Source organism: Desmodus rotundus, chromosome 8, assembly GCF_022682495.2.
Source record: "Desmodus rotundus isolate HL8 chromosome 8, HLdesRot8A.1, whole genome shotgun sequence".
Taxonomy (NCBI): domain Eukaryota; kingdom Metazoa; phylum Chordata; class Mammalia; order Chiroptera; family Phyllostomidae; genus Desmodus; species Desmodus rotundus.
In genome coordinates, this window is record NC_071394.1 from 74949967 (window position 1) to 75094145 (window position 144179).

Consider the following 144179-nt stretch of genomic DNA (forward strand, 5'->3'; position numbering starts at 1 on the left):
TTGTTGTTGTTCAAGTACAGTTGTCTGCATTTTCACCCCACCACAGCCCCTCTCCCCACCCTTCCCCACCTACCACCCTGGAACCTACGCCCTTTGGCTTGTGTCCATGTGTGCTTTTTACATGTTCCTCGATAGACCTTCCCGTATTTCCCCCCATTATCCCTCACCCTCCCCTCTGGTTTCTGTCAGTTTGTTCTTTATTTGAATGTCAGAAATACTAATTAAAAAATATATATGCATCCCTATGATTATTGCAGCATTATTTGAAATAGCCAAGATATGGGAACAATTCAAGTGCCCATCACAGACAAGTGGATAAAAAGTTAAGTTACATATATATGGTAGAATATTACTTGGCCAAAACAAGAAAGAAATCTTATCATTTGTGACAGCATAAATGAATATACAGTATATTATGCTAAGTAAAATAAGTCGGTCAGAGAAAGACAAATATATGATTTCACTTATATGTGGAATCTAAATCACAAAATAAACCAACACACAAAACTTGAACAAACTCATAGATACAAAGAATAGACTGATACTTGATAGAGGAGAGTGGGTGAAAAAGTGATTAAAAAGTACATACTGGTAGAACTGAGAAATGAATTCAGCAAAGTAGCAGAATACAATATAAATATCCAGAAATCATTTGCACTTTTAAGCACTAATAATGAACTATCAAAAAGAGATAGTTCCCTTTTTGTGGTTGAGAACTCAGAAAATGTTCCCAACCACAACTGCATAAAATAATTAAAATACCTAGGAAAAAATTTAACTAATGATGTAAAAGGCCTGTTCTTGGCAAATTATAAAGCAAAGAAGAAAAAAATGAAAGAAGACACAAATAACTGGAAGACACAAATAACAAGTTCACAGTATGAAAAATTAACATCATTAAAATGTCCATAGTACCCAAAGCAATCTATAGATTCAGTGCAATTCCTATCAAGGTACCAATGGTGTTTTGCACAGAACTAAAAGATGTATTTCAAAAATTTATATGGAAACATAAAAGACCCCAAATATCCAAAGTAATGTTGAGAAAGAAGAACAAAGTGGAAGGAATCATACTGCCTGTTATCAAACTATACTATTGCTACAAGGTCATAGTAATCATACAGCATAAAAGCATGCCTATCCATCAATGGAACAGAATAGAGATCCCAGAAATAAACCCATACCCATTTGGTCAATTAATAATACATGACAAAAGAGGCAAAAACATACAATGGGGTAAAAATAATCTATTCAATAAATAATGTTGGGAAAATTGGACAGATACATGAAAAAAATAAAACTAAGCCACCTTTTTTACACCATAAACAAGAATAAACTTGAAATGGATTAAATACTTAAATGTTAGACTCAAAACCATAAAAATCCTCAAAGAAAATATTGGCTGTAAAATTTCAAACATTTCTCATGACAATATTTTTTTCTGATATATCTTCTTGGGCAAAGAAAACAAACAATATAAATACATGGGACTACATCAAACTAAAAGTTTGTGCACAACAAAGGATATCATGAACAAATTGAAAAGACAAGTTACTGAGTAGAAAAACATATTTGCCAATGATACATCAGATAAGGGTAATATCCAAAACTTATAAAGAACGTATAAAACTCAGCACCAAAGAATAAGCAATACAAATATGTAACGGGCAAAGGATCTGAACAGACACTTCTCCAAAAAAGACATACAGATGGCCAAAAGATGCTCTACATCACTATTCATCAGAGAAATGCAAATTAAAACCATGAAGAAGTATCATCTCACAACAGTCAGAATGCCTATCATCATTAAATCCACAAACAAGTGTTGGTGAGGATGTGGAAAAAGGGAACCTTCATGTCCCATTGGTGGGAATGTAAATAGGTGCAGTCACTGTGGAAATCAGTATGGAATTAACTCAAAAAATTAAAAATGAAATGGCTTTATGACTAGCGATTCCAATTCTGGGAATTATTCCAAAGAAACTCAAAACACTAATTGAAAAAAATACATGCACCCCTATGTTCATTATAGAGTTATTGACAATAACCAAGCTATAGAAGCAACTTATGGGCCTATCAGTGGATGAGTGGATAAAAAAGCCCTAATATATTTACACAATTGAACACTACTCAGCCATAAAAAGAAGGAAATACTACTTTTTATGACAGCATGGATTGACCAAGAGAGCATTATGCTAAGTGAAATAAGCCAGTCAGAGAAAGACAAGTACCATATGATTTTACTAATATGTGGGATATAATGAGAAAAATAAACTAACAAACAAAATAGAAACAAACTCACACATAGAGAACAGACTGGCAGCTGTCGAGTGGAAGGGGTTTGCAAGGCTTGGTGGTAAAAAGAAACAAGAACAAGTTATATACACAGACAACAGCACAGTGATTACCGGAGGGAAAAGGAGGTCTGGGGAGGTAGAAGAAGGTATAGGAAGTAAATGGTAATGAAAAGACACTCAACTTGGGGTGATGAACATACAATAAAATATACAGATGATATATTGTACATTTGAAACATATATAATTTGTTTACCAATGTCACCCCAATAAATTCAATACAAAATAAAAATAAGAAGTACACATTGGTAGCTACAAAATAATCATGAAGATGTAAATTACAGCATAATGAATATAGTCTATAATATTGTAATAACTGTGTATGGTGCCAGGTAGATGGTAAAAATATTGTGGGGAACATATAAAGTTTATGACTGTGTAACCATCATGCTGTATACCTGAGACTAATACAAAATAATATTGAATTAAGCTGTTATTGAAAAGTAAAATTAAAAAAAATAAACTGAGAACTCAACAGCAGCACAATAGCAATATTCTACTTTAACACTCCTCTTACATCAATGGATACCTCAGATACAACATCAGTATGAAAATGTTGGCCTTAAATGACAAATTCAGTCATATCGAAATAATAGATATATACCAAACATTTCATCTAAACTGTGCAGTATACACATTTTCTCAAGTGCACATAAAATATTCTTCAGGATACATCATATATTAGGTGACAAAATATGTCTCAATAAACTTAAGAAGCCTAAAATCATAAGAAGCACTGTTATTTACAACAGCCAAGTGCTGGAAAGGGCCTAAGGGCCCATCAGTCAATGAGTGGATCAAAAAACTGTGGTACATTTACACAATGGAATACTATGCAGCAGAAAGAAAGAAGGTGCTCTACCCTTTCCAACAGCATGGGTCGAACTGGAGAGCATTATGTTAAGTGAAATAAGCCAGGCAGTGAAAGACAAATACCATATGATCTCATCTATAAGTGGAACCTGATAAACAAAACAACCAAGCAAGCAAAATATAAACAAGAGACATTGAAACAAACAGATTGATGGAAACCAGAGGGGAAGGGGGAGAGGGGTATTGAGGAAAATAGGGGAAGAAGAAATGGGTAAAATCTTAGACACATACAATCTTCAAGAGTGAGCCTTGGGAAAGTAAAATATCTGAGTACATTATTAGTAAGGAAATTAAATTAGTAACCAAAAGCTTCCCAGCAAACCAAAGTTCAAGACCAGGCAGCATCACTGGAAAATTCTACCAAAATTCAAAGAAAATATAATACGTATTTTTTTTAGAATTTTTTTTATTTTTAAAGATTCTTTAAAAAAATATTTTATTTATTTATATTTAGAGAGGGGAAGAGAGGGAGAAAGAGAAGGAAGAGAAACATCAACATGTGGTTGCCTCTTGCACACCCCCCAACAGGGTCCTGGCCTATAACCCAGACATGTGCCCTGACTGGGAATTAAACTGGAGACACTTTAGTTTGCAGGCTGGCACTCAATCCACTGAGCCACAGTATCCAGGACTATAATATGTATTTTTAAAACTCTTGTAAAAATGTAATGAGGAGTGAAGGCTTCCAATCTTATTTTATGAAGCTGCTAACGCTACCCTGATACCAAAACAAGACAAGGATATTACACACACACACACACACACACACAGAAAATTACAGGCCTCTACTGATAAAGATAGGTTGAAAAATCTTCAATAAAATATTAGAAAATTGAATTCAACAATATATTTAAAAAATCATACATCATGACCAAGTAAGATGTATTTCAGGGACACAAGAATGGTTCAACACCTGCAAATCAAAATATGTGATACATTACATTAACAAAATGAAAAATGAAATTCATATGAGTCCTTTATACATGCATAAAGGACTAATGGAAAAAATCAAAGGGTGGAAGTATAGAAGGTGGGAGGTCGGGGGGGAGATGGGGGGGTGGGGAGGCAGGGTAAAGTGGTGGCGGGAAAATGGAGACGACTGTACTTGAACAATAAAAAAAAGAAAAAAAATTAAAAATGTATATGATCAATAGATGCATAAAAGGCATTTGAAAATATCTAACATGTACTTATTATAAAAGTAAACCTCAACAAAGTGGATACAAAGGGAATATACCTCAACAAAATGAAGGCCATTTATGACAAACCTACAGCAAATATCATACTCATGGTGAAAAGTTGAAAGCTTTCATTATGATCAGGAACAAGACAAGGATGCCCACTCTCAACATTTTTAATGAACATAGTATTGGAAGTTCTTACCACAGCAGTTAGGAAAGGAAAAGAAATAAAACTATTAAAATCAGGAAAGAAGGAATAAACATGTCACAGAAAACATTTAACTATATTTAGAAATGCCAAATTTGCCACCTAAGGAACTGTTAGAATTAATAAATTAATTTAGTAAAGTTGTAGAATACAAAATTAATGTACAAACATATCCATGGAATTTTTATTTATTATTTATTTATTTATTTATTTTAATTTATTGATTAATTGAGAGAGAGACATTGATTTGTTGTTCCACTTATTTTTTTAACTTGATCTTTTCTTTTTTTTAAATTATTTTTTAAGTACAATTGTCTCCATTTTCCCCCACTACTAATTGTTGTTCCACTTATTCATGAATCCATTGGTTGATTTTTGTATGTGCTCTAGCCTGGAATTAAACTTGCCGTTTTGTCATATTTGGACAATGCTGTAGCCAACTGAGCTACCCAGCCAGTGCTCTTTGGCATTTTATACAATAATAACAAACAACTGCATTAAAAAGAATCAGTTAACCAAGGAGATGAAATACCTATGCACTGAAAACCATAACACATGATGAAAGAAATTGAAAAAGGCACAAATAGATGAAAATATAGTTTATGTTTATGGATTGGAAGACTTAACATTGTTAAATTGTCCATACTACACAAAGTAATATATAGATTCAATGCAATGCCTATCAAAATTTCAATGGTATTTTTTCACAGACCTATAGCCAAAGTAATCTTGAGCAAGAAGAACATAGCTGGAGGTATCATACTTTCTGATTTCAAACTATACTACAAAGTCATGATAATCAAAGCAGTGTGGTATTAGCATAACACCAGACACATAGATCAATAAAACAAAATGGGGAGTCCAGTAATAAACCCACATATATCACAACAATTAATTTTTGACAAAGAAACTGAGAACATAAATAGGGTTAGTCTCTTTTTTAAATGGTGCTGGAAAACTGGTCAGCATATGCAAAAGAATAAAACTCTTACATCATTCACAAAAATAAATTCAAAATGGATGAAGAACTTGAATGTAAGACCTGTAATTATGAAATTCCTAGAAGAAAGCATAGACAGTAAGCAGCTTGATATTGGTCTTAGTGATTTTTGGGGGGATGGTGGAGAGTGGAATGACTCCAAAGGCAAGGAGAAAAACAAAGACAAAACCAAATAAGTGGGACTACATCACACTAAAAAGCTTCTGCACCATAAAGAAAACTATCAATAAAATAAAAAGGCAACCTACTAAATAAGATAAAATATTTAAAGTTGAAAATACATTCAATTGTATATGTGTGTGTGTGTGTGTGTAGAGAGAGAATTTACACAACTCAACAATGTAAAAGCAAACAATTAAAAAATGGGAAGAGGATCTGAATAAACATTTTTATAACAAAAAGATACAGATGGCCAACAGGTACATGGAAAGATGTTCAACATCACTAATTATCAGGAAAATGTAAATAAAAAAACCACAAGGAGCTATTGTCTCACACCTGGTAGGATGGCTATTATCAAAAAGACAAAAAGACAAAAAGTCACAAGTGGCAAACACAAAGTGACAAGTGTTTGACAGAATGTGGAGAAAAGAGAATCTTTATGCCCTGTCTGTTGGAATGAAAATGGTGCAGCCACTATGGAAAACAGTACGGAGATTCCTCAAAAAACTGAGAATAGAACTAACATATGACCAAGCAACTACACTTCTGGGTATTTATCAAATAATACAACATCAATTCTAAAAGATATATGTACTCTTATGTTTATTGTAGCATTATTTACAATAGCCAAGATATGGAAACAACCTAAGTATCCATTAACAGATAAATGGATAAACACAATGAAATACTTTTCAGCCATAAAAAAAGAATCAAAACTTGCCATTTGAGAATGATATGCTAAGTGAAATAAATCAGATGGAGAAATACAGACTCATATGATGACACCTATATGTGGACTCTAAAACAAACACAAACCCACAGAGAACAAAGTGGTGGTTACTAGAAAAGGGGTTTGGGGAGAGGGTAAAAGTGTGAAGGGGATCAATTATGTGGTGATATATGGTAGCTAGACTTACAGTGGTGATCACTATGTAATATACAAATAACAGATTATGTTGTACACCAGAAATGTATACGTTATACCAGTTTTACCACAGTAAAAAAGCAACCCTCTATTTATGTTAGATGATGCTGATTTTGCATGTATGCAGTGATATGAAATTTTTTTTAAATAAAAATGATTAGAGAAAAAGAAACATATTAAGGAAATATTGGTACAAATGTTACTAAAGTGGGGCAAAACCTTGAAAATGGTATGAAAACTCCAGACTTGTGAAGACAAGTTTAAAATATTTTATAATTTTCATCTTTATCCCTTCAGCCACACCCATTCAGCCACAAACTTCTCCTTTTCTTTCCCAGCCATTAAGGTTTTCCAGGTTTCAAACCCAGCCTGTTTAATTGACTCCTCCCCACAAGATGAGTTTTATTACTTGGAAATGTCCCTTCTCTATTTGTCTCCTCGACTTCCCTTGACTAGATCTATTCACTCCTTAAGGACCCTTCCAGTGCCACATCCTCAGAGCTGCCTTTCCTGATTTTCTGATGCAGATTAGTGCATGTGCATGTTTTGTGCATGTTCACATGCATCTTTCCTAACAGCCTAGGAGCTTCATGAGAAGAGAGACTTTGGGGCAAATATCTGGGCAGAGTTCCTGTTACATTACAGACTTAAATATTTATTGATTTGAATTGAATGGGGAGAAAACAACATCCCATGCAGGAAATGGAATTTATAGCAATGGTCATTCAAATGAAGGATTCAGAACAATTTCCTGGGTGTTTGTGCAGAACACACTTTCATAGTCTCTTGCCCTGAGAATCTAGTTTATTACATTGGATTGAGGAGCCAATGTTTTTAATGTTTTTAATAAGTGGAAGTCCACAAGCCACTCTGAGAAATATTAAGTCTATACATATGACAGTCAATATCCTTTGGGCCTGATATCTTTTTTTTTTCCAGAGCAATTCCACTTGAGTGAGTAGATAATCTTTAGTCATTTACTGAAATGTAATATTTATTTAACAACTGCTTTGTTAGCAAATGGGAGCTTCCATGTTCCCAGTATACATTGGAGTTAATCAATAGTTTTGATTTAGGGATAGAAAAAATACTTCTTCCAAAATATCTTTGTAGCAATTTTGAATTAGTTTCTTGGAGTAAAAAGTAATTTTAATATTTAAATGATAAAATCAACTCTCATTAAATTTTTCTTACATATACATAGGCACACACATAAGCATGTGTACACACACAAAGCTTATCATCTTAAATGTGCAAAATATGTTGGTTCGTATTCCTTCCAGCTAGTATGTTTTCAAAGTATAAACTCAAATACTTGTCTAAGCCTCTAGCCCTGTAAGGACCATTGAAGTTAATATTCACTTTCGTGTAGGTTTTAGGACAAAATTTGTGTCAAGTATCTTGTGGAGGTAATCTATTTAACTGCCACATCTATCTGTCATAAATCATCTGAGTTATAAATGTTAGTGTCTACTCAGTCATTTGGTTTCTTATTCACAGAAATTTATAGAAAAGTTCAGGAAGAACATATATAAAAGGTATTTTTTACTATCCAGTTCCCCTTGAGGTATATGAATGTAAATTGTCATATTGACATCTTGAAAAAAGCAGTTTAATGTTAGTGCTTGAATAAGATATTTGAGTTTATTGTTCAGGTAATGGATTAGAAGCAATTACACTAAATTGTGATGAAAGGCAATATCTTTTTGCATATATTAGCTTTGGATTACAGAAGGCCAAGGTCAGCTCATTATTTCTCATTGTGGTTATCACTAAAGCACGTGGACTTTACTATACATTCGGGCATTAATTTTCCCTGACGTGTTTGCTACAGTTATGACTCTTCTGCTTGCATTAATTCCTATTCTCAGAGAAAAAATAAAAGTATAGAACTAACTTTGATTTAAATAGAATAGTAAAATGTCCTTAGAAGCAAAAATGCTATCTTAATCCCCTATATTATCAAAGTGGTGTTTGAAATCACCATACAGAAAATGAAGGAATGGACACTTCCTAGATTTAAAAGTGATGCATAACCAAAAACCTAGGTTTCAAGTGAACTGCAGAAGCTGTGGAATGATTAAATAATCTTGTCTCTCATAGTTGAGGTTAGCTAGTAAATAGTAACAAAAGATAAACAGAATCCAATAGTCTTCCAAATTATAACAATTCAAATCAGAAAGCCTTAATTACGACAAAAATATAGTTCATTCTTAAAATGGGAGTTGGAAAAAGCTATTAATATGCAACTCACTTAATACCTCTCTTGAGATAATACATCTGAAAAATAACAAGTTGATGGAGTGTTCTAATGCATGATGATGCTTGCCTCCTAGTTCATTATTTTCTCATGTTATGACATTACTGTCCAATCCTGCGTTATAACCAGGAGCTTGAGATCTTGTATTATCACTTAATGAAGTCCAATTAAGAATCATTAACCTTTGATCTACTCTGCATGCTTGACAATGAGTGGTCCTAAAAAAACTTTAGAAGGTGAACTTGGGCAAAATTAGTCAATGGAGGTTTTTGAGGAGTGAAAAACCACCATTTTAACCTGAAGCAAGGGCCAGGTGATACTATGGATTGATGATAAAATTACATATATACCTCTCAGGTCAAAAGTAAAAGTTGCAAGAATTTGATAATGGAATAATTATTTTGGAGGGTTTGTGGAACCCACAGATAATACAGAAACATTATTTTGGTTATTTATATTTTTAACAGTTCATCTATGAACTGCTTGAACCTGGATGGAAATTATATTTCTTTTTATTTTCAATTAGGTCCAACCCATATTTATCACCACATGTATTAAATATAAACTATTTTTATAAAATATAACATTATTACTAAATAAGAGACTGAATTGGCAAAATAAATATATATAATACATAAAGCAACATACATTTTGCAAGGCTTACAGGAATGCAAAGTTTATATAAAGAAGTGGCTTAAGACATTACATTAAAAAAGACATTAAAGAGGCCTTAGTGTGCCAAGGTTGTGAGTTTAATCACCACTTAGGGTACATACAAGAATCAACCAATGAATCCCTAAATAAGTGGAACAATAAATCAGTGTTTCTCTCTCCCTCTCTCTCTCTCTCTCTTTCTCTTTCAATCTCCATATCTATATCTCTCTATCTCTCTCTATATATATCTATATCTATATCTATATTTATACTCTCTGTCTCTCCAAATCAATGAGTTAATAAGACACAGGAACTACTATAAAGGACACATGGACTAAATCAAGGGGGAGGATGGAGGTGGGGGAGGGAGGTGGGTTCGGCTGGGGTGGGGTGGAGGGATGGGGAGAAAAGGCAGACAACTGTAATTGAATAACAATAAAAATTTTAAAAAGACACATTAGAGTATGTAAGTATGTGTATGCATGTACATTAAACACTTTAAAAGTATGTTCAGTTTAATCTGAAAAATTTAATATTCTGTATGAGCAGATAAGTTAATAATAGAGGTATAACTTGAAGCAAAAACCTCGCACTAATAATACTTAATATCTATTTTGATATTTGAATACGTTAAGCTGTCAAAGTAGTTTTGAATAAAATCTTCTGCACTGTATGTAGGGTTTAAAATTTAAATATCATTACGGGTGTCCAAGATGGCTGCAGAGTAGCTGGAAGGTCCGTCCACTTGCTCTCAGCCTCAGACCAGTGTTGCAGCTAAAGCACAGAGCAATCAACTCGAAAATCCAGCTAAGTCTGCATAAGAGTGGGTGTGAGTGAGCATGTGTGTGGAGGAATGCCTGGGTGTGTGTGTATGAGTGTGCAAGCAAGTACCTGTCCACTTGCAAGGGCACTCGGGGGTGGACAGCCGGGCCATCCTGGCGGAGCCACTGCCACTGCTGCCCAGCTTGGCGTTTCTAGTTGCTGCAGATTTGGAGCAGGCTTTTTGGGACTTTACAATATCCCCCTCAGGAAGGAACCACCAGGGTAGTAGCACCTCATTACCCAGACTTGTCTCTGTGCCTTCCACCCGGACAAGGCGATGCAACATGCCACCACCAGAAGCCAGGGTCCGGCCACTGTGGACTTGTTAGAGAAGGGGCTGTCATCTGTGCAGCCCCAGGCACCACTGGCACCACTGGCACCTCAAATGGGACCAAGTCTGACTGATGAGATTGCAGATTGGCCAATGAGTCAGGGGTGCCAGGGGAGAAGAAAGGCAGCTGGGGCTGCACTGGCTTCAGAGACTGCAGCAGGAGTGCAGTGGTGGAAGCCTGTGGCTGAGACTCACTGGAGGGAGCATTGTGAGAACCCTGTCACCACCGCATGTTATAGTTTTGCTGCTGGATCCAAATACAACAGAAGAGTCTACATAACCCACACAAAGGGACATTCCTATAGTATCCACATCAGGAGATCAAGGTTTCTGAACTGTGGGGATGGATCTCTGCTGTGGGTAGAGCCACTGGAAACAAACCCGCAATCCTTTTTTTTCCTTAAAGGGATAAAGCACAGGTTTTGTGTTTGTGACCGCCCACCTTGGGACCAAGGGAAGGGAGGGTGGTGCAGACTGGAGGCGTGGGAGGAGAGTTGGGAGAGGGAGATACTGGGAAGAGTCTTGAGGGAGTGGTTGTGTGATTTTCAGGGCCCAGTTATACCTGGGCTCCGCAGCAGCCATCTTTCTTGAGAAAGGTAGCCCCTCCCAGGGGAAAATAAATTATCTTACCCTGTTGGATACCGATTTTCCTACCCTTTAGAATTCCCCTGCCACAACCTCTAAAATTCTGTTTGTTCCACTCAGCAACATTTTTTTTTGGTTCTTTTTTCAGTTATGCTCTCTCTTAGTGTTCTTTTTTCTTTCTTTTTTTGTCTTTCCTTTTTCCCATCCTGCACCTTAAAACTTCCTGAGGAGACAGCAACATAAGCGGACTCAGGGGCTGTTAAAGACTGGTGGTAGGGTGCAGCCATTCCATACACTATCCTGGGAAACAGTCTGGTGCTTCCCCCTCACAGTGCTCCCCTCCCCGCCCCAGTGCTCAGGAGACTCAAAATCTGGGCTCTGGATGCTTACTAGGGACCCCATGTTGCTGAGTGTAGGGAAATAATCCCAGACAGACACAGACTAGTGGCTTGAGGGAGAGGGAACGCACCCATCATCTTCCATGAAGTCTGAAAGATACCTGCCATGGGAGGCCCGGGAATTAGAGGCCCCTGTTTCTGCCAGAAGCCCTCTTAGAAATAGTCTGGTCTGAAACTAGTCTAAGTTTGACAGCAGGCTGGCAGGCTGAGACAGATCCTGTGGAGACTTGGGTCAATTACTGACATACCCCTGGATCCAGTGCTGATAGAAGCCAGCTTCACAAAGCAGTTTGGCCAAGCCTGGAATCAGCCAAACCAGAGGAGTCAGCTGCAAACTGTTGATCACTTGTAGCTTCAAAAAGGTTGCCAAGAGCCAGATGCGGACAGCACCTGACATTGGCTCACACCAGTCTCAGACATCAGAGTGGTATCCAAAGGGAGAAACCAGAAGGCAAGATCTAAATGAAACTGAGACAAATCCACTTGGTTCTTTCTTTTTTAATTTCCATTACTTTCCTTTTTTGTTGTTGTTCAATTATAGTTGTCCTCGTTTTTGCCCCATTATTTTCCCCTACCCTACCCACCCCTCTCTTTGACTTGACCCTCCCCCTTCTTTTTTATCTTCTTAGCTATTTTTTCATAGCCTTTTAATCTATATTTTAATTTTATTTTAGATGTTCTATTTTTCTTTCATATCTCCTATTCTCCTCTTATCTTTGATTACTCCACTGTTCCCTTCTTCACTCCCTTTCTTAATTTTTGTTACCTTTTCTGTGTTCCTTTTCCCTGTTTCCTTCTTTCAGTTCATTATGAGTAATAATTCTCTTTTCCTTTCTCCTCTCATAACCACACTTCTTTCCTTTGGTCTTCCCAATTTCCTTTTCCTTTTCTCCTTTCTCTAATATTCCAGTTTTCTTTCTGCTTTTATTGTCATTTGCTAACTTGTTGATATTGCTGGGGTTGTCAGGGGCATTGCTTGTTTTGGTGGTATTTTGTGTTGTTTTGTTTTGTTCTACCAGCACCTACATAATAACATACAACACATGGTGGGAGTTGAGCCCCCTAACCAGCCAGTTGGAGGGGAGTTCCTAGCAACGAATGGGCCAATAATAATCAGGACCCAAATACAACAGGAGAGTCCACATATCCCACACAGTAGATCAAGAAGTCAGCATCACTGGGTCCCACAGGACTCCTAACACAGAAGACCACTCCACAAGACAGAGAGTTAATGAAAATCAATCTAATAAATACAAAGAGACAAATAAAATAGGGAGAAAAATAAACAACCCCAAACAATAAAAGGAGGAATATACAGAAAAAGAGCTGAATGAAATTGAGGCAAAGATTTATCAAACATAGAGTTCAAAGTAATGGTTATAAGGATGCTCAAGGAACTTATTGAGAACTACAAGGAACTTAGTGGGAACTACATCAGCATGAAAAAGGACATAGAAACCTTGAAGAAGAACCAGTTGAAAATGAAGAATGCAATACCTGACATGAATACACTAGAAGGAATCAAAAACAGACTAGAAAAAGCAGAGGATTGAATCAGAGAATTGGAAGACAAAGTAGAAAAAAAAACACACAATAAGAAATACAAAATGAAAAAAGACTCAGAAAGAATGAGGATAGTTTAAGAGAGCTTTGGTACAACATGAAATGTAACAATATTTGCATCATAGGGATACCAGAAGAAGAAAATGAGCAAGGGGTAGAAACCCTGTTTGAAAAAATAATGACAGAAAACTTCCCCAACTTGGTGAGGGAAAAAGTCATGCATGTCCAGGAAGCACAGAAAGTCCCACTCAAGATGAACCTAAAGAGGCCCACTTCAAGACACATTATAACAAAAATGCCAAAAGATAAAGACACAGGGGGAATCTTAAAAGCAGCAAAGGAGAAATAGCTAATAACATACAAGGGAGCTCTGAAAGGCTAGCAGCTCATTTCTCAACAGAAACACCGTAAGCCAGAAGGGATTGGCACAAAATACTCCAAGTAATGAAAAGCAAGGACCTGCAACCAAAACTTCTGTATCCAGAAAGTCTCTCATTTAAAATGGAAGGTGAAATAAAGAGCTTCCAAGACAAAAGAAAGCTAAAAGAGTACATCTCCACCAAGCCAGCACTGCAAGCCATGCTAAAGGGATTATTTGAAGAACAAGGAGGAGAAGAAGAAGAAAAGAGAAAGAGAGAGAGAGAATAGAGGTACAAAGGAATAAAATGTCAATTAATAAGTACCTATGAATTAATAACCTCAAGTATAAATGGATTAAATGCTCCAATCATCACAAGATATAGGAGTAGGTGAATGGATAAGAAAACATGACCCACATATATGCTTCCTAGAAGAGACCTACCACAAAACCAAACATATATACAGGCTGAAAGTGAAAAGATGGGGAAAATATCCCATGCATATAGGCATGAAAAAGAAGCTGAAGCAGCAATATTTGTATCAAACAAAAGAGATTTCAAAACAAAGTCCATAACAAGAGACAAAGTAGGTCACTACATAATACTTAAGGGCTGGAGAATATAAGTCTTGTAAACATGAATGCACCCAATATAAGTGCACCTCAATATATAAAGAAAATACTCAAGGACTTTAAGGAATAGATTGACAGGAATACAGTCATTGTAGGGAATTTTAACACCCCACAGTCAACAACAAATTGATCTTCCAAACAAAGAAATCAACAAAAATATTGCAGAATTGAGTGACACTGTATATTAAATGGACTGAATTGATATTTATAGAATACCTCATTCCAAAAAAGCAAACACACCTTCTTCTCAAACACACATGATAATTTTCAAAGATAGACCACATGGTAGGACACAAAACAAGCCTTAACAAATTCAAGAAAATTGAAATTATATCAAGGACCTTCTCAGATCACAATGTTGCAGTGGGTTAAAATAAGAACCAACCTCAGGGGAAAAAAAACAACACCTCAAAAACATTCAAATACATGGAGGTTGGATAACATTTCATTAAATAATGAGTGGGTTAACAATGAGATCAAGGAAGAAATTAAAACGAATCTGGAAACAAATGGGAATGATCATACAACAAACCAAAATCACAGCAGAATTAAATGTCATGGAGACTAAAAAAAAAGACAATTCAAAGGATTAATGAATCCAGGAGGTGGTTCTTTTAAATGATAAACAAAAATGACAAACCTTTAACCAAACTCATCAAGAAAAAAGAGAGAAAACCCAAATAAATAAAATCAGAAATGAAAGAAGAGGAGTAACAAATGACACCACAGAAATATAAAGGATTATAAAAAATTACTATGAACAGCTATATGCCAAGAAATTGGACAACCTGGGTAAAATGGATAACTTTCTGGAAACACAGAGTCTTCCAAAACTGAATCAGGAAGAAGCAGAAAACCTGAATAGACTGATAAGAACTAGCAAAATTGAAGCAGTAATTAAAAAACTACCAACACAGAGAAGGATCCATGGCACCTCCTGCCCAGTCTGCCCTCACACAGAGGCCCACTCTCTGGGAACTCATTTATAAAATGCAATACTACAGAGCAGAAAGAAAGAAGGAGCTCGTACCCTTTGCATGGATGGAACTGGAGAGCATTATGCTAAGTGAATTAAGCCAGGCAGTGTAAGACAAATACCATATGATCTCACCTATAAGTGGAACATAATCAGCAACACAAACAAGCAAGCAAAATATAACCAGAGACATTGAAATAAAGAACAAACTGACAGTAACCAGAGGGGTGGTGAGGTGGGAGATAATGGGGGAAAGAATGGGAAGTGTCATCAAGGAACATGTATAAAGGACCCATGGACAAAGCCAAAGGGTGGGTGGTAGGATTGAGGGTGGAAGATGGAGGTGGGTTGGGTGGGGAAAAGTGGTGGTGGGAGAATGGAGACAACTGTACTTGAACAACAATTAAAAAAAAAAAAAAAACTACCAACACAAAAAAACCCTGTACCAGATGGCTTCACAGGTGAATTTTATCAAACATTCAGAGAACTAACACCTAACGTTCTCCAACTACTTCAAAAAATTCAAGAGTGGGAAGACTTCCAAATTCTTTTTACGAGGCAGGTGTTTTCCTAAAGCGAAAACCAGGTAAAGACATCACAAAGAAAGAAAGTTGCAGGCCAATATCTCTGATAAACCTAGATGCTAAAATCCTCAACAAAATACTAGAAAACCAGGCCAGCAATACACTAAGAAAGATCATATAACATGATCAAGTTGGATTTATTCCAGGGATGCAAGGATGGTACAATATTTGAAAATCAATAAATGTGATGCATCATATAACCAAAATGAAAGACAAAAATCACATGATCATATCAATAAATGCAGAAAAAGCATTTGATAAAATCCAGCACCAATTTATAATAAAAACACTCAGCAAAGTCAGAATAGAGGGAGCATACTTCAACATAATACAGGCCATATACAAAAAACCTAGAGCCAATATCATACTCAATGGGCAGAAACTAAAAGCATTTCCCTTAAGATCAGGAACAAGACAGGGGTGTCTCCTTTTACCACTTTTATTCAACATAGTACTGGAGATCCTCTGTGATCAGAGAAGAAGAAATAATAAAAGACAATCAAATTCAAAGGAGGAATTAAAACTGTTATTACTTCCAGATGACATAATAGTGTACATAGAAAATCCTATAGTCTCCAATGAAAAACTACTATACCTAATAAGACAATTCAGCAAATTGGTGGGATACAAAGTCAATATTCAGATATCAATGGCATTTTTCCCACCAATAATGAAATATCAGAAAGAGAAACTAAGAAAAAGTCCCATTTACTATAGTTACAAAGAAAATAAAGTACCTATGAATAAATTTAACCATGGAAACAAGAGATCTGTACTCAGAAAACTATAGAACATTGAAGAAAGAAATTGAGAAAGAAACAAATAAATGGAAGCATATACCCTATTCATGAATGGAAGAATTAACATTGTTAAAATGTCCATACTGCCCAAAGCAATCTATAGATTCAATGCAATTCCTATTAAAATCCAGTGGCATATTTCACAGATCTAGAACAAATACTTCAAAAATTTACATTGAACCAAAAAAGGCCCTGAATAGCCACAGAAATCTTGAGAAAGATTTAGAGCAAAGTAGGAGGGATCACAGTACCTGATATCAAACTATACTACAAGGCCACTGTAATCAAAACAGTGTGGTACTGGTATAAGAACAGACACATAGACAGCCCAGAAATAAACCCCATGTCAATATGGTCAATTAATATTTGGAAAAGGGAACATGAGCATGAGCATACAATGGAGTAAAAATAGCCTCTTCAATAAATAGTGTTAAGAGAATTGGACTAGTACACCCAAAAATGAAATTAGACCACCAAATTATACTACACACCTGAATAAACTCAAAATGGATAAAAGACTTAAATATAAGTTATGATACCATAAAAGTCCTAACAGAAAACATAGAAAGTAAAATTACAGATATACCACATAACAATATTTTTGTTGCTATATCTCCTACAGCAAGTGAAATAAAGGAAAAAATAAACAAATGGGACTACATCAAATTAAAAAGATTCTGCATGGCTAGGGGAACCATCACCAAAACAAAAAAAGAACCAACTGTATGGGTGAACATATTTGCTGATGATACATTGAACAAGGGTCTAATCTCCAAAATATATAAAGAAGTCATATGACTCAATACTAGGAAAACAAACAATCAAATTAAAAAATGGGCAAAGGACTTGAACAGACATTTCTCCAAGGGGGACATACAGAGGGCCCAGAGACATATGAAAGGTTGCTCAGCATCACTAGCCATCGGAGATACAAATTAAAAGCACAATGGGATACCACTTCACACTGGTCAGAATGGTCATCATAAACAAATAAACAAACAACAAGTGCTGGTGAGGTTGTAGAGAAAAGGGAAACCTAGTGAACTATTGGTGGGAATGCAGACTGGTGCAGCAACTGTGGAAAACAGTATGAAATTCCTCATAAAACTAAAAGTGGAACCACCTTTTAACCCAGGAATTCCACTGCTGGGTTATACCCTAAGTATCCTGAAACACCAATTCAAAAGAACTTATGCACCCCTATGTTCACAGCACTACTATTTACAACAGCCAAGGGTTGGAAACAGCCTAAATGCTCATCAGTAGTTGAATGGATTGAAAAACTGTAGTACATTTACTCAACGGTATTCTATGCAGCAGAAAGAAAGAAGAAGGAATTCCTACCCTTTGCAATAGGATGGAACTGGAGACTATTATGCTAAGTGAAATAAGCCAGGCAGTGAAAGACAAATACCATATGATTTCATTTATCAGTAGAATCTATTGAACAAAATAAACTAATGAGCAAAACTGAATCAGAGACATGGAAACAGGGAACAGACTGAAAGCTGCCAGAGGAAAGGGATGAGAGGGGATGTGGAAAGATGGGGAAGGGGTTAGTCAAAGAACATGTATGAATGACACATGGACATGGACATGGACAACAGGGTGGAGATGGATTGTAGGAGCAGGGGTGTGTGCTGAACAGAGGAGGGCAAAAGGGGAAAAACTGGCAGAAGTTTAATAGAATAAACAACATTTTACCTTTTTTTTAAAAGGTAAAATTCAAATATCACAACCTCAGAAGCTAAGACACCATGCATAGTACTGTATATCTTATTAGTTTTTCTTTCCAAACTAAGCACAATAACTGATACAATAGAGGTGTTTTACAAAGTTTGCTGAATATAGAGATGATCAGTAGATTATTTTTCAGCTGAAAAAGTTGCATTGAACTGTCCATGAAGGGTTCCATAGCTTACCAGTAAGGAGTCACTTCCAGATCACTGAAGATTGTTTTAGCCTTGTCCCTCTCCTTTCATAACTTAGATCTCACCCTATTTTACAGATTGAAAGAGTTGCAACCTCCATTCTTCTCCCAATGGTTACTAAAAGCCCATCTCAGATGTCTGCATCATTTTTAGTAGTCTCCTCTGGTAGTTGTATTTGGGGAATTTATCATGGTTAATAGTTCCCAACATTTTTGTGTATGAGACATACTTTTGATAAACAGAATACATGAAGCACATCTGAAGTGATTTTGGAAACAATAACTCAAATATTACTGAAAAAGTGACAATTACCATATAAGTTACATTGTAGTGTAATGGTCTCTCACAATAGCTACCCCATTGGTCACCTTTATTCATTTTATAGTTGGTGTACCTCCAATATCAGCCCTTGTAATAAAATTATGGTCATGAGAATAGAAAAGTTTACCGCTTTAATTTAATCCCAAGGAAAGTTTTTTGTATGTGCTAGTTAATGTGCTTTCTCTAAGTAATAAGGTATATGATTGATCTATTGTTGCATAAAAATTCCTCTGAAATTTCACAGCTTAACACAGAGTTTCTGTGGGTTAGGAATCTGAGTATGGCTTATCTGAGTCCTCTGCGTCAGGGCCTCTCACAGGATGCAGTGAAGTTGTTGGCCAGAGCTATGGTTTCATCTCAAGGCTTAATTGAGGAAAGGTCAGCTTCCATGCTGACTTATGTGATTGTTTGGCAAGATTCAGTTCCTTATTAGTTGTTGGACTGAGCATCTTACTTCTTAACTGGCCCTTGGACAGGGGTTACCCTCGGTTCCTCTCCATAATGGCAGCTTGCTTTATAGAAGCAAGCAAGCTGAGAAGCTAAGACAGAGGATTACCAGAAGATGGATGTCACAGCCTTTCATAACAATCTCAGAAGATTCCATCATTTTTTCTGAGTTCTGTTTATTTTTTTAGAAGACTGTCACTAGGTCCAGCCCATACACAAGGCCATGACAACTAGGAGAAAGGAACTGTTGGGGTGTCATTTAGAAGCTGTCTACCACATAGGCGATGTTATTCTTCTGGTGATCACATACTTAAAAGGCTACAGGGTTCCAGTGAGTATTGTAAAAAACTAAAGCATGTCAGATGCTAAGAGAAACAGGATATGACTGGGACTGTGGCAACCTAGGGAGCATGTGCCTTCCTTAGAAGGGCAAACACTGCTCACCCCTTGCTGATTTTGGTCAAGCAGGAAGAGGGCCCATTTTGTCCACTGACCAGTTTTTCAAGGAAGACTGTGTAAATCCTAGTTTCTCTGTTAAATTGTCTGGTTTTCAAATGTGAGGGCAATATAGGCTGGCCATGTAAAACATGCCTACTGGTCTTTGTTCAGTATCCTTTATCTCTTATTTGCTGCAAAACCCTCTGCCACCTCTGTGTATATAATTTGTCCTGCTCAGTATGTCCCACAGTTACAATAAAATATTATATGTCCTAAATTATAGGCAGGAACAAATCTTAGACAAGTGTCAAAAAAATTTGATGTACACAGGTTAACTTGCTTAGAGTGATCATATATTTGTAACTACATAAGCACACAATGAATGGGTAAGGTAGATGAAGAACATGCAGGAAGCTGCCTTCCCAAATTTCAGGAGATACATTCAAGTAAATTTGTCTTATTTAACTTAAAACCCAATTCAAGAGAAGCTAATTTTTAATTCACAAGTGTGTATCATCCAACTCACTGATTTGAAAACTAATAAATGGAAAATTCTGGCATTGTGGGGCTACAGATTAGCTAATTTACTTTGGAAACTTTACAGAGCAAATATTTTCAGTGTTCTCCAGGGGCAGAGTTGCAAATAAGTCCTTGAATAAAGTTTTAGGTAAGTGCTTGATGTTACATTATTACTTAATAATTTAGCAATACATAGAGTACAAAAAAGAAAACTCTCAATTCAATGTTTACATCTTCAGTTACTCTAAAAACACAGGCCAAAGTAAAATGAGTAAATTGGAAAGATGAACAAAAAAAGCAGAAAAAAGCATGGTGCAAATCAAAATATCTTAATGAGACTTCCATTTTTCACTCTGTGATACTGGGGCACTCAAATTATGTTATGAAGGTCATTTAGTAGTATAGTGTTGTAACATGCCTACAAATATTTTCCCCCAGAGAGGAGAAAATCAGAGAAATATGCTGATCTGGTTCACATATTTGAATCTTAAATTTTAAAAATGCCAAAAGAGGTGTTTTCATTCAGGGAAGGTGGGGAGATGTAAAATATAGTTTCCCTGAAAATAAGTTATAACCAAGTGAAATTATGAATGATGAGGTGAGTTTCAAAGCAATGGTAAACATAATCTTGAATGATTCTGCTATAAAAAGCTACTCTTACTAAATAAGTGCCTCCTGAGAATCACCTCCCTGATAATGAAAATAACTAACATGTCAGAATTCATTGGCTACAAAATAGTCCCAGAAATGGAAGTTTGGGGGTTTCCTTTTTAATCAGTAAGGGGAAAGCTCAGGAGGACACTTGATTTTCTTTAAGCCATTCTCCATAGGGTAGCTTGAGGCCCCTTCTTAAAATGTCAGTATTGTAATGTCATTTCTTCTAGGACTTCTCACTACATTCAGAATTGAATCTAAGCTTCTGTATAAGAAGAATAATGGAGCCCTGTGCTATATTGCCTTTGTTTGCCTCTCTAAGCTAATCTCATCATTCCTGCTCATTCTCTCTATGGCTTAGGCAGTTGGCCTTATTCAGATCCTTGTGCACACCAAGCTCTCTCTGTCTTAAGGAATACACTGTGCTAACCCTTGAACAGGAATGCTTTTTTCCTGAGCTGGTCTTCCAAACACTCTTTGTCCCTAAATTATTAGCTTTATAGATACTGCCTCCTGAAAGGCTTTTCTGAACACCCTGAATTAATTATCATGCCCCTCTCCCCATTGTTAATTTCCACCTTAACCTCTTGCTTCTTTCTTTTCTAACACATCATAACTAGTGATTATTTGATTACTTCCTTCCACCAGATTATTAGCTAGATGAGAAAAGGACCCTGCCTACCCTATTCGCCATTGTACCCAGCATCTAATCAGTGTGTCTGAAATAATGGAAACAATTGATAAATATGTGGTAGATGAGTAAGTGAATGAATGAATAAATGACAAATTATAATCCTGTTTGATTAGGCTACTGAATAATTTAACCTAAGAGTAGCCACCATGGACTAGGCATTGTGTTTTGTAGGGTTATCTTTTCATATTTATAACAATCATCTGAAGTAGCTACTATTATCACCATTATATTATGGAAAGAGAAACTGAAGCCCAGAGACATAAAGTTACTTGCCCAAAGCCCAGATAGTAAACATGGAGAGAAACAGTGTTTGAACCCAGTTTGTCTTAATCAAGAGTTCCAGTTTGTAACTAGTCCATACACCATTAATATTGAGTCCCGTGTTGAAAATCAGGAGTTTTTCATTATTTAGATTGGGACTAAATTTTAGATAACTGCCTAAAATCACATTTGAATATGTACCCAAGATGAGAATGCATTTACCTACAAATAGACTATAATAACAATTTGTTCCTATTATACATTCTTGGTTACTACATCTAGAAGTCTCAGGATGCTAAATCTCTCTCTTCAAAAGAGCAAAATGATATGAAGGAGCACAGAATCTCAGGATTTTTTCACTTAGTGAGGTTTTTCTTTTAGCCACTAGCTCTGTAGCTACATCTAAGAGAGGTATAACGTGAGTAGCAGTTTTCTGAAATAACTGAGTCTACACTTTTCTGAGCATTAATGTTGATTTACCAATGAAATATCCCAGAGCAGTTCACAGGAACATACCTCAGTGTCTCTTTGGTAGAAATATACTGTCAACTAAGGAATTTCCTGCATCCTACTTCAATGAAATATGTTACCATTTCTGCCTAATTAGAATTACTTTTTTTCCCTTTTTTAATTGCATTCTTATGCATATTTGTCCTCATTTACGTAATATAAGCAGTGTGCTATCTGAGATACCATAATATTTACAGTCTGAGTAAAGTCTATGGAGGCATCAGTGAAAATATCAGTTCTCAGTGATCTGCAGTTCATAAAACATCTTAATTCAAGTGCTACCAACAATCAGATGAGCACTGTAGCAAATCATAAACAATCAAATAAATTTCCCCACACATTCCTCCCAGATCTGGCACATAATCTACTCCCAGGTTAAGCTTTTGTGCTGAGTTTCTTCCCAGAGCACAACTTTCCAGCAGAGTTATAAGCCTCTAAATTGCTGATACCACTTTAATTATTGCTATGCTGGTGACATCATTCTAATGAACTCTTTGCTGTTTTATATGCCCTGGGAATCCCAGAAGGATATTGTCTAAATGTACAAACACACTGGTCATGGTTCAGGAGGATATTTTGGGGATGGAGTATTGGCAAATATGTGTGCATGTGAGTGAGAATGCATGTAGCTTTTAGCACAAATAAGAATTATGACAACTGTAATTGAATAACAATAAAAATTAAAAACAAGAATTGTGTAAATTTCAATGAGTATAAATAAAAACAGTGATACAATTTTTATTTATACTCATAAAAGGAGACAACATGACCTGTAATGGTATTTTTATTTACATTATTTCCTCTATTGCCATTGACAACAATATTTTGAATTTCAAACTGAAATTCCAGCCTCTTTTTAGTTCCATGCCAAGCAGAGCTTCTCAAAATGTCATGTACTCACAAAGCACAATCCAGTTAAATTTTGGATGTTTATTCTGGCTGACTGGAGTGGAGCTTTGGATTGTGTATTCTCACAAGGTATTGATCCATATTACTATGTACTTGGAATAGAATTTCTACAAGAGATTTTGGTTACCATTGTACTTTTATTTATTTTTTAAAATATTTTATTTATTTATTTTTAGAGAGGGGAAGGGAGCAGGAAAGAGAGGGAGAGAAATAGTAATGTGTGGTTGCCTCTCATGTGGCCCCTACTGGGGACCTGGCCCACAACACAGGCATGTAGAACCAGCAACCCGTTGGGTTGCAGCCCGCACTCAATTCACTGAGCTGTGCCAGCTAAGACCCCATTGTACTTTTAAATAACATTCAAAATTTACTTTGAAAAATATGTTGGGAGAGAGACTCATACCCAGAAAATATATTTTCTTGCAAGTCAGAGATAGGATTTAAAAAATTAAATATCTGTAAATTATCTAAACCGTTTTTAAGTAATGATTCTAGTACTGTTTTATACAATCTGAAAAGCTTCTGAAAATTAACAGTTTCAGAAATGAAGGCAATGGCTTAAAAATACCATAAAGAATGGGGCAGGGGAAGTGGGAAGGATTTTCAGGAACATGTATAAAGGACACATGGACAAAAACAAAAGTGGGTAGGATCAAGGGTGGGAAGTTGAGATGGCTGGGGTGGGGGGAGTAATGGGGAGCAAATGGAGACAACTGTACTTGAACAATAAAAAATGTGAAAAAAAGCAAACAACAGTATAACATATCATATTGCTGATTTAGAAAAAAGATCCTGAGAAATATCAAAATTAATGCTTAGATGACAAAATTCAGCATAACAGCAAGTAATTCTAGATTTATAGCCTCCCTTTCTCAAATGTACTCTCTTAGGAAAGTGAGTCTTAAATCCTACAAGTTTCAATCCCTGGGTGCGGGTCCTGTGTGCTGGACCTAACTCCCCACTGGCCTTTCTGAGTGGGAGCTGGGCCCACGACACGCAGAATGGTCTCCTATAAGACTATATGGCTCACTATGCTAAGCACACCAAGTGTACTATAGATGCCCAAAGGATATCTGTGACTTCATTTTGCCTGGACAGCCCTCTTCTGACTCTATTATTCGTTATCAAGATGGCGGCGAGATAGGTGGGAGCTGACCACTTCCCCTCAACACCAGTGAAACACCTAGCTGATCTGAGGAACAGAGTGAACAGCCAACGGTATTCTAGCATATATGAAGATCGGAGACCAAAGATAGAGGACATTGAAACATCTGACAGTAAGAAGAGTGCTTAAGGACAATAAGGTCCCTGGGACCTGTGCGGGGACCAGGGTGGATGAAGCCCTGGCCCAGGTGATGGGTCTGCTGCAGGATTCTTGGGAGACAACCAGGCTGGGCTGTGTGAGCAGCCAGGTGCTTGTTTGGACCAGGGGGACTTGAATAGGAAGAATTTCTCAAAAAGAAAAAGAAAATAGAGGCACTCAGAGGCTAGTTAGAGAACTCTCCACAGCAGCCTAGGCCTCTGGCACCCCTCCCCCTCAGCCCCTGGACAGTGAACGCAGGATAAGCAGCCCTAGCTCTGACCTGAAGCCCGGATGCGTGCAACCAGATTAGCGGACTGGGGGCCCACAACTGAAACCCTGGCGGGGCGCCCACACCTGAAACCTCGGGTGGGTGTGCACAGGGAACAGAGGCTAGCTGCCCCACGCACAGGATCAAGGTGGCAGACTGGCCTGCCTAGTGCGACCCAGGCCCAAAGCAGCAGATTGGTTGATCAAGGGCCTGGCTGCCTGCAAGGGACCACACCTAAAAGCACCAGTTCTGAACAATTCCTACCTAGCCCCTACGCACAGAGCCCTGCAGGGCCTACTGGCTCTCTAGGACTAAGGCAGAACACCCAGCAGAGGGGAGCTGCAGGGCTAGGGGAGACTGCATTCCCCGGAAAGACTAGACCCAGTAGGGGGCTGGACTACCCCATAGCACCACCCAGAGCCCGTAGCATCTAAGACAGCAAAGAGCAAGAAGGGGGAGTATGAGTTGCCCCTAATTGGTGCAACTCAAGGACAGCACAGCTGGTGAACTAAAGGCCTAGTGGGGAGCAGAAGGACCCTGAGGAACTGGCCTGGAGGCTGAACAACAGCGAAGAGTGTGGCTCAGGAAGGGAGAAAAGCAAAACCAATCCTTCTAACCACTCCCTCCCATTCCACAGACAGGAAGACCAGCAGAAATAACATGACCGGTTTAAAGCCTCCACAAGACTTTTATTTTTTTTCTCTTTTCTCCTTTACCCCAGAATTCCTTCTTCCTTTCTGTCCTTTTTTCTTTTTTTATTCCTTCTCCCTTCCTTCTTTTATTTATGCTTTTGTTTTAACTTTTGTTAAAATTCCTTCTTATCTTGCCTCCGATCTTTCTTTATTCCTTCTTCCTTCATTCCTTTACTTTTCTATTCCCTTTTTCCCTCCCTCCTTTCCCCCCCCCATTTCTCTTTTCCCCACAGGTGACCCAATAAAACCTGGAGTGCTCAAAAGACCAGAGATAGACCGTGTTATACTCATAAACGTCAGCTCAAGATCAGTGAGCACAGGAGATTAAGGAGACAGCACCACTGAATCCCACTGGCATTCTACCATAGAACCCAGGGAGTCAGAATAGATCAACTAAAGAAGCTGAGGCTAACAAGAAGAGGCTCACAAACAATGGGAAGACAAAGAAACAATTCCCACATGAAAGGCAAGGAGGAAGCCTCACAAAGAATGCTAACTGAAAAAGAGACAAGTCAACTATCAGATACTGAGTTCAAAGCAATGGTTATCAGGAAGCTCACTGAGCTCTCAGAGAACTACAAGAAACTACAGGAAAACTAAAATGAACTCACTGCAAACTATATCAACATGAAAAAGGAAATAGAAACTATCAACAAGGGCCAAGGGGAAATGAAGAATACAATTTCTGAACAGAATAACACAGTAGAAGGAATCAAAATCAGACTTGATGAAGCAGAGGATCAGATCAGCGAGCTGGAAGACAAAGTAGGAAGAAACACACAGAAAGAGCAAGAAAAGGAAAAGAGGCTCAGAAAGAAAGGAGAGGGATTAAGGGAAATGCAGGACAACATGAAACGTAACAATATCCATATAATAGGAATACCAGAAGGAGAAGAAGAAGAGCAGGGGATAGAAAACCTGTTTGAAAAAGAAATGATGGAAAATTTCCCTAATCTGAGGAGAGAAAAAGTCACACAAATCCAGGAAACACAGAGAGTCCCAAGCAAGAGGAACCCTAAGAGGAACACTGCAAGGCACATCATAGTAAAAATGGCAAAATTCCAAGAGAAAGAGAGGATCATAAAGGCAGCAAAGGAGAAACAGGAAGTAACATACAAGGGAGCCCCATTAAGGTTAGCAACTGACTTCTCAATGGAAACCCTCCAAGCCAGAAGAGAATGGCAAAAAATATTTCAAGTAATGAGACCCAGGGGCCTGCAACCAAGGCTACTTTACCCAGCAAGGCTCTCAATCAAGATAGAAGGCCAAATAAAGAGTTTCCCAGACAAAAAAAAGTCTAAAAGAATACACTTCCACCAAACCAGCTGTGCAAGAGATGCTAAAGGGACTGCTTTAAGTCAAGGAAGGAAAAGAGAAAGAGGGAGGAACACAGGTACGAAAAAATGGCAACAAATAATAAACGTAAGTAGATTAAATACTCCAATCAAAAGACATAGAATAGCTGAATGTATAAGAAAACATGACCCACACATATGCTGCCTACAAGAGACCCATCTCAGGACAAAAGACTTACACAGACTGAAAGTGAAGGGCTGGAAACAAATTTTCCATGCAAATAGACAGGAAAAAAAAGCAGGGATGGCAATACTCATATCAGGCAAAATAGACTTCCAAAGAAGGGCCATAAAGAGAGACACCAATGTTCATAGCAGCACAATTTACAATAGCCAAGTACTGGAAACAACCTAAGTGCCCATCACCAAACGAGTGTATCCAAAAACTATGGTATATTTACACAATGGAATTCTACCCAGCAGAGAGAAAGAAGGAGCTTATACCCTTTGCAACAGCATGAATGGAACTGGAGAGCAATATGTTAAGTGAAATAAGCCAGAAGGTGAGGGACAAATACCATATGATCTCACCTTCAACTGGAACATAATCAATAGAAGAAAAAAGCAAACAAAATATAGCCAGAGACATTGAAGTTAAGAACAATCTAACAATGGGCAGGAGGGAGTGGGGAGGGGACACTGAGGACGGGGGATTACAGGAACTCCTATAAAGGACACATGGACCAAATCAAGGGGGAGGGTTGAGGTGGGGGAGGGAGGGGTTTTGGCTGGGGTTGCGTGGAGGGATGGGGAGAGAAGGCACACAACTGTAATTGAATAACAATAAAATTTTTTTTTAAAATTGAAAAAAAAACCAGAGACCCAGAACGTCACTTCATAATACTCAAAGGAAGAATAAACCAAGAAGACATAAACATTGTAAATATATATGCACCCAACATAGGAGCACCCAAATATATAAAGAAAATCTTGGAGGACTTCAAGAAAGATTTTGAGAGCAACACAATTATAGTAGGGGATTTTAACACCTCACTGTCAGTGATGGACAGATCTTCCAAAGAAAATATGTAGAAGGGTATTGTGTCACTTAACAATACCCTAGAGGAAATGGACTTTAGTGATATTTATAGAGCTTTTCATCCCAAAGAAGCAAAATACACATTCTTTTCAAGTGTACATGGAACATTTTCAAAGATAGACCACATGATATGACACACAGCAAGCCTCACCAAATTCAAGAAAATTGAAATCATACCAAGCATTTTCTCTGACCACAAGGGACTGAAACTAGAAACCAACCCCAAAGGAAAAACCCAAAACACTCAAAATCATGGAGACTGAATAGCATGCTATTAAACAATGAATGGATCAAGAACGAGATTAGGGAAGAAATAAAAAACTTTCTGGAAACAAATGAAAATGAACTCACAACAACAAAAAACCTATGGGACACAGCAAAGGCAGTCCTGAGAGGGAAGTTCATAGCGATACAGGCCTACCTCAAAAAGATAGAAACATTTCAAACAAACAACCTAACCCTACGCCTACAAGAACTGGAGGAACAACACAGACAGTCCAGACCAAGTAGAAGGAAGGAAATAACCAAGATCAGAGCAGAGTTAAATGACATAGAGACTAAAAGCACAATTCTAAGGATCAATGATCCAGGAGCTGGTTCTTTGAAAAGATAAACAAAATCAACAAGCCTTTAAGTAGGCTCATAAAAAAAAAGAGAGAGGATCCAAATAAACACAATTAGAAATGAAAGAGAAGAGATTACAACTGATACCACAGAAATACAAAGGATTGTAAGAAATTACTATGAAGAACTGTATGCCAAGAAATTTGAAAACCTAGGTGAAATGGACACATTTCTAGAAAAATATAATCTTCCAGAACTGAATGAAGAAGAAGCAGAAAACCTGAACAGACCAATAACAGCAGACGAAACTGAAGCAGTCATCAAAAAACTCCCAACACACAAAAGCTCTGGACCAGATGGTTTCACAGGAGAATTCTCCAAAGCATTTAAGGAAGAGCTAACCCCTATCCTTCACAGACTATTCAAAAATATCCAAAATGATGGAAGACTCCCAAACTCTTTTTATGAAGCCAGCATCATCCTAATCCCAAAACCAGAAAAAGACAGAAAAAAGAAAGAAAACTTCAGGCCGATATCGCTGGCGAATATAGACACTAAAATTCTCAACAAACCATTGGCAAACCGCATGCAGCAATACATTAAAAACATCATACACATGATCAAGTGGGATTCATCCCAGGGATGCAAGGATGGTACAATATTCCCAAATCAATAGACATAATACATCACATCAACAAAAGCAAAGACAAAAATCACATGATCATACCAATATATGTGGAAAAAGCATTTCATAAGATGCAGCACCCATTTCTGATAAAAACACTCAGCAAAGTGGGAATAAAGGGAGCATTCCTCAACATAATAAAGGCTATACATGAGAGACCTACAGCCCACATCATACCCAATGGACAAAAACTTAGAGCTTTCCCACTAAGATCAGGAACAAGACAAGGATGCCCTCTCTCACCACTCCTATTCAACATAGTATTGGAAGTCCTAGCCAAAGCAATCAGACAAAAAAAGAAATAAAAGACATCCAAATTGGAAAAGAGGAATTGAAACTGTCACTGTTTGCAGATGACATGGTAGTGTACATGGAAAATCCTATAGACTCCACCAAAAAACTACTCGACCTAATAAATGAATTTGGCAAAATAGCTGGATACAGAGTCAATACCCAGAAATCAAAGGCATTCGTGTACACCAACAACGAAACTGCAGAAACAGAAATCAGGAAAAAAATCCCATTCGATATAGCAACAAGAAAAATAAAGTACCTAGGAATAAACCTAACCAAGGAGGTAAAAGACCTGTACTCAGAAAACTACACAACACTGAAGAAAGAAATTAAGGAAGATACAAACAAATGGAAGCATGCACCATGTTCATGGATTGGAAGAATTAACATCATCAAAATGGCCATACTACCCAAAGCAATTTATAGATTCAATGCAATCCCTATTAGAGTACCCATGACATATTTCACAGATATAGAACAAACATTTCAGAAATTCATATGGAACCATAAACGACCTCGAATAGCAGCAGCAATTTTGAGAAAGAAGAACAAAGCAGGAGGGATCACAATACCTGATATCAAACTGTATTACAAGGCCACTGTCATCAAAACAGCCTGGTATTGGCATCAAAACAGGCCCACAGACCAATGGAACAGAACAGAAAGCCCAGAAATAAACTCAAGTCTTTACGGTCAATTAATATTTGACAAAGGAGGCAGGAGCATAAAATGGAGCAAAAACAGCCTCTTCAACAGATGGTGTTGGGCTATCTGGACAGCTACGTGTAAAAAAATGAAACTCGATCACCAATTTATGCCATACACAGAAATGAACTCAAGATGGATAAAAGACTTAAATAGAAGTTGTAACACCATAAAAGTCCTCGAGGAAAACATTGGCAAGAAAATGTCAGACACTCCACTCAGCAACATCCTCACAGACATGTCCCCTAAAGCAAGGGACATAAAGGAAAGAATAAACAAATGGGACCTCATCAAAATAAAAAGCTTCTGCATGGCTAAAGAAAACAGCACCAAATTACAAAGAGAACCAACAGTATGGGAAAACATATTTGCTAACGATACCTCAGACAAGGGCCTGATATCCAAAATATATAAGGAACTCACATGACTGCACTCCAGGAAGACAAACAACTGAATTAAAAAATGGGCAAAGGACTTGAACAGACACTTCTCCAAGGAAGACATACAGAGGGCCCAGAGACTATGAAAAGATGCTCAGCATCACTAGCCATCAGAGAGATGCAAATTAAAACCACAATGAGGTACCATCTCACACCAGTCAGAGTGGCCAACATAAACAAATCCACAAACAAATGTTGGAGAGGATGCGGAGAAAAGGGAACCCTAGTGCACTGTTGGTGGAATGCGGACTGGTGAGGCTACTGTGGAAAACAGTATGGAATTTCCTCAGAAAACTAAAAGTGGAACTGCCCTTTGACCCAGCAATTCCGCTGCTGGGATTGTACCCTAAGAACCCTGAAACACCAATCCAAAAGAACCTGTGCACCCAATGTTCATAGCAGCACAATTTACAATAGCCAAGAACTGGAAGCAACCTAAGTGCCCATCAGTAAATGATTGGATCCAAAAACTATGGTATATCTACACAGTGGAATTCTACGCAGCAGAGAGAAAGATTATACCCTTTGCAACAGCAAGGATAGAACTGGAGAGCATTATGCTAAGTGAAATAAGCCAGGCAGCGAGGGACAAATACCATATGATCTCACCTTTAACTGGAACATAATCAACAAAAGAAAAAAAGCAAACAAAATATAACCAGAGACATTGAAGATAAGAACAATCTAACAATGGGCAGGAGGGAGTGGGGAGGGCACAGTGAGGAGAGGGGATTACAAGAACTACTATAAAGGACACATGGACCAAATCAAGGGGGAGGTTGAAGGTGGGGGAGGGAGGGGGGTTCAGCTGGGGTGGGGTGGAGGGATGGGGAGAAAAGGCATACAACTGTAATTGAATAAAAATTAAAAAATTTTAAATAATTTAAAAAAAGAAATCCTTTGTCCATTTTTCAGCTATGTGCAAAAAAATGAAACTTGATCTCCAATTTACGCCATACACAAAAATAAATTCAAAGTGGACAAAAGACTTAAATATAAGTCGTAACACAATAAAAGTCATAGAGGAAAACATTGGCAGGAAAATCTCAGACATTCCACTCTGCAACCTCCCCACAGACACATCCCCTAAAGCAAGGGACAAAAGGGAAAGAATAAACAAATGGAACCTCATCAAAATAAAAAGCTTCTGCATGGCAAAAGAAAACAGCATTAAAAGACATTGAAGTTAAGAAGAAGCTAACAATGGGCAGGGGGGATGGGGAGGGGACAGTGAGGAGAGGGGATTACAGGAACTACTATAAAGGTCACATGGACCAAATCAAGGGGAAGGGTGGAGGTGGGGGAGGGGGGGTTTCAGCTGGAGTGGGGTGGAGGGATGGGGAGAAAAGGCACACAACTGTAATTGAATAACAATTAAAATAAAATTTTAAAAAAAGAGAACCAACACTATGGGAAAACATATTTGCCAATGATACCTCAAACAAGGGCCTGATCTCCAAAATATATAAAGAACTCACACGACTGCACTCCAGGAAGACAAACAACCCAATTAAAAAATGAGCAAAGGTCTTGAACAGACACTTCTCCAAGGAAGACATACAGAGGGTACAGAGACATATGAAAAGATGCTCAGCATCACTAGCCATCAGAGAGATGCAAATTAAAACCACAATGAGGTACCATCTCACACTGGTCAGATTGGCCAACATAAACAAATCAACAAGCAAATGTTGGAGAGGATGCGGAGAAAAAGGAACCCTAGTGCACTGTTGGTGGGAATGCAGATTGGTGAGGCCACTGTGGAAAACAGTATGGAATTTCCTCAGAAAACTAAAAATGGAACTGCCCTTTGACCCAGCAATTCCGCTGCTGGGATTATACCCTAAGAACCCCGAAACACCAATCCGAAAGAACCTATGCACCCCAATGTTCATAGCAGCACAATTTACAATAGCCAAGTACTGGAAGCAACCTAAGTGCCCATCAGCAAATGAGTGGATCCAAAAACTATGGTATATTTACACAATGGAATTCTACGCAGCAGAGAGAAAGAAGGAGCTTATACCCTTACAACAGCATGGATGGAACTGGTTAGCATTATGCTGAGTGAAATAAGCCAGGTGGTGAGGGACACATACCATATGATCTCACCTTTAACTGGAACATAATCAATAGAAGAAAAAAGCAAACAATATATAACCAGAGACATTGAAGTTAAGAACAATCTAACAATAACCAGAGGGGAGTGGGGAGGGGACAGGGAGGAGAGGGGATCTTAGGAACCACTATAAAGTACACATGGACAAAATCAAGGGTGAGGGTGGAGTTGGGGGTGGAGGGATTATGAGAAAGGCATACAACTGTATTTGAGTAACAATACAAATAAAAAAAAGAAAGACTTTGTCCATTTTTAAGTTGAATTGTCTTTTCATTGACTTATAAGTGTTCTTTATATATTGTAGATGCTAGATACTTACTATGCATATGATATGAAATTTTTATCACCCGTAATGAGGTTGTATTTTCATTTACTTGACAGTATTTCTGGAAATCCAAAAATTATTGATAATACTAATTATTGATAAAATCCAATTCATCTATTTTTTCTTTTCTTGCTTCTGTTTTTCATGCCATTTTTAAGAAACTTTTGCTTAATACAAAATCACAAAAATTTTTCCTATGTTTTTTTCTAACGGTGTTATAGATTTAGTTCTTACATTTAGTTAGATTATTCATTATGAGTTACTTTTTTATATGATGGGAGGTAGCGGTCCAACTTCATTCTTTTGCATGAAGCATTACAACTGTTGAATAGAAGATCTTTTTGTAACCCCTGTTAAATTTACCGTAAAGTAAGAGTTATTTATAGAGTCTTATCACTAACATGTGTGTGTAACATTTTATTATTTATTATATTACATATACATACATATTTCCATCCTTATTCCAGAAACACAATGTTTTCTTTGGGCTATCTTGTAACCTTGCATTTCCATGTGAATTTTAGAGTCATCTTCTTAAATTCTACAGAAAAAAAGTTGCTGAAATTTTGACAGATTATATTGAATGTATAGATCAGTTTAGAGAGTATTTTCCTCCTAATGATATTAGGTCTTTCAATCATGAACACATGATGCTTTAAGTTGAATTAGGTATTCAATTTCTCTCAATGATATTCTGTAATTTTCAGTGTACAAGTATTGCACTTCCTTTTTTTCCTAAGTGTTCTATTCTTTTTGTTGGTGGTATAAATGAAATTGATTTCTTAATTTCACTTTGGGAGTTCTGATTATTAGAAATAACGTTGTTTTTATGATGAATTTGTGTCCTGCAACTTTGCCACACTCATTTTTAGATGTAATAAGTTTTTTAGTGATCACTTAGAATTTTCTCTAACAAGGTCATGTCATGTACACCAAGAAATAGTTTTATTTCCTCCTTTCCAATATGGATGACTGTTATTCCATTTTCTTGCCTAATATCTCTGGCTATGGTGTTCAATAAAATGTTGACTAGAAGTTGTGAGAACAGATATGCTTATCTTGCTTCTCATCTTAAAGGGAAAGGGAAATACATTCAATCTTTGTCCATCAAGTGTGCCATTAGCTGTGGGTTTTATGCAGGTGTACTTTATTAGGTTGAGAAGTTTATTTCTATTTCTATTTTTTTTAGTGTTTTTACTATGAAAGGTATTGACTTTCATCAGATCTTTTTTCCTGCATTTATTGAGATTATCATGTGATTTTACTCTTTATAAATATGGGGTATTATATTAAAATTTTATGTTAAGTCAGTTTTGCTTTCTAGGTATAAATTTGACTTTGTCATGAAATATAATCTTTTATATATATTCCCAGTTTCTGCTAACTAGTATTTTTATTGAAGATATTTGTGTCTGTATTCATAAAGGATACTGATCTTTGTCTGTTTTTAATTTTTTAATTATATTTTATTTATTATGTTATTAAAGTTGTCCAGACATTTTTCCCTTTGTTCCCCTCTACCTGGCACCCCCTACTACCTCAGGCAACCTCCCCACCATTTTTCATGACCATGAGTCATACGTATAAGTTTTGTGGCTACTCCATTTCCAATACTGTACTTTACATCCTGATGACTATTCTGTAGCTACCTATTTGTATTTCTTAATCCCATCACCTCTTCACCTATTCTCCCCAAACCCCTCCCATCTGGCAACCATCAAAATGTTCCCCATATCCATAATCCTGTCTCTGTTCTTCTTGTTGTGTTTAGTTTGTATTTTAGATTAAAATCTTGATAGATATGTATTTTTTCCATTTTATTGTTCATGGTTTTGATTTTCTTTTTCTTAAATAAGACCCTTTAACATCTCATATAATAATGGTTTGGTGATGATGAATTCCTCTTAGTTTTGCTACTCCCGCTTTTTCTTCCTGTCCATTTGTTTGGAATACTTTTTTCCAGCCCTTCACTTTCAGTCTGTGTAGGTCTTTTTTTCTGAGGTGCGTCTCTTGTAGGCAGCATATTTGAGTGTCATGTTTTCTCATCCATTCAGCTATTCTATGTCTTTTGATTGGAGCATTTAATCCATTTACATTTAAGGTTATTATTGATAGGTATTTATTCATTTTCCCCCCTTTGTACTTGTGTTCTTCTCTTCCTCGCTCTTTTCCTCCCCCTTCTTAGAGCAGTCCCTTTAGCATATCTTGTAGTGCTGGCTTGTGGAGGTGTATTCTTTCAACCTTTTTTTTTGTCTGGGAAACTTCTTTTTTTGCCTTCCATTTTAATTGAGAGCCTCACTGGTAGAGTAGTCTTGGTTTCAGGCCTTTGTTTTTCATTACTTGGAATACTTCTTTCCATTCTTTTGTGGATTGGAGTGTTTCTATTGAGAAATCAGCCACCAGCCCCACTGGAGCCCTCTTGTATGTTACTTCTTGTTTCTCCCTTAATACTTTTAATATTCTCTCTTTGTCTTTAAAAGTTGGCATTTTAATTATGATATGTCTTGGAGTAGGCCTCTTTGGGTTCATCTTGATTGGGACCCTCTGTGCTTCCTGAACTTGTGTGGTTTTTTGCCTCTAAAAGTTTTCTGTTATTATTTTTTCAAACAGTGTTTCTACACCTTGTTCCTTTTCCTCTCCTCTGGTATTCTTATGATTTGAATGTTGTTGCATTTCATGTTATCTTGGAGTTCCCTTAAGCTATCTTCATATTTTTTTTTGTTTTTATTGATGTACCTGCTCTACCTGGGCATTGCTTTCCACCTTGTCCTTTAGCTTACTAATTCAGTCCTCTGCTTCATCCAGACTGTTTGTAATTCCTCCTAGTGTGTTTTTTGTTTCCAAAATTTTATTTTTCATTTCTTCCTGTTTTTTGTTTATAGTTCCTGTTTCCTTTTTCATACTGTTGTAGTTCCCACTCAGTTCTTTGTAGTTGTCTGTGAGTTCCTTGAGCTTCCTTATTAACCATTGTTTTGAATTCTGTACCTGATAGTTTGCTTACCTCCATTTCATTTAGCTCTTTTAGCTCTTCCATTCTTTTTGATTGTAGGTTCTCTTTTTGTCTCCCCATTTTAGGTGACTTTGTTTGTTTCTGCACTTCCTGATATTCTGCTTTGTTAGGTGTCTTTGTAGGGTGAACATTTATGATAGGAGTTCTATGGGATTCAGTGGTGTGGTCTTTTTGATCCCCTTATCTGTATACTCTACTGTTACCCTTTCTTCTGTTTGTGTGGGCTCTCTTGTTGTACTTGGGTTTTTACCTGTTGGTGGTTCCTTTGTTGGTGGTTTCTCTCCTGCAGCAGGTATATTAGCATTCACAGCACCCACCCAATCTACAAGGGTGCTCCCACAAGGCGGTCAGCTGATCCAACAGAAACTTTGCAGGCCAGAAGTAATTGGCACAAAAGGTTCAAAGCGATGAAAAGCAAGGACTGTTTGGAGAGACAGACAGTGGTAGAACTGCTGGAAGTTACATTTGCCTCTTCCCACAGCCACATCACAGCTGAAAGGAAGAGTGGAGACAGGAGACAGGCAGCCAAGCTGAAAGGACACTTGGCAAGATGGCAGACCTTGCAGGTGAAGTGGGGCTGGCTGAACAGGAAACTAAAGACTCAAAGCCTCTAACTATAAAATAACCTCCTGAATTTTTATCCATTACACTTGGGTATTACACCTACCCACTACACATCTGCTCCCTCTTATCAGTCTGGGTGGACGTGGTTTCTTTAATTCTGTAGTTGTCACTTCCATTCAACTTGATTTCTGATGGTTCTGAATGATGGCTGTTCTATATTTTAGCAGTAATTTTGATGTGGTTTCACAAAGAAGTGAGCCATTCTGCCTATGCCACCATCTTGAGCAGAAGTCTTTTGTCTGGTTTGATAGTAGAAGAAAACTAGCCTCATAGGATGAGTTGAGAAACATTATTTTCTTTTCTATCTTTTAAAAAATGTTGTGAAGGATTGGTGTTCTTTGGTTAAAAGTTTGGTAGGTCAGCAGTGAAATTATTTGTTCTGGCATTTTATTTTGGGGAAGTTTTTTGATTATTGATATGTTGACTTCTTATAAGTATATTCACATTTTCTATTTCTTCTTTAAGAAGTTATAGTACTTTTTGTCCTTCTAGGAATATTTTTATTTTACCAAGTTATCTATAGTGTGTATACAGTTATTCATATTATTTTCTTTTTTTAAAAAGATGTAATTTATTTAGAGAGAAGGGAAAGGAGGGAGAGAGGGAAACATATATGTTAGAAACATTGTTAAATTACCTCCTGCATGTGCCCTAACCAAAGACCAATCACACAACCTAGGCATATACCCTGACCAGGAATTGAACCAGCAACCTTTTGCTTTGTGGGACAGTGCCCAACCAGTTGAGCCACACTAGTCTGGACTCAGATGATTTTCTTATTATCTTCTTTATGTGTGTAATAGGAGTAGTGATATTTTTCTCTTTGATTTCTGATTGTAGCAATTTGAGTCTTCTCTCAATCTAGCTAAAGGTTTGTCTATTTTGTTGACATTTCAAAGAACCAATTTTTAAAAAGTTTTTATTGTTATTCAATTACAGTTGTATGCCTTTTCTCCCCATCCCTCCACCCCACCCCAGCTGAACCCACCTCCCTCCCCCTTGGTTTTGTCCATGTGTCCTTTATAGTAGTTCCTGTAATCCCCTCTTCCCACTGCCCCCGCCCCCCGGCTATTGTTAGATTGTTCTTAACTTCAATGTCTCTGGTTATATTTTGTTTGCTTTTTTCTTCTATTGATTATGTTCCAGTTAAAGGTGAGATCATATGGTATTTGTCCCTCCCTGCCTGGCTTATTTCACTCAGCATAATGCTAACCAGTTCCATCCATGCTGTTGTAAGGGTATAAGCTCCTTCTTTCTCTCTGCTGTGTAGAATTCCATTGTGTAAATATACCATAGTTTTTGGATCCACTCATTTGCTGATGGGCACTTAGGTTGCTTCCAGTACTTGGCTATTGTAAATTGTGCTGCTATGAACATTGGGGTGCACAGGTTCTTTTGGATTGGTGTTTCAGGGTTCTTAGGGTATAATACCAGCAGTGGAATTGCTGGGTCAAAGGGCAGTTCCATTTTTAGTTTTCTGAGGAAAGGAACCAACTTTTTAAAATTTATTTTTCTAATCTCTATTTCTTTTATTTCTTCTGCAATATTTCTTCATTCTGCTTACTTCAGGTTAATTAATCCCTTTTTTATTTTTAAAGATGGAATTTAAAGCGTTAGATTTTAAATATTTCGTCTTTTTAAATATAAGCATTTATAGCTACAAATTTAAAAACTGCTTCCATGGCATGCCATAGTTTTTTTTTTTTTATGTTATAGCTTCATATCCATCCCTCTCAGTGTATTTTCTAACTTTACTAGTGATTTCTTCTTTGATTCATTGAATATTTAGGACCATGGTGTTTAATTTTCACATAGTTGTGAAACTCCCAAATTATCTCCTGCTGTTGATTTCTAATTTATTCTCTTGTGGTTGGAGAACAACTTTGTATGATTTTGAATCTGTTAAATTTATTAAGGCTTATTTTATGGTCTAATATATGGACTCTCTTGGAGAATATGCCAAATGTACTTGAGAGAAGAATGGTATTCTGTTGTTGTTAGGTGGAGTGTTCTGTTAGTTCTAGCTGGTTTACAGTACTTTTCAAGTTTTCTGTTTCCTTGTTCTATTTATTATTAATAGTGAGGTATTATAATCTCTAACTATTATTACTGAATTGTCTATTTCTTCCTTCAATTCTGTCAGTGTTTGCTTTATGTAATTTGGGCTTCCATTATGAGGTGTATATGTATTTATTATTATTCTGTCTTCTTAATGGACTAATACCTTTATCATTATAAATATCTTTTTTGCCTCTGATAATAATTCTTGCTTAGAGCCTATTTTGTCTGATAACAATATAGCATCTCCAGCTCTTTTTTGTTTACATTTGCATAGCATATCTTTTTCCATACATCTACTTCAATCTATTTGTATCTTTGGATCTAGAGTGTATCTCTTTGAAATACAATGTAATTGAATCATATTTTCTTATCCATTATGTCAGTCCTTATCTTTTGATTGAAGTGATAAATCAATTTTCATGTAATATAATTACTGATAAGGTGAAATTCATGTCTATCACTTTGCTTTTTGTTTTCAATGACATCTCATTTTATTTTCTCTATACACCCATTTCTGTCTTTTATGTTAAATAAATATTATCTAGTATAAATTTTAAAACCTGTTGTTTCTTATACCACATTTTTTTAGTTCTCTTTAAGTGGTTGTCCTGGAATTACAACTAACATCCTGATTTAATCTACTCTGGATAATTCTCAATTTAATAATATATAAAAGTTTGGTTCTAATCTCTCCTCACTCTTTTGTGCTACTATTTTCATGAAAAAATATTTATTCATTATAAGCCCATCAATACCGTATTTCATTATATTATACAAATTTCTTTTATATCAGACAGAAAAAAGAAGTTACAAAAATGCTTTTATACTCTATTTTATATTTACCTATGTAGTTACCTCTATCAGTGTTCTTAATTTTTCCCTGTGAATTCAAGTTACTGTCTTTGCCTTTTCATTTCAGCCTAAAGAGCTTTTGGAACTGGAGAGTATTATACTAAGTAGTATAATCCAGGCAGTGGAAGGCAAATACCACATGATCTTACCTATAAGTGTAACCTATGTAACAAAACAAGCAGGTGAGCAAACTAGAAGCACAGGCCTGGAAATTAAGAACAAACTGACAGTGACCAGAGGGGTGGGGGGAGGGGATAGCAGATAAAGAAGTGGAAAGTTTAAGTCAAGGAATATGTATAAAGGACCCATGGACCAGGACAATGTTGGGGGGGAAGACTGAATGTGGGAGATGTGCAGTGGTTAGGGCAAGGAAGAGCAATGGGGGAAACATTGGGGCAACTGTAATTGAACAACAATAAAATAATTAAAAAATATTTCTTATAGAAAGGTCTGCTAGCAGTAGTTTCTCTATCACTTTTTGTTTATATAGGAATGTCTTACTTTCTTAATGTCTTCGTTTCATTTCTGAAGGATAGCTTTGCTGCATACAGAATTCTTAGTTAACAGTCTTTTTCTTTCAACACTTTGAACATAACATCATACTTTTGATTTCTAGCCTCCCTGATTTCTGATAAGTGATCTGTTAATTTTTTTGAGCATCCTTATACATGATAAGTTGTTTTTCCTCTGTTTCTCTTAAGATTTAGTCTTTGTCTTTAGACAATTTGATTATATGTCTACCTGTGGGTCTCTGAGTTTATCATACATGGAATTCATTGGACTGCTTCAATGTGGAGATTGATTTTTATTACCAAATTTAAACTATTTAGTCCATTATCTTCCAATATTCTTTCTGCCTCTTCTCCTCTTCTTTCTTGACTCAAATTTTCTGTATATTGGTATATTTGATGGAGTACCTCACACCTGTGGCTATGTTCATTCTTCTCTATTCTTTTTTCTTTAGTTGGCCAACTAGATGCTTTCAGTTGACCTATATTCAAGTTTGTTCTTTCTTCTGCCAGATCAAATTTGTTGTTTATCCCTCTAGTGAATTTTTTGTTAAAATTTGTACTTTTCAACTCAGGAATTTTTATTTGGATCTTTCTTTTATAATATCTATCTACTGACTACCTATTTGGTGAGATAGTTTTTCTTACACTTTTTACTAATCATTTAGAAATAATATTATTTAGTTATTTAAACATATTTTTAATAACTTAAAGTCTTCATGTAGTAATTCCAATGTTTGCACTTCCTCTGGGATAATATCTATTGACTTGTTTTTTTTTCTTTTGTCCTTACATAATTTCCTCTTTATTTTGGTAACTGGACATTTTATTATTTATTGATTTTAGAGAGAGGAAGGAAGGAAAAGATAGAGACAGAAACATTAATTTGGGTTCCACCTATTCATGCATTCATTGATTTTTTTAATATATTTATTGATTATGCTATTACAGTTGTCCCATTCCCCCCCCCACTCCACTCCATCCTGCCAACCCCCCTCCCTCCCACATTCCCCCCTCATAGTTCATGTCCATGGGTCATACTTATAAGTTCTTTGGCTTCTACATTTCCTACACTATTTTTACCCTCCCCCTGTCTATTTTCCACCTATCATCTATGCTACTTATTCTCTGTACCTTTACCCCCCTCTCCCCCTCCCACTCCCTTATTGACAACCCTCATGTTCTAGTTGTTTGCCTAGTTTGCTCTCGTTTTTGTTCATTGATTCTTGTATGTGCCCTGACCAGGGATCACAACCGCAACCTTGGCGCATTGGGACAACACTCTAACCAACTGAGCTGACTGGCCAGTGTCTATAACTGGAGATTTTAAATATAAAATCTGGAAAATCTGAAAATCAAGTTGTCTTCCACCTCATATTACTCTCCCACTGCTACTGAAATAAATTATCACAAATTTAGTGACTCAAAACTTTACAAAATTATTTTACATTTCTATAGGTCATAAATCCAAAATGGGTCTCATTAGGCTAAAACAAAAATGTTGGTAGGGCTACCTTCCTTTCTGGAGGATTTACAGTAGAACCTATTGTCTTTTCCAGCTTCTAGATGCTACCCGAATTCCTTCACTCATAGTGAAGCAGGGTGCAGCCAAGAGGAGGGCCCCAAGAAGGGATTTGTAATAGGGTCCAGAGCTCGGGGTTTCCAGGAAATATTAGAAAAATGTATGTAGGATGTCCTCACCCCCACAAGCCTGAGCCAGGGGGGGATGGGACACATGGAACAGGGCCATTCAGAGCTGTTTTGGGTAGCAAGAGCTTTGCAGCTAACCCCTGGCACAGTCATTTAACATATCTATAACCTTTAACTGGTTTCATGGATGTGTTAAGTAGCTGTGGCCATGCTTTGAGCCAGGGGGATGGGACCAAATTCCACCCAAGATGGGACTGGGAAGCAACTCCCCCTGGTTACAGGGCTTGTGTGAGAGCTTGGAGATGATTGGCTCCACGCCATGGGGCCACACCTGCCCAAACTTACTATGGCAGCCCAGTAAAGCTGGAAGAATAGAAGGATGCTGGCAGGTGTAACTTACTGTAGGAGGAGTCAGAAATGGGGCTGCAAAGGAAGATGGCCACTGGGATTTAAACTGAGATGCGGCAGCCATAAAAGGAGGGAACCATGAGGTTCTGAGGGAAAAGGAAGAGGGCCATGTGGTTCTGAAGTAAAAAGAGAGAGAACCACGAGGTTCTGAGGAGAAAGGGAGAGGGCCACGCGGTTCTGAAATGGGGAAAAGGACCACACGGTTCTGAAGGAGAGTAGAGAGGACCACGAGATTTTGGAGTGCTTCTTTTTGCCACGCGGCTTAGACAGCAGGAGAGACTTTGCCAGGAAGAAAGGGGAGAGAGGACTCTTGCTGGTGGGCCATGAGAAGGGCTGCATGGTTTTGGATTAACTGGAGGTTGCAGCAGCCACACAGCTGATGGTGCCGGGAGCCTGAATCACGGACTTCTACTTCCTTTCCTGAAACACGGTACCCCGGACTGGGCACAGGGAGAGGGAAGGACTGTGCATCTGTGGGCATTCTAAAGGACTTTAGTATCTTATTGAAGACATTAAGCCATTACTCTAAGTCTGTGTAACTTTTAAATAAACAATTCCTTTCCTTTTCACCAATCTCTGGCATTGAGAGACGTCTTTCCTCTGGTGGTGGGCATTTCGAACCTAGCAGGTGGGCGTGGGGGAAGGAACCTCCAGAGACAGAAAGGGGGAATCCTTTCTGTAATAATTTATCGTGAACCACCCCCTGCCCTGCTCTGTAACAATAGGTATATTCCACCTTCAAAGTTCTTAATGGCTATTTGAGTCTTTTTCACATTTTATCACACTGACACTGAAGGTTTTTTCCTCCTCTTCCACATTCAAAGAACATTGGACCACCTATATAATCCAGAATAATCTCTTTAATTTAAAGACAGCTGTTAGCATCTTGAATTCTTCCAGGTAACATAACAAATTAACAATTTCTGGGGATGAAAGATGTGGACATCTTTGGAGAAGGGGCAGTTCCCCAGTACTTGCTGTTACTGTTACTGGTCGGTTGGTTCAATGAATTTCCTGTACTAACCAGCTAAAGTCTTTATCATGTGTGTATGTATATAAAAAAAGCCTCTTCTTGATCTGCTTGGTTGTCAGCTAGTTATTAGACAGAAAATTCCTTAAATGACTTGAACCAATAAGTCTCTTGGTCTTTGACAAGAGATTGTGTATGTTTTGGGGACATGCTGCTAATGTTCTGGTTTTTACAACTCTTCTGTAGCTTTAATTTCCTACTCTGTGCTGAGCCTCAATATGAGCTACAGGTTAAAATTTAGGGCTTTCATAGTTTATGTCTGACATATGCACAACACTGCATGTATGTTGCCTTCTAGGCATTTATTAGAATATTTTTAAATGTTGGGTCATCTATGAAAATGTGTATAAGGCAGGCATGCAAACCAGTGCTCACCATTCTTACCATAGCACCTGGACGGGCTATCAAATGAGGAACTTAGCATTCTACATTGAAAGTGTTGGAAAACATTGGTCTTTCATTTCCATTTTTCCCCTCCATCCCTGCAATATATTATTTACCTGGTTTTAATGTTGCATAAATATGCATTGTCTCATGCCTGTTTGTTTTGGATGCTGTGTGGTGAGCTGTTGTAACAAGACGTTGCTTGTTTTGTTTTCTGTATACAGCTGCTTGCTTTGAATTAGTAGATTCTGAAATAGCTTTCCTTGCATGTCTAAAATAAAAATATTGCATGTAAAAAAATAAATAAAAAATAAATGTTGGGTCATTTGAAGTGCCCCTATGGCTATCTCTTTCCCCAATTTTCCCTTTTGTTTGTGGGTCAACTCCTTTATCACTGCCTTAGGGAGCTGCATTGTTAAACAAATGCAGATGAATGTTTTTGACAAATACTCTTGGGATAGAGCTTTTTGCATAGACACTCAGGCTGTATAAAAGCTAGCCTGAGAACTGAGATTTTTCTGAGATGCTAATGAACAAAAAAAAATAGTGAAAACTCTCCAGGGATGAGGTTTTTCAGGAAACCCCAAAAGAGGGTTGTTGTTTTTTTGCCTCCTCCTGTGGCTGTTAGACTGTTGATTTTCACAAATATTATGTTTGTAAGATTATTAGTTTCCATGGTTACCACAGATCTGGGATAGGGGGATTGGAATGAGTCAATTTAAGATATCACAAGACTTCTTTTCTTACCAATTTTTAGCTGTTTTTCTTGAATAAGTGCCCCTTGGATTGTTAACAAGCCTTTGGTTTATTTCTGAAGTTCTGTAAAAGTTGATTTAGAGAATTCTTGCAAGGGTTCTCATTGTCTTCATGGAGAAGCATATTTTGGAGGTCCTTACTCTATTACTCTGGAAGGCCTCCTGAAAGGTTTACTTAACTTTCAAAATCTATGTTTTCTGCAACTGACAAACTCTGTCATTACCAGGACATTAAACTTTCATCAATCATTGAAGGTATCCAGCCTTTAATCTTTTGAAAGCTTAACACTAATATAAGTTGCTTTTCTCTACCTCATCACCATAATCTATTCTTTTCAAACCTAGTTAACAACTAAATTTCTCTAAAATCTTTATATAACCAACAGAGTGAGTGAGATACAGACTCGTGATCATCACAGACTTCAGCATGCATCCAATAATTTGAAACTTTTACTTGTCTTTGGCCATAAAATTATATTTTTGTTATCTATTGTTGAGTAATTATCCCAAAATGTATTGGCTTAGAGCAATGATTATCATGTATTAGTCATAAAATTATATCTTTTAAGCAACATTCAGGGCTCTGTGATGAAGCAGCTGTTGCTGTATGGTTTCTGTGGTAAGGAAATTGGAGCTGCTCAACTGGGTGATCCCAGCTTGGGTTCAGTCATATTGCAATCAGTGCTGTTTCTGTAATGAATCACTTTTAAGGAGCTTCGTTATAAGGCTGGTAGCTTAGTGTTGGCTTTTATTCAAGGCCTTGGTTTCTCTCCACATGGGCATCATAAAGGGGTTATTTAAATGGCATCATAATATAGCAGCTGGTGTTCTCCACAATGAGTGATCCAAGAAAATGGGAAAGAAGGGCCAGTGCCTTTTATGACCTAGCTTTGGAAGTAATGCATCAACACATTTGGTATGGTCTGCTGGTCACACAAGGCCAACTGTGATTCACTGTGGAAGGTACACAAACACACGGAAACAAGAATCATTTGAAGATATGGAGGCTAACTACTGTAGTACCTATTTTTCTTAAAACTCTTTGAAGGATATAAAATTTTATAAATATGACCTATCCCTTGAATAAGTGCAAATCTGTTTGCAGAGGAAAAGGCATATGTTCCAATAACAATTCTACTACTAATACAAATAAATGTGCTATAAATGAAAGAAAGAGTATATACTCTGAGAATCCAGAGAAGGTAGAGATTTCATCCAGTCTCTATAACAGGGGGTTTGAACTGAAAGAGACTCTTGGCTATGAGTAAAATATCAGAAAACAATTTTCTACTTATTAGTTCCAATGAATTTCTTTTCAGACAGAAATATTTATTTATATTTGAATTGCCTAAATCAGAAGCAGATTTAGACTCTTTGAACTAAGTTTTTATAAAAAGACTTTCAACTTCATGGTGGGAGAGACAACTTCAAAATATCAGAAATAATTTTTAGCTAAACCATTGATATTAGGCTTTAGTAATGACAATTATAATCTACCATAAGAATCTGAAGAAAAGTCAGGGTCTTCTGAATTTCAATCTTCATACACTGGAATAAAGATTAGTCAAATATCATTTATAATCAATCATCATCTAAATTGTGAAACTTTTCAGAAAGGTTTTGCTTTGAAAACTGGCAAATATATAAGTATACAACAAAGAATGAAAGTGTGGTTACTACATTATCTGCTTTAATATTCTAAAACTTCATTTCAGTGAATAATTCACTCTAACAATATTAAGTGTTAAACTTGATGAGTAGGCACATACTTATTCAACATGTTTTGAAAATAAAGAACATATAATTACAGCAAATGCCTCCAGGCTAGGAGAAGCAGAATCCCCTCAAAAGTTCTAGGGATTCCTATTATTTGCTGTTACACCAAACAAATTGAGCCTTTTTTACCAAAAAAAGTTTATTGGGACCAATAAATAGAAAAAAAATTGAATTCTTAATAGTAATCAGTTGCCCTTAAAAATCAGAAAATGTGACTAAAGAAGAAGAAAAAGAACTGAATAAAAATAAAAGAATAAAGAAATAAAAGTCTGTTGACCAATGACACTGAAAATGACCTTCAAACTTACCTTGAAGTTAGGCTTTGCAGTGTCTTAAAAAAATTTTACGTGGATTTGCCTTTATTTTTAGGCATTATTTTTGGAATAATTTAGATAATTTTATTAATAGTAGCTCTCAAACTTTTGCATGGTAAGAACTATTTAGTGCTCTTGTCAAAAATGTGTATTTCTGGGACCTTACCTTCAGAAAGGTTGATTAGATGAGGCCCTCAAATCTGTATTCTAACTTGTATAAGGTGATTTCGAAGCAGTCACTCAATACTACACTTTGAGAATTAGAGAATTCCTGCATGGGAATTATCCTCTCAAAGCATAGAAGGAACATCCTACATTTTTTTATTTGTTTGTTTATTTATTTATATTTTAATTTTTATTGTTATTCAATTACAGTTGTATGCCTTTTCTCCCCATCCCTCCACCCCACCCCAGCCGAACCCACCTCCCTCCCCCGCCTCCACCATCCCCCTTGATTTTGTCCCTGTGTCCTTTATAGTAGTTCCTATGATCCCCTCTCCCCACTGTCCCCTCCCCACTCCCCTCTGGTTATTGTTAGATTGTTCCTTACTTCAATGTCTCTGGCTATATTTTGTTTGCTTTTTTCTTCTATTGATTATGTTCCAGTTAAAGGTGAGACCATATGGTATTTGTCCCTCACCGCCTGGCTTATTTCACTTAGCATAATGCTCTCCAGTTCCATCCATGCTGTTGCAAAAGGTATAAGCTCCTTCTTTCTCTCTGCTGCATAGAATTCCATTGGGTAAATGTACCATAGATTTTTGATCCACTCATTTGCTGATGGGCACTTAGGTTGCTTCCAGTACTTAGCTATGGTAAATTGTGCTGCTATGAACATTGGGGTGCATAGGTTCTTTTGGATTGGTGTTTCAGGGCTCTTAGGGTATAATCCCAGCAGCAGAATTGCTGGGTCAAAAGGCAGGTCCATTTTTAGTTTTGTGAGGAAATTCCATACTGTTTTCCACAGTGGCCTCACCAGTCTTCATTCCACCTACATTTTGATTCAGCAGACCTAAATCCATGTCCCTACCACTAACTAGCCATATGACCTTGGGTGGTCACTTAACCTTTCTGGGACTCCTTGGAATTGTGCTGAACATTCCTGTTTTGGGCTGGATAGTGATAAAGACAAAAGAGGAAATGTTAGTGAAAGCCTGTATAGACTGGAGTGCCTGGGCTAAGCTGATATTAAGAATACACTTAGAGATGAGGCTTCTGCCATAGGTGGCTGGTTTACACCTTTGGTCTTCTTTATGATTCATAACATATTTACTGCATGTCTACTTTGTGTAAGACTTTGTGGCGGGTGTATTCCTGCTGGCTTTTATATAAGCCAATAATGGGATTTCAGGACTCACAAATAGGCAATTAAATCTCCAGCCTCTTCCTTAGAGTTCTGCCCTCCACTTGATATACAGAACTTTCCTCTCATAATTTAATTGGCACCTCTATATGAAAATGTTTTCTCCTCATCCTCTATGGAAAGTTGCTTTCATACATTATGGGCTTCACAAGGGAGGAGTGTGGCAGATTTTGCTGTATATTGCACATTATTAATTTTCAGTGTGGGAAGTCAGACTGTGTCAGAGATTTTTATGTTACTGATACAATAATGTAGTGTAGTACTGCTGACCTCTCACACATTATGCAATGCAGTCACCCCTTGGCTGCTCCAGAAAGGTGGTTCTACCTTGATAGAGTATCAAATGGCAAATTGTTTATTTACTAAGTAGGGGCACTCATGACTTAACTCTGTTCATTGTACAGGACTGGTCTGAAAAAGCTTCAAAAGGATGATAGCTTGTCTGAATAGCTGACAGGGGAGGGACAAAATACTCTATTAGGAAGGAACAAACACCATCAAAGATGGTGGTGAAGGTGGCTCAACAAAGGAGAAACTCTGAAATATAGATGGGGTAAAGATCCACTTGCTTAAAAATCTTTAGGTGTCTGCAATCTTCATAGGATAGCAAAACCTTTCTGGCAAGTAAGACCTTTATGATCAAGTTCCAACCCACCTGCTTAGTCTCTGAGTTTGGGTAACACTAAATTTCTGCATCTGGAATGCGTTCTGATCTTTCACACCTGCCTTTGCTTGGAGTTCCCTTTTCCATCTGGCATTGCCACATCCCCCCACTCCTCTGTCTCCTACAAACAATTGGAGGTCAGGCTGGACTTCCTCAGCCCCAGAAGGCATAAAGAACTAACCCTTTCAGTTCTCCCTGATTACTTTCACCATGTAAATGTTCCCTTTTGAAGCACTTAATAGCCCTTATTTTACTCATAGTTATTTTTATTTAAGTTTTCAAATATTTATTAAGTACATACTATGTGTCAGACACTGTATGGATTCTGGGGATAAAGCAGTGAGCAAAACATAGACACTTGCCTCTCAAGCTTACCTACTTGTGTATTGTCTGTCTTTCCCAGGACAAAAGAGGGCAAAGTCTTATATGTTTAGTTCATGACTGTATTCTCATAACTATGAACAGTGCCCAGAACATAGAAAACACTTATTTAGAAAATGAATATTTTCTGAATAAATAAGACTCTATTTTAATAGTAAATGTTACTAGAGGATTCTTGTGAGATACCAATTTTGCAAAACAGACTGCAGGCAGTTTGAAAGTGGAGGTCACATCTTCTTTACCTTTTGCATCCATAGAGCAGATGCTCTTGAATAAATAAAACTATCTAAGATTATTGTTTTAGTCACATCCATGCACTTAATATTCTGAAGATAGTTGGCCAAGCCAGACTTTTATTCATCCTGAAACAATTTAAGAACAAACTGTTACCCTAAGAAGTCTTTTTCTAACTATTGTATAGGACTTCAGGCAATCTGGGAGTGGACAGAATCTGTGTGTGTTTTTTGGAGGAAGGTCCTAATTACTGCTGATTAGGCAGTTTTGCTGATGGTAGAAAGGGCTTTGAAATTTGTCCTATCATCAAGACTGCTGCAAATTTACCAGTATTTTTTTTTACTGTTAGAAGTGTTGGTTGATTCATAGATTCACTAATCAGGTGGAAGGTGAGATTCTGAAATTCTCATAGCCAATGGTTCTTTTTGCACAAAACAGCATAGACCTTTTTTGTTATCTACCTATTTCCTTTTACTTAAATTTATTTTTCAATTACAGTTGACATACAATATTGTATTAGTTTCAGGTATACAACACAGACATTTATGTAACTTACCAAGTTATCATCCCATTTAGTCTAGTATTCACTCACATAATACATAGGTCTATTTTTATAACTGACAATTTATAATTTTTAATCCCTTTCACATTTTTAACTACCTCCCCTGCCTCCCAACCATCTGGCAACTATCAATTACGTTTTTTGTATGAATTTGCTTCTGTTTTGTTTGTTCATGTATTTTGTTTTTTAGAATCCACATATAAGTGAAATCAGATGGAATTTGTCCTTTTCTGTCTGACTTATGTCACTCAGTACAATGCCCTCTAAATCTATCTATTTTCAACTTATCTTTTGGGTACTGCATGTGGGCTGAGATTTACTCTCCATTATGAACATTTGCACAAAGAGTTGGGGTAGGGTGGAGGGATGGGGAGAAAATGCAGACAACTGTAACTGAATAACAATAAAAATTTAAAAAAGAGTTCATATACAAACAGTCACCCTTTGTTCATTCACAAAATGTAAAGGGGATCCAGATATTGCTATGCAGTTGCATATACAGAGCAGCATTTAAATAAATTACTTTAAACATCTTTCATGAAATTTGCGAGGACAAAATACATTCCTAAAGTAATAAAATGTAGACCTCAGAGGATCTACAAAGGACTTTATTGTCACTGCATGTGTATTGTAATGTGGGAAGAGTCAATTTGGTTAAAATATAAATGGATGGGAAAAGTAAAATTGGAGGGAAAATTTATCATAGACAATATATAAAGTGAGTATTTATATGTGAAACTTTGAGATCTGACCTTAAGCACTAGATATTAATTTAATTTCTCACATCAACACCTTTTACACTCACACACAGGGGCACACATTTTGTGTTGCAAAAAGAATGAGCATGACTGATGAGATCATGAGGAAACAGCTGAATAAGAACAAATGGAAGGGGGAGAGAGGATGTCATAAAAAAGAAAAGATAATGCAAAAATGAAAATTTGTTGAGTTTACAAAATGTGCGAATGTTTGAGATAGTATACCTAGGGCAATTACCCTAGGTATTTGTCACCCAAGGGGTGACAAAAGGACCCATTCAAGACCAGCGTAATGACACCTCTGGGATGAAGTGTCAACATTTCAGGTAACCTCATATGTTACAACACCTTAAATGCCCTTTTCAGCATTCCACTTGAATGTTTGAAAACTCCACAGTCATTCACATATGTTAATGGATTTTAAGATTCTGTTTCAAAAAAGTATCATGCAGAAGCAGGACCTCCTATGACAGGTCTCTACACTGAGTGAATTTTGATGGCCTAATTCGACACCTGGAGAAAAGAGTTTAGCCCTGGTTTGTGTAGCTCAGTGGATTGAGCATGGGCCTGTAAACCAAAGGGTTGCCGGTTCAATTCCCAGTCCAGGGCACATGCCTGCATTGTGGGCCAGGTCCCCAGAAGGGGGAATGTAAGAGGCAACCACAACATTGATACTTCTGTCCCTCTCTTTCTTCTTCCCTTTTCCTCTAAAAACAAATAAATTCTTTAAAAAAAGAGAGAGAGATTATAGTGGAGGTGCTCACTCAGCAGTGCACAGCCATGGGATACTATTTTAATGATGCCAGAGCTAAAATGCATCATTCCTGAAATTAGCATATCTGTTAAAACATAAAAAAAATAAGAATACTCAGCAATACAAGCTACAGCATCTTGCTAGTGGTCAGCAGAAAGGGAATTTTTGCATAAGTGGGAAGATTAGGAGATAAGGTCAGGAGATTGAAAAGGGTTTAAATAGTTTATAGACCTAACTGTCTGAACTGTGGAACTCAGATTGGATTCAATCTCTTTTTGCCTACCATGTTCCAGAAGGATGTTTTTTACATGGTCCCTGGCAGATTTGACACCACTTACATAGTCTTTCCTATCCTCCTAGTAGATTTTCCAGTTTTACAGCAAAAATTAAGTGTCTTTAATTTGCTCATCTATTAGAAATTTATTGAATGTTCACCACACACCAGGTATTTGGGATACCCTGATAATCAAGGTCCAGCTTCAACCCTCAATAATGTCATAATTTACAAAGGTAATACAGCCAGCACAGCAAGTAATTTCAGTCCAGAGTGAATTATGCAATGAAGGAGATACAGAAATAAGTAAGTAAGTATAGCACACTATGGGAACATAGAAGATAGTTGACACATATTTGGGAATGTCAATAAAATCAACGATTTAAACCTGGACTTAAGGACCTTGGCATGCTTTTCTATAATAAGTAACAGGTTCAGTGTGTACCATCAACTTCATTAGACATTAAAATCAGTTAAATGTCTACATATGGGTAGACCCTGGTGATAAAGTAAAGAAAGTATTGACCCTTCAAGATTGCAAACCAGCTCACTATTTATTAGTTGAATGGCCTTTAGCTAGTTTCTTAGACTTGAGTTCCCATGCATTAGGAATAATAACACTAACTCATCTGAGATCTTTGAGATTTGAAAGAAACAGATGTGTGTGATGCACCTGATGGGAGCACCAAGAATGTGTTCAATGAAATGGTAGCTGAAACATTGCTTCTGTTGCTGTAGGTGCTATACTTACCAAGCAACTAAGTTATTTAATAAACTATTACTTATTATTAAGACATAAGTAATTATGGTTCTTCAAGTTCCAGCCACCAGGCTCTGCCTCTGTTCCTACATTTCTTGGTAAATGATTGAAGGACATTGTTCATCAAAACAGTATAAGGCATTTCTTCCTAAAGATCTTTCTGTTGTAGTGAACAGTAGCCACCAGTTATATGCGGCTGTTGGATGCTTGAAATGTGGCTACATGACTGAAGAATTTAATTTTTAATTTTATTGGATTTTAACTATATATGAACTTAGATAACCATGTTATGGCCAGAAAAGTTGTGCCTTTCTCACATTTACATGTTGAAATCCTAATTCCTAAAGATGATGATAGCAGGAGGTGAGGATTTGGGGAAGAGCAGAAGTCATAAGGGTGGAGCCCTCGAATGGGATTAGTGCCTTCCTTATAAAAGAGGTTCCAGAGAGATTCCTAGCCCTTTTGCTACATGAGGCTACAACAAGAAGTCTTCAACTGAAAAGGGGTCCTATCCTGACCATGCTACACTCCAGTCTCAGACTTCCAGCCTCTGGAATGGTAACAAATGTATGTTGTTTATTAGCCATTCAGTCTGTGGTATTTTGGTATAGCAGCATTAACAGACTAAGACAAATCATGTGTAGCTATTGACTACGGAATTGGACATTGAAGTCCTAAGGTAATTAATTGTTGAATATAAAGATAACTGTATACCATTGTAGACCTACTCAACAAGAAAGAATGAGATTTGCATGTTAATCATACAGGTGATTCTTAAGCTTACAGCTATTGAAAACCACTGCTCTATTGCTCCAACTCTATGGTTTTGATTTGATAGCCATGGGTTTGTAGGAGGGCCCTGAGGTTATTAATTAAATTATATATATTTTCTTGGAGAGTATCCCTAAGTTAGGCACTGTAGGCAGAACAGAACCTAGAAAGAAGGTCTGTTTTCTATTTTAAAGGAATCTTTGGTATTTTGTAGCCTAGTTAAGACTTATGCAACAATTATAAAGGAAAAATATTTTATAGCTGTGAAAAAATAAAAAAATAATTTGTATAGAGGAGATTGCTTGTAGAGGGTCACTCTTTTGGAGTAATCAGGGACCATCATGAAGAGGCAAGAATGAAATTAGAAACTAAAAGGGCAAGAGTAAGTGTTATGAGAATACAGATTTAGAAATAACTCAAAATATACTAACAGGCCTTATTTTCTTACCTAAAAATGGGATACTAATTATAGTAAATATTTATTGAGCATTTGCTTTATGCTGAGACACTTTACATACACTATATTAATTTTCCTAGTGACCCTAAAAGTAGATATTACCATCACCCTCCATTTCACATCTGGAAAAACTTAGTTAAATAGCTTTCTCAAGATCATAGAGCTCGACCATTAAGTGGTGTTAAAGTCAACCAAGGAAAGCAATAGATCCAGGGGTCAAAAGAAGCCATTAAATTGAAAGGTGAATTAAAATACCAGTCTAATATAATAAAGTACTAGTCTAATTGCATAAGATATATTTAGGACACAATAGATGGAATGACAATATTGACAACAAAAATAATGGCTATTATTTATTGAGCACTTATATTGCCAGGTACTCTCAAAGGATTTTCCATTTATTGTTCTCAGGATGCTCCTAACAATCCTCCAAGATAGGCAGTGGACAATGAGGAGATGGAATAAATTAGCAAACATGCACCAAAACAGCATGCATGGGACAATTTCAGATGATGAGAATTCTCTCTCTCTTCAGTTCATAATGTGCTCCTTTATTTAGATCACAGGCAAAGAAAAGCCTGAACCACTGAAGAGAAGTATGTAGTACTCCTGTATTAGTGCCAACATCATAGCTCAGTTCAAGCTTTTGCACTAATACAAAAATGTATTGATTCTTTAAACATGGAAGCTATGCCTTTCATCTATGGGTCTTATCATTTAGTAAGTTCAGAAATCTCTAAGGGCATCTTTTGATATATCAACATCTGCTTGTGGTTTTCCAGTACATGGTATGAAGGGATTCTTCTCCCTACTGAAAATACAGAAAATGTGGAATAGAGAAGAAAAATATTTATAAAGATTTCAAGTAAAAAGATTTTTTTCATTAAGTACATGAATGTTTGTCTCAGAATATGGTTTATATAATAAAAAAAACAATTTCACCAAGATATTAATATACCTTGGCACTGATATCTTTATCTGCACAATTTTTGGAACACTAGACAAAGTTCCCTAACATATTATGCACTGAATTTCAACCAGAGTATATCATATTTAATCAGAGTTGCATGCAGGAATCATGCTTCAACAAGAATCAATAGTAAATGTATTTTAACAACTGTAATTGCTATATCTCCCATATCATTCAGGATTATTTGTTTAAGGACAAGGCAAAGTTAAAACTCATTGCAATTTTCTTTTCCACAAAGTAACCAAAGGGTAGTTATCCATTCTTCTGTGCTCTATCTACTTCTTAACATGTGCGGTCTTTAAAACATAGGTGCATTAGCAGAAGGTGAAGCTACAGAATATATATAGGAAAAAATAAACATGGACTATGCACCATCATAGAACCTAGAGATCACCTACTTATTTATTGACAAGTAGTTTTAATTTATACATCAGCTCCTATTTCTTTATATTAGCTGCTCAGGAAACTAAATTGGAGGAAAATTTGATGTTTGCGTGGTGGAGAAATAAGGTGCAGGGATTGACTAGTAATGTCTGCCATAGTGAAAACTATGTTTGGTGATGAAAATGTTGTATATTACTTGCTACTGATTTTGTTCCACATTTACTTTAGTATTAAGAATCTGAGTACCACCTGGTTATGTAATCTATCCCTGTTTGTCTGAGAAGACCATTGCAGAACTGTTCTGAAGATGCTTGTTGGCTAAATCCCAGGTCAAGGGTTTGCCTACGCTGTCAAGCTGCAGTCATTTTATGTTCTTTCTTGCTTATTTCTTTTCAAAACCAACGGTACATTGTTAAAATCATACCAAACATACCAGAAAAGGCTGAGCAATAGATAGACTAGAGTAGTCCTTCAGAAGATTACACAGAAACAAAAGTAAATTGGCATGCCCTTGAAATAAAAGCTACTTTTATTTAAGTTAATAAAGCATTATTTCTCCTCTAGCCATTAAGTTTATAGAAATGAAAAGTCTTGAGTATTTGTCTTTTACCAACATGAATTTAGAAGTGGCTTTAAAAAATTTTATTAATGGTATGCTTTATTTTTTCGGTCCCAAGCTGAACCAATACAAAACAGATTACCTCCTGTCTGTGACTCTGAAGTGCACATAAATATTTCACAAACAAATTTATCTAAAAAGTCTGTCATTCTTCATTCTGAGTCTTGACACAGAGCTCACTATAAAGCACTTTAGGATTTTCAGATAACATAATCGTTGAGACAAGACTATATTATATTCCTTTTTTTTATTCTTTCACTGGATCAAGATATTCTTTTTGTTTCCAGAATTTTACTATGTCAGACTGGTACACACATAGTTAATGGGACTTCCACGGAATGATTAGAAAATACTTAATTGAAGTAATTTAATAATCAGAATACTGATAGAGTCCACACTCTTGAGCCATAGGAGAAGGAGAAAATAAACTTAGCTTTTATTGATTAAAGTGGGAAATATTATAGTCCTGATGTGAGTAGAGTGGCCTGACAACACATGCAGAGGAAAGTTGAGGAACACTGAACACTTGTTACTGAAGTCAAAATTAGAAAACTGAAGTTAACAGCCCTCTCTTCTGCTACTTTATCAATCAAAATTTATGAGAGACACCTGTTGTCTCTAGACCAGTGATTGGCAGACATTTTCTGGTAAAGGTCAAATAGTATAGAATTTCTACCCTGTCGGCCATATGGCATTGTTGTAACAATTCAGCTCTGTAGTGTGAAAGCAGCTGCACATAATACACAAGTGAGTGTGGCTGTGTTGCATTAAATCTTTATTTACAAAAACATGTGGTGGGCCAGATTTGGTGTACAGGGATGTTGGCTGACTCACACTCTAGAAGACTACGATCTCAAGGGGCTTCTCTAACATTCCAGGCTCTCTGCTATCACCCTTTATCCAATCCTCCCCCAGATTCCTTCTAGTCATGTGGCTTCCTTGCTGTCTACCAACCATTTTTTCCTTCAGAAAAGACTCTGAGCTCTTTGAGACCAGAGTTTATATCCTTCTCATCTGTCCCATCAAACTGCACAAAGCTTATACCATTCAAACTACAAGATCCTCTCCTTACCTCTATATGCAAAATACCTTATCCTGATACAAAAATACATATTTGAAGTCAAATTTACTTAAATTGAATGAAACCAAAGGTGCTTACTTTGTAAAAGAGAAAGAAGGAATGTGCGAATGGGAGAAAAATATAACTTAATTTGGTTGCAAATTCCTGAGGTCCTCTCAAATTTAGTCCATCTCGGCTTAATGATTCCTGATTTAATGGTATAATTTTTATATGACATGGCCTTCTATGCAAGCCAATGACTTCATCTTATATACAGTGGTAGAAAGAATAAAATTTACTCGCAAGAAAAATGGGCTCTGTAGGACTTTTTTTTTTTTTAAGATTTTATTTATTTATTTTGAGACAGAGGGAAAGGGAGGGAGAGAGAGGGAGAGAAACATCAATGTGGGGTTGCCTCTCACATGCACCCCACTGGGGATCTGGCCTGTAACCCAGGTATGTGCCCTGACTGGGAATTGAACCAGTGACCCTTTGGTCTGCAGGCCTGTGCTCAATATGCTAAGCCACACCAGCCAGGGAGCTCTGTAGGACTTCTTGATTAATAAGTCCTCATACCTATCTCCAACATGGCATAAATCTGGCCATAATTTATCTAATATCCATGCCATCAAGATTTAATAAAGATAAATTTAAATCATTTTTGAGCAATATATACAATGTACAGAAGTTGAATTTGAAATTAATAACTGAAATCACACCATTTCACTATACTGTAGGTGTTACATGTTCAATGTTGGCAGAGTTATGAATCAGTATGTCATGACTCCCATGCCATGCTTAGCCCATGCAAAAGAGGGACAGACACTCTGGTTCAGTAATGCCACAGAGCCACTGAAGCAGGATGAATGCCAGTGTGAGAGATATGTTGAAATCTGAAATCCATTTCCTATCAGTCTTGGCTGTCAGGACCATAAAGGTCCAGCAAAGCCATTTGATGGGGACCTTGATATTCAGGCTGCTTTTCAGGGTAGATTTCATAAGGAAGTTGTATGAAACCTCATTACAAATTTTAATTTCAGCTAATTCTTACTGACAGTATTGATCCCTGGAAATTTTTAAGCTAAAGTTGAGAGGATGCTTATGAGAGTGAAGGGATATAAAATGTGACAGCTGCCCAGGTCTTACAGGGGCTCCCCTTAGGCCAAAACACAAGACACATTTTTTCATGGTTATAACCCAAAACTTTAAGCCAAAGAGCCATGTTTTTATTAGGAAACCAAAGTGAGGTCTGGCTATCCACACCTAGTATGTGATTATGACATAAACAATGTTAAAATGAAAATTGCAGCCCAAGCTATCTGGAAATAAGCTAAAGATGCTTGCCCAATTTGGAAACAACTAAAGAAACCACATATGACTTTTTATTATCTTGGTTAAATAAATGGAAACATAAAACCAAGGAGATGAGATGATAGGATTTCTTAGTCATTTCTATTGATTGGAAGACAGCTTCAAGGGACTTGAAACTATTTAAGAACAAACAAACTATATATTTTTCCTGTTTGTATACCTTGCAAACAAGGCTTATTTTATCTTCCCTTTCTTCTACAGCAGTTGGGAGAAATTTGTTTCCAGTAAAGAAACACTCACTCATTATGCTCTGGATAGAGTGGTAATCATCTTTATTGCAGTTATTTTTAACATGTTTTGGCAGTAGTTTTGATTTAAAATCACAGACCTATCAAACTTTTTTACCTGCCACAGAACATTGACCTCAGCATAGATCTCAACAGGGTGTAGTCAGGAACACATTAAAATAGAGAAAGCTAATAAATAAAAAATAAATGTAATAAGTAAATATAAGTAATAATTTTCCAGGTCATCTATGAATGTGCTCTAAACACATTTTCAAAACCACACTGCTTGCTTCTGAAGTCACTCTGAATACACAGGCTAGGCCAGCACTCCAACATAAAAGTTTGTTAATATTGCATAAAAATAACCTGATAACATTTGCCTTAGAATTTATAAAGTCAGAAAGCTTAGTAGCTAATAGTGATAGAAGTGAAATAGCAGAGTTTTAACTCATCTCCCTCATTTACTACCTAAAAATAAGTATGGCACTCAGGGAAATAAATGACCTCTCTGTGCCTCATTTTTTCATTTAAGAAGGGGGATGTTAATATCTACTTCAATAATATCTACCTGAATACTTACCAAATTAATGACACAAATTAAAGACTTAATTTTGTCCTGGCACATAATTCATGTCAATAAACTATAGCAGTTATTATTATAAAAATGAAAATGATAATGTTTAACATTTTGAAGTTTATTAGTTGTGAGTCATCCTAGCTCAAAATGTAGGTCCTTGAACTATTTCTTTCTTTCTTTTTTTTTTTTTTGCTATAATACAGGTAAAACAGGTTAACATTAATGGATCAATTTACTACACTGAAGACATTGTGTTAAGCAATGCTTATGCATTTTCTCAGTTAGTGGGCACTATGTCATATTACCTATTTCTATTTTGCAGATGAGAAAACTGAGGCCTAGTAAAGTTGCATAAATTTCTTAAAGTCTCCCATTTAATAAAATCCAGGAGGGAAAAAACAAACAATGGAGCAAACAAAACTCTCAGATTTCATATCTGATGCTTTTGACCATTAAAGCAAACTTGTTTATAAATTCAAATTGCAAGCTTTCCTTTGGATTTCTTCCTTCCTTGCTTCCCAGAGACTCCCATTAAGAGTAAGCTTGAAAGTCAAAGGCTCAGATACAATGACCCTTGGTCTAATACTCTCTCCTTTCTCCAGACCTTATCTCAAAATCCCAGATCCTCTCCTCCAGTTCTGCCTCTGTAAACCAGTTTTTGGTACATGTGCTTTATTTACCCTAGGTTTCTCATCTATTTGCCTGTTATGCCAAAGCTTAGTTTCTTCAAAAGAATTCCAGAATCAGAACCAGTAACCTTGGGCTAATTATACCCTGCCTTACTCTGGGTTTTAGACCACCTCATACTTGAAGGGGGAAAAAAGGTGATAATGTAATTATTGCAACCACCTTCCTGCCATAGCTGTTGTGTTCCCTATGGCTGCCAGGTACTAAGCTTGAAGGCCTGGATCAATTAATAATTGTAACTGAAGCCCCATGCAATGAATTATATACCATTAAGTTGTTCACATTTAATACCCCCAAAATTACTTCATGAAATGAATATTGTAGCAAATAAAGAAAACAGTTATGAATAAGGTTTATGTAAGTACTTTCTTCAGATTTGGATCAAACTTAATCCTCATATATCATGTGCATGCCCAACATGTTCTATTTACTCATTACTAATAAAATGATTTATTAATTTCCAATTTGTGGCTCAAGACAGAAAAGGTGAGGCTATTCTTCTCACAGATCATGAAGGAGGGTGACTTCTCACCTGGGCAATGCTGTGATAGGTCTTCAATAAGGAACAGGTAACAGAAGGAGATTATGGACTATGGGGTTATAGCAGAAGTGTCAAACTCATTTTTACCAGGGGCCACATCAGCCTCATGGTTGCCTTCAAAGGGCCGAATGTAATTTTAACTCCTTAACAGTTAAGGAGTAGTTACATCTATACAGTCCTAAAATTATTTTGACCCTTCGAGGGCAACTTCGAGTATGATGTGGCCCCCAGAGAAAATGAGTTTGACACCCCTGGGTTATAGGGATTACCATTTGAGTCCACTTTGCCCTTAAATAACTGGACAAATGATAATCTCACTCAGCTTCCATTTCCTCCTCTGTAAACTAGGGTTAGTATTAATTCGGGAAAAAGTGAGACAGAGTGTAAAAATTGATTGACATGTGTCTGGCACCAAGTCAATATTTGATCAGTGCTGGAGTACCACCACTGTCTGTTGGCCTTTGCATAATTCAGAGGTGGGCAAACCTTCTACTGAGGCTCTGTCATGGTTATAGCCTTCCTAATAACCAGGCATGATAGTGTGATATACTTGTTAATGACTCAGAATTTGGAGTCTGTTGTCCATGGATTCTTGTCTCCTAACGATGTGTGTGTTCAGGAACTGCTAATGTAAGTTCTTCAAGTCTCAGTTCTCACATCTGAAAATGAGAAATGTCACCTAGTTCATAGAATTGATTGATGATTAAATGCAGTAAGACATGGGCCTAATACATGTAACCACTATATGTGATACATTTTAACATTTGTTTATGACATGATACTTTATTGGAATTATAATTTATATTTTTTACTCTTGGTATTTTTCCCATCTTCATTTTGCAGTAGCCAAGACTTCCTTCCTTCAGGGCTTCATGTAGGGGAGAAATTAGAAGTCAATCTAAATGTCCCAAGTACAGTGGAGAGATAATATTAGGGGTGTGTATGTGTGTGTGTGCATGTGTGTGGAAGGCTAGGGGAAGAGAAGTTATTTGAGAATGACAAAAGTTCCAGAACAGAGTGGAAACTAACCCCAAGACAAGAAAGAGAAAGGACACTTGTGGGCCTCTAGAGTAAGAAAAAGCCCAGGGTAGTAGCAACAACACTGTGTAGATGGCTAGATGGCTCCCCTAATAGTAACCTGAAGGCAGTATGGTCTCTACCTCAGCCAAATTCCCATGTGGAGATGAAAGAAGAGATTAGCCTCAAGGAAATGTTATAGGTTTGGTTAAGAAGATGAGAGAATTGCTAGCTGCAATCACATTAGGGTAAGGAGGCTTCATTTGGCAACTATGTTCCCTAGATTTTACTATAATCTATAAGCCAAAGGAAGGCCAGTAATGATTGTAGCAGGCCAAACTCATTTCTTTTTCTTGGGTCACACAGGGAAATTACCTTTACCACCCTTCCTGGCAGTTAAGGTGGGGCCTTGCAGCTAGATCTGCCAAATAGAATATGAGCAGAAGTGATGTATACAACTTCCAGCCCTCTAAAACCTTCTAGTGGTGTGTCACATTCTTTCTTTGTGTCCATTAGCTGACTGATTGCATAGAATGCTGTTGGGGAGTCTGAGGATGTCTTAGAAATGGACAGAAGCATTCAGGAGCTCTTAACCAGCACTGGAAAAGTCACTTGCTAACTATGCAATCAGACTATGATAGGACTGAGAAATAAAATTTTATGATACTAAGTTACTAAGAATTGGATGCTGTTTATTAGAATAGCTAATATTAATTACTCTGATTAATTAAATGCCTGGCATAAAATTTTTCACCAGCCCTAAAAATTGGAGAATAGAAAGCAAATTTAAAGACTATACTAAAAATAAAGACGATAGTAAAACTCATAACTAGCTTTATGCATAGCTTTATTATTACAAAAATTGGATTTTCTACCCAGCAATCTAAGCAACAAGTGGGCAATAGGAATTTCAAAAAGCAAGAATTTTACACCGAGGGTTGTTCTGATTACTAAATCAAAAGAGTTGTATGACAGGATTCTCTTACTCAAGAATCCTGAGTGACTATGTCTTAGCCATCTTACCACAAAGAGGACACCATGGATTGGTCAAACCAGCATCTGAATATTACCCAACCATGAAGTCCCCTCTGTAAATGTGTATGATGCTAACACCTGGAGGTTTAAAATAAGAAAAATAAATGTGTCTTTGTGAGCTCAATTCAAAAGCCCTTCAAAGCTATAGGAGAGAATTTTCAACTTACATCTAAGAAACACCCTCATCTCTACCCCCGATCTTTCCATTTTTCCAACACAGTTCCCATTCTCTCCATCCCCTTATCTTGTCACCTTATCAGCTTCTAATCATGACCTTTCTACTTTTCCCAACCATCAGCAGGTTCTGTATCAGAGATTTGAAGCATCTGGGAAATAAATTCCATTTGAACACTATTAGATGTGAATAGTTTCCTATTGATCTGTAGAGAGATACACCTGTCAAAACACTGGATCACATTAGTTTTGACAACATTTAAAAATATTTTCTTAGAAAACTATGCTACATCTAATCATTTAGGAGAAAATAACAGCTGAACTATGAGCAAAGAATGTAGGCTCATTTTATCTACTCATGGGGGTGAAGAACATTGAGTGATTCACTTGCCCAACATTCATTCCTTTTACTTGTACTGTTATGACCCAACTTTCCTTGGGGAACAAGCCACACTCTTAGTTCATGTGGGTCATGTCTAGCTGACTGATTCTTTTACTCTCTCTATTTCCCAGTTCAGGATTGTGAAAGGGTCTAAATTTGGTCAGGCTTGGACATCATGTGAACACCCTGGCTTCTTCTTGGTTTAGAGAAGTTATGGTTATAATCTGAGCCCAAGAACTTTTGAAGGAACTGTGTTGAAAGATGTACTCTTGCTATTGGAAATTCTAACCTGACCGAGTATAAGCCTAAAGGTGAAAGGAACTTAAGAAGTGGCTACTCAGAAATGAAACCCAGATAGAAGAGAGGAGAGTGAAAACATGAAGAGATATATATTCATGATGATTGTGTTCAGCCACCTGGATCTAGCTGTTTTGTACATAAACAAATAAATTACCTCTTATGCTTCCTCCAGTATAAACTGGGTTTCTTTAAAAGCATCAAGTCTAAAATCATGGAACTGAATGAAATGGATAGCATCAGGGTCAGCTATTTTTATAGAGGTGGTGTATGCAGTCATCATTTCCTTTTGGCTGTCCAAAAATTGTCTCTCTCACTGAGTTGTACCAATGTGACCATATGAGTAGCTATTTCTTAAGGGACTCTCCAAAAGGTCATTAGGTTTTTACATGAGTAAAAGTTATATGGATTCCAGGGAGAGTTGGTAAAATTGTAAAATGTGCAGATTCCTATACCCTATATGGATAGATTCTGATGTAAGAGGTCTTTTGGGCATTCCACAAATGAGAATTCTCAATAAGCAGCCTAGATGATTCCAATTCAGGTAGCCACACTTTAAGAAATAGTACTATGAGAAGCAGATCAGAACTCAGAGACTAAAGCCCTATACAAATGGATTTACAATCCTCTCTGCACTGCCTGCAAATGGCTTAATTTTTCTGTGCCTCAGCTTTCTAATTTACAAATTGAGATCATAAAACCATCATATTTGGCTTTGAAAGATAATGCTTACAAAGTATTTAGCACAGAGCCTATCTTACAGTAAGACTCCAATAAACAATATTTATAGGTACTTCATTAATATGGATTAGCTTCTCACATAAACCGATTATTACTAATTAGAATCTAGTAGCATATAATACCTTGTAGCAATGAGATATAACATTCCAAGTTTTGGGGGGGAAAGGCAGAAAACTGTACTTGAACAACAATTAAAAAAAAAGACCATAAAAAAAGATTACAAGTTTTGGTGTAGAAAAGAGGAAACAAGTTCCACATCTCATCCTGATTAAATGTCCTGGTGTACAAAGAACAGGAACATACCAAAAAAAATTATCTTGCCAAAAACCACTTAGGAATAGGTTTTCCAATATTGTTTAAACTTTCACATGGAGAACTTCTATACATTAAATAACAGTAGCCTAAACATAGAAGTGAGTAAGGGGATGGAACTACTATAGCATCACAAAACATTTGGCATCTTGTATAACAGGTATAGCTACACAGGGGAGGTTGTTAAACAGGAGAGGATGTTAAAGAGCATATCGGTACCAGGAATAAGTCTGTATGGCATCCTGAGACAGGACACCCGACCAAAACAATCAGAGGACCGACTTTGAAGGAGAGCCAGCCACCCAGGTTTGAAATCACAGAGGCTTCATTTACTAGACAAACCATCATGTTCAGGTTGTGTTGGCAACTCGATGAAATAATTTGTGTAAAATGTTTGATAGAAAGTTTGACATATGATCAATTCTCTAAAAAATCCATTATTGTTATAACTGTCATTTTACTGGAGGTCCTGTTTTAAAAAAAAAATAAAACTGACAAGATAAGGGTAAGTTTTTGCAGGAAAAAGACATACAAAGTATTCCATATTCTTAAAGACATGATGGTGAGGAGAAGAAACAATGAGAAACATCCCAAGCCATTAATATTAATAAGCGGGGGATGGAGAAGAACAAGGCTTAAAACAAGACTTTCTGCCCATCTTGTGTTGAGCTACCTTATGTCCCAGGTGAGGACTCAGTTGACCTTTGCCAAGGTCTTGGTGGAGCAGCAAGAATTCATCAACACTGGCCATGCCTCTGATGTTAAGGTGCCTCCAATACGATCTTCCAAATCCATTTTTTTAATGCTGAGCTTTTGCTGACTTAACAGTGGCAGAAAAATCAATTCTACAATTTTCCCCTTTTCCAAAATGCCTGGGCTTAGGCTGATAAGGCAATGATTTAAGCCAATGGCTGAGGTGGGAATTTGAGTATATTCTTAAAGGATAATCACTAAGAACCTTCTTGGAATGCATCTGTTTTTAACTGATATCTCAGCCTGAGTATAGTAATTAAATAAAGAGGCGTATAGGACAATTGGTGGAAACTGAAAATCAGCTTCATTAGTTTCTGTATCTTCAGGTAACTGCAGGTGTGTGTTAACAAACTACATGATGGGTAAGATAAAATTAAAGGCAGCTGCATGTGTTTACAAAACTGCAGCAGAAAATTACAGGTATGTGTAGCATCCATAATTCATCTATAATTGACGATTTTCATATTACTGGAATAAAGAAGTGAGTCATGCAGATGATTATAATATTTGCCTTTCAGCACTGGAGATTTTGCTTCATTTTATATGCAGCATCTCAAATGAAATCAATGACGGTTTTTTTAGGTAGAGTTGGGCGTCAACGTAAAAGACCAAAGTCCTGCCAACAGCCCATCCACATTCCCATATCCCAGGTCTAACTTCTAGATCCTGTCTGTAGAGAAGTGAGCTTACACGTAAGCTGTAGAAACACATACTCTGGGTCAATTTTGACATTGCTACTAAATCTACCCACCTGAAGTTCATTTCTTAAAGCCCTCTGTCTCCATGCCTTCATCTATTAAATGGGATAACAATAGTGTCTACTGCATGAGGTTGTTCAGTAGAACTGAGTTAATTAATATTGAGTTGATGCATGTTTAAAATGTTTAGAGTAATGGCTGGCACTGACAGTGATAGTTTGTTAATGTCTCAAAGCCTCACTTTCCTTAACCAGAACATGAGGGTAAAAACATTGTCTGTCACATATGATCATCAGGATGATGAAATGAAATAAAACATGTGAAGTGCCTCATTAATTTTCAGGTACACATGAACATTTGATGTTTTAATCAGTAGCAGACATAGTAATAGCAGCAGCTGTGCCTCAAATAGACAAAATATATTGATACTGATAATTTTTTGAAAAGTTTCTGTTGTGTAAAAATCCCAAATCATGGTCTTATGACTTATTTAGAATATTTTCCACATGGGTATTCTCATGCAGATGCTATTAGAGACTAGATTTTTACAAAGCACCTTGGACTTCAATAAATTTAATTTAATCTTCATCTGAGGATATATTTCTTATTGCTTTTTAGAGAGAGAGGAAGAGAGAGAGAGAGAGAGAGAGAGAGAGAGAGAGAGGAACATTGATGTGAGAGAGAAATGTCAATTGGTTGACTCCTGTATGTGCCCCGACAGGGGAACAAACCCATAACTTAAGCATGTGCACTGAACAAGGATAGAAACTGAAACCTTTTTGGTGTATCGGATGATGCTCAAACAAAGTGAGTCACCCAGACAGGATGAATAAATTTAATCTCCATAAAAAACAACCGTGTGTGAAGGGATGCTTTGTGTGTTGGCGGGAGGCCCACTATCCACCTCCTCAAAGACACTGACCAGAGCTGCATATGGAATTCTCTTTACTTGATGAAGAACCATTTGGAGGCCACTTTAGAAAGTTACCAGAGTTGGGAAGAAAGCTGAATACAGCAGAGAATGTGAGGGACACAGAGCTGAAAAGCTGCAGGGATACAAGTCAAGTGATTTTCTGAAATCTCTTTGACATTCCCCAGAACTGACATTCTCAGTGTCCATGATGTCACAGATGAGAACTAGAAGGTCTGCCTTGCTGTTAAGTATTTCAGTTTCTATCATTGAGGATTAGGAAGACAGGACAGTGTAAATATACAGTAATGCCAATGCAAAATTTCTTAGACAGTCTGATCTGAACATGTGTCAAAGTTTCCTGCCCATTAATAAAGGACACAGCAGGTATAAAATGCTTGTTCAAAATAATATGGAGAGGAAGGTTAAATACACAAGGCTTCTATCAAGGCATAGACTACTGTGTTACTTTAAATGGTCATTAAAGGGTTATGTTTTTAAAAGTTGTAGGATAAATTTGTGGCACAACATGGAGCCATCTTCAGATGTGAGCTATTAGTTAGAAACAACAGGTAATCTGTAAAAGAAGCAAATGATAAGCAAATTATCTGTAACTATTAATTAGACATATGAGGCAACAAAGTTACCCCTTCCTCTTCCACATAGACCACAGTCCTGTATTTTCTCAAATTTATGAAGCACATAATTGAAGATACCAAATAATGTGCTTAATTCTCAGAAATGGCATTTTCATTTCACAATAAGAATATTCTGTTTATGTCCAGGATAGCTATGAAAAATATTCCTCTTTCAAATATTTCAATACTTGCAAGAAAATTTTCAGGTCAGAGCCTATAAAAGGCACAGATAGAGACATAATTTCAATAGCATGGAGGCTGGGAGGTGTTTAATAGTCCTTGTGCTATTTCACCACCCATCTCTCAGCTCCAGTGTTCCAAAATTCCCAGCCTAATGTAAGACATTTAAATCTGTTTAAACAAGAAACCTATTGTATGAATGTAGGCTTAACATTTCAGGAGTTGTCATCTTTAGCATTTGATCAACAACTTATTGATAAAATCAGACAAACTATTTGAATGACAAGGTTGCCTGCAAGTGTGCTCTGTTAGAATCTCCTCTTCCCACCCAGTGTTCCTCAGCCTACACTACACACTAGCATGACCCAGGAGAGTTCAAACATTACTGACACCTAGGTCCCAATCAAAGATTGTGATGTAACTGATCTAATCTAAAGACACCTGTAGAATATGTAAGGGAAATTCTACACTAAAAATTGTATAATATTATTGTCTGTTAGTTTTTTTATATAGTAGTTTTTAATGCCTTGATGCATCATATAGCTCTCCAAAAGAGGGAGCTAGAGATTGAAGTATTTGGCAAATTTATCTTACTTCAGAGTCTTTGGGTGTTAAACATCTCCTGGGACTCTTTTTCTACACTGTCCTAATTAATTCTGGGAGAGGAAGAGAGATGTTTTGATGGGGTCTGAATTCAGTAAAAGCCATATGGCACTTCTTAAGGAAAATGCTTGTATCTAAAGAAAGATGCAATGGAGACAAGCTTCCCAGTCTAGAGCCTCCATACATGATGTGAAAAGCTTCAGTGTCATCACAGGTGAATTGTTAGCAGTACGGAATCTCAAGTCCAATGCCAGACCTCTTAAACCAGAATCTTCACTTGACAGAATCCCCAGGAAAGGCACGCTTGTTAAAATTTAAGAAGTCTGGCTCTAATCCATCATTTTTTCAACTTCTTCACAGGCTTCATCATTCTGGCTTTGAGGAAACATTTTCCAACATTTCAACACTCAACAGTAGGTGCTTCTGCAGCATGCTTTCAACAATCTACTGAAGGCAGCAGAAGTCAGGGCTGTGGTTGTAAAACTTGAGGGAGTACTGGTCACATAGACAGTACTGTGGACAGTGTCCCCCTAGAGTAATATATTATAATGGACACTATACTGAATGGAAGATAGAGCCTCTGTATATCAGTTTTGTTGAAGATCTTTAATTAGTTAAAGTTTATCAATAATTGATACTTTTGAGCACATAATAGTGTCTAAATATCTTGATACCACCTTACAGTAATTATATTATCAGCATTACACTCTAAGATATAATCTCTCACTACATGGGCTTATTAAAGATATGTTCAAGGTCAAAGAGTGTGAAAACAGCAGAGTTGAGACTTAACACTAAATCTAAACTCAGAGATCATGCTCTTAACTACAAACACAAAAAAATAGATTTAAAAATTCTGTAGCACAAAGACGTGAGAAAGAAAGAATATCACTGATGGACATAGACACTAAAATCCTCAACAAAATATTGGCAAACTGCACCCAGCAATACACCATGATCATATCCCATGAAAAAGATCATACACCATGGTCAAGTGGGATTCATCCCAGGGATGCAAGGATGGTACAATATTTGCAAATCAATAAACATAACGTATCACATAACAAAAGCAAAGACAAAAATCGCATGATCACATCAATAGATGTAGAAAAAGCATTTGATAAGATACAGCACCACTTCATGATAAAAACACTCAGCAAAGTGGGACTAGAGGCAGCATTCCTCAACATAATAAAGGATATATGTGAGAGACCTATAACCAACATCATACTCAAGTGGCAACAACTAAAAGCTTTCCCACTAAGATCAGGAACAAGACAAGGATGTCCGCTTTCACCACTTCTATTCAACATAGTACTGGAACTCCTAGCCACAGCAATCAGACAAGAAAAAGAAATAAAAGGCATCCAAATTGGAAAGGAGGAAGTGAAACTGTCATTGTTTGCATATAACATGATAATCTACATAGAAAATCCTATAGACTCCACCAAAAAACTACTTGAATTAATAAATGAATATGGCACAACTGAGGGATACAAAGTCAATATTCAGAAATCAAAGGGAATTTTGTACACCAACAATGAAATACCAGAAATAAAAATCAGGAAAGGATCCCATTTGATATAGCAACAAGAAAAGTAAAGTACCCAGGAAAAAACCGAACCAAGGAGGTAAAAGACCTGACTCAGGAAACTAGACAACACTGAAGAAAGAAATTAAGGGAAGACACAAACAAATGGAAGCAGGAATCACATTCATGGATTGGAAGAATTAACATCATCAAATGTCCATACTATCCAAAGCAATTGATCGATTCAATACAATTCTTATTAAACTACCAATGGCATATTTCAGATACAGAACAAACATTTCAAAAATTTATATGGAACCATACATGATCCCAAATAGGCACAGCAATTTTGAGAAAGAAGAACAAAGTAGGAGGGATCACAAATACCTGCTATCAAACTATATTATAAGGCCACTGTAATCAAAACAGCCTGGTAGTGGCATAAGAACAGACACATAGACCAATGGAACAGAGTAGAGAGCCCAGATACACCCAAGTATCTATGGTAAATTAATATTTTACAAAGGTGGCAGTAGCATAAAATGGAGTAAAAATAGTCTTTTCAAAAAATGGTTTTGGAAGAACTGGAAAACCACATGCAAAAAAAAATGAAACTCAATCACCAACTCACAACACACACGAAAATAAATTCACAGTGGATTAATGACTTAAATATAAGTCATGACACCATAAAAGTCCTAGAGGAGAACATAGGCTGGAAAATATCTCAGATATTCCATGGAGCAAAATTTCACTGATATGTCCCCTAGAGCAAGGGACATAAAGGAAAGAATAAACAAATGGCATCTCATCAAAATAAAAAGCTTCTTCACGGCTAAAGAAAACAGCATTAAAATGAAAAGAGAACCAACTGTATGGGATAACATATTTGCCAATGATACATTGCACAAGGGTTTGATCTCCAAAATATATAAAGAACTCACACAATTCCACTCCAGGAAGACAAATAACCCAATTAAAACATGGGCAAAGGACTCGCACAGACACTTCTCCAAGGAGGACATACAGAGGACCCAGAGGCATATGAAAAGATGCTCAGCATCACTAGCCATCAGAGAGATGCAAATTAAAACCACAATGAGGTACCATCTCACACCAGTCAGAGTGGCCATCATAAACAAAACAACAACAACAAATGTTGGAGAGGATGTGGAGAAAAGAGAATCCTAGTGCACTATTAGTGGGAAAGCAGACTGGTGGGGCCACTGTGGAAAACATAATGGAATTCCTCAGAAAATTAAAAATGGAACTGCCTTTTTACCCCAAAATTCCACTGCTGGTATTATACGCTAAGAACCCTGAAACACCAATTCAAAAGAACCAATGCACTCCAATGTTCACAGCAGCACAATTCACAATAGCCAAGTACTGGAAGCAACCTAAGTGCCCATCAGTAAATGAGTGGATCAAAACACTATGGTACCTTTACACAGTTGAATACTACACAGCAGAAAGTAGGATCTCCTACCCTTTGCAACAGCTTGGATGTATCTTGACAGTATTATTGTAAGTGAAATAAGCTGGGGTGTGAAAGGCAAATACCGTATGATCTCACCTATAAGTGGAACATAATCAACAAAACAAACAAACAAGTAAAATATAAACAGAGACAGTGAAATTAAGTACAAACTGACATTAACCAGAGGGGAGGTGGGAAAGGGTAAATGGGGGGAAAGTGGGAGGGGTTTTCAGGAACATGTATAAAGGACACATGGACAATACCAAAGTGGGTAGGATCAAGGGTGGGAGGTGGGGATGGCTCAGGTGGGGGAAGTGGTGGGGGACAAATGGAGACAAATACTTGAACAACAATTAAAAAAGTTAAAATAAAAGAATCTAGCCCAACCAAAAAATAAAAATAAAGATAGAAAAATAAAAATAAAAATTTCTGTAGGACAGAATATTGAGGTGGAAAATTACAGGAAAGTTGAGGGATCCTACTTGAAGAGAGAGACTCATATAAAAAGTGTCGTCAGAATATATTCTTAGGGATCATGGTCTTATCATTGACCAATCTGATATTAAGAACCCTGCATAAGTAGACAATGGTAAAACAAAGATTTGCTATATGATTACAGTGTCCTATCATATTGACAAATAATTTGCATAGTCATTTTTAAATCTAAATAGTTATTCTCTTGTTTCATTCTCACATCAGTCTAGTAGAAAGTTTTCCCTTGTACGCTTTTAGGGACAAGATAAGGTATAGAAGAGGAAGAGTCAAGAGACATGTATAAAGGACCTATGGATAAAGCCCAACGGGGGAAGGATTGAGGGTGGGAGGTGGGGGTGAGTGGCAAGAGGGATATTGGTGGTAAGAAAATGGAGACAACTGTACTTGAACAACAATAAAAAAAAGAAATTTAAGAAAGTTTTCTAAGATCTCAAAGCTCAGAAGTGATGGTGGTAGTATTCAAAATCAAGTCATAAACCTTTAAGTCATGAGCTCTCTTCTCAAGCATCAATAAATATTAGGACCTTAAGACTAAAAGACATAGACACTTCTCTGTTGGCCAGCCTGTCCTGGACAACTAACAGCAAATGAGAGAGTTCATGGGAATAAACTGGTAAAACAACAACAACAAAATTTAGAAAATGTCTTCCAAGAATTTTTCACACTTTAACAGATACTTGGTTCTAACAAATGATCGATTCTGGTACCTAACACCACAGAAAGTTATTTTCCCATCACCCTTACATTTTATTTTTTTCTCTTTATTAAAAAAATGTTTCTGCCAAGTTTTCTCAAAAAAAATCTTAAAAAAAGAAAGACTCCTCCAGGTTTCCTGCCAACATACAGGGCATGCTGGATGAAGAGTGTGCCTGACAGGTATTGTCATTACTATGACTCACAGGGCCAGGGGGAGAGAGGACTTAGGCTGGAGCTTGGGTAAACAGTGTCCTAGAATTAGAGCATCAGCAGGAATCTTGAAAGACCAGTTAGTCCATCCCTCTGCCTTCAGGAATGACTCACTTTTCTCCATTGATTTGGGCAGTGATAGAATAAATTCATTCTGTTGGAAATATTGGGAAAGTTTTCTGTGGACCGATACCTGAAAACACTCATCTACTCTTACTCACCTACTTTTGGTCTTTGTTCTCACCTGGAAGTGATTTTGCCCTCACTCTTCCCCAACTACCAATTCATCCAGGGGACATTTAACATTTGACAAAAAAAATCTGGAAGGACATCACTCCTGGCATCTAGTAGGTAGAGGGCAGGGTGCTAAACACATTACAATGCCTAGAATAGCTCCATAAGAATTATCTGACCCAAAAGTGAATATGCAGAGGTTGAGAAACTCTACAATGGAGGAAAAGGGAGGCTGTCTTTCCTTGCATATTGCTGTCAGAGTGTTGGTAGAATGGTAGATAATGTGTTATTTGTCAATAAAGGGACCTGCCTATAGTGGGACTAAGGTTCCATGGTTCTGAAACACATTGCTTCATAAGACAATGTAGAATCCATTTTTTTTTCATTCAGGCTTACCTAACTCCACTGAATAGCTAATCTTAGTTGCCCAGTAGTAAATTCACAAGGGCAGAAGCCATATATGGTTAATCTCTACTCCCCAGGGCTGACTTACCACAGGGCATCTGAAAAAGTTGGATGGTCTGTCAGTATAATTGAAACCTAGGAGTTTTTGTGACTGTAAATTGGGTGTAACATGCCATATGTATGAAGATTTTGCAGATTAAAAAGTAAGTGTGGTTTCCAAAGTAAATTCCAATGAGAAAATCACAGGGACAGATTCTTCAAATTGTGGATGTTGCTTAGCTCTCCATAGGGGCAACCCTATTTAGTCATGCGCTGGTTCACTTCTTGGAAATGAGCCACCTCTGAGAGGAATGTCTTAAAGAGAATCAGAGCTGAGCAATTTATGGCATGGGGTGTATTTAAAGTGCTCTTGGAAAGCTACCAACTACCAATATCACAGACACAACCCATTTCTGTTTTAACAGGAACTACTTTAGACCATCCTGTTCAGAGTAGGAGGTTTTGCCAACTTCCTTTTGACTTTAATTGATAACACACAAATCTGCTGCCACAGATGGTTGGGTGGGCAGCATCTGAAGTTGAGGTCTGGAGAAAAGCTTCCCATCCTCAGCAAGAATGTTCCAGAATGTGGATGCAGAGTGCACAATGGAAACAGGATTGAGGGAAGAGGTCTAGGCTCAACACCCTAGCATGAGGGGTCTGGACTGAAGGTGCCCCTGTATGAGGAAGGTTATATGTTTCCAGCTTGCCTTTCTGTCATGTGCAAATATGGTTTTGATTCCAAGATATACGAGCTGTTAACTGTGTGATCTTGGGCAACTTATTTAACTTCTCCAACTTCTGCTTTTCTTCATATGCAACAAAGATTGATATTATTATCTCCCTTTTGAAACTTTGGGGAGTTTGAATGAGATATAGAGCAAATTTCTATTATTGTTAGTCTTTCCTTATGCATGAAACAGAACTATTCTGGACAGGATTTCTGTTTCTGTTTCTCTTGTCTTAGAAAACTATTTACCTTTCCCATTATGACATGCAGAATCTAGGTATTCTACTAATGTAGAGGGAGAGGGCAAAACACAAGAGTTGGGAAGCTCAGTGACCTCAGATTCTTTAGAGACATCTAAATGAACTAAATGAATCTAGACAACTAGATTTCAATTAGATGAATTCTCATCTAATGCCCGCTGCTCCCCAGAAGTTAAAAGTGACCTAGGAACACAAATATCCAAGAATGAGGATAAATTTTGCTAAACTGGTCACTTTCAATGGAAGATGGTTAAAAGCCAACTAAAATTGCTTGAAGGAATAAACAGGAAGACATCTATCCACTCTCATGATAGATGAGAAGCCCAGTAGAAAGCTCAGGCCAGGTGGTATCCAGTTGATTAAAAGAGATCATCAAAAATCTTGTCTTTCTCTATCTGTGTTTTGCTTCCTTTAGTGCTGGCTTCACTCTCAGCAAGGCCTATGCAGTTATAACTCCCTGGAGCTCCAAGCATACACCCTTTTGCCATCAAGGCCAGTGGACCAAAATGCACCTTTTCCAATCACTCTGGTGAAAGTCTCAGATCTGAGTCATGTACCTACTCCTGCAGTTGGCACCACACCTGAACCAGGTAGACTGAGAGGGCAGAGAGGTAACCAGGAAAAAGGTGAAATAGAAGCTATTCAGGCAAAACCAGAAGCATCCACTGCACTTGCCGACCAGTCAAGTTCTATTTCTTGATAATGGGCTTTCCTCCCTCCTCTCCTGTTATATTATGTGGGTGCTAATGAAATTAAAGTGAACACAGATTGAAGAGAAGAGATTATATATTGCTGAACTAGAACTTTCTTGTGAGCTATTTAGGCCTCAATAAAAAAAAAAAAAAAAAAAACACCTCTTCCTTGGAAATATGTGCCATGTACCATGTTGCCTCTCTTCTGTACAGCAGCTTGACTGCATGGAAAAAAAATAGATTATCACAAGTTCCTGCCAGCACTGACCTTTACTTAACTTCAGTCTCCCTAGAACTAAGGCTATCGAAGAAATAAGGAGAGCCTAGCTTGGGTACAAGATTCTAAGGCGTGGTCTGATAACCCCATAGGCAAGCAGAACTTTTAATTCATTCTAGAACATTTCTGGCGTGTTTTTATCCAAACACTGATTTGGTATGTTTCTTCTGAAGCTCACCAGGATAACTTCAAACAACAATAAGTGGCTTTTAAGGATGAAAGTCTCAGGATTCATGGTTGTGTAAGATGAAGGATAGGAAGAGGGCAGTAGAGGAGTTACATGCTAAGATTTCAAAGGTAGGAAGATTGGACTCGAGAACACTGAGGGGAGTCTGCAGGAATGGGTGAAAAGGTGAAGGGATTAAGAAGTACAAATTATTAGTCACAGAATAGTCATGGGAATGTAAAGTACAGTATAGGAAAGGGAGGAGCCAAAGAACTTACATGCATAACCCATGGACACGAACAATGGTGTGGGGATTGCCTGAAGGAATGGGGGGTTGCTGGGTATATGGGCAAAGGGGAAAATGGGACAACTGTAATAGCATAATCAATACAATAATCAATAATCAATAGCATAATCAATATAATTAAAAAATAAAACTCTGAGGAAATTGTTTAACTGTCCAGATACCATGGTAATACTGTCTACTTTCCACTAGGCACTTTCAGTGCGCCCCACACTATTCTAAAGATTTTTTAAAGTTTTTTATTGATTGATTTTAGAAAGAAAGAAGAAGGGAGGGAAAGAGAGAAAAAAACATTGATTTGTTGTTCCACTTATTTATGCATTCATTGGTTGCTTCTAGTAGTGCCCTAACTGTAGATAGAACCACAGCCTTGGTGTATGGAGATGGGGCTATGACCAACTGAGCTACCTAGCCAGGCCCCCCAAATAGCTCTGAATATGCACTTTAATATACTGAATCCTCATACCAAACTCCATGAGACAGATACCAGCATAGTCTCCATTTTTCAGATGGTAGCACAGAGGTTCAGGGACTTTACCAAAGCTGCACCTCCATTAAGTGGCAGAAAAGTGTTCAGCACATAGCAGCCAATCAAAAAATGCTCACAGAAGGGAAAAGTTAGTCATACATGCAGCTCTATCATTAAAAAATGTACAATCCTAAAGTAGTGAATATCATTTAATGTGACTGAGGAAGAAAGAATATGATTCTTGATTAGAAGATGCAGTAGTTCAATCTGGAAGGATTTTTTGGAAGAGGAGATTTGTTCTGATATTTTAATAATAGAGTGTCATACTCAACTACTCCTGAAAAAGGTCCGGTCTTCTTCCTTCGAAGCTGTAAAAGCAGATCACCTTTACATGCAGTGAGCAAAGACAGCCACTGGGCCCCAATGTGGCTGCATCTTCTGAATCAACTTTGATCACTAATGTCAAGTGTTGTTGTCACCAAATTATCCTCTTACCTAAACTGTGAGCAGACAGATGGTGTGACAAGCTGGAAGACAAGAGTGCTTTAACCCATATCTGCTATGTGTTATTCCTGAAACATGCAAGTGTGAAACCGAGTCCAACATACCACAAGAAAGTCGAGTTGGGTGACAGCTAGTATTTATGGAGGACTTATTTAGAATTTCACATGCAATATTTTGTTTAGTTTTGACAACCACTCCATGGATTAAGTACTATTATTATCCTCATTCTAGAAACAGGAAAAATGAAGCACATTGCGGGACTTGGTCCAAGGTCAAATATAGTTAAATAGAGGAGCCCGCCAATGATGGAGATCATATACTCTTAATCACTATATTCTCAGTTTCCCATGTTGACATAAGTTGAGTTAGAGTGAGAGATGAGTAAAGGTAAGAAAGATGAGCCTTTGTATTGATGAGAAGAGGTTCCCATACCAGACACCAGGCATAATAAAAATGCAAAAGCTCTGGCATAATTGCATGAGCTCAACTTTTTCATGACCTTAAGGTATCCTGTTCATGAAAAAATTGTCAAGGCCCATGAAAGTTTTAAGTTCATACTGTAAAAGGAGGCAAAATATGTGTCCCAGTAACAATAAGCATTTCCATATATTTAGTTTTTAAAATAGAAGAAAATGAGAAAAGAAATGGCCACAGACTTTTTTCATAACAAAACTCATTGTGCCTACAGTGAATTAATATTTCCACATAATGTTACTTGTTTTTCACTGATTTCCTGGAAAAACATACAGAGGAAAACAATGCTTACAGTACATTATTACTTTGGTGTTTCAGGGGAATTATTCATTCACACATATTATTGAAAAAGTACTTAGTTTAAAGAACCTATTCCAATTCTAATTTCCAATGGTGTGTATTTCTCCTCTTACCACTATTTAAATAAATAATCAATTTCTAAGGTTAACTGACCAGGTATTTCATATGTCAATGTTCTCATGTGTTAACAACATAAGTAAAGGTTATATATAATGATGGATAAAACAATGCAGTAGAAATATATTTTTAATGAAACTTCTTAACAATTAAAATATGTTGCTAGTTCCCATAATTCTAAAGGTACCTCAGTGCAACTCTAAAATATAGGATATAACAATCCGATTCTACATAGCCACAATCAAGGGCAGTAATTCCTAAAGCAGAAGAATCATTTGGAATTTCTCCCTTTTACAGTGGCATTTAGAGGCCCAATCTCACCAGTCTTGGGAACTTCCAGCTATATAAATCATATTCTAATTCTACCCTAAAAAAATTTGGAATGATTCATTTCCTCACTAAATGCAATCTTACTATTATAAAAACCAGCTATTGATATAACATCAGTAACAACTACCTATAGCAGGGGTGTCAAGCTCATTTTCACATGGGGCCATATCAGCCTCTCAAAGGGATGAATGTAATTCAAAGGGATGCCTTCAAAGGGATGAATGTAATTTTAGGACTGTGTAAATGCAACTACTCTGTAACATGGGGCAAGGAGCTCAGTGCTGCCACTGGGTAGAAACAAGGTGCCAGGCCGAATAAAACATGGTGGAGGGCTGGATTCGGCCTGCAGGCCTTGTGTTTGCCACTTGTGACCTATAGTATTGAATGCACACTGTGTGCTCGGCACTAAGTGCTTAAGTTATTTAGCATTAAGTAATGCTCTAGTTATTTCATATAAATTGCTGCTCATGTGTAAAAACTTTCTGTCTTCCACAAGAAGAAGCTGAGGCACTGAAATATTAACTAATTCGACTCTTGGAAGATAGCAGTGAGGTAGGTGGGAGCTGAGTCCAGGTCCCCCTACACACAGGGGGAACACCTAGCCAATCTTCTGAAGACAGAGTGAACAGCCAATGGTGTCCTAGCACATATGAAGGTTGGAGGCCAAAATTGTAGAGGACATTGAAAAACAGACGGTAAGGAGATTGCGTTGGGATGGTAAGGTCCCTGAGACCAGTGTGGGGACCAAGGCTGCTGCAGCCCCCAACCCAGTGCCTGCTGCAGGATACTTGGAGGACAGCGAAGTCAACAGCTCCCTTCGTACCAAACAGGGAGGACAGAGCAGCACCAGGATGGACCTGAGTGCTTGAAGTCGCTGGGGGAAATAAAGACAAAGTGGGAGACACACAGAGGCGGTGTTCACCCACTGAGACAGTGGACACTGGCTGGGTCATTACCAGAGAAATTGGGGAGCCGGGTGACACCTGGAGAAGGGAGAAGAGTTGGGCCGTGAGAGACCCTGACCCAGATAGTATCCAGTCTGGTTGGAAAGTTGGGCTGTGTGAGAGGCTGGGCATTTTGTTAGGAGTGTCAGGCTTGAAGAGGAGGATTTTGTTTTTAAAAAAGGCTCGGTGGCTGTTTAGGGAACTCTCCTAAAGTGGCCACTTCCACTGCCCTGGCCACCCGCACCCCGGCCACCGCAGCCATAACCTGGGACACACACCAGACCCTGCCACAGCAGTCATGACAGTGCTCCTGCTGGCAATGGCCTGGCTGACTCTTTAAGAGGAAGGAGGAGCACCCCTGGCTGAGGAGAATAGCAGAGCTCAGGGAATTAGCAGTCTCCAGAAAGATTTAACTCAGTGGGGGAGCTGAACTATCCTGAGCAGATTTTGAGAATGCCTAGCACCTAGGATAGCAAAGAGCAAGAATGTGGTGTGTGAGTTGCCCCTAATTATTGCACCTCCAGGATGGCACAACTGGTGGATTGAAGGCACTTGCCTGGTGCAGACGGGCAGTGAGGGCCCAGTGCCAAATGGAGTGCTGGAGGCTGGACAACTGTGAATTGTAGCCCAAACCTGCTCCCTATCCTCACAAAACCATAGGAAGTGAGAAGAGCGAAGCCCAACACCCCTCAGCCTGCAGCAGCCAGGTAGACCAGCAGAACTCACATGGCTGCTTAAAAGTCAGAAGGAGGCTTTTCTTTATTTATTTTTCTTCTTTTTTTTTTTTTCCTACGTCAGGCAATAAGACCTGGAGCTGTGAAAGGACCAGAGTCAGACACAAAGAGGGATCATAAGGCTCATCCCAACAACTGAGAAACAGAGACAAATTTCACTTTGATATTCCAGAGAACTTGCATGTTATTATATATTTGTATTACTATTTTTTCATTATTTTTACTTCTTTTATTTTATTATTTTTTTATTTCTCTTCTGTTTAGTTTTCTTCATTTTATTTGTTTGTTTAATTGCATTGTTTAACCAGTTTTCCTTGTTCTCTCTTTCATAGTGTATTTTAATTTTCCTTCTTTCACTTCACTTGTGTTCTAATAGCATGCTACGCTAGGTAGTGTACTTCCTATTCTTGTCATTCAGATCATATGCTTTCTGTCATATGATTTTTGTCCTGGTATTATTGTAAATAATTGTTGTTCCATACAATTGTAAATACTACACAGTATCCCTCCCGGATCTTAGCCCATTTCACTATCTTCTGGAACTTTATTATGTCTGTGGTTAACTCTATTGTCTCACATGCTATGCATATTTTCTATCCTTTATTCTCATTATATCTCATAATCTGACCTCCTACAAGGTCTGTTTTCTGAATTAAACTCACAGTCCTTCCTCTCTCTAACAAGAGACTTATCTCTTTTCTACCCTTTCTAAAAAGTGGCTAGTTGGATGAAATATCACTGTTAACAATATACTTATCCAAAGGATCTGCTATCTCTTCTCTATAGGTTGATACTTTAAATCTCATAGAATACACTTCCACCATCTTAATCCATTTCCCTTCTCCCTCCAACTGACCACATAAAAAAGTAGGTGGGAGCTGTGAACACCAATATACCTGCTGCAAGAGAGAACCCACCAACAAAGGTACCACCAACAGATAATAAAAGAAGATGGCAGAGGAATGAGTGAAAACCACAATAACCTCCACCCAGGACCAATCTAGAATTACAACTAAATGCTGGAGAAATTTTCTAGAACAAACTGAACAATAGTGAGAGAAGCCACATAACCTCAGACAGGCAGAAGAACCACCTTTGACACAACCTGACCACACCTGCACAATGGCAAACAAAATGTGGTGGGAGGAGTGACCCTCATTCAACCAGCTGGAGGGAAGAACCCACCAAAGAAAGACCCAGCAACAATCAAAATCCAAAGACATCCATAGAGACAACATAAATGACAGCCCAAACAAGCAAGTTCAAGAGATTAAGGAGACTGCACCACTGAATCTCACAGGTCTCCTACCATAGAAGTTCACACCACTGACCTAGGGAGGCAGAACAGATCAATTTAAGAAGCACAAGAACAAGAAAAGTCTCAAACACAAAGAAACAAACTCCAAAGGAAATGAAAGAGGAAGCCTCAGAGAGAATGCTAAATGAAATAGAGGCAAGTCAACTTTCAGATAGTGAGTTCAAAGTAATGGTTATAAGAAAGCTGAATGAGCTCAGAGAGAACTACCAAAAACTACAGGGAAACTACAATGAACTCACTGCAAACTATATCAACATGAAAAAGGAAATAGAAACTATCAACGAGAGCCAAGAGGAAATGAACAATACCATTTCTGAATTGAAGCACACAGTAGAAGGAATGAAAGACAGGTTTTATGAAGCAGAGGATCAAATGAATGAACTGGAGAACAAGGTAGGAAAAAACACCCAGAAAGCAAGAAAAGGAAAAAAGACTCAGAAGGAACAAAGAGGTGTTAAGGGAAGTGCAAAACAACGTGAAACATAATAATATCCATATAATAGGGATACCAGAAGGAGAGGAAGAGCAAGGGATGGAAAACCTTTTTGAAACAGGAAATACAAGGAGGAAATACAGAGGGCTCAGAAACATATGAAAAGATGTTCAGCATCAATAACCATCAGAGAGATGCATATTAAAACCACAATGAGATACCACTTCACACTGGTCAGAATGGCCATCATAAACAAATCAACAAACAACAAGTGTTGGAGAGGATGTGGAGAAAAGGGAACACTAGTGCACTGTTGGTGGGAATGTAGACTGGTGCAGCCACTGTGGAAAACAGTATGGAATTTCCTCAAAAAAACAAAGATGAAACTGCCTTTTGACCCAGATATCACACTGCTGGGATTATATCCTAAGAACCCTGAAACACCAATCCATAAAAATCTATGCACCCCAATGTTCATGCAGCACAATTTACAATAGCCAAATGCTAGAAGCAACCTAAGTGTCCATCACTAAATGAATGGAACAAAAAACTATGGTATATTTACACAATGGAATACTACACAGCAGATAGAAAGAAGGATCTCTTACCTTTTGCGATAGCATGGATGGAACTGGAGAGCATTATGCTACATGAAGTAAGCCAGGCAGTGAAAGACAAATACCATATGATCTCACCTTTAAGTAGAACCTAGTAAAAAAAACGAACAAGCATACAAAATATAACCAGAGACATTGAAACTAAGAAAACTCTGAGAGTAACCAGAGTGGAGGAGGGAGGGGATAATAGGGCTAAATGTGGGAAGGGTTTTCAGGAACTGGTATAAAGGACACATGGACAAAGCCAAGGGTGGGCCAGAATCCGGGGAGGGAGGTGGGGATGGTTTTGATGGGGGAGGAGGAGTGGGGGGGAAATGCAGACAACTGTACTTGAACAACAATAAAATAAAATAAAATAAAATAAAATAAAATAAAATAAAATAAAATAAAATAAATAAAATAAAATAAAAATATATTAACCAATTCATCCATGGTTCATTAGCTCATAAGTAGTTAAGATTCCAATCCATCTCTGTTTATATCTCCAAATTCTACAGTCTAAACAATCGCTCTATCACTTGTTTTATGCTAAACAAAAAGGTTGAAGAAATTCGAACTTGGTAACAAATATTTCATGTTTTAGCACAAAAGAAGCTGTGCTGTGGTAACAGACCAATCCCATAGTCTCTGACTTAACTCGAGCCACTTAATATAATGCAAGACAAGCAACTTTCCTAGACTACTCTATTTCATACTTTTACATATATATTTTATGGATACACTTTAAGCATATATTCTACACTTTTACCTTGTGGCTCTACCATGTAGTGTGAATCCCGTGGCAATGGAGGTGAAACCTGCAGATCTTGCATTGGCTCTTCAATGTTTCACTTCCCAAGACCAACATCAGTTCTGCTCTGAGTCTGTTGATCACTACTAGTCACCTGGCTCTGCTCAGAAGCAAGGAGTTTGGACTGTGTGTGGGAGTCACATGGATATTCCATGAATAGCAACTGTCTCTATCACGTAACTCTCATCAAGATTCCTAAATAAGAAGAGACTTATACACTGGGCATTGCAAACATATTTCAGTAGGTATTTTCAAGTTCTTTGCTCTAACTTTTGGGACATAAATATCTTCTCATCAAATCTACATTGTTTTACTCTAAATCATAGGTGCAAACACAAGGCCCGCAGGCCCAATCCAGCCCTCCACCTTGTTTTATCCAGCCCAGCACCTTGTTTCTACCAGGTGGCAGCATCGAGCTCTTAGTTAACTGTTAAGGAGTAATTACATTTATACAGTTCTAAAATTACATCCGGCCCTTTGAAGACAACCACGAGGCTGGTGTGGCCCCAGGTGAAAATGAGTTTGAGACTCCTGCTCTAAATAGTAGCTAAGATTAGTCATGTGTTAGATGTCAGTATGTTTGGCTACAAGAAAATACCTTTAGTAAAGTTTCTATGGAGTAGCAAGAAGTGAGTCGGAACATTTATGGTGTCTTGCTGCCAAGACAACATTACTATTTCTTGCTAAATGTCATAGCTCCTATTTTCTCTCAACAGATTTTATGAGAAAATATCAAATTTAACTGCCAGCCAGGTTGCAGATGACCTATTCGGACCTTCCTGTACATCCCTCTGCACATGATTTCCTGTTCATGTCCTCACTTTCCGACCACACACAGCAGTGAGGCAGCAGATCCAAAGGGCATGTCTATCAGGGGCAATAACTTGTGTGAGGGGGATCTTTCCCCTTCATCCTTGTCTACTTCACTCAAACTCAGATCCTAGATTTTAGAGTAGGAAAGCTTCTATATCCTTAAATTCACTGCCCTTAGTTTCTTGTGGGGTTTGTTTACTCTGGGAACCCATCAAGCTTCTAGGACTTTCTACTGTGCAATATTGCACAGTCCCATCTAGTGTTATTGTTATAGGCATGCTGCAATGTGGATTATACTTCCTTGATTTAAAAACAAACTCACTTTGGCTGGATAGAATCTGTTGGCATAAATTATTTTAGAAAGCCACAGCATTGAGGGAAAGTCAATACCTAGTAAATGCTGACTCCTCCATTTAATCATAAAATGGGAAAAATAAAAAACACAGAAGAATTGGGAAAAATCAGAGCATCTATATGAAATAGTTTGAAGTGACCAAATATTTGACGTTTTTTTGTTTTGTTTTGTTTTTCTGTTTAGAGGCGTCTCTTACATGTGATTAGACAGATTTTCCTAGAAAGTACTCTTATTTCTAGAGCTTGAGAAAAGAGTTCATAAAACAATATTTCCCTAATGCAAAAATCATCCTGGTGCTTTCAATCTTCTCTTTTGAAACTTTACATCCTTGAAAACACTATCCTGAGATTTTCCTCTCAGCCAATCCTGCAGCCCAAGCGGCTGACATCAGCCCTAATGAATAGGCAAAAGGAGACCGAAATGTCCTTTGAAATTTTAGCAAACTGCTGGGCCAAAACTTAGTATCAACTGACATGCAAATTATTCGATCTGATCCACATCTCATCAGTATGTTCACTGATGGAAGAGAGAATCCAATGTACCAGACAATTTTTAATCCATCCAAGAAGGAGGTAAATTAAGAAAAAGACAAAAAAAATCCCCCTCCCCTTCTCCATTTGGGAACTCAAAACATATATATTCTACTTCCTTCCCAACACATAAAGTAATGAATGCACCCTGTGAATTCATGCACCCCAGTTGCCATGGAGAAGTGATGACCAGTAAAGAATAGTCACTACAGAAAGTGGCATTCAACTTGTCAGCAGTAATGCTGCAGCAGCCCCAGAGTGATCATAATTTCTGTCTCCACTAATTGAAATACAACGCAATTCTAGCACTCTCCAGAAAAGGCTCTGATCTTTGGTGGGTGCGCCTGACTTTCCAGATCTGTGTCTCGATTATTTGGATTTAAATCAGAACACATTTCAAAAATATGTGTGGTATATTTAATAGAATCCTAATGGCAATCTTTTGCTTAAAGCCTTTTTGCCTATTAAAATGGAGTTCCAATATACTGATTTTCTTGTAGTAGGATAAAGCTGTAGAATTCCAACCTCTGACCTTTCCCAGTGTGAAATAAACACAGGTCCATCATCACATAATGCTTTAGTTTTACTTTTTCTCATTCTTGAAAAGAGGCATCAGCCAAAATCAGTAGTATGCACAGTTTCATCTTTCTGAAGTCCAAACTTTTTCTCTGCTCTTTGAATATTATTCAAAAAATAAGGAAACAAATGTAGGTTTATTTATCAGACCTCAGTATAACTGACAGATACTAATGAAAATAAATACATTTATGTGCACATGAGATACACATAGCAACACATGTGAAATTTGTAATCATACCTGCAGTTGTTTAAATGTAAAATAGAAAGAAAAATTTTGATAGATTGAAAGGAATGAGGAAGCACTATGATTCAATAATACCTGTTTAATTATACTGCTATCCAGCAAGCCCAAATGGTCTAGTCCCTAGAGAATGAGCACTCATTCAACTTTGAGCACATAATGAATACCATTAACATTTGTAAATATATAGTATGTTTTATGTATAAGCTGGATTCTTTATATTTATAACTGCATTTGATCCTCAAAGTAACTCTATGAGATGGTGGTTTACAGACAAGAACATAGAGGCTTATGTTGGGTAATCCATGTGCTCACGTCTATTTTTTCATACTATAGCCACCCTGGGCATTTAAACCTGGGTTATGCAGATTCTAGAGTCTGTACTTCTTCTTCCATGCTGCATGAAAATCAGGAAATGCCAAAAATCAAATGCAGGACCTCAATCATGCACATGCCCCATCACTGAACATTGAGATCATGTTAGAGAAGAAATTATATGCTGTTTAAGACAGATCTGGGTACCCTGAAGATGTATGATGGCAGATATTGCTCCATGGCTACATGAAGTCCATTCTCTCCCCTTTTTACTAACAGATGACAATGTGCCCAGCTAACACCTTCCCTTGCCAGCCTCTCTTAAAGATATGTGGGGTTAGTGAGATGTAATTAGAAGTTTTTTGGGTAAGGTTTTTGGCAAAGCTTTTTAAGAGTCCAGTTCTGCTGATATAGGTCCTAGTTGCTTGTCGCCTGCCTTGTTCTTCCTGTCTGGAACACCTATCCAGAGGCTGAAATGTGAGCAACAGGTCATATTCAGGAAGCAACTCAAATGTTAGAAACCACACATTAAGAAACCTCACATACCTGAAGACAGTGGTTCTTCGAATCCACGTTATATAAAAGAAAATTACTTTCTATCTTATTTAAGCCACTTTTATTTAATATCATGTTATACAAAGTCAAAACTAGTCCTGATTAAAAATTATATTGTGTTAGAATAAGAGAGAAGAAAGAGTCAGGATTCATGTTTCTATCTTCCCCAAAAGACAATAATCTCCTGGAGATTAGAAACTCTGCCTTTTCTTTATTTTTCGATAAAATTTCCAATACTTACATATTTTCCAGATAAACAGCAGAGAATCTATAGTTACTTATTTACATAACCTAGTAGATATTTTAGAAAAAGTGCTGAGAAATGTCTGACTTTCTATATATCATTTTTTAAAAGTTACACCCAATTTAAATACTCTATAAGAAAATAGATTCTGGACAGATTCTAGTAGGCCACTAACAATGACTGACAGCAAGAACCAACTGTCCTTTAGCCTGACAAAACAAACAAACAAACAAAAAACCATCCAGAATTAAATTTGTCTCTCTAAATTACAGTGGATATCAAAGGAAGCATGTGCATCTTCAAATTACAGTTGACAAAGAATCAACTTTTTACACACATACACATACCAGAGGACCTTGCAGAAAAGTTCATTTTATTAAGAATTTGAACTTTCAGTGCTGGTCTCCTGATTTAATGCCCTTCTTCCAGTACAGAACTCAGTGTCCTTATTCCCCTTCAGATCATCAGATCTATCTGCTGTTGAAGTCTCTAATTCCCTCCACCCCATGCCTAGTTTGCACATTCACTCTTTCCTGTGCATGTGCCATTCCAAAGCCTTTCCTCTTCAGACACATCTCTCCACTGGAAGAGGGAACACAAAGAATACAGCCTCATCTGGCTGTTGAGAAGATTCTATGAAGTCATAGATTAACATGCTTAGCACAGTATCTGCTTTATGAAATGCATTCAATAAGAAACTATTGGTTGCTCTGGTTGTATGACTCAATCAGAAGTCAATTCAAAAAGGTCAACCATTTTAGCTCCCTCTTTATTCCAATCAATCAATCAGTCAGGGGTTGCCCTTCAAGTTATCATCATTGAGCTAGTCATTTCAACTAATTCCTTCCCCTGTTCTGAGGTCCAGCTTCAATCCTACACTTTCCGAAGCTAGTCCTACCACTAGCATCAGAAATACCTCCATATTTTGTCATTTCTTCACTCCTTAACTCTGTCCAAATAATTGCATTGTTACTTAGAGCTATCCTTTTCTCATATGAACACCATGTTTCTTCAGCTACTTTCTAAGACTTTAAGAGATCAAGGACCTTGTCCTCTGCTCTTTGATCCCACTGGCTGGCACAGGGCATAATACCCAACATGCTTTTGGTAAATGAGGAGCATTTGATTATTTACTTTGGGAATTTTACTGTCTTTGAAATTGGAAATAAAGTAGCTTCTGTGAATAGAAAGCAGAAACACATTCCAGAGGAATGTCAGTGTTTACTATTTCTTAAGTAATGTTTTAGTGCTTTGTGGATGCTATATACGAGGTTAAATGTTTTACATATGCTGCCTCTTAACAGATGGGAGGTTTATAATTACTCCTGCTTCACAGATAAAGAAACTAAGGCACAGAAATTAAATAATGTATTCTAGTACACATATGATAAATGGCAGAGCCAGAATTTCCATCCAGGCCCTTGAGTTCTAAAAACTGAACCCTAATGGTGATACTACTGTGATTCTAAGGCATGAGCTTGAATGCCGAAATTTTTTGCAGCCCAGCCTCATGCAGCAGAACTCATAAACTACCCAACTCAGCCTGCTCAGTAGCTAAGACCTGCATTGACCCTTGGTGTATTTAATAGCTCACAGAAACAGTTATGATATTTGTTTTATCAACCTTGAAGTAGTACCAGTAAGGACAGCAGCAGATTGAAAAGAGCAGCAACATGTGGCGGGAGTCTAAAAATAAAGATGCAGGAAGGGAGAACTTGAAGGTAATTAACCTGTGCTCTTCCTCCAGGAGAACAGAAGTCGACTACCTGGTCAGTTTAACAGTTCCAATAGCCACGTTAAAGCCAGACTTTCCTTTTGGGATGTGCCTTTTTGTTCACAGACGGTTATAGATTATACATTACACATCACCCAGAGTGGAGGAGAATGTGGGGTCTCCCAAGACAAGCAATAACAGAGTCACTGATGAGTAAGTAAAATAGCTACCACTTAATGATGGTTTCAAAGATCACATCTTGACCAGTCACATATGATGCCAATAATCACCTTGCAGGAACATGATTCACCAATTGTTTCATTTCTTATGGTTTGATTTCCTAAAATATTTATTGAGACCAGTCTGTGCTAGCCATTACATTACATCAAGGATAAACAGTGAACAGTCAGAAAAAGTCTCTGCCTTCATGGAGCTTGCCTTTTTGGGGGGAAGGCAGATAGCAAACAAGTCAACTGATATATGAACAAATAAATAACTGTGTCATGAAAGAGAAAGACAGTGCAATGAGCTAGGAAAGTCCTGGAGAAGTGACAAGAAAGGTTTATGGGCAGGTAATATTTGAGCTGAAACATCATAATTGGAAGGAAGCATCTCTGCAGAGATCTGGTGTAAAATACCTTTTTGGCAGAGGGCACAACAGGTGCAAAGACCTTGAAGCAGAAAAGTGCTTGATGTGCTTGAGGGAGAGAAATATGACTGGATAGGGAAACTGAGATGATGGGAGACTGAAGTGGACCAGAGCCAGACAGGAAGAGCTTTGTAGGACAGGATACAAACTTGGGACTTTATCCTAAGAAAAGGGAAGGTTTTAGAGTGTTTTCAGAAAGAGCACCATGCTTCTCCATGCACTGTATTTGGGAAAACAGGTATTCAATGGAAGAAGAAGAGAAACATGAATAGTTTGGAGGCAGCACTGGAGGCCAGTGTGGTTTGGACAACATTGACAGCTGCAGAAATGGAAATAAGTGAAAAGGTTTGGTTCTGTCTTTGAGAAAGAATCACTGAGCACTTTGCCCAAAGGCTTCACTGCCCCCAAATGTAAGCAGAAAACTGCTCAAGTGCCTTAAATTTCAGGAATTAAATAATTTAAAGGATAACAGGTTATGTTCAAAATGAATTTAAGATAGAGATTTTAGGTGGTTTTGCTTCCAGCTTCAACTTCCTAATGAGGGGTCAACTCTTTAACCTCAGTGAGGCACAGTGAGCTCTACATCCCAGGGCGATGTCTGCCCTGGTTACCTGGCAGTGTTGTCATAAGAATTAGTTAAGCAATAATAAATAAAATGAAAGGCTTTAAAGATTTATGCAAAAATTTCCAAAACTGAAATATATTTTCTCAGAGAAGTATAAAAATAAGCATTCCATAGTCAAATACACGTACAAACTTCTATATTGCTGGGCTTATCATAGCCTTTAATGAAATAATTTGTATGGTAGCTGCCAATAGCATATTGTATTTCTTGAACTTGTTCCAAGAAGAAATTGTTTATAACCAGACCACGTGGTTACAACTCCTGTGGCAGCCAGTTTGGTAAACACTGTATTACAGAGATGTAAAAGACTATTGGAGGTCTTTTAAAATTAAAAATATTACAGTAGGGAAACTATATTGCATATTTATAATTATCAGTGCTTCAGAGAAAAATGACTAAGTTAGGGAGCCAACATCTTTCCTATGCACCAAAACTGTAATTCACAGATTACAAAATGAAATGAAAAGGTGAGATTTCTTGGGAATGGAGTCTCAATCCATACAAGAAATCTGTGAAGTAGCCATTATGATCCCCACTTAATAGATGAAAAATTTGGGTTTGAAGAGGTTAACTTGCATAAATTCATCCAACTGATGCATAACCAACATGTGTACTTCTAACTGTGATATCAGATGACCTATTTTTTAAAAGATTTTATATTTGCATTTTATTTTTTTATTATTTTACTTCCAGATATTTTTAATATATTTTATTGATTATGCTATTACAGTTGTCCCACCCCCCCTTCATTCCCCTCCACCCTGCACACCCCCTCCCACTCACATTCCCCCTCTTTAGTTCATGTCCATGGGTCATACATATAAGTTCTTTGGCTTCTACATTTTCTATACTATTCTTACCCTCTCCACATCTATTTTCTACCTACCACTTATGTTACTTATTCTATGTACCTTTTCCCCCTCTCTCACCCTCCCACTCCCCTGTTAAAAACCCTCCATGTGATCTCCATTTCTGTGGTTCTGTTCCTGTTATAGATGTTTGCTTAGTTTGCTTTTGTTTTTGTTTTAGGTGTGGTTGTTAATAACTGAGTTTGCTGTCATTTTACTGTTCATATTTTTGATCTTCTTTTTCTTAGATAAATCCCTTTAACATTTCATATATTAAGGGCTTGGTGGTGATGAACTCCTTTAACTTGACCTTATCTGAGAAACACTTTATCTGCCCTTCCATTCTAAATTAAAGCTTTGCTAAACTTAAAGTAATCTTGGACGTAGGTCCTTGCCTTTCATGACTTTGAATACTTCTTTTCAGCCCCTTCTTGCCTGTAAGGTCTCTTTTGAGAAATCAACTGATAGTCTTATGGGAACTCCTTTGTAGGTAACTGTCTCCTTTTCTCTTGCTGCTTTTAAGACTCCCTCCTTATCTTTAATCTTGGCTAATGTAATTATGATGTTCCTTGGTGTGTTCCTCCCTGGGCCCAACTTCTTTGGGACTCTCTGAGCTTCCTGGACTTCCTGGAAGTCTATTTCCTTTGCTAGATTTGGTAAGTTCTCCTTCATTATTTTTTTCAAATAACTTTTCCATTTGTTGCTCTTCCTCTTCTCCTTCTGGTAGCCTTATAATTCCAATGCTGCAATGTTTGTAGATGTCCTGGAGGTTCCTAAGACTCTCTTCATTTTTTTGAATTCTTGTTTCTTCATTCTTTTCTGGTTGGATGTTTCTTTATTCCTTCTGGTCCACACCATTGATTTGAGTCCCAGTTTCCTTCACCTCACTATTGGTTCCCTGTACATTTTCCTTTATTTCACTTAGCATAGCCTTCATTTTTTCATCTAATTTGTGACCAAATTCAACCAATTCTGTGAGCATCATGATTACCAGTGTTTTGAACTGTGCATCTGATAGGTTGGCTATCTCTTCATTGCTTAGTTGTATTTTTTCTGGAGCTTTGATCTGTTCCTTCATTTGGGCATTTTTTATTTTTTGTTTTTTTTTGTCTTGACATGCCTGTTACATGGTAAGGGGCAGAACATTAGGTATTCACCAGGGTTGGGTAACCCACATCACTGTGTTGTGACTCTATGTGGGGAAGGGGTCCGAGAGGAACAATGGCACTTGCTTTGCTCTCTGCTGGATTTCAGTCACTTCCCCTGTCACCCACAAGCAAAGTGGGCCCTTCCTGTGCTGATTCCCAGATGGGTGGGTTTGTGTACATTCTAGGACCCTGTGGGTCTCTCCAGTGAACTTTCCTGTGAGGCTACTAGTTTCTCTCGCTGCTGTATCAACCCCCACAGGTTTTCAGTCAGTGGTTTGAGGCTTTATTTCCCCTCACTGCAGCACTGGGTTGCATGGTCTGTTTTGTTCCCCAGTTGTTCCTCCTGGTTCATCTTCAGGGTAATATAGGACTGCCCGCTGCACCAGCTGCAACCTCGCTTGGTCTGTCAGCTGCCACCTTGCCCACCCCGGTCCTCCAGCCACCACCTTGCACTGAGTCCTCTGTACCCAGTTGTCTCTGTCAGCCCCTCCTACCAGTCTGGATGAATGTGTCTTCTTTAACTCCTTTTTTGTTGGACTTCCATATAGTTCAATTTTCTGTCAGTTCTGGTTGTTTTTAAATTGTTGTTGTCCTTCTTTTGGATGTGCGAAGAGGCACAGTGTGTCTACCTATGTCTCCATCTTGTCTCCACAGCTGGAAGTCTGTTGACTCTATTTTTAAATGTCAAGATTAGATGTAGCAGTGATTAGGCAACTATGGCTTCTGTTCCCATTCTAACCACAAGGAGAAGCAGAGAGCAAAGCAAATCCAGGTTTTGATTGTATATTTTTTAAATTTTTATTGTTATTCAGTTACAGTTGTCTGCATTTTCTCCCCATCCCTCCAACCCACCCCAGCCGAGCCCCCCTCCCTCCCCCACCTCCACCCTCCCCCTTGATTTGGTCCATGTGTCCTTTATAGTAGCTCCTATGATCTCCTCTCCTCACTATCCCCTCCCCACTCCCCTCTGGCTATTGTTACATTGTTCTTAATTTCAATGTCTCTGGTTATATTTTTTTTTTGCTTTTTTCTTTTGTTGATTATGTTCCAGTTAAAGGTGAGATCATATGGTATTTGTCCCTCACTGCCTGGCTTATTTCACTTAATGCAGACTGATGCAGCCACTGTGGAAAACAGTATGAAATTTCCTCAGAAAACTAAAAATGGAACTGCCCTTTGACCCAGCAATTCCACTGTTGGGATTATACCCTAAGAACCCTGAAACACCCATCCAAAAGAACCTATGCACCCCAATGTTCATAGCAGCACAATTTACAATAGCCAAGTACTGGAAGCAACCTAAGTGCCCATCCGCAAATCCAGGGGTTTAAATCCTGGCTCTACCACTTACCAGCTGAGTGATGACAGGCAAAGTGTTTAACCTCTCAGAGCCCTGGCTAACTCCTCTACATTGGACAGATGATAACAATGCCCCTCACCCACCTTGAGGTTTGTCATGAGGATGAAGTGGAATTACAAGTCAAGTACTTAGCCCAGCTCCTGGCACACTGGGAGTCCCTATTAAATGTTTAGTCTTGTTTATTATTTTGTACAACATTTTATATGTGATTTATGATTTTTGAGGGGGAGTGAGCTCCTAGAGGTTGTTGGGTACAAAAAGTTGAGAAAAAGTTTTATCACTTTCATATTCTTGATAGTATTATTTATTCTGATGTCAAAGTCTAGAACTAAATGACAAAGGACAAAAGCTGCCCATTGTCACTTAATCCAGGGACTCTACCTTTTCTAGAAATATGGTTTGAGTAAAATGTTTTCTTTTCTCAGAGCACTCAGTTTTGAGTAAATTCACTGTGACTGAGTAAGCTGAGGAAAATTGGAATCCCAGTGAGGGACAGACTTTAGCCCCTGATGTCTAGATTCTGATGGTACTGCTCTCAATACCACAGATTTCCTCCCTACACAGTATGTCCACATTCTATCAGGTGACTGAGAGAACAGGAGGGTGGATTGTGAAAATGTGGTAGAACATCAGGAGTGATATTCTGCATGTGTGTGTTGAGGGGGGAGTCTGTTCTGACAAAGAAAAATGTTGCTGATTTCAAATAATACCTTACTTTTTGTCTTAGATAAATCTACAGGAAAGCAGTTTTTGACTTTTAAAATACGATATCATCTTGTTCTCAATCCTCTGTGAGTTGCTTGTCTACTTGATGAAATTGCTGCTTAGTTAATAAACTTGTGGGTAAAGTGCTGCCTCTTAGCCATTATCTTCAAGATCTGAGTGCAGTTTTCCATTCATTACACTCTTAAGTCCCTTCGCAGTGGGATGTAGGGTCTTTCTTAGAACTGGATTTGGATAGGCTCTGATCTTTATGAGTTTAAATTGAAACACAATATGTTAGATTAGTTTTAAGACTATGAGGAATTAAGTGTCTAGCCTCTGGAATCAGCCTGCTTGATTGTGAGTCTTGGCTCCACTATTAACTGTGTGACCTCCTCAAGCCTGTTTCTTTAGCTTTAAAATCTGAAAATAAAATTAATAATAATAATAATACCTACCTTACATGAGTAACTGGTTATGAGGATTATAGAAGCAGAGTGCCTGGACCACAAACACTCACTATCATTATTGTCACCACCATCAGCACCACAACCATCTCTACTACTATCAGCACCACCAACATCATAACTAAAACCATGACTATCACCACCATCATCACCATTATCAGCAGCAGCAGTAACAAAAAGGTCATGGTCCACCCAAACACATTACCCTAATTTTTAAAAATTTGTTCTTGTTCTTAAATACTTTTTATTATTGTTCAAAGACAGTTCTCTCTATTTTCCCATCTCCACCATCCCCCCACACCACCCACCCCCACTTCCCACCCTATATCCTACCCCTCTTTGGCTTTATCCGTGGGTCCATTAAAGATGTTCCTTGATGATCCTAATTTTTTAATACACACTTAGTGTCTCTCTCTTATTCTTGAAATCAGGCATTTGTCTTTTCTCCCAAGTGCATTCCACTTATGCTCATGTTTTCCAACTAAAGCAAGTTTAACAACTAAAAGCAGGTTTAAAGCTAATAAGGCATTAAGCAAAAGCCACTGTGGCAGATAGCCGAGGTGTTTAACACTTTCTTTTGTTTCTTTTAGATAGTTTAATTCAAGTGTCCTACACTTAATTTATTTTTGTCTCATTATCAATGGCCTTTATACTTTATAGTCACTAAATAAGACTTGTTCTCTTTTAAACATTTATCTATGAAAAACCTCCTCCTCTTTAGCAACCAAGTAAGTTAGAGATCTTCGCAGGACCTCCAGAATTATGATTGGTGAATTTTGCTTATAGTCTAATCCAGTCAAAAGTCAGTTAATATTTTTATATTAAGATTTCAGTTGCACTCATTCACCATAATTTAACTTCAAGGCACTTGTGTGTGTGTGTGCGTGTGTGTGTTTATAACTGATTGATATTTCATTGAGTAGTGGGGACTGACTCACTGAAATAGCAATAAAGAGAATAAGGTTTAGAACCTCTTTCAAAAATATTTCTGCTAATTCCTTCCTACTTTCCTTCCTCCCTTCAATGTTTCCCTCCCCAGCCCAGACAACTCTGCCACAAGAGTTTCCCTTGGTATAGAAAAATGTGTTATTTCAACACCTTGAAAATCCTCCATCAAGCTCATTATCTGATTCACTTCTTAGATGCTGAGATGTGTTTTGAGTGCAGGAAAGTTAAAGTGGTAAGAGGAGTAGGGTTGACAAGAAGCCTAGAAATAGTGGGCTGCTGCCTTTTGAATATCATGTAAAGTCTTTCCAAAGGTTCCACTTAGTTTAAATATTTCCCAGAGTGCCTCAGGGGAATGCTGTCTCAGAGAAAGAGGTAAATGAGGAGTCCTGCCTGAAATAATACAGAGCTTTCACAGTGCCCTTCATGTCCAGTAAGACCTTTTCACTTGTCTGAAATGGCAGTTCTTGATGATAGTTTTAGTTAAATGGTTGAATCTATTTCATTCAGCATGGGTTCATCTCTTCCCAGTTAACACAGTGGCTTGGTCTGTAGTTGATTTAATAACCAACAGACTTAATGATTTATCCACTGGAAATATTTCTATATCCATATAGTTGTTCACCCAAAATTTGGCTGTAGATTTAATAATAAAGGCTGATCATTTGTACAAATGCTATGGGCTACCTTTGTTTTGTGAACCAGTTGTGCTGTGAGAGTGTTTACACTGCTTTTAAATTTTTATTGAAAACACTCTTTAAAATGTGTGTGATTCCCTAGAAGCTTTGGAAATCACTCTCCTTCAGTTCTCTTGGGTTTCATCACAATTTCCTTAAGTTGACCATTGGACAAATCAGGTCAAGTGTGAGGGTCTGGAGTCCCTTCAATGTTGAAATTTTTGTAGTATTTGCTAATTTTCTGACCTATGTTAATCATCACATATAGAAGGTTGAGTGTGTGTGTGTGTGTGTGTGTGTGTGTGAAGTGAAGTAAGTTAATGTTGCCTTTGGCTTAATTAACTGAAATTTTAATTGTACTGGTTAAAAGCTTCACCAGTCAGAAGTAATAGAGGTTTTATAATTAATAGAGGCTAAAAAATTAGAGACACTTCTTTTTTTCCCCACTTTTTTCCCACTGCTTTTGGCAATTGATGCTATGTTTTCTGCAGTTCTTCCTTGGGTAAGATTTCCTATGGACAAGATGATATGGGAGATATTTTCAGAGGGCCTACTCAGTGGGCTATGATGTCTCTGAGACTGTATATAAAAGTATGTGCATATGTACATTTGTGAGGGGAGCCTCTCTGTAGCAACCTCTAAATTAAAAGCATGGGCTCCTTCCACAAAGGATATGGCAGTGGAGAAAATAATGGTAATGGTCAATGCTTTCCATGTTTTGGACACTGTGCTATAAAATTTACAAGTATTATCTCATACATTAGGTATTATGATAATGCCTATATTTCAGATAAGGAAACTAATGCTTTGGAGAACTTACATGAATTAGTACTTGAACCCAGGAAGTCTGAATCCAGAGCCCACGCTTCTAACCCCTTTATTGAACAAGGGTTCAGTAAACCTGTTTTGTCACAACCCTGTTATGACATGTCACTCTTCAAAAGAGCATCTAAGGAGTGACCCTGAGAAGGAGATTTACAAACGGTTGTCCAGGTGTTGAAAGAACACATTTTTCTATGGCAAGGAGAAACTCTGTGGCAGAGCTCTCTGGGATGGGGAGGGAAACAAGGGGGAAGAAAAGTAGGAGGGAATCAGCAGAAATATTTTTGAAAGAGAAGGTTCTAAACTTTATTTTCTTTATATTTTATTTATTTTTTTATTGTTGTTCAAGTACAGTTGTGCCCATTTTCCCCCTACCACTGCCCCCTCCCCACCTATCCCCACCTTCCACCCTCAATCCTACCCCACTTGGCTTTGTCCATGTGTCCTTTGTACATGTTCTTTGATGAGCTCTCCCCTTCTTATTTCCTTTACTGCTATTTCAGTGAGTCAGTCCCCACTACTCAATGAAATTTCAATGAGTTATGAAAATACACACACACACACAAGTTCCATGAAGTTAAGTTATACTGAATGAATACAACTGAAGTCTTAATATAAAAATAACTAAATTTCTTATTTATTTCAAGTTCAGCTTATGGAATTTTACGTGATTTGCTTTTTTCTAGGCTATGCATTTTATGATAAACACATAAATGATGCCAGTGACAAACTACTAGATTTATCTTGATATTGGTTCCTTACAACATGGTCCTAAATTCACATTTAACTTGTTTCCTTTCCTGTCATGTGACTTGCTTAAGCTGCACATTATGTTTAGCTCCATATAATCTGCTCGTTCTATTATTTTCACCTCATTTATGTTTCTTTTCCAATCTGCACCTTGCCTGGAACATATGTGATTATTTAGTATTTTATCAGAGTTTGCAAAAAAGATAAAACCCCTTCTGGGTCAGTGTGTTTATAAATATTAAGTCTGTACATTACAAGGATCACTCCTCCCAGTATTGATGTCCTTGTCATGGAGGAAAGGGAAGACTGGCTGCATACTTGGATGGGAAATCTTCAAAGCCAATAGTAAAGTCAAATTATAAAGAATAACTCAGAACTAAATAACATAAAGAAGAGTTATATCCAAGGCCCAGATAAAGTAGGAATAATGCAAAATTTCAACTCTGGAGTTAGATGAAATAAAGTTTAAATTCCAGATCCATGCCTTATTAGTATATGTCAGCTTCTTTCCTTGCAAAAGAAGATAAAAATATCTACCTCATGAAATACATGTGAACATAAAGGAAGAGTATAACTAAGGGCTTAACAGAATACCTGGCACATACTGACTACTCTATAAACATTAATTGGTATTACTAATAGATACAAAGAACTCAATATAGCTACAAACACCCTGCAATTGATCTTCCTTCTGTACTTCCAAATGATAACTCCATGCAAAATTCAAACTCATATATAAAGAATTATACTTACGCTTTTGAAGGGGAGGATACTCCTTTTTGAATTCATTATCATTTGTTGTTAGAAATCGTAGCATATGCTTTATTTTAATTGATCTCTTTGGCAAAGAGAAGATATTAAACAAAATTGTGGGTTATGTCCATTGATGTTAATGTTTTTATATTCTTATTTGTAAGAACTGGAAAACACATGATTATTAAATTAGGGACACACAGAGAACTTAGTATCCCAGCTGGTTCATTTGCACTTTAAATACATACTGTTCTTATTCAATTACAGCCTGTACCTTCAGTTCAAGAGTGTTCTTCAAAAACCTTATTAGTGAATTTCATATTTCTTGGAACACTGAAAATAACCTTGCATATGTGCAAGATCCACTGACATAGAATAATGAATTCTACTAAGATTTTTCATAACAGAGGAAAGTATTCTTTTTTCCTCTCTATTATTTAAGAATGATTGAGTCTGAAAATCCTGAGTTGATTCATCTGAGTCCCTAGATCTAGTAAGGGAGATTTTGCATATATATGTAAAACATTTGAAAAATTTAAGTCAAATTATGTCCCATAAATAATTTAGAATGGAATGTATTATAAAAAGCAGTTTTAAGCCTACATTGAAAGATTATTAGCAATGAAACTAAAATATATTATTTTTTATTAGTACTTAGAAAAATTTATATCTTGGCTTTTCATCCCAATACTGCTGACTTGGTAATAGAGATAGCTGATATAAAACAAAAAGCTATTGGAAGAAATAAGAGACTATTGATATAATGCATGATTGGAATCTGCAATTTAGCTCTCAATCCCAGCTACAGATAAAGTTTTTAAATGGTCTTTAATTAATTTTCAGGCACTTGTCCATGAAAAATTGAGCCACACCCTCACATTCTTAAAGGTGACAGGCCTTGGGAAAAGTGTATTAATCCTTTTAGTACTTCATAATCCTTTTTATTCTCTTAGGAAGACTCAGTTCCCTGAGAATATCTCTTACCATAGGTTCTAGAATATTGATCCTCCAAGATTCATGAAAAACATGAGTCTTTCATAAAAGAGCAATTCCATAATAAATATCTCTTGCATAGAAACATGAAGATATACAGTGGTGTCTTCAAATGGTCCTTTATCCCAAAATTATGAACCTCACCTTAGGTAAAATGAAGCTGTTATCATCTGTGTAATACTCACTATGGTAAAGAGACCTAGAAACAAATGTTAAGTCAATGCAAGCTTACTATGACAAATGATTGGTGCAATCTTGCATGGTAAAAGGTCACTTGAACATTCTTCACTCCATCCCCCATGCCTACCAGTGTTAAGGGTTTTATAGTTTGCTTAAGAAGAAAACTGGACTGAAATCCTCTAACTGTAGTATTCCTAATTTTTATATGGTTGCAATGAACTATGCATATCAAACTGTATGGGTGACTCCAAATAGTCAAAACAGTATTGAAAAAGAAGAACAAAGTTGGAGGTCTTACACTTCCTGATATCAAAACTTATTACAAAGCTACAGTAATCAGTATGATGCTGGCATATAGACCAATGGAATAAAATCGAGAGCCCAGAAATAAACTCCTGCATATACAGTCAAATGATTTTTGACAGGGGTACCGATATTATTCAATGCAAAAAGAACAGTTTTTTAAACAAATAGTGTTGAAAAAACTAGGTATCCACATGAAAATAAATAAAGTTTGATCTTAATTTTATATAATATACAAAAATTAACTCAAAATTGGTCAGATAAAGGTGGACAGAAAATACAAAATGCAGAAGAAAATATAAGGAAAAGATTTCTTGACATTGGATTTGGCAATGATTTTTTGAATATGATACTAGCAGAATAGAAAACAAAAGTAAAAATAGATAAATTCAACTCCATAAAAATTATAAATTGCTTATCAAAGGACACAATCAATAGAGTAAAAAGGCAACCAATAGAATGGGAAAATATTTGCCAATTGCATATCTGATAAAGGGTTAAATATCCAGAATATATTTTAAAAACTTAACCACAACAAAATAACTCAATTCAGAAATGGGCAAATAAACTTGAATAGACATTCCCCAAAAAGGTGTACTGATGGCTAACAAGCACATGAAAAGATGCTCAACATCACTAATAATTAGGAAATTGTAAATTAAAGCCACAATGAGTCCTGGCTGGTTTGGCTCAATTGGTTGGGTGTCATCCCACAAACCAAAAGGTCACTGGTTTGATTCCTAATTAAGGCACATACCTGGGTTGTGGGCTCCATCCCCAGTCAGGGTGTGTGTGGAAGGCAGCCAATTGATGTTTCTCTCTCACACCAATGTTTCTCTCACTCTCTTTCTCCCTACCTTCTCCACTTTCTCTCAAAAAAAGAAAAAGAAAAAAAAAGAAAAATACCACAATGAGATACCACCTCCCATTCACTAGGATAGCCAATATTTTTTAAAAGACAGAAAATAAGAAGTATTGCTAAGAGAATTGGAACATTTGTGCTCTGCTTGTTAGAAAGCAAAATCATGTATCTATTATGGAAAATGGTATGGTAGTTCTTTGAAAATTTAAAAATAAAATGCCATATGATCCATCAATTCCACCTTCTGATTATACACCCAAAAGAATTAAAAACAGGGTCACAAAGAGGTATTTGTAGACTCATGTTTGTAGCAGTGTTATTCGTAAGAGTCAAAATATGGAAGCAATCCAAGTATCCTTTGATGAATGAAGACATAAAGTATGGTTTACATACACAATGGAACATTATTCAGCTTAAAAAGGAAAGAAATTCTGACACATGCTACAACATGAAAGAACCTTGAGGACAGTACTCTAAGTGAAATAAGCTATTCACAGAAAGACAAATACTATATGATTTCACTGATTTGAGGTACCCAGAGTAATCAAATTCATAGAAGCAGAAAGTAGAATGATGATTGCAAAAGGCTCAATAATTGTTGATGGTGTGGAATTTCAGGTTTTAAGAATGAAAAGGTTCTGAAGATGGGTTGCACAACAATGTGAAAATACTTAGCAATGCTCGATACTTAACAATACTTAAAAATGGTTAAGATGATAAATTTTAAGTGCTGTGCATTTACCACTAAAAAGATGTGTAAGTCACTTAAAAAATAAAAGGTGATTTTCACTAGATGAAAATTTTTTATCCTCACTTAAGGACATTTTTTCCATTGCTTTCAGGGAGAGAAAGAGAAACATCAATGCAAGAGAGCAACATGGATTGGTTGCCTCCCCTGCATGCCTGGACCGGGGATTAGATCCCAACCTAAGGATGTGCCCTATCTGGGAATCAAACCCACAGCCTTCAGTTATGGGATGACACTCCAAACAACTGAGGCACACTGGCTAGGGCTGAAATTTTTCATTAGAAATAATGAAAGCCTCTAAACCTAGCCCTTACATTAAGCTGTGATTCTACTGCATTTTCTTGCTACTTGTTTTTAAGTTTCCTATTTATAAAGCAATAGAATTAGAAGGAACTATACACATCAACTAACCTAGATTTTTGTGGTTACTGAAGAAAAAAACTAAGGAACACTGACTTGGAGAAGTAGCCTACTGCCCAAGTTTATATTGTAGCTAGCTAATGGGATTACACACTAGAAACCAGTGCATTTTCTATTAAAAGATTGCATACTTCATCCTTGGATGCTGATAAACTATCATTACATCCAACTGGAGATTATACCAAATCATACTCACCAATCTAATATGCCATAACCCATCCTTATTAACTTGGCTTTCTGTTGAACTCATTACTGATACAATATAGCCATATTTCTGAGAATGAAAGAGCTGGAACAAATCTCATAGTATGCAGGTGATATGTTCCTGAGAAGTTGTGCTTAAACTGATTCACATATTCCCATCTCACTGTGCTTTAGAATAACCAAAACCCAAGACTGGTTCCGAGGAAGAATGAAGGGCACTTAATAATGAAATGAGTGGAGTAAGTTTCCAAAGAAAGACCACTACAAAATAAAACCATTACTTAAGAGTAACATGCCAAAAAAAAAAAAAAAACAACCTTATTTGGGCAAAAGAGAGTTGCTTAGAAACACTAATAAATGATTATTTCATTAATTTACTATTCAGTCACTATGGAGAACCCACTATATTGTATTGTTATTATACTTCTAGATCAGGGATAATTTTTTTAGGAGTAAAAGATAAATATTTCTGGTTTTGCAGGCCAAACAGTCTCTGTCTCCAACTACTCAACTCTGCCACTATAGAGTGAAAGCAACTATGGATAATATGTAAATCCATGGGCAATTCTCCATTCTAATTCACATTTATTTATAAAAATAGGCAGATGGGCTGATTTTAGCCCACAGGCAATAGCTGCAAACTTCTGTTCTATATATTGGAAGACAGTTGTGAACTAGGCGGAGGACTTGTTTTTGTGAAGCTTAAAATCCAGCAGAGAGATAGGGGAAAGCAGAAATTAAATAATTAAAGAAGATATTCAGTGACATGGAGTTATTTCTTTTTACAGAGACTGTTCCAACATCTTCCAAGCTAATAGTTTTCAAACATAGCAATTCAATAGGTTTTCAGAAGGATTTGTAAAATATCAGATTGCAGGGCTTCATCTGGGACATTTTATTTCCCAGAAAAAACCAAGACATTTTTAATGAATAACTTTTAAAAGCCCCACCAACATATGACGCCCTCTGAGGGCCACTAAGGAAGCCAGAATGGCACCTGTAGGACATTTTTTGATTAAGTGGGCCTAGCATAAGGTCAGAGAGTATTATTTTTTAAAAAGTTCTCCAGGTGAGATATCTGGTCAAACAACATTTGTTTTTGTAAGTATGTTTGAGAATACTAAGAACATTAATGTTAATTTTATTGGCAGAAAGACAGAAATATAGAAAAATTGGATCAATGACCTATTAATGAATTGGCTTCCTCAACACACAAAGGCTAGCTCACATACATTATAAGTAGCATGGTTGATTGAGATAGTTATACCTTTCTTATATAAGAAATCTAAATACATTTGTATTATGGGTATATTATTAATTCCATGTTCCTCTTTAAAAATTTCTCAGACTGACATATTTTTATTAGTAGTTATTTTTGTACATCAATATCAGAGGGTGGTTCATCCTCACATTTTGTTTTTACCAGGAAACTTATTTTTTGTGAGAATGGAGATGTGTTACACAAGCAATTCTAAATCATCCTTAGATATACTGAGCAGGCTTTGAGTTAAATTAAAAAAATCTTCCTCTCACAAAAAATGAGAAGGGGAGTCACTCATGGGAATAAACTGAGAAGGTATAGGCACCTTTCAATTTGCATCCTGCTGTGTTTTCCAATGACAAGTCTGTAAAACCGAGAGACAGGTGTATACCTTCAGCATTACTGAAGTCACCCTAGAAGCAAGGAACAAAGTGCTCAAAGAGTCCCCTTAATAAATGTGGGTGCTATTCATATCACATCAAAACCTTAATATGACCTGTCAGAAGTCATTTATCATTAATTCTGAGTCTTATTATTTGGACTGTGTGTCAACATTGCTCTACCGGCATTATACTTTAACATTATTGTGGAGAGTTAAAGGTTGACTAAAGCCATCTGGTCAACCAGGCTCTTGTTTCACAGATGAAGAGGTAGTAGTGTCAGCAGAGGGAGCAGTAGTAATAGGCTGGTTGGTTTTTCAACAACAGACTGACAAAGGCTATTGAACTTTCATGATGTCTCCTTGTGTCTTTAACATTTTCATTGTGATATATAACATGCTCACAGCAAGTACATAAAATATAACTGTACTACTCAATAAATTACCATATAGCAAACTTTCATGTAACCTTTATACAGGTCAAGGAATTAAACTTTGCCAGTATTCTAAGACTCCTGGCTGGCCCTCCCAACTATAACCACTCCCTTCCTGATAAATATAGCCACTATTCTGATATTTATAGGTATCACTTCCTGGCTTTTCTTTATGCTTTTATCTCCTGTGAACTGTAAATTACATTATAGCTTAGTTTTGCCAGGTTTTGAGCTTTATATAATTGGAAAAATTATAATAAAATAAAAGTTTATTTCTGAATTCTTTGACTAATAATTCAACATGTGTGATTCATCAAGTTTCTGCTTTTAACTATAATTTTTTTATTCCTCACCCAAGGATATGACCATTGATTTTTAGAGAGAGGAACAAAGATGAAAGAAGGAGAAGGAGGAAGGAAGAAGCCAGAGGAGGAGGAAAGAGAAGGGAGGGGAGAGGGAAGAAGAGGAGAAGGGGGCAAGAAGAGAGGAAAGAGAACATTGATGTGAGAGAGAAACATCAGTGGGTTTCCTCCTACACACTACCCAATTGGGGATCAAACCTGCAACCCTCAGGTGTAGTGAATGACACTCCAACCAACTGAAAATACCTGGCCAAGGCTATAACTTTTCTCCTTTTTCTTTTTATAACTTTTTTTCATAATTGTATTCCAAGTTATTATTTTTATTCTATGCAAAATACCTCAGTTAAATATAATGTGAAAAGATCTTTTTTTTCATATAGAGGAGATTGCTTGTAAATGTCATAATTGAATATAAAACTAAGTCAACAAAAGGAACAAATAACACATAAAAGCATGTGGCACAACTGGTACATAGAATATATTTCAAATATGGTATAGTTGCTGAAACTGAGAACAGAACTCTTGATTTCACACATATGTAATTAATCTAGTCTTGGTCTTACGAATTCATCCTTCATATGGCAACCTGATTTCCTTCTCTTTTAACCTTAATTTCAAATCTTTCATTTGATAAATCCCAATTTTCTTCCCAAGATAACAGCATTTTTTTCAACAAAAAAATCTGCATCTAGTAACATATTGAAAGAAATAGTCATATAAGTAAGCAAATAATTGGGTACAAAAATGTGAACTGTAATGCGGAAAAAATGAAAAATCTAAATATTCTTTGAGAAGTTTAGCTAAATACATTACAATGTATTTTAGAACCTAATTATATGTTACCTTAAAGAATACCTGTAGGAATTTTCATGGAGAAAGTTAACAATAAATTTGTTCATTAAAAGAAATTGTAGAAGTAGACGCATAATATGATGAATTTTTAATGTAAACATATATAAATAAGTTATGTCTACATAGTGAAATTGGCATTTGGAGATTATTAATTTTTGTTCCCTCATATCTTCCTTGTTTTGTTATTTTATTTTATATATTATATCATAACAAAAGACCAACAAAGCTACTTATAAATTTTAAAAATCACACCCTATTTAACATTGATCAATTCATTTACTATACTTTTACATCTTTATCTAATCAGCAATGATATTCTCAAGGTGTCAAAAATAAACTTGTAAAACTTTATGCTGTCTAGATTAATTTGTTCTCACATCATGTCCAGTCTGACTAGCTAGGGAACTCATCCAGGAAACTTTCCAGGAAACTCATCACTCAACAACCAATGCTGTAATATCACAAGCTTGAGAGGTAGACAAGGCAACCAATGACTAGAGGATACATAATGCTTAACTCTACTGCATTGAAAAAAATCTCAAATAAGACATCTTCTCCTCTATCTTATCTTGGCTTTATTACACTGGAAAATCAAGATAGAAAAGTTAACTAATTTGAACATATTTTGGTCTTTGATTCTTTGGACTGGAACCTACTGACACATTACAAAAGTTTATTACAATTCAGTTCAATTGGTATATTACATTCAAAAACAACCCCCATAAACCTCGTTCAAGTAAGTTTTTACATTTCATGACATAACATAAATACTTCAGAAGATGGAACTAATAAGCTATCATACTTTATTTGATGTATCCATTCCATAGAATTATATAATAATTATCTACTAAGGATAACTTTACTTTTATTCCTGCAAAATTCTTGAAAAATACGATGAAAATTTTAGAACAGATTATTATTAGAAAAAATCCAACCACCCTGTTAATCTTTGTATTTCCTCACCCATACATTTTATCATTAAGTTACCATGGTTAGGCACAAATAGTATATTGGCTTTAATAAGTGTTTAACAGAATTAATGCCCTAATCACTAGGGCAGAACCCTCCAACTATCCCTCTAAAACTGATTTTAAAAAGAAACACAAGTAGTAAATTAGAATAGTAATCAAATTATGTGCTTGAAGACTTTAGCCTTTTGGATTTTGATTTAAAACTAGACTTTGTTGTTTGATGTTATTGTTTGAGTATCGGAAATCTTTTGAAATCAAGCCACTACTAGGAATTTGATCAAAAGGTAGAATTCTGAGCTCTTTAGGTTGACATAAGATATAACATCTCTGAAAACATATTTGATAAATTAATAGCAACTTTTATCTGTCTAGTAATTCAGAAATACTTTTTACACACAAAGAATTAGGGCCATGTGGACTCTTTTGGAAGAAAACATTATGGATCCAGGTCCCAAGTAAACTATAAAATATTTAGCTTAATTCATGTTTGTAGTTTTATTTTCAAATGAGAGAAAGGAGAAATCCCCCATCAAAATCTCAGATTTTCATAATGTTGTAGTACTCTCTCATATAAGTTTTCAGAAGTTTCTCTACAAGAAATCAAAAAGTACAATATTTTCCCATAGGAAATCTATTTCCCCCCCAAAGGGAAGCTTAGTGAAGTATAATTTAGATGCAGTAAAATACACCTGTTTTAAGTGTATAGTTCTGTAAATTTTGTTGGTGTATAATGTAGTATTTTTTTATCAACCACTAAAATTTCCTTGTGAAAGTTAATTTCCTCAGTAGTTAATTCTCTTCCCCTACTCCTAATTTGATAGGTGTTCTTATAATTGTACCTGCTCCAGAATTTTATAAGTCAAATAATATAGAATGTCATCCTTTGTGACTAGCTTCTTTCACTTAGTCTAATGCTTTTGAGATATATCTATGTTACTGCATTTATCAGTACTTTATTCCTTTTTGCCGCTGAGTAGTATTGCATTTGTAGATGTACTACAATTTATTTATTCTGAACACCAATTGAGAAACATTTTGTTTCCAATTTGGGGCAAGTATGAATAACGCTACTGTAAACATTAATGTATAAGAATTTGGATGCACACGTTTTCATTTCCCTACGACTGCAATTGCTAGGCCATATACAGTGCCATAATAGTAAACACTTAATAACTACCTCCAAGTCTCTTATTTGTAGCATTTGCCAATTCTGTAGTGTAAATAATTCCACTCTAGCTTGTGTCAAGCACCTAACATAGCATCACTAAACAGAGCAGGCAATAAATGTGCACATGTCTTTCATTATGGTTTTAATTTGAGTTTTCCTAGTGACTAATAATATTGAACACCGGTCTTGGCTTATTTGCTATTTCTCTCTTTGTTGAAGTATCTTTTCAAGTCATTTCCCTGCTTTACTATATCATAATTGCATCTTGAGAATTTTTAAATATATTCTGGATACAAGTCCTTTAAGGTATTTGCTTGTAAATATTTTCTCCAAATTGGTTACTTGTCTCTTCATTTTTGACCAATGTCTTTTAAAAAGCATAAGATTTTTTAAAAAATTTATTGTTGTTCAGTTACAGCGGTCCCGCCTTTTCCCCCCTTTGCTCTCCCAAACCGTCACGTGCTCTATACTGCCCCCTGTCCCTGTCTGAGTCCTTAATTGGCGTTCCTTTGCTTGCTACTTCCCCTACTTTCTCCCTCCCCCTCCTCTGGTCAGTGTCAGTTGATTCTTTATTTCCAAGTCTCTGATTCTATTTTGTTCATTTCTTTGTTTTGTTGATTAGGTTCCACTTAAAGGTAAGATCATATGATATTTATCTTTCATGGCCTGGCTTATTTCACTTTGCATAATGCTCTCCAGTTCCATCCATGCTTTGCAAAGGGTAGAAGCTCCTTCTTTCTTTCTGCTGTGTAGTATTCCATTGTGTAAATGTACCATAGTTTTTTGATCCATTCATTTACTAATGGGCACTTAGATTGTTTCCAGCACTTGATTATTGTGAAATGTGCTGCTAAGAACATTGGGCTGCATAGGTTCTATTGGATTGCTATTTCAGTGTTCTCAGGATATAATCCCAGCAGTGGAATTGCTGGGTCAAAGGGAAGTGCCTATTTTAGCTTTCTGAAGAAATTCCATATTTTTTTCCAGTGTTTGCACCAGTCTGCATTCCCACCAACAGTGTACTAGGATTCCCTTTTCTCCACATCCTCCCCAACACTTGTTATTTGTTGCTTTGTTTATGATGGCCACTCTGACTGGTGTGAGATGGTACCTCATTGTGGTACCATCTATAAACTAGGTGATTATACAGTGACTATCAGGGAGATGAGTCCTGGTTTATACAGGGAAGCAGCTCAAGTGGAAGGGACATTATGCATCCTACAGAAACTATTGAGGCATCCAAACAAGTCAGGAAAACATCAGTTTGCCTCCTTACTGGCAAATGGGCCTTTGTAAGTGGGAAATGGATGCAAGTAGGTGCCTTTTTTTACATTTTAAATAAGTTTACTTAGTAGAATAAATATATTTCACACATGAATTTCATACTTGTCTGTTCCCATTTTAATTCTGCTCTGGAGAAAAAAGTAAATACTCAATTCTGAGTTTTACCACAAAAACTCCCATGCTTCTTTTTGAAAGGTCTTGTTTTAACATTTTAATGCATTTTAGAAATGTTTTTTTCTTTTTATAAACATTTTTTTGTATTTTTGTTCAAGTACAGTTGTCTCTATTTCCCCCTACCACTCCCCCCAACCCCAGCCATCCCCACTTCCCACCCTTGATCCTGCCCACCTTTGATTTTGTCCCTGTGTCCTTTATAGATGTTTCTGAAAACGCTTCCCCCTTTCCCCCCCATTATTCCCTCCCACTACCCCCCTGGTTACTGTCAGTTTATTCTTAATTTCAATGTCTCTGGTTGTACTTTGCTTTCTTGTTTGTAGCCTTCCAGTTCCCCTTAGTAAGTAAATTTGACAAATATATTTTTGCTTAAAGAGCTACCATAGCATTAAGGTAACCTCACCTTGCTTGTGAATTTTTTCTCAACACAGGTGGCAATAAATTAAAACATGCTCCACTTGAAACTAATATAATATTGTATGTCAACTGTAATTCAAAATAAAAAATGATTACAAAACATGTTTTTTTTTAAACTGGCTGAACCATTTAGATTTCAAAAATACTTTTTACAGAACTATGTTTTTGTTTATTTGGAAAGCCTTCAGTGTTAAGGAACTATAAGTTATTATCTACAAACATTTCACTTTTGACAAATTGTTTAGAGCAGGAGTCTCAAACTATTCTATAAAAGACCAGAGAGCAAATATCTTAGTTTTTGCTTGCCATGTTATCTCTATCACAACTGTGCTGTTGTAGCACAAAAGCAGTATGGACACAAATGAGCTTCACTGTCTTTCAATAAAACTTTAGTAGAAAACCAGGCCTTGGGCCAGATTTGGCTATAGGCCACAGTTTGCCTACCCTGATTTAGGGTTACAGTTCTTCACTCCCATCCCTTTAAAGAAGATAAAACTCATTTCACTGCAATTTTATCAAAATAAATAAAATGTAAAGGTAATTCATTTCTTTTAAAAGTGACTTCATATATCCTAGGAATGTGATATTTTTAACCACAATATAAAAGTAATCAATTTCTTCCTGTTAATATAGCTTATACTTTTTATAAATCTTTCTCATTTTAAATTCTATATTTTACTATACATTTTAAAAACAATAAAGACCTAACTAAATACTGTAATGATTCTTAGTGAATGTCCTTGATGCAAATTTGTTACTTTAGTATTTGGCTAAAGCAGAACAAAACAAACAAACAAGAAACTATGTGATTTTTGCCAGTCTCCCAACCCTCTTAATTACCAGGTTAGGAGACTGGTATAATAAGGATTACTGAGTTAAGAATGCAACCATTATAATAATAAGACAAAAAAATTAACTATTACACAGATGGTCTAACATTAGACTTCAAATTCCAATAGTGCCCTAGAGTCACACAATGATAAATCTAAATTTAGTTTGACAAAAGACACGTGGAAATGAATTAGGAACCCTAAACCAATGGGAAGAAACAATCAAAGAGCTGGGTTCACATCCTAACCCTGCTACTTATTAATTTTGGAATTTTGGGATATCACTTATACTGTGTGTCTCAGTTTTTCTCATTCTTTATAATAGGGGTAATAAAAGGACCTACTTCATAAGTTCTGTGAGGATTGAATGATATGGTCCATGTAAAATGCTTAGAACAGAGCCTGGTACACAGCAAATCCTCAATGAATATTAGCTACTGTTGTTTTTGTTGTTATTATTATTACTATCAAGCTGAAGCTTGTAGATTAGAAATTCAAGGAATTCCAACACTGTCCCAGACACTTAACAATTCATCACCAATGAAAGTTATTAGTCCTCTGAGCCTTGCTGGTTACTGGCTAATTGGATAAATGTGTAGATCTTAATTGCCACTGATGAAAAATAAAGATGTATTAATACCTTCCAAGAATTATTAACATTTCAATAAATATTCAATGTCTAAACTCAAGTAATGAATTGTTAAGGCTAGATTCATTGTGGCATATAGTTAATAAGCATATTCGAGAACAAAGAAACCTTGAAACACACCCCACAGATTTCTTCCTCAAAGTGCCAGACTGCCCTTCCTGATGCTACATTCCTCGTACCACCTCTGAAAGAGTGGGTGTCATGGTCTACCCAGCCTGCCCCAACATGCACAGGGCCTCAGCAAGAGCACGAGGAGACTTCCCCTGCCATTGCCATTCTTTAGTCCTGACTCAAACCTGCACTGGGCAGAACTGAACACATAGTGTTGGACACTAGAGGCCTTCATCTCCACCTCATAACTACCTACCCTTGGTCACCCCATGTACAGACACCTCCAGTATCTTTCCATAACCTCAAAGGAATGAACTCAGGTGATAAGTTCAGAACTACTTGGGCTGAGAACACTAGGGTCTCCTACACCCTGTGGGAGGGCATGGGCTCTGGATAGACATACCCTTGGCACAAAGATTCCCATGGGGAGGGGCACAGCAGGAAAAAGGGCAGAGCAGAGCATCAAAGCCCAAGGTCTAGATTAAGCTTAGTTGGCCTGGGGCTGAGGGTGGTACTGACTAAAAAGGACAGATGAAAAATGTAAGAAATAGAGAGCCTATATGAGTTTCTTCCTAGCAAGTCATTGATGTAGATTACTAACTGAGATCACTTACAAGTCCAGGCATCTTTCTCCAGTCTTCCCAGAAATGTATTAATAAACTTCAGATAATCCTAATACATAACAGCAAGCTGACTGATCTTTTAGTATATAAGTATGGGTCCAAGACTCCACCCAAGCCAAAGTTTTCTGTGCATGTATAGCAATTCTGTACAGGAAAAAAAGCAATGAGAGCCAGTTTTCTATCTGTACTGTTAGTTAACTGACATTAATCTACCCAGTTCCTCTATTGATTAGGGTAGTATAAAAATCCAGCTAAACACATAATTGAATGGTTTCACAGATCTACAGGATATTGCAAAATTGTGATATCACAGTTGCCGGAGAGGGAGATAATTAAGAGCTAGTAAAACAGCAGTCTTTTAATTCCTAAGCACACAGTATTGAACGAATTGGAGACTGATTTTAGAACTTTTATTATGGGAGAGCTTACAGCCTTCTGGACTTTAAGAGATCCTCTCAGCCTCACAGCTCAAGCCAACCTCAATGTATATATGTAAAATGAATTAGCACACAGAGAAAAAAGGTGGCACTTCCACTTAATCTAAAGCCACAGTAACTACCACAGTTGAAATGCCTAAGTCATTACTCTATAATTCTTGTAAAAAGTAAAGCAAAGTCTGTGATGCATTTATGTCTTTGACAAGGCACTTGATTTTAAAATTGTTTGAACCTACCCCCTCTCTAAAAATAAAAATCTAGGTCTGCCAGTGAGAACTCCTCATACAAGTTTCTCCACCTCAGAGTCATCCACTTTGAGACTTGACAACACATACATCGGGAGCTGTCCAAAGTGAGGGAAACATCTGCTTGAAGGTAGGAATGTCACCAGAGTTTGAAATGGCTCCACTCTGGTATTCCCAAACTTCCCTAAGAGAAACCACCCAACAGAACTCAGCAGTTCTCAGTCTGAGGCTTCTCAGCAGACCTGGGTAGTGCTGCTTTCTTGGTTCCGCTTGTGAGCCCCTTCTCCCTCTGTTTCACAAACAGTCAAGGCTCTTTCTACTGAATAACCTGTGAGATCTCACCTACCTTTAAGGTGTCACCTGTTTCCTTTCCCATAACCTGTGTCTAAACCTCCAGTACCTGGAGTGATTGGACAGGAAACTGTATGCATGGTACTGGTGAGGCATGAAGATATGAGGGGACATTGCTTTATGCTTATGGTTTTACCATATTCTCACTCAGGCTACAGTGATCTGAACTATTTCCTACAGCATTTTCTAAACTGGGAGTCTCTTAAGGAAGGGGAAAGAATCCCACTCATCCTTGATTTTAGAGCAGAGTAGCTGAAACAAAAAAACACAAAAGAGGCTTAGGTAATATACCTTTATGGATTAATTAAAAGGGAGTATTCCTTTATTGATTAAGAATTTGTTGTAGTGTACATAGATTGTTGGAATAATGAATGCTGACCAACAAAGGAATGCTTATAATTGAATTGAACTAAATGAAGTCTAAACATCCGCAGCAGACCTATTGACAAGTAGTGTCAAACACTGAATTTGGGATTGGTAATAAGAATGCAAAGAATCCATCTGGTACCTGACAGCCCCATACTATCAAAACCTTCACTCTCTGTGCCCATCACTCTTGGCACTCCCTTCTCCCATAGCACCTACTCCCCTCCCTTGTACTAATTTGTACACCTGACTGTCTCTGCCATCTCTTAACACCATACTCCTCCAAGGCAGAACCCTATCATAGGATTGGCATGATTCATTGCATGTAACTAATGTTCAATACATATTTGGTGAGTCATTGAATTAGTAAGGAGACTCTAGGTATATACAGTTATCTTAAGAACTCACTGAGATAAAAAAGTAAATGTGTTTATGAATTTATTTTTATGCTTTGCATTTTATAGCTTTGGGGATTGAAGCTTAGGGAATTTTAATGGTCACTCCCAGGTCACAAACAAGGAAGAAGTACAGCATAACAAAAATTCTGCTCTTCTTAACCTAATCATTTGGATATATGTAATAGAATAGATTATTCTCTATTGTATAATGGGATAGATGCATGTTTAAGAGATAGTAACACTTTAAAGTGTCTTGAGTTGGGATATTGTGAGTTTTTTCTTTCTATTTAATGCATTCGATTGTTTAGTTCTTCATGATTCTGTTAAGACAAGAAATCCACTGCAAAATTTCATTCAAAAGAAATAACATAATTCTGTGCAGTGAGAAATCAACCAGTCCTTTGTAGTCAGTAGCAATTACAGGTATTGACTTATTAGCTTGCACTCATCACTAAGAGCATCCCATGAATCATTTATCATTTTACATATAAGAGGCTTGGGAAGGAATACCTGTCAATGCCTTCATGCCTACAAGGTCACATTTATCAGACAGTGCAAACATGCTCTGGACTATCACGCCATAGGGGTTTCTTCCAGAAAGCCTGTCAACAATGGCAGACTGAGCTTCTGCCTTGATGCTCTAATACCATTCCCTGGGGAAATCAGTTCAGCTCTGTATATTTCCCATGACTCTTGGGAAATTCCTGTATCATAGGCCTTACTATATTTTACTGTAATATACTCACACAACAAGTATTTACTGAGCAATTATTAAGTGTCAGGCAGGGTACAGCAGTAACAATAAGGGTTATTATTGGGGAAGAACATTGTGTGTAAGACTCTGTGTTAATGGAGCTGAGGTTCTGTAATTATCATCATGAGAAACCCAAGCCTGGGTTAAGCTTCCTGCTGTGATCACTACTATGCTTGTGTATCAGACCATCATTTCTCTTAGGATGTGCTTATGGTTAACACAAGGATGGGAAAAGCACCTATGACAATGAAAGACACAATTGTTTGGCTTTAATAAAATTGATCTCAGAGCACCTGTTATTAAATCCCTCAGCTCACAGAAGCACAGTGTAGGTAGAAAAGCACATTTAGTGGAAGAAGTATTCACTTAGGTCCCCAGACACCATTCTACCTATTCAGTATGCTTGGTGGTAGACACCTGCTGGGTGGTAATTAGCAATTTTCAAAACCCTCTAATCTATCTGATTGCTCTCCACCATTATCTCTAAGAAAAACTTTTCCAGACTCTCACTTATAAGGTATATGAAAGTGTTTTGTGATTATAATTCTCTGAAGGGGTTGGGTATGTAAATATGTTTGTATATTACCTAAACATATTCCCTGATGATGATAGTGTATTTTTGTTAGACACCAATCTCCTATTAGAGTTTAAACTAAAATTTAAGATTAAAGGCTTTATTGTTCCAAATTCCAGCTCTGCCATTTATAGGCTAGGAGACCTTAAGGAAATTACTTAGCCTCTCATAGCCATAGTTTCCACAGCTGGAAAATGTAGCAAATGGTCCTATGTCACAGAGTTACTAGAAGCAAATGTGTATGTATGTATGTATGTATGTATATATATATATATATATATATATATATATATATATATATATATATATAATGATTTATCCAAAACATTTTAGTGCACTGAGACACAGGAAATTCTCTAAAGTGTACTCTACCTATTTTGGCAAATTATTAAGCCTCTTTGAGTCTAGTTTCCTCCTATGCAAAATGGGGACACTAAGAGTGCTTAATTCATAGGCCATTTTGTCAGGATTAAGTTAATTAATCCATGGGAGCTGTTTAACAGTGTCTGAGACTAGTGAGTACTCAATAAATATTACCCCTTAGTACTGTTATACTATTACTATCATTGTCACCATCACCATCAATGTCATCTAATAATCTACTGGAGGGCAGGGAACATGGCACAGATATTTCTCAACCTAGATCTTTGGGAGCTAAATACAGCTTATTATTTGTAGATGGCTACTAAGGAAATTTGGGGGTAAAATCTCTACAGAGTAAAGGCATGCCAACAGGCAAGGAAGGCGCTGATATCAAATAATCAGAGATTAAACCCATAACATGAAAAGCCACCGAGTGCCAAGACTAATGTAAAAAGCTTTTCAAGTCTGAGTGCACACAGGCTTGAATAGCACTAGGCAAAGGAATCTCACAGCAAAAACATCTCTGAATAGTACTCTTTCAATTAATAAAAACTTTTAAAATGGCAATGCCACTTAAACTCAGGTGCATTTCCATTTGATTCCATCAAGATTCGGGAATCTCATCTCACAGAAAGTCAGAACTGAGAGAATCTGTAAGCAGTAGAACATAGAACCTAAGATCTATATCCAGTATATGCAGAACAGGAGTGTCCAGGGAGCTCTAAACACACGTTGGAAAGCAGACAATTAGATCTCTCCTGCTTGAAGACAAGGGACCAGAATGTCTCCTGCCTGAGGCCAAGACACTGAAGAGCCTCTGAGAGGGTAACCGCCCATTTCCCCATAATGGGTGGCCTTGTACATGCTGCTGTAGAAGTAATTCTTTGGGATAACCAAGAGTTATTCTACAAAACAACTCTGTTAACCAGAGAAAAATGACCCGAGAGAGCTAAAGCAGCTTCCAATTATGGTTCAGAACCAGAGCCTATGTTTAATTTCTTTTTTTCTCCTTTCTTTTCTCTGATATTTCAAATTACCCTACAGGCTAATACCCATGAAGTAAAACAGAAGAAAGCTAAGTGAACATTCACTGTGTACCTGTGATGTACCAGGCACACCACTGTAAGATTGGTAACCCTATCGCCATTTTATAGGTGAGAATACTGAAGCTCATTGGGTTAAATAACTTGCCCAATATCACATATCTAGTAACTGGCAGATCCAGAATTTGACTTAATTTCTCCTTCCATTAGAACTAGCTCATATTTGTTTATTCTATATTATAACGTCAGTACCTTACACTTTCTAAAGCATTCTTCAATTAATATTATTAAGACAGATTACATTCTCACTTATAACAAGATGTGACTTTTGTTTCATTGTGAAATTGTCAAAAGGGAATCTTTTTCTTTTATTCATTCATTATTCATTCTTTAAAAAAATTGTTATGTCTCTACTACAATCCAGGCACTGGAGATATATTAGTGAATAAGACAGAGATCCCTGCCCTTGTAGATCTTAAATTATACAGAAGGAAGGGAAAAAATACTTAAAAACTAAAAACTTATTTAGGATAGCAAAGAAACATTTATTGACTCAGAGGAGATAAATAATTTAAACATCCAGAAACCCATCAAAGTTGGAAATCAGACTGGATAGAATAGGAATTTTGATAGACATAATAATTTTGAAAATATTAAATTGACGTACTTTTCATTCATCTTAAAAATCACAATACCTTGGGGGGCCCCCTACCCCAGTGGATTTCAGACACTCAAAGAAAGGGCAGGTATCATCTACATTTTAAAAAATCTAGGCTTCATGTTGACTATCAAATTAGACTTATTGTGAGTCCATAACAAGATAATATTGCATTTTTGACAGCTGGGCCTTGTCAAAAGTGGGGAAAAAAATCTCCATCTTCCCTTTCCATATCAAAACACAAATCTGGTGCCTATATCCATGAGGCTTTTCTATATGCCATGGGTAGAGAAAACTCAGGATAGAATATAACATAAGTACCCATCTAAAGGGGGAATAGAGAATGCTTCCAGGGAAATAAGAACTAGCGTTATTTTCTCACGATGCCTATTCACTGTTGGAGACCAGTCAGCAAGAGGAAGAATAAAACACAAGATCTGTATATATGGGATGCTATGAGCAGCTTTCCTTCGGTGACTTGGGAGAATTCTACTAGTAGTGTGTGCCCTTCTGATATGCAGCAGCTGCCACAAAAAGTAGATGGTCACCTGGCACAATAAGTCAGAAAGTGACTCCATCAGACTGACCCACACTCCCAACCCCACCATAGTGCATCATGGATGGCTCATGACATGGGAAATATCTACCAATATCTATTGGACACAAGAAATGAAACCTGAGATTTAAGACCTTCGGTCTGCTAGGGTAATTTTTACTGTCTCTCTCATAGTTGAAATGATGGCAGTGAACACCAGTTTAACATTATTGTAACTAAGACCCACAAGGATCTCCCAAGCAGCAGAAGATAAATGAGACCAAGTTATTGGATAATAAAGGGGTAGTGGAATGGAGAGCCGCTAAAGCCATTGTGTAGAACAAATAGTCTCACCAGCTATGAACTTGAGAGACATAAAGAAAGATATTCAGTCACCAGGCTGATCAAGAATGATCTCAATGGAGCCCAATAACAACCTTGGTGACAGTCCAGCTTTCCTTTCTCCATCACTATAAGTATACAAAAATGATTTTACAACATCTTGGATTTTGAGGAAGGACAGGGAAAACTTTTGAGAGGAAATAAACTGACATGAAAGTGAATGTCAACCATTAATTTGTAAACATTTATCCATGAGAGATTGAGCTAATCTGAGAACAACTATTTAAAACTAGTGGTAGACTTCCAGTCAAGATGGAGGTATAAGTAGACATGCTTTGCCTCCTCATACAACCACAGAAAGAATTACAACCAGATCTCAAAAATAAATAGAACCCAGAAACATCAGAAAATCAATCTGTATGGAAGTCAGATAACCAAGGATTTAAAGAAGCCACATTCATCCATATGGGTAGGAGGGGCCAAAGTTGTGAAGCTGAGGTGGAGAGGACACAGTGCAATGCAGAGAGGTGGTGGTGGAAGGAGATTGGATGGTCCTACATTCATGTGTTGTGGATAAAAATCAGGAGGGATATGGGAGTGAGTGATCCCAGCCCCAAGCCAGACCACAGCCCAGGGTTCCAGCACCAGGAAGATAAACCCCCATTACCTCTGGCTGTAAAAACCAGTGGAGGTTGGGGCAGTGGAAGAAACTGCCAGATTTTCACTGGAATATCTGAATATTAAAAGGTTGGAATGTATCCAGCCCCATGGCAGCATCTGGAAGGGCACCAATTGTACATGGGAGGTGGATGAAGTGCCTGGAAGCAGGGTGAATGTCCTTCAGGCCTCCAGAAGCCAGGTAGAGGCACTGACCACTCTCTGAGCCCTCCACACACTCACAGGGCCACAAAGTGGTAAAGGAGGTTGCTCCACCCTAGCAATTCCCTAAGGCTCCACCCCATACAATTTATAAATGTCTTTTCTATGTAGGTCATGCTACTAAGATAGGGAGTGAAAGCAACTTCACCTAATACTCAGAAACAAACACAGGGAGGCTGCCAAATTGAGAAGGCAAAGAAATATGGCCCAAATGAAAGAACAGAACAAAACCCCAGAAAAAGAACTAAATGGAAAGAGCAAACCTATCAGATACAGAGCACAAAACACTGATGATCGGGAAGCTCAGAGAACTCATTGAGTACAGCCACAAAATAAAGAAAGAAATGAAGGATACAATAAGTGGAATAAAGAAAAATATACAGGGAAAAAACAGTGAAGGGAATAAAACTCGGAGTCAGACCAATGATTTGGAAGAAAAGGAAGAAATAAACATTCAATCAGAATAAAAATAAGATACAAGGACTCAAAAAAAAAAAAAAAAGGAGAGGTTTAGGAATCCATGGGACCAACTTTAAATGTACCAACATCCAAATAAAAGGAGTGCCAGAAGAAGAGAGGATGAGAAAGAATTGAAAACTTGTTCAAAAAAATAATGAAGGAAAACTTCCCTAATCTGATGAAGGAAATAGACATACAAGTCCAGGAAGCACAGAGAGTCCCAAACAAATTGGGTCTAAAGAGGACCACACCAAGACACATAATAATTAAAATGTCAAAGTTTAAAGATAAATAAAGAACCTTAAAAGCAGCAAGACAAAAACAGAGAGTTACCTATAGGGGAGCTGCCATAAGACCATCAGCTGATTTCTCAAAAGAAACATTGCAGGCAAGAAGGGACTGGCAAGAAGTATTCAAAGTAATGAAAACCAAGGACCTACAGCCAAGATTACTCTATCCAGTAAAGCTATCATTTAGGAAGGAAGGGCAGATAAAGTGCTTCCTAGACAAGGTAAAACTAAAGGAATTCATCATCACCAAGCCATAGTACATGAAATGTTAAAGACATTTATTTAAGAAAATAAGATCAGAGCTATGAACCTTAAACTTACAACAAACTCAAAACCATCAACAACTGAATCTAAAAAAACAAAAACAAACTAAGCAAACAACCAGAACAGGAAAAATCATACATATGGAGGTAATTTGGAGGGCTATCAGGTGGGGGGTAAATGGAAGAATGGGGGAAAAGGTACAGGGATTAAGAAGCATAACTAGTAGGTACAAAGTAATGGGACATTAAGAATAGTGTAGGAAATGGGGAAGCCAAAGAACTTATACGCATGAGCCATGGACATGAGCTAAGAGTGGGAATTGCTGGAGGGAAGAGGGCTACCTGACATAGAGAGGGACAAAGAGGAAAAATTGGGACATCTGTAATAGCATAATCAATAACATATACTGAAAAAATAAATAAAACTAGCAGTAAATGAAATACCTAAAATTAAACTACTGCCAGGCAACCTTGTTCAGCTAGAGAGAGTAGAGCTGAGTTGCAGTGCGCAAATCTTGATCCCTGAGTTGAAGGGTTACTGACTCAACTATTATGATTTATCCTGCCTTATTCTGCATGCACGTGGAGCAAGCTGGGGAATGCAATTTTTATTCTGGTAGATGTCCAGGTATTAAGAGTTTCCATTTGAGTCAGGGGAAGATGGCGGCAACATAGGTGGGAGCGGAATCCACTTCCGCTCAACGCCAGGGAAATACCTAGCTGATCTGAGGAGCAGAGCGAACAGCCAACAGTATTCCAGCATATACGAAGATCAGAGACCAAAGATAGAGGACATTGAAAGATCTGACGGTGAAACAACAAAACCTGGAGTGCTGAAAAGACTAGAGTTAGACCGTGTTAAACACATAAATGTCAGCTCAAGACCAGTGAGAACAGGAGAGTAAGGAGACTGCACCACCGAATCCCATTGGCATTCTACCATAGAAGTTAATATCATAAACCCAGGGAGTCAGAACAAAGCAATTTAAGAAGCAGAGGCCAACAAGAAGAGCCTCACAAACAATGGGAAGACAAAGAAACAATTCCCAAATGAAAGGAAAGGAGGAAGTCTCAGAAAGAATACTAACCGAAAAAGAGGCAAGTCAACTATCAGATACTGAGTTCAAAGCAATGGTCATCAGGAAGCTCACTGAGCTCTCTGAGCTCAAAGAGAACTACCAGAAACTACAAGGAAACTACAATGAACTCACTGCAAACTATATCAACATGAAAAAGGAAATAGAAAATATCAACAAGAGCCACGAGGAAATGAAGAATACAATTTCTGAATTGAAGAACACAGTAGAAGGAATTAAAAGCAGACTTCATGAAGCAGAGGATCAGATCAGCGAGCTGGAGGATAAAGTAGAAAAAAACACCCAGAAGGAGCAAGAAAAGGAAAAGAGGCTCAGAAAGAATGAAGAGGCAATAAGGGAAATGCAGGACAACATGAAACGTGACAATATCAGTATAATAGGAATACCAGAAGGAGAAGAAGAAGACCAAGGGAGAGAAAACCTGTTTGAAAAAGTAATGATGGAAAATTTCCCTAATCTGAGGAGAGAAAAAGTCACCCAAATCCAGGAATCACAGAGAGTCCCAAACAAGAGGAACCCAAAGAGACCCACTGCAAGACACATCATAATTAAAATGGCAAATTTCCAAGACAAAGACAGGATCTTAAAGGCAGCAAGGGAGAAAAAGGAAGTAACATACAAGGGAACCCCAATAAGGTTAGCAACTGACTTCTCAATGGAAACGCTCCAAGCCAGAAGAGAATGGCAAAAAATATTCCAAATAATGAGAACCAGAGGCCTGCAACCAAGACTACTTTACCCAGCAAGGCTGTCAATCAAGATAGAAGGCCAAATAAAGAGTTTCCCAGACAAAAGAAGTCTAAAAGAATACAGCTCCACCAAACCAGCTCTGCAAGAGACGCTAAAGGGACTGCTTTAAGGAAAGGAAGGAAAAGAGAAAGACAGAGGAACACAGGCAGGAAATAATGGCAATGAATAACTACCTATCGATAATAACCTTAAATGTAAATGGATTAAATGCTCCAATCAAAAGACATAGAACAGCTGAATGGATAAGAAAACATGACCCACACATATGCTGCCTACAAGAAACCCATCTCAGGACAAAAGACTTACACAGACTGAAAGTGAAGGGCTGGAAACAAATTTTCCAAGCAAACGGACAGGAAAAAAAAGCAGGGGTAGCAATACTCATATCAGACAAAATAGACTTCCAAAGAAGGGCCATAAAGAGAGACCCAGTAGGTCACTTCATAATAATCAAAGGAAGAATCCACCAAGAAGACATAAACATTATAAATATATATGCACCCAACATAGGAGCACCCAAATACATAAAGAAAATCTTGGAGGATTTCAAGAAAGATATTGACAGCAACACAATTATAGTAGGGGATTTTAACACCCCACTATCAAAAATGGACAGGTCTTCCAAACAAAAGATCAACTAAGATATTGTGTCACTTAACAATACCCTAGAGGAAATGGACTTAACTGATATATACAGAGCTTTTCATCCCAAAGAAGCAAAATACACATTCTTTTCAAGTGTCCATGGAACTTTATCAAAGATAGACCACATGATAGGACACAAAGCAAGCCTCAACAAATTCAAGAAAATTGAAATCATATCAAGCATCTTCTCTGACCACAAGGGTCTGAAACTAGAAACCAACCCCAAGGGTAAAAACCCAAAACACTCAAAATCATGGAGACTGAATAGCATGCTATTAAACAATGAATGGGTCAAGAATGAGATTAGGGAAGAAATCAGAAACTTCCTGGAAACAAATGAAAATGAACTCACAACAACCCAAAACCTATGGGACACAGCAAAGGTAGTCCTGAGAGGGAAGTTCATAGCGATACAGTCCTACCTTAAGAAGTTAGAAACATTTCAAACAAACATCCTAACCGTACGCCTACAAGAACTCGAGGAACAACAACAAAGAGAGCCCAGAGCAAGCAGAAGGAAGGAAATAACCAAGATCAGAGCAGAACTAAATGAAATAGAGACTAAAAGCACAATTGTAAGGATCAATGAATCCAGAAGCTGGTTCTTTGAAAAGATAAACAAAATCGACAAGCCTTTAAGTAGGCTTATCAAGAAGAAAAGAGAGAGGATCCAAATAAACAGAATTAGAAATGAAAGTGGAGAGATTACAACTGATACCACAGAAATACAAAGGATCGTAAGAAATTACTTTGAAGACCTATATGGTAAGAAATTTGAAAACCTAGATGAAATGGACACATTTCTAGAAAAATATAATCTTCCAAAACTGACTGAAGAAGAAGCAGAAAACCTGAACAGACCAATATCAGCAAAGGAAATTGAAGCAGTCATCAAGAAACTCCCATCACACAAAAGCCCTGGACCAGATGGTTTCACAGGAGATTTCTACAAAGCATTTAAGGAAGAACTAACCCCTATCCTTCACAGACTATTCGAAAAAATCCAAACTGATGGAAGACTCCCAAACTCTTTTTATGAAGCCAACATCATCCTAATCCCAAAACCAGATAAAGACACAACAAAGAAAGAAAACTTCAGGCCAATATCGCTGATGAACATAGACGCAAAAATTCTCAACAAAATATTAGCAAACCGCATCCAGCAATATATTAAAAAGATCATCCACCATGACCAAGTGGGATTCATCCCAGGGATGCAAGGATGGTACAATATTCGCAAATCAATAAACATAATACATCACATCAACAACAGCAAAGGCAAAAATCACATGATCATATCAATAGATGCGGAAAAAGCATTCGATAAGATACAGCACCCATTTCTGATAAAAACACTCAGCAAAGTGGGAATAAGGGGAGCAGTCCTCAACATAATTAAGGCCATATATGAGAGACCTACAGCCAACATCATACTCAATGGACAAAAACGTAGAGCTTTCCCACTAAGATCAGGAACAAGACAAGGATGCCCTCTCTCACCACTCCTATTCAACATAGTATTGGAAGTCCTAGCCACAGCAATCAGACAAGAAAAAGCAATAAAAGGCATCCAAATTGGAAAGGAGGAAATGAAACTGTCACTGTTTGCAGACGACATGATAGTGTACATGGAAAACCCTATAGACTCCACTCAAAAACTACTCGACCTAATAAATGAATTTGGCAAAATAGCTGGATACAGAGTCAATACCCAGAAATCAAAGGCATTCCTGTACACCAACAACGAAACTGTAGAAACAGAAATCAGGAAAAAAATCCCATTCGATATAGCAACAAGAAAAATAAAGTACCTAGGAATAAACCTAACCAAGGAGGTAAAAGACCTGTACTCAGAAAACTACACAACCCTGAAGAAAGAAATTAAGGAAGACACAAACAAATGGAAGCATGTACCGTGCTCATGGATTGGAAGAATGAACATTATCAAGATGGCCATACTACCCAAAGCAATTTATAGATTAAATGCAATCCCCATTAGAGTACCCATGACACATTTCGCAGATATAGAACCAACATTTCAGAAATTCATATGGAACCATAAATGACCTCGAATAGCAGCAGCAATTTTGAGAAAGAAGAACAAAGCAGGAGGGATCACAATACCTGATATCAAACTGTATTACAAGGCCACTGTCATCAAAACAGCCTGGTACTGGCATAAAAACAGGCACATAGACCAATGGAACAGAATAGAGAGCCCAGAAATAAACTCAAATCTATACGATCAATTAATATTTGACAAAGGAGGCAGGAGCATAAAATGGAGCAAAAACAGTCTCTTCAACAGATGGTGTTGGGATATCTGGACAGCTACGTGCAAAAAAATGAAACTCGATCACCAACTTATGCCATACACGAAAATAAACTCAAGATGGATAAAAGACTTAAATATAAGTTGTAACACCATAAAAGTCCTTGAGGAAAACATTGGCAGGAAAATCTCAGACATTCCACGCAGCAACATCCTCACAGACACATCCCCTAAAGCAAGGGACATAAAGGAAAGAATAAACAAATGGGACCTCATCAAAATAAAAAGCTTCTGCATGGCTAAAGAAAACAGCACCAAATTACAAAGAGAACCAACAATATGGGAAAACATATTTGCCAATGATACCTCAGACAAGGGCCTGATCTCCAAAATATATAAAGAACTCACACAACTCCACTCCAGGAAGACAAACAACCCAATTAAAAAATGCGCAAAGGACTTGAACAGACACTTCTCCAAGGAAGACATACAGAGGGCCCAGAGACATATGAAAAGATGCTCAGCATCACTAGCCATCAGAGAGATGCAAATTAAAACCACAATGAGGTATCATCTCACACCAGTCAGAATGGCCAACATAAACAAATCCACAAACAAATGTTGGAGAGGATGTGGAGAAAAGGGAACCCTCGTGCACTGTTGGTGGGAATGCAGACTGGTGAGGCCACTGTGGAAAACAGTATGGAATTTCCTCAGAAAACTAAAAATGGAACTGCCCTTTGACCCAGTAATTCCGCTGCTGGGATTATACCCTAAGAACATTGAAACACCAATCCAAAAGAATCTGTGCACCCCAGTGTTCATAGCAGCACAATTTACAATAGCCAAGTACTGGAAGCAACCGAAGTGCCCATCAGCAAACGAGTGGATCCCAAAACTATGGTATATTTACACAATGGAATTCTACGCAGCAGAGAGAAAGAAGGAGCTTATACCCTTTGCAACAGCATGGATGAAACAGGAGAGCATTATGCTAAGTGAAATAAGCCAGGAAGTGAGTGACAAATACCATATGATCTCACCTTTAACTGGAACATAAGCAATAGAAGGAAAAAGCAAACAAAATATAACCAGAGACATTGAAGTTAAGAACAATCTAACAATAGCCAAGGCGGGGGTGGGGTGTGGGGGTGGGGACAGTGGGTAGAGGGGATTACAGGAACTACTATAAAGGACACATGGACAAAACCAAGGGGGAGGGTGGAGAGGGGGGAGGGAGGTGGGTTCACATGGGGTGGGGTGGAGGGATGGGGAGAAAAGGCATACAACTGTAATTGAATAACAATAAAAAAAAAAAAAGAGTTTCCATTTGACTTTTGACAGTGGCTGTTTTGAAGGAAGAACTGTTCGTTTGCTTTTTGATGAACTATAAACTGTCTGAGGGAAATTGTTTAATATACCCCATAAAAGATTTATCTGACATAGAAGGAACAATTTACTGGCAGAATATAGCTCAATTTCCTTCTTCTTTTCTTGCCCATTTCTCACAAGAGATTTCTCATCAGTCTAAAACACTTCTTTGAATGAGTTTAGATGTCTGTTTATGTAGGTCTTTATTCTACCTAGACACATGCAGACCCCTTCCCAAATCATTCACTGATGTACATCTGCTCAGATGAAGATCTCTGAGCACATCCTGGGCCTCTAGACATTTCTGACTTTATCTCTGGAACAAGTTACTATTAACTAAACTATTTTTCTCTTCAAGTGTATTTATATTTTGGTAGGTCTTATTCCAAATATTAACTCAGAAATTCGATCAGTGATGATATCTTTAGCCATCAGAAAAAAGTTCTTTCATTCATTCTCAATATTTTTAATCAAAGAGGAGCAATAGCACACTTTTAGTTCAATAGTGTTGGGTTTATTGACTCCCAGATTGGGAGAGCTTGTAGCATAGGGAATGCCACAGATTAGTGGGGGTGTTGTTGGAAGGGGTTTACTATGGATTTGGGATTAAGTGACTTGGGAGATAGTTCAAAGAAATGGGACTTGGCTGTGCACTGGACACTGTCAGGAAGCTGAGAACATTCTGTGACTGGGTATCTTAATAATCTTTACTTTGAAGATGGGAACACAGTGCAAAGCTAAAACTGATTACAAAAGACTCAGCAGTCACTTGTATTAACTATGTTAGAGGAACATTTGGTCATCTTTGTGATTTGAACAATGTCCATGCTTTTGTGTCTATCCAAAAAGGATTATAGAGTCATTGCTGTAATCAATTAGCATCACAAAAAGGCCTTGTCTGATGTTGATGTTCTGAAATTCTTCATACTTAATATGAGAAGCCAAGGCCCACTCTGTGTATGAGGCCAGCTCTGGCCTCTCAGCACTGCTTTTCTCTTTCTCAATTTGTTCATTCATTCACTAATTTGTAGTAGTTTATCAAGATTAACAATTATTTAATCCATTGGTTTTTTACTTGATATTTCATTGTTCCTTATATTAAAAAATAATCTCTATAAGGATAGATACTGTGTCTATCTGGCTCATTTTATTCCAATGGACTGCTCAGTTCAAGGAACAAGCACCCAGTAGATGGAGAAATCTTGGAAGGTTTCAAATCAGACACTGATAATTATTTTAAATCTTCTGGCTCAGAGCTTTGAAGAAGTGAGAATGGATAGAAAGTCAACCAGCTTTTCCAGATTCCAAAAAGCTAGTTTTCAATGAAAAGTTGTTAACATATACCATATGTTCTCAGAGCTAGCCATTAGGGCATATTTCTTTATTGAACTATTTGTTTCAGATAACATCCCAAGCTATTTAAAATGCCCAATTATCGATGTCCCATTATCCCTAGAGAGTATCTGTGGGTATCCTGGGTGATCACAAGGAAGGTTTCAGGAAACATTAACTTATATTGTCATTTAAGAGGTGGCATTATTCAACCAAGATTGTCCAGCTGATTCAAATAACTAGAGAACCAAAAATGCGTTCTTCATCAAAAAAACTATTTTGGAATATATTGTTCTTTTCAGACTTGATTTTAAGACACTTCAGTAGCTGGCTAATTGATACTTAACTCAGATTAGATTGCTTTGAAGAACAGTAACTTTCCCCCCATGTGTTGTAACACATGTATTTTGGTTGTTTTGTGGATAGAAATCTTTCTAAAGAGATTGCAGTTGGGCTCAACATGCAAAGATCTTACTGACACTGATTTTCAGTAAAATTGCCACTAATGTCCTGGGTTTCCATGACCTGTGTTAGTAGATTAATTGATTCTCTCATCCAGTCTCTTGTGCTAGGTATTTGCTAGATGCCATAGAAACAGTAGTGATTAGCAGATGTAATTTTTGCCCTGTCAGGTTGTTGTCACAAAGAAAAGCTAATATTGACCAAGGAATTAATAGTGAGCCAAGCATTACAAAGTAGATGTACACAGGATGACTAGAGCACCTACAGAAGGCCTATCTAGAACGATGGGATCACAGCTGAAAGGGAACAGCACAGGGCACAAAACAGAGAAAATAAATGTCTTCGCATATCTTTAAAGTTATGGTTTAAAATCTTAAATTTGTAATTTCAATGATGCAAATCTTAGCACAATCTTAAGATTCCAAAATTTAAAGTAAAAGTGAATTGTAAATATCCTGGCTAGATATCAACTATGGTTTTGCAAAATGTTACCATTGGGGGAAATGGGTAAAGGGAACACATGATCTCTTGTATGTGAATCTAAAGAATCTCAAAGTACTTAATTAAAAAAATGAAACATATATCAGGCATAAATTTGTTTGTCTACTGCATTGGAAAGACTCTTCAATTATCAACCAATGACAACTCAGCCATCCCAACTGAAATTCTCAGCTGGTGGGACATCTAACTCATATTAATTGCTCTTCACAGCTTTTGTGATTAAAAGAAGGAGGGGATTCTTTTTTTAATTTTAATTTTTTATTGTTATTCAATTACAGTTGTGTGTCTTTTCTCCCCATCCCACCACCCCACCCCCTGAAACCCCCTCCCTCCCTCTCCTCCACCCTCCCCCTTGATTTTGTCCATGTGTCCTTTATAGTAGCTCCTGTAAACCCCTCACCCCACTATACCCTCCCCACTCCCCCCTGGCTATTGTTAGATTGTTCTTAATTTCAATGTCTCTGGTTATATTTTGTTTGCTTTTTTCTTTTGTCGATTATGTTCCAGTTAAAGGTGAGATCATATGGTATTTGTCTGCTGGGGTGGGGTGGAGGGAAGGAGAGAAAATACAGACAATTGTAACTGAATAAAAATAAATAAATAATTTTTTTAAAAAAAACTGTCCTGACAGGGGAAAAAAAAGATTTTATTTTATTTTTAGAAAGAGGGGGAAGGAATGAGAAAGAGAGGGAGAGTGTGTGGCCACCTCTCGTACACCCCCTACTGGGGACCCAGCCAGCAACCCAGGCATGTGCCCTGACTAGGAATTGAACTGGTGACCTTTTGGTTCACAGGCCATCACTCAATACACTGAGCCATACCAGTCAGGGCTCAAATCCAAATTCTTAAGATAGCCTGGTCTCTTAGAGGGTGGCTACTCTAAGTGGTCCTATGGCCCAGAAGCAGCAGCAGGCTCACCTGTACAGGTGCAGAAGCTGAGGCCTCACCCCAGACCTGCTGAACTGAAATCTGCATTTTGACAATAACTTCTGTGGTTGGTGTACACACTGCAGTATGAGAAGCACTGTATTTGATCACATGAACTACCACTCTATACCCCACTAATCTGTTCCATTACTTGCTATCACCTGAGCCTACTCATGTTCACAAAATCTTAGTTGAGGAAGAAACCACTGGCAAAAAGCAACAGTTGCAAATCTCAATAATTGAAATATAAGTACAGAATTGGTCTGACATAAGTTAAAGCTGTCATTATATTAACTGGAATTCTACAGACAAGTATTTCCACAGGTCAATAGTACAATTGTAATAGTACAATAGTACGTGATAGTGATGATCCTGAGGCTTTAGAAGATGGCAGATGTGACATGGAACAGTTTTGATCTGCCTCCCTAGGCAAGAGAAACAAGAGGGAAAAAGTCAACAAATGGGACTACATTGAACTAAAAAGTTTTGCACAGTGAAAACAATATAAGGAATAGAAAAAGATATTTGCCAATGATACATCATATGAGGAATTTTAGTATCCAAAATATTTAAGAAACTGATATAATTTCACACACACACAACAGCAATCCAATTAAAAATGGGCAAAAGGCATGAATAGACACTTCTTTCTCAAAGAAGACATATAGATGGCCAGTAGACATGTAAAAATATGCTCAACATACTAATCATCAGGAAAATGCAAGTTATAACCACAACAAGATATCACCTCACACCTGTCAGCATGGTTTCATCAATAAACCAACAAACCAGTATTGGCGAAGATGTGGAGAAAAGGGAATCCTAGTGTGCTGTTGGTGGGAATGTAAACTGGCGCAGCCACTATGGAAAACTTTATGGACATTCTTCCAAAAGTTAAAAATAGAACTACCATATGATCCAGCCATTCCACTTCAAGATATTTATCTGAAGATATCGAAAACACTAATACAAAAATATATATGCATCCCTATGTCCATTGCAGCATTATTGAAAATAGCCAAGATATGGGAGCATCCTAAGTGTCCATCTATAAACAAATGGATAAAGAAGAGGTGGTACATATATGCAATGGAATATTACTCGGACATAAAAAAGAATGAAATCTGACCATTTGCAGCAACCTGAATAAACATAGATACTAATATGCTAAGTAAAATAAGTCAAACAGAGAAAGACAAATACCATATGATTTCAAGTACATGTGGAATCTATAAAACAAAAAGCAAACAAACAAATGAAACAGAAACAAACTCATAGGGAACAAACTGATATTTGCCAGATGAAAGGGGTTTGGGCAGATAGGTGAAAAATGGGAAAGAAAGTAACAAGTACAAATTGCCAGTTATAAAAGTAGTCACGTGAATGAAAAGTATAAAGAATATAGTAAGTACTATTGTAATAACTGTGTAGGGTATCAGATGGGTACTAGATTTCTCAGGGTGATCACTCTGTAGGTAATATAAATGTCTAGTCATGATGTCAGACTCTTGAAACCAATGCAATTGTATTTCAACTGTAATTTTAAAATAAATTAAAAATTATTATTATTTTTTGATTTCAATATATTTTATTGCAACAAAAATGGGTGTAGTCACATGACTTCCAATGTCCAGAAAGAGTTCTGTTTTATCCTCCCTGTCCCCACCCCACCCCTACCATTCCCTTTTTTTTACTAGAGTGTTCAACCAACTAACAGATTGTCTCATGGAACCACCATTTAGTCGTTTCCTGTCATTTCCTGTCTCTTCTTGGGTGGAAGTACCCTCCCTTGACTGGACACCCAGCCCCATCATCCAGGGATAGAGGGATTGAGATGGGTGTGACTGAGACCAAATCAGCTGAGCTTTCAAGCCAGGTACATGGAACGCTCAGATCCTAGAGGGGCAGATGTGATACACACTCGAACCTGTGTGTATGGCAGCAGTGTTATGGGGAAAAAGTGAAGGCACTTCAAACTGAAAAATTGTTCTGGGTTTTGCAGACCCTTGGGTATTTTTTGAAAGATCAGACAATAGAAAGTGGAAGGCTTTCTCAAAACACTTTCAAATCTGCTTTTCTACTGTAAACTCTCATGTACCTATCCCTTGTTTTCATGTTTTAAGTTTCTCATTTTCTCAACAAGTTGCCAAAAAATAAAAGATAAAAAATATATAAACTTAAAAAAGAGTTGTCTGGAAAGGTTTTCTACTCCTCCCTGTGCTGATGGAAGGCAAGTCCACAGGGCCACTTCCTGGTGTCCTTCCCTGAGATCTGGGCAGACCAATCCCTGCCCAAGAAAGCCTGTGAAGGGGCAAGTCAGGGGCTTGAGAGCTGCTCACGGGGTCAGTAAGATGGGCTGGAAGTGGGGGTCGCAGAGTGGTGATGGTTTGTTCATCACAAATCATTTTTTGCATTAATTCTTTTTTTTAATTTTAATTTTTTATTGTTATTCAATTACAGTTGTGTGGCTTTTCTCCCCATCCCTCCACCCCACCCCAGCCAAACCCCCGTCCCTCCCCCACTTCCTCACCTTTAACTGGAACATAATAAATAGAAAAAAAAGGAAACAAAATATAACCAGAGACATTGAAGTTAAGAACAATCTAACAATGGACAGGGGGGAGTGGGGAGGGGACAGTGAGGAGAGAGGATTACAGGAACTACTATAAAGGACACATGGACAAAATCAAGAGGGAGGGTGGAAGTGGGGGAAAAATTATTATTTTTTAAAAATTTAGCAGAGATAGACAAATTTAATTGACAACCTAATGTTATCTAAATTAAATGTAGAATGAGAGTAATTGTTGTCTTTCATTATCACAAATAACAAAAAAATAATCCGTCTACACCAAATCACCATCTATTTACCATAATTTTCAACTGTTGTCTCTAAAAGATTTCTACTGACATATCCGGGAATGAGAACTTTATGGATTTTTAAAAATTAGATTCAATTCCTTTCTAAATGCAATTCCTGTACAACAGTAGGTATTCAATGGTAACTAAGCAGGGTTATTTGAACAATGCATAAATATTTTACAGTATGCAAAAAGCCACAAATGCCGAACACTAAAATGTCTGCAAACATGCAAGATTTCCAGTTCCAATAATGTAATTATTATCTTGGGATTTGTGGGGTGTCTTGTTGAACACCTTTTCTGTTTTGATAAAATGATGATCTTGCAAGGGGAAGAATGCTCTAATGTCTCATGTTAACCTCAGTGGTCCTGCTCAAGGGAAGATTCTTTTTGTAAATCATTTAAGGGAACACTAACTAAGAAAGCCTTTAGTTGCCTGATAATATCAAAGAATTCCTCTTCACCAGGCCATTGTCTGAGAAAATGTGTTTATATCACAAATAGGCTATGTGGCCACAAATCTAACAACTTCAAAATAATTATCATTGTCAACAAGCTTCCATCAGTCTTTAGGATAAATTAAAGGTAAGTAATAGTATATCTTCCCTTCCCCACATTCTCATTACAGAGTAAGAATTTTTTTTTTAAATGCCCTGGCTGGTTGGCTTAGTTGGTTGGGTGCCCTCTTGCAAACCGAAAGGTCACAGGTTTGATTCCCAGTCAGGGCACATTCCTGGGTTGTAGGTTCAGTCTCTCGTGAGGGCACATCCAAAAGGCAACTGATCAGTGTTTCTCTCTCACATCCATGCTTATCTTCCACTCTTTCTCCCTCCCTTCTCATCTCTCTATAATCAATAAAAAGAAAAAGGTTTTAAATTAAAAAAATTAAACTGACAATTCAGATATGAATTTTGAAATCAGAAGGGGAAATTATAGTCAAACTGCTTTTTAATGCAGTTGGCTTGTCTTATGACTTTAGAATAAGTGAAGATATGAAGCAAGAATGTTGTTTTAACGTACAACAATTAGACATACCTACAACAATCAGGAAAAAAAGACCGAAAAGTTGAAATGAAGGGGCACAGAGAAGAATCAGAAGTTCTTCAAGTCTTGATGGCTCTTAAGCTCCAATTTTATCAATTTATTTCTACATTTATTAGATGTCTCCATGACAACCAAAACTGTATCAGTCTCTGAGGACACAACATGAAGACAATTCATTCACTGTTTAATAAGACATACATAAACAAATTATTAAACACACTATACAAAGGAAATCACCATCGTCATTATAATCCACACCATTAAGTAACTTTAGAACTTCTTTTCTTCACTTAAATTTTATCTTTCAGTCCTCAAAAAAAAAAAGTTTAGGGACTATCCATGGTGCCTATTTATAGATGTGGAAACAAGACTTCAAGAGATTAATAACTTGTATCATTTTACAAAGCTAAACGATATCATGCTTTAGAATCAGAATGCATGTCTATCAGACAGCAAAGTTCAATCCTATAATGACTATATCAATGTACTTCCCATATTTGAGGTTCATGCAAATTGCTTCAGGAATGAAAATAAGGAATAAGCTAATTAGGGAATAGGAATAATGCAAGGACAACTTATTGCTTATAGATTTTTGCAGAGTTTTGATCTCTTTTATAAAATTCTGGCCCCCCAAAATAACTAGAACAAGAGTCAAACACTTAGGCTCCAGTTCTAGTTTTTCCATTCTTCTTTCACCAAGAATGTTTTAACTGACACTAGTCGAGTAATTAAAAAGTATATATAGATATATAGATAAATAGGTTTATATATATGTCACAACATTGCAATGATTCCCATTTAATTCTGTTGATCAAGATTTTTCTTATGTGAATGAGAGGATTTTTTCTATGAAAGATAAGAGTTCTTGGTCCATCAATGGTAATGTTGACATCAGCTTTACTTTTCTATCCACTTCAGACACTTGGGAGTTAACTTAGATGATATCTTAACTGCTGCTTCTTCACAATGTGCAATAAAACAGCATTTACTTTTAACAACCCCCTTGTTAAAGTCCTTGGGACTAAAAATGGTTCTACTGAAGCAATCTTTTATTTGTAGAATTGAATGTACCGTCCTAGTTAGGTTTTCAATATTTGTATCACAAACTACAAGTTGGTTTCTAATCAGATGATAGAATAAGAACAGAGAGGAAGAAAACTCACTGAGGATGGCTAATACTCTATTAGCCCAGAAGTGAGAGTCAGAGTCACAGGGGTCCTAGACTTCATTAGGAAGCCAAAAGGCAGCAAATTTTACCCTTACTGTCAATTAAGGGAAGGCAGTAACTATGCAATCCATGTAAAGCAGGATTCAACTAAGGCCAGTCCCAATGCAATAGTGTATGCAGAAGCAGCAGTCAGAGTTATACTTTTATATGAGAGGCCGTTACAGGGTACAGCCAGGGGGCCCCCAAATAGGGATTTGTAATGGGGTTCAGAACTCAGGGTGTCCAGGATATATTAAAAAATGTATACATAGGATGTCCTCACCCCCACAAGTCTGAACTGGGGGATGGGACACATGGAGCAGGGCCATTGAGAGCTGTTTTGCATAGCAACAGTTTTGCAACTAACCTCAGGCATGGTCATTTGACAAATCTATAACTGTTAACTGGTTTCATGGATATGTTAAATAGGTGTGGCCTTGCTTTGGGCCAGGGAGATGGGAATGACTTCAACCCATGAGGTAACTGGGAGACAACTACCCCTGGTTACAGCACCTGCATAAGAGCTTGGAGATGATTGGCTCCATGCCACAGGGCCATGCTTGCTCGTACTTACTATGGCAGCCCTGAAAAGCTGGGAACATACAAGAATGCTGCAGGTGTAGCTGATTGTGTGATGAGTCAGAAATGGGGGCTGCAGAGGAAGATTGGCACTGGGATTTAAACCCAGGCGTGGTAGCCATGCGAATTTGGGACCATGCGGCTTTGGCGAGAGTGGGGACCACGTGGCTTTGGGGTGCTCCCTTTTGTAACATGGCTTAGGAAGCAGGAGAGACCTTGCTGGGAAGAAAAGGGGTGAAGGGACTCTTGCTGGTGGGCCATGAGAAGGTGCCATATGGTTTTGGATTAACAGGAGATCACAGTGGTGACACAGCTGATCATGCTGGGAACTGAGGGAGGCCAGCTAGCCCAGCATAGATTGCTGGGAACTGAGGGGCTACCTGAGCCATGAACTTCTATTTATTTTCCTGAGAGATGGTACCCTGGACTGGGCAGAGGGGGAAAGGAAGGACTGTGTGCATTTGTGGGTATTCTAAGGGACTTTCTCATCTCAGTGAAGACATTAAGTCATTACTCTGAAGTTTGTATAACTTTTGAATAAATAATTCCTTTCCTTTCCACCAATCTCTGGCATTGAGAGCTATAATTCCCTGGAGGCAGGAAAGGGGAGCCTAGCACAGGGGGACCCTGGGAGAAGGGGTGGTCCATTCAGTAACAGTATTTTGTCCCCATCCACAGGTCCATTCTGTAACAAGGTGACCCCTAAAGAGTGGAATTTATTTATAAAAAATTGTGTATTTATTCTTACATGTTTAAACTTCAGTCACCTTCAAATCACTCTCCATTTGATAAAACACACCTATCAAGATGGTATTCCCACTGCTCAAAACAGTTTTTGAATGTGTCGATTCTGATGCCTTTTAGTACTTCTGCTTGCTTTTGTTTCAACTCTTACACATCGCAAAACATTTCCTTTTGAGAACTTTTTTCCTCTGGGGAAACAAACAAACAAACAAAAGTCCCTTCAGGCAAGATCAAGTAAATAGGCAGGGTGGGGCACAAGGGTCATGTCGTTTGGGGGTCAAAAAATGTCTGAACACTCAGTGCAGTGTAGGCAGGTGCACTCGCAAGTCACCCATCCTGATACGGGCAAACACGTTGAAAGAGGCTTCAGCAAAACACTTAACCTGAATGCAGCCTCTCAAACAATACCAACTGGTACACTGATACAGATAGATAGCTTCTTAGAATACTCACCTAGTGAGAAAAGCCTGTACCTGCCCTCAAGGAGATAATTCTAGTTTTGGGGGGTCCCTCCTCATGTATTTTTCTAATATCAGTATTTTTGACCCTTGATCTACCTTCTGTGATTCTACTTTGTCAAAGAGTATATTGTTCCTTTTTAAAAGAATTTCACAGGAGTTCTCTGTATATTTTAACATAAACTAATTATTGCTGAAAATTGCAAGAATAAGATAACATCACTCTGAATGTCTTATGTTTGTAGTGTTCTGTTTAGTTTACCAGAGTTTTCATATGTATTAGATTATGTGGTCCAAGCTTCAAACTAAACCAGTGACTCAGACTTGAGACCCATAATGTCCAACTGCCTATAAACATCTCTGTGTGGACATCCCATGGGTACCACAAACTCCACAGTCCTAACTGAACTCAATGAATCTGTAAACACTCCCTTATGCTTTATCTCATTTAGTGGCATTTCATTCACCCAATTCTCAAAACCAAAACCTGACTTTTGCCCCTCTCTTCTTCCTAACCTGTCCTCATAAAATTAAAACATGCTTATTTTATCTCCCATCAGTTCTTCAATATCCTCTCAACAACCTTTCACTAGGGTCCATGTTCCAACTCTTCATTACCTGTCACCCAGATCCCTGCAGGTCATCTTATCTAGTCAACCTGCCTGTCATCCTGTTTTGCTCAAACCCACAGATCCACCAGAGTGACATCAAAAACAATGAGGCGGAGCGGGGGAGGGACATCAAGGAACATGTATAAAGGAGACATGGACAAAGCCAAAATGGGGGTAGGACTGAGGGTAGGAGGTGGGGATGGGTGGGGCAGGAGGAGTCGTGAAGGGAAAATGGAGACAACTGTACTTGAACAACAATAAATTTTTGTTTTAATTTTTAAAAAATGCTCTTGGATATTCTTGTAAAAGTTTTTCATCACTTTAGAATCCACAATATAAACCCAAGGCTTTTAGACCTGACCCCTGTTTGCTTCTCTAGCCTCACGTCCCAAATGATCTGCTCCTGCAACATACGGCTGTTTGTCATCTCTGCTTTTGTGCCTGTCTGCTCTGTTGGCATTCCACCTGCTATTACCACACCTGGCAATTTACCTGGTGGACTCCTCATCCCTTAAGCTTTTGCTCAAGGATACGCCTTTGGATAATAAAAATGTAAAGAGAATACTTTAATAGTACTTACAATGGGCCAAGCAGTGTTCTAAGCAAATTACAGATATTAACCCATTTAATTCTTCTAATGACCATATAAGTCCAGTGCTATTCCTATCCCCATTTTACATGCAGGGAACCTGAGGCACAGAATGACTAAGTGATTTACTCAAAGTCGTAAAATTAGTGAGTGGCAGAGCTGAAATGGGAACTGAGGGTGTCTGGCTTTAGAAATCTGTTCTTAACCACTATACCTCACCTCCCCCAGTAAGCCTCCTCTGATTTACCAGTTTCACACCCACCCCTAGTCCACTGGGAAAACATAGTTAGTGGCAGACCAAAGCTCTTGTTTCCATCCCAGCAATTTAGAAACCATGATACATATACACTATTATTTTTCAAAGGGCAGTCCTTGCTTATCTTTCATCAAAATAATCCAGCATGTGTGTTAAAAACTGTACAGCTCAAGCTACTCCCTTTCTTAAAACTATCCAAAAATACATAGTTCTTCACTTCACTTCAGACCTGATTTGAAATCTCTAAGGTCAAATCCTGGGAATCTGCATTACAGACAACATCCATAGTAGATTTTTACTATCAACAACATGGGGAATGACACAATGCATGTAAGGCACTTAGCCCATGGTTTCTCACGTAGTAAATGCTCAAAATGTTAGCTATTATTATTATGGTGTTCTATACTAGTGTTTAAGAAAAGAATAAGGTGGAAAAAGGCTGACATGAAGTCACACTACTTAAACCATACACATAAAATTTTTCTTGATCAGACAAAGAATAATTTTGGAGGAAATAAGAAGTTTGTGTTTTCCACTTCCATGTTTTGGGGGTTTGTTTTAGGTAAACCAGAGAGGAAGAGAAGACACAGATAGGTTTTTATTGTAGCAGTTCTATTACTGAGAATAGTGGCACCTTGTTAACTAACATGACCTGAAGTACAGGAAGTGGAGAGATTTAAGATTTAAAAGCTTAGAGTCATCAGCATTGTCATACTATGATGTCTCAGGCCTCAGAATAGCAGAAATGGCTAATAAGAACAAGAGAAATCTATCTGAGTGAGAAATAGGTGTCTGATTCTAAAAGAGATGGTCTACAATAATGTTAACCCTTAAAATCTTTGATAGACAGAATATCTTGAGCATAGTATTTCACAGCCTCAACATCTTGCTTCATGTTGTATTTTTTATGTTACATGTATCACTTATTGAAACCAGTTACTTAACTTCTAAGTTATCTAATAGATTGATTTGTAGCTGTTAAGTCAGAGTGTTTGCTCAGTGTGATTAGTTCTTAACCTCCATCACCAGTGTTCAGAGCCAGGTGATCTATGATGAGTTCTTTCTCCTGGGCATCAAAGATATTGCTGCAACTTAAAGAATTGCAAGAATGGCAAATATCAAATGAAGCAAGAAGAAATATGATGGTAGTCATCATGCCTATATTTACAGTTTTGTTTAAGTATTTCATAATTCTTTTGTTAGAAGAATTACATTTCTGACTATACTGTATAATTGCTTATGCATCTGTCTGCCAGTTACTTGGCAGCAGGGGCAACATCTCAACTTTGTGTCATAATATCTAACAAAGAACAAGCACTCAATAAATATTGAATAAGGGAAGGAAGAAAGGCAAGAAGGAAGGAAGGAAGGAAGGAAGGAAGGAAGGAAGGAAGGAAGGAAGGAAGGAAGGAAGGAAGGAAAGAAGGAAGGTAAATTTATTACTGTATGGTCATAATGCTTAGCAATTTACAATTAACATTGATGCAAATTTCAAACTTGCAATAACAAAACAATAAAAACAATTTTGTAAAATCATTATATCCACAAATAATGGAAATGCTTACCATATGCCAGGCAATGTGTGAAACCTCAGTGCTTCTAATACTTATCAATAACACACTTTAATTTCCAAATTTGGCTGCACAAGAATGAGACAAAAAACTGTCTCAGAGAATCCCCTTGAATAGATGTTTAAGAACTTAAGCTCAAGATGTAAACTGGAGATAAAGGTAAGTTAGTAAATTGGCCATAAATTTTAAAATGTGATGTAAAAAATTAGCAAACCCTTAGGTTGCGTTGATGGAAACAAAATCTCAAATAAAAGATATCACTGTTTTGCAAAAACAATAATCCATAGCTAAAGAATTGGGTCTGATTTTGTGTCCAGAAGACAGTGACAACTGTTAATTCATTCATTTGATGAATATTTTTAGATCATTCAACAGATGCAAGACACTTTGCTAAATGCCATCAATAAAAAGTACAGGATAACTACATCCCTTACCCTCATTACATATTACATTATACATATAGAAATTTTTATAAATGAAATTATAAAGTGTGGACTCATTTTTTCTGGCATAATTATTTTGAGATTCAGATTCATACATGGTGTTACATGTATCAAGAGTTCATCACTTTTTACTGCTGAATAGCATCCCATTGTATGGTTATTAAAGAGTTTATTTCTCCATACACTTGTTGATGGACATTTGAGTTGTTTCCAGTTAGATTGACCCATAAACAGAGAGATAGAGAGAGACAGGTGATACACAGATGCATATATATATATATGTATGTATATATATACACACATGTGTATATATATATATAGATATATACACACATGTATATATCTCTCTCTCTATATATAAATATATCTGTCTATACCTACCAATATACATATATGAGAGTATCTATATCCATCTGCACACAGATTTATACACACACACATATATATTATTAACAGATTAAAAGGAACACATATAAGTCTCCACTTACAATTTGCACTCTCCAGCACTCTACCTGGCTCTTTTGTGAGGTCTAAGTAGAAGAGAGTTGATAGTTGTGATACTGTGATACAATAAAAAATATATATTTGGTCTTCAGCACTGGTTCCTGGCACAAGAGCTCCTAAAACCCTTGGAATATCCAGAGTGATGATGTCTTTTTGTATGTTATTGAGACAACTGGTGGCTTGGGGACCTAGATATATTCAGGTCAGGGAAGAGGGATGGCCATCAGAAAGACCAAGGCATGATTAAAGGGTTGAAACTTTCAGCCCCAATCCCCTATTCCAAGGAGTGGAGAGGAGCTGAAGGTTGAATTCCATCACCAATAACCAATGATTTAATCAACCATTCTTACATAATAAAACTTCCATAAAAATCCCTAAACTAAGGGGTTCAAGACCCTTTCAGGATGGTGGATACATCCATGTGTCAGGAGAGTGGAACACCCAACTTCCATGGAGATGTAAGTAAACTCCTGTGTGGGACCCTTCTGGATTTCACCCTATTACCTCTTCCTCTGGCTGCTCATTTGTGTCCTTTGTCATATCCTTTATAATAAACTGCTACTAGTAAGTAAAATTTTCCTTGAGTTCTGTGAACAATTCCAGAAAACTGTGGGGCCCAAAAATGGGGTTGTGGGAACCCATGATTTATACAGTCAGTCAGTCAGAAGTATAGAAGGCCTGGGACTTGTGACTGGTACATGAAATAGGTGGCAGTTTTGTAGGAATGGGCCCACAACTTGTAGGGTCTGTACTAACTCCAGGTAGTTAGTGCCAGAATTGAATTGAATTGTAGGACACCCAGGTGTTTTCTGGAAATTTTGAGTTTGGGTTGGTGTGTGGAAAAACATTCCACATACTTGGTGTAAGAAATGTGGGTGAAAACACTCTCAAAAGTAGTAAGTTTGGGAGACAGTGAGTAAGATTCAAACACTAGTCAGGAAAGGTTGCTTAATTTCCTCAATAGTATCTTTGAGAACAAAATACTAGGAACCCTCTCAATCCCTCATTAGTTGTGCTTGTGTTGCACTTGTATTGTGCTTGTGTTATGCTTGGGAAATACCCAGTATGTTGCTAATGATAGCCAATTGCTCTTATTCTAGTTTAGAAAATCTCCCAGAATTCAAAGATCACACATGTGGATTTATATGATCATGTAAGAAACCACTTTGCAATCATCCTAGGAAAGTCCTAAATAAAACAAACTAAAGCAAAAATTCTATAATATGCCAGTAAAGCAAATCAAAACTGAAAACTGCAACCCAATGACAAAGATTGAATGGACATGGATAGGTGCTTGCTATCCCTGGTGGAGGTGGAAGCATGCTGGCCTCCCTAATTTGAGGACTGTTATAATTTGGATAAAAGACAACACAAACTAATTGAGTACATGACTGGCAAGAAGTCATTTGCAGAGTACAAAAGCCATAGCATTTTACAAGTTTTTGTTCTTGATGGGTCTGGATTTACTCATGATCCCATAGGTCTGGGAAACCACACTGTGTGTGTATAATGTACTCTCACCGTGACAAATGATAATCAGCTAAGATGGACATATCAAATAATTTTTTTCAAAAATGCAGGTATTCTTCAGAAAGAGTCAGGGGGCATAATTTAATGAGGAAGAAAGACACTTCTATAACTTGCATCTTTGTCTCTCATTAAATTTACAATGCAAAACAGTTTTTTCATCTAAATTATGTAATGGCATAAGACACAATATGATGCTTCTCAGGCAGAAAATGGAAAACAAAAGACACAAGATGTTTTTCAAAGAGTTAAGAAGCTTTCTTGGACAATTTATGCTGCAATAAAATATTAATGAGTGCTCATTTGTCATGTGTTAATTAGCAGAATAAGCTGTAGGAAGTCTGGATTGCCATGCAAATGTTAATTAGGTCATAATTTATGTTAAGCATTTCTAAGTTTAGGAGCACTGCATCTCATTTAGCAGCAGTTGAACTTTAGAAATAATTTGTATGTGCAACTGCTCCTTTTCAATTTTAATATGATAGTCACTTTATTTTAATAAATACAAGAAACTACATTTAAATAATAGCAAATTCAAAGCTAATTTGGTCACAGTCAGTAAATTTCCCTGGGAGATGGAAAAACTGTCCTTTACTCACCACTCAGGTAAAAAAATGCTTCAGAAGTTACTTTTTCTAAAAGAACTAAGAGAGTTCTCCCTGCCCTGCAAACTCTCCAGAATGGACATCCTGTTTCTTTTTGGAGAACATGTGTTCACAGATGACTTTTCTGTGACCCAGCTTGACCATGGTTTAGGTCCCACTTCAACATGTTTTTATCTCTCCACTTCAGTTCTCTACAGACACAACCACATAGCAATGTCCCTTATTCTGTTTTTATATATTAAATGTCATTTTTCGTTTTATTTTTATTATGTTTCAGAGTGATGAGTGATCCCAACTACTCCTGAACTCCTATAAGTGATGGAACTTGAGCTTGGAAAGGTTGTCCTGGTCCCATGTAGGAAAGCTTATGGAAAGGAAAGCTGCCCTATCACCTCCAGGCTGGGTAAGCATTTTATGTGTTTCCACACTAGTTCAGAGCAGGGCTTCTTAACCTTTCTCATGTCACGGACTGCTTGAAAGGCCTGCTGAAGCCAGAGGACCTTTGTTTAAAGTAATGTTTTTTTTAAAAATATATTTATTGATTATGCTATTACAGTTGTCCCATTCCCCGCCCCCCACTCCACTCCATCCTGCCGACCCCTCCCTCCCACATTCCCCCCTATAGTTCATGTCCATGGGTCATACCTATAAGTTCTTTGGCTTCTACATTTCCTATACTATTCTTACCCTCCCCCTGTCTATTTTCCACCTATCATCTATGCTACTTATTCTCTGTACCTTTCCCCACCTCTCCCCCTCCCACTCCCCTATTGACAACCCTCCATGTGATCTCCATCTCTATGGTTCTGTTCCTGTTCTAGTTGTTTGTCTAGTTTGCTCTTGTTTTTGTTTTAGGTGTGGTCGTTAATAACTGTGAGTTTGCTGTCATTTTTACTGTTCCTATCTTTGATCTTCTTTTTCTTAGGTAACTCCCTTTAACATTTCATATAATAAGGGCTTGGTGATGATGAACTTCTTTAACTTGACCTTATCTGAGAAGCACTTTATCTTCCCTTCCATTCTAAATGATAGCTTTGCTGGATACAGTAATCTTGGATGTAGGTCCTTGCATTTAATCTTGGGTAATGTAATTATGATGTGCCTTGGTGTGTTCCTCCTTGGGTCCAGCTTCTTTGGGACTCTCTCAGCTTCCTGGACTTCCTGGAAGTCTGTTTCCTTTGCCAGAGTAGGGAAGTTCTCCTTCATTATTTGTTCAAATAAGTTTTCAATTTTTTGTTCTTCCTCTTCTCCTTCTGGCACCCCTATAATTCGGATGTTGGAACGTTTCAAGATGTCCTGGAGGTTCCTAAGTCTCTCCTCATTTTTCCGAGTTCTTGTTTATTCATTATTTTCTGGTTGGATGTTTCTTTCTTCCTTCTGGTCCACACCGTTGATTTGAGTCCCAGTTTCCTTCGTATCACTATTGGTTCCCTGTATATTTTCCTTTGTTTCTCTTAGAATAGGCTTCATTTTTTCATCTGGTTTTCGAACAGATTCAACCAATTCTGTGAGCATCTTGATAAGCAGTGTTTTGAACTGTGCATCCAATAGGTTGGCTATCTCTTCCTCGCTTAGTTGTATTTTTTCTGGAGCTTTGAAGTGTTATGTCATTTGGGCCATTTTTTTTTTTTTGTCTTGGTGTGTCTGTTACTTTAAGGGGCAGAGCCTTAGGTGTTCCCCTAGGAGGGGTAACGCTGGTCCCTGGGGTGTGACGCTGTACGTGGGGGAGGGGCCCAGAGGGAGCAATGGCGCCCGCCTCACTCTCTTCCAGATTTCAATCTTTCACTCTACTACCCACGATCAAACTGGGCCCCTCTGGTGCTGGTTCCTGAGTGGGTGGGCTTGTGCACACTCTAGGCCCCTGTGGGTATCTCCAATGACCTCTCCCGTGAGGCTGGGTGTCTCTCCTGCTGCCGCCCCAACCCCCACGGGCGTTTTCAATCAGAGGTTTGAGGCTTTATTTCCCTGAGCTGGAGCCCTGGGTTACATGGTCTGCTTCGCTCCCTGCTGTTCGTCTGGTTTATCTATGCATGAATGTGGGGCCACCAGGTGCTACCCACTGCTCTGCCTGCCGTGTTCTCTGCCACTCTGAGTCTGGCCCTCTCGGTTTATCTGTGTAGGAATGTGGGGTCGCAGGGTCTGCTAGTGCTCGGACTGCCTGCACCATTCATCCCACACTCCACCAGTCTCAGTCCCGCCACAGCCACGTGAGTCTTCCCCACCCCGGTGCGGTCTCCACCCCTCCTACTGGTCTGGATGAATGTTTATTTTTTATTTCCTTGGTGTCAGACTTCCTTGCCGTTCAATTTTCTGTCAGTTCTGGTTGTGCGAGGAGGCGCAGTGTGTCTACCTACGCCGCCATCTTGGTTCTCCCAAAGTAATGTTTTTTTTTTTTTGTTTTTTTTTGTTTTTTTTTTAATATATTTATTGATTATGCTATTACAGTTGTCCCATTTCCCCCCCACTCCACTCCATCCTGCCCACCCCCCTCCCTCCCACATTCCCCCCCTATAGTTCATGTCCATAGGTCATACTTATAAGTTCTTTGGCTTCTAAATTTCCTACACTATTTTCACCCTCCCCCTGTCTATTTTCCACCTATCATCTATACTACTTATTCTCTGTACCTTCCCCCCCCACCCCTCCCACTCCCTTAATGACAACCCTCATGTTCTAGTTGTTTGCCTAGTTTGCTCTCGTGTTTGTTTTATGTATGGCCGTTAATAACTGTGAGTTTGCTGTCATTTTTACTGTTCCTATTTTTGATCTTCTTTTTCTTAGGTAATTCCCTTTAACATTTCATATAATAAGGGCTTGGTGATGATGAACTTCTTTAACTTGACCTTATCTGAGAAGCACTTTATCTTCCCTTCCATTCTAAGTGATAGCTTTGCTGGATACAGTAATCTTGGATGTAGGTCCTTGCGTTTAATCTTGGGTAATGTAATTATGATGTGCCTTCTTGTGTTCCTCCTTGGGTCCAGCTTCTTTGGGACTCTCTGAGCTTCCTGAACTTCCCGGAAGTCTATTTCCTTTGCCAGATTAGGGAAGTTCTCCTTCATTATTTGTTCAAATAAGTTTTCAATTTTTTGTTCTTCCTCTTCTCCTTTTGGCACCCCTATAATTCGGATGTTGGAACGTTTCAAGGCGTCCGGGAGGTTCTTAAGCCTCTCCTCATTTTTCCAAGTTCTTGTTTCTTCATTCTTTTCTGGTTGGATGTTCGTTTCTTCCTTCTGGTCCACACCATTGATTTGAGTCCCAGTTTCCTTCTCATCACTATTGGTTCCCTGTACATTTTCCTTTGTTTCTCTTAGCATAGGCTTCATTTTTTCATC